Source organism: Dipodomys spectabilis, unplaced genomic scaffold, assembly GCF_019054845.1.
Source record: "Dipodomys spectabilis isolate Male_0828 unplaced genomic scaffold, ASM1905484v1 ptg000076l, whole genome shotgun sequence".
Classification (NCBI taxonomy): Eukaryota; Metazoa; Chordata; class Mammalia; order Rodentia; family Heteromyidae; genus Dipodomys; species Dipodomys spectabilis.
In genome coordinates this window covers 3,228,802-3,372,500 of record NW_024870753.1, presented here as the reverse complement: position 1 = coordinate 3,372,500, position 143,699 = coordinate 3,228,802, and the positions used below count along the sequence as shown (strand labels likewise).

General features: G+C 41.6%; 4 protein-coding genes across 7 annotated transcripts; 2 read left to right on the top strand and 2 right to left on the bottom strand.

The window, feature by feature from the left end:
- Positions 1–8,860: 8,860 nt before the first annotated feature.
- On the bottom strand, positions 8,861–36,099 carry Htr3b (5-hydroxytryptamine receptor 3B). Its single transcript, XM_042682714.1, is given in 10 exon segments — positions 8,861–9,096; positions 10,294–10,476; positions 10,607–10,817; positions 21,183–21,326; positions 21,328–21,347; positions 22,398–22,567; positions 23,383–23,492; positions 23,785–23,829; positions 29,640–29,800; positions 36,054–36,099. Coding segments are annotated over 10 exon segments (1,320 nt in total). The 5' UTR covers positions 36,094–36,099.
- A 15,257-nt stretch (positions 36,100–51,356) lies between these two features.
- Usp28 (ubiquitin specific peptidase 28) lies at positions 51,357–107,445 on the top strand. 4 transcript variants are annotated; one of them, XM_042682788.1, is made up of 24 exons: positions 51,357–51,486; positions 67,554–67,631; positions 69,624–69,756; positions 72,321–72,426; positions 74,077–74,236; positions 76,898–76,984; positions 78,067–78,204; positions 78,990–79,063; positions 79,788–79,867; positions 82,647–82,795; positions 84,683–84,810; positions 86,063–86,158; positions 88,648–88,827; positions 91,167–91,378; positions 92,467–92,537; positions 93,386–93,614; positions 96,642–96,836; positions 97,478–97,617; positions 100,181–100,359; positions 100,479–100,557; positions 102,115–102,194; positions 103,037–103,160; positions 104,990–105,185; positions 106,271–107,445. In XM_042682788.1, the coding sequence occupies exons 1-24, from the start codon at positions 51,430–51,432 to the stop codon at positions 106,444–106,446; spliced, it is 3,147 nt and encodes a 1,048-aa protein (XP_042538722.1). In that variant the 5' UTR covers positions 51,357–51,429; the 3' UTR covers positions 106,447–107,445. The 4 variants fall into 4 exon arrangements, with proteins under 4 accessions (XP_042538722.1, XP_042538723.1, XP_042538724.1 ...); XM_042682789.1 differs by having other exon boundaries at positions 51,383–51,486; positions 79,791–79,867; XM_042682790.1 differs by having other exon boundaries at positions 51,383–51,486; positions 96,648–96,836.
- A 7,069-nt stretch (positions 107,446–114,514) lies between these two features.
- Positions 114,515–115,201, bottom strand: Cldn25 (claudin 25). The gene has a single exon (XM_042682713.1). The coding sequence runs from the start codon at positions 115,199–115,201 to the stop codon at positions 114,515–114,517; it is 687 nt and encodes a 228-aa protein (XP_042538647.1).
- Positions 115,202–119,873: 4,672 nt separating this feature from the next.
- Positions 119,874–143,360, top strand: Zw10 (zw10 kinetochore protein). The gene is made up of 16 exons (XM_042682960.1): positions 119,874–120,058; positions 122,499–122,633; positions 127,267–127,368; positions 127,559–127,636; positions 127,779–127,938; positions 129,357–129,509; positions 129,839–130,030; positions 131,771–131,934; positions 132,935–133,117; positions 134,894–135,129; positions 136,960–137,031; positions 139,523–139,692; positions 140,525–140,655; positions 140,849–140,980; positions 141,742–141,944; positions 143,026–143,360. Exons 1-16 carry the CDS (start codon positions 119,954–119,956, stop codon positions 143,144–143,146), a joined length of 2,337 nt encoding a protein of 778 aa, XP_042538894.1. The 5' UTR covers positions 119,874–119,953; the 3' UTR covers positions 143,147–143,360.
- The last annotated feature ends 339 nt before the right edge of the window (positions 143,361–143,699 follow it).

Genomic DNA, 143,699 nt, shown 5'->3' with positions numbered 1-143,699 from the left:
AGGCTATTTGGGCAAGCACATCTAAAATTATCAAGATGGAAAGAAAGGCCAGGATTTAAATGGGTCCTTAGGCCATTTGGTCACCCCAGAACAAAAGGTCATTTGGGTTAAACTTCTCTCTAACTGAAGAGAATGAAGTCCAGGGAGAAAGGAACCACAGAGAGCATCTTCCTCCTTAGGTGTAGCTCTTCAACCATCTGGCCATTCCAGAACAGGGCCTGGGGAAGAGGCGGGAAGGAGGGAGGGGGGAGAGGGGTGGCGGGGGGGGGGGGATGTAGAAGGTAGCCTGACTTCATTTCTCCATTTCTCTCTTACTTGAAATTCTAATTTCTAGAGAGCCTGGAGAGCCCATCAGATCTATCCCCTACTTCCAGGAAGAATAGAGGCTTAATGTATTATAATTAGTATTTTCTGAGAGATTTTCAAAGATAGAGACCTTCAAACTCACTTTGGAATTCCAAAACAAAGTTCCTGCTAATATCCAACTTTAATTGCACTTGGTACCATTTGAGTCATTTCCTTTTGTCCTGGAGAAAAAGAAAAACATCCACTAAAATACAACACGGTGGTTTGCACAATGGGCTCTCATGACGGTTCTGTCTGAACTCATAGCTCTCTGAGGTAGCCATGAGGTAATCGTGGCTCTCAGATATTTAGGGACCTCTGAAGGTGACAAGGATTGGTTCACAACCCTAAGCAGCAACACAGTGTGTGAGCATTTGATTTCATGACCTAGTCCCTTTCCAAAGGTCCCACGTCCTAATGCTATCATGGGTGTGTGGTGGGGGTGGTAATTAAGTTTCACCAACACATGAACATCATCAATGGCTAGAGTGTCAAACTTCGTTTTCCTCACAGGGAAGTTGGGCCTATCCAACCTGCCTAAATGAGATATGGCATAGTGATCTAGAGGTGAATGAATAAATAAATCAATGACCTAGTAATTAGGATCGTTGGCACTCTAAGAGAATTAAATAAGTAATACAACCCAAAGAGGATTATTCCTGAGCAGCTGGTTCAAATGACCCAAGGGTGAAGCTTGAGAAGAAGGACAAGGAACCTGCTTGAATGTGACTCCAGCAGCCACCATTATCTTCCTCAATCATCACCATCTCATTGTGACCTCCTCTGACCCCCTCTGGATGAGACCCGTCCCCTCCCCCATCTTCCTCCATATTCCCTTTCCTCAGCACTTGTCACCATCCAACATCTATATAGTTTATTATCTCTCTCCCTCCTCTAGAATAGAAGCTCCACAGGCAGGGGTTTTATTTTGCCCGTTGTGTGAGTGGTTGACAGCTTAGAATCTAGAAGAGGGCTGGTCTCATAGCAGCTGCTCGACAAATATTCATTGGGCGCATGAATGAATGAAGGAAGGAAGGAACATCATTAGGAAAAGGGACAATAGGTAGGGACAGCCGGTTACATTCACCCGCACTTTGGTGAGCCCTCTACTCTCACAGGAAACCCGTGAACTGGGGCAGGAAGGATGCCACCAGATGTCCACAGCATGCTGTCATAAGCCGCTGAGATCTGGGGTCCTCGTTACCCAAATAAGCCTGGCCTGGCCTGCTTCATCTTGTTCTAGCATCACCTATGCCATTTTCTATTTATGTGGCCTGGAACACGCCAGTCAATCTCTGCAGAGCTTGGGAGGAGGGAAGCAGGGGATGGGTCGCAAGTGTTGGGAAGGACGCCGTAAGCTTATCTGGGTAAGATTCTTAGTGCTGTCCCGTCACACAGAAGATGCTCAGCACATCGAAGCTGTCCTCCATCTTGTTACCATTCCTGTAATTATTTTAAAGGGTAATCAGTTCATCGCCTAGCGTTCTCTAGCTGGCAGGGGCTGGCAGAGCACTGGAAAGGGAAGGAAGGTGAATGTTTGGCTAACCATTATATGTCTTTCACTGTGTCCCCAGAGTCTTCATTTTACATGCTGGCAGCATTATCCTCTTTGACCTGGAATAAACTCAACCTACTTGAGAACAAAGAGAATTGCATTTATCAAGGACTAATTAGAGTTACAGTCTGGGAAACCACAGCTTTCAGACATCTTGAAAATATGCATAGCGTTTGGCTTTTTTAAAAAAAATTTACAAACCAATGGCTGTGTTTATAGTTTTAAATCATGAAAGAGATAGAAATGGCATCTTTTTTTTTTTTTTTTGTCAGTCGTGGGGCCTGAACTCTGGGCCTGGGTGTTGTCCCTCAGCTCTTCAGCTCAAGGCAAGCGCTCTACCATTTGAGCCACGGTGCCATTTCCAGCTTTTTTGGCTTATGCAGTGCTGAGGAATTGAACCCAGGGCTTCATGCAAGCAAGGCAAGCACTCTACCACTGAGCCACCTTCCCAGCCCAGCATCATTTGTTAGACAGGATTTATCACCGTAGTTGGCAAAAGTCAAGTGGTAGTCTCAGAAAGGTAGTCTCAGTCTCTGGGTAGTCTGAGGGGAGGGGGGTCTGTTGTGCAGAAGGTCAGCAGAGGTTAGCAGTGTTTCAAAGGTCAGCTCTCATGGGGTAAAGCCTACATAAGGTTCAGCTGCATTAGTACCCCGAATCGATGCTATACCATTTTAATTTTTTTCCCCTTGACAGCCTTATTTTACAGTTGAATAACCTGAAGCTCTGAGAAGTTATATAACACATCCAGGGTCCTGAAGCCCTTAAATAGTAGAGCCGGGATTTGAATTTAGGGCTGGATGATTCTCTCTCTGTTATTTCTCTTTATCTGCCTTGAAGAGTTGCCCAGAGCTAGCACATAATCCCCTTATAAACCTCCATCTTTTCTTCTCTGTCTGCTCACCAGCCAGCCGTACTGCTTTCACAGATCAGCCAGCTTGTCAAGGACTCCAGAATGCCAGTCTTTGCCAGGCTGGCCTGACAGCATGCTCAGGCCAGCTTGATCTGTGGCAACCCAGCTCACCTCTCAATCCTCTCCCTGCTCTTCCCTCCTTGGCTTCCCTGCAGTCTGAGCAGAGGAGCCCTGGAGTCCTTAGGAGTCATACCTAAGGTAGGTGTGTGCATGTTAAAACTGGGCAGGGGCCTCTTTCCCAGCAGGGGATGACCTCGAGGGAAGCCCAGTACTGGACTGATAAACCCTCCTGTTTGCACCTTGCATTTCACAGGAGCTCATTCAAAACCTCTGCAGCAACCTGGAGATAGAAGGGGCATCACCTCGGTCCTCTCAGAGGAAGGTATTTATTAAAACTACTAGATGTTAAAACAGACAATCCTGAGGTCAGACTCAACTCTTTCACCTTCTCGTTGTATGATGATAGGCAAGCTTCTTAATCTGTATCTGTGCTTGTGAATTTATCCTCATACAAGATTATTATGCTGGGCACTGGTAGCTTATACCTGCAATCCTAACTACTCAAGAGGCTGAGATTTGAGGATCACAGTTCAAGGCCAGCTTGACAATAAAGCCCCTGAGATTCTTTTATTTTCTTAAAAAAATTAAAATTTTTTATTCTAAAGGTGATGTATATAAGGGGTAAGTCAGGTAATGAGTACATTTCTTTTTGGATCATGTCCTTCCCTAGGTCTCTCCCGGTTTTTCCCTCCCATCTGCACCCTGCAAGTTGTATACATAGTATCCACTTCCTGAGATTCTTAGTTGTTGGGTTTTTTTTTTGAGCACTCTACCACTTGAGCCACAGTGCCACTTCTGGTTTTCTGGTGGTTAATTGGAGATAAGAGTCTCATGGACTTTCTTGCCCAGGCTGGCTTTAAACCATGATCCTCAGATCTCCACCTCCTGAGTAGCAAGGATTATAGGCATGAGCCTCTGGTGCCCGGCTTGCCTGAGACTCTTTATCTTCAACTAATCACTAAAAGCTGGAAGTGGAGGTATGGCTCACGTGTTAGAGTGCTAACCTTGAGCAAAAAAAAAAAAAAAATTATCACAAGGACTGAGACGTGATGATAATTCATGACAGGTTGAGTGTGTCCTGTAGGTAGCAGGTTTGTGTAGCAAACATGATCATGACCACCTTTATCATTATCACAAATATAGTCTCCTTTGCACAACCTCACTGTACACACACACACACACACACACACACACACACACACACACACACACACATGCACGCACGCACGCACGCACATGCACATATATTCCCACGGCAGCAGATATCCAGGGACTCCAGGCCTGTAAAACCAACTCGACCAGACCAGGTTCTCCCCAGTGCCCTCCAAAAGCACAGGGGAACAGGAAGAATGTTGGCAAGGTGGCAGAAAGGCACTGGGACAGGGAAGGTGGGGTTGATCCTCAGGCTGCACGAGCCACCTAAGCCTGGAGTGCAGCCCCAGAACTATCTCCTGTAGCTCTAGACTAAAAAAAAAAAAAAAAAAAGAAGCCCCATAAAACCTAATGGGTGTTTGAAATATCACATAATGGGTCTAGGAGATGAAGAGAGCTTTCATCCCTCCCAGGAACCAGAGCTGAGACACAGCGGCGAGGACAGCAGGGCAGGCTACAGCCCGGGTCGAAGGATGGGATGTCAGTTCTGAGTCCTGGCGCCTCTGCCGGGCACACAGACACCTCTGGGAGTCAGGAACGGTGACCATAACAGCTTGCCCTGTCCCCTGGGTGTCTCTCTCTCTCTTCCACTCCTCAGAATTCAGTGTTTCGATAGCAACTGGGCCCTTCATCCATGGCTGGCTGGCTGCCCTTCAGGAAAGCTGGGGTGGATGTTTCTTCTGCTAGACCTCTGTGCTCTGCTCCTGTCAGCTTTGGTACCAGATGTGGGAGATACAGGGAGAATGGCTACCCATCCTCACTCCACCTGATCGTCCCAGAACTGGGGAGAGGAGAGGAGTCTGGTGAACAAGCAGGGTGCATCCATCAGAGGCCAGTCTGTGAAAGGAAGTTCCAGCCTCCAGGTCAGAGAATTGTGACTGAGACCCTCTAGGCAGAAGGTCCCTGGAGATACAATGGCGGTGACTTAGGGGGTCCTAAAAGTTTGTCCAGAGCAGGGCAGGGAATGACTCTTGGACAAAGGGTGTCTGATGTCATGTGCTGCAGGAAAGGAGGGGGGGATGTTGATTCACCCTCATTTCTCTCTCTCCTTGGACGGCGCAACAGAGCCGTCTCTGCCATCTGCCCATAGCCTATAATTCAGCGGCCCAGCTGCACTACTTGACTGCTCTGATTATGGGGGGGGGGGGAGATTACGGAGTGGAGTGCAGTGATTGGCAGGTGGCTGGGGCCCAGCTGCCTTGGTAGCAAGGTGTGCTCCTTGTGGCATTGTGCCGCCGTCTCTGTACCTCCCGACCCCTGGAGCGAGTTCGTGCTCAGTGGTGGGCTAACTCAACCTATGTAGAAATCGAGGCCAGTAAAAAGTTCTTCACTGAGTACAGAAGTGTCCAGAAGATGCTTTTGGAGAAACATCACAGCAGTGAGGGACCCTCCGGGCAGTATGGTTAGATAGTAGAAGGGGAAGGAGCAAGAGGAAACTTAACTAAACTTAGCCACTTGGCTAAATTACATTTTGGTGCTCAAAAGACCCCATCGGGTAAGGATGGGCCAGGGCAATCAGACGAACAGGAAGCTCAGAAGGCACCACTGGCTACTGAGGCAGGAGAACGGAACAGCCAAGAGCCCTTGGATTCCTTTGCTCTCAGCCTGGAGTTTGCTGAAGAGGACAAACAGGGGACAGGGAATGTGGCCTGATGGAGGGCTGGCTGTGCGCATGCAGGCTGAGCCCCAGTGACCCCCAGGCCAGCTGATGAGCCTACTAGGCTCAGCTGGGCCCCAGGTCTTTGGAGCTCAGCCCTGGGCTGGAGGAGAGGAAGAGAAGGTGCAGGGAGCAAAGGGCTCCATCTCTCTCAAGCTTGGAGTCTGTCACCTGACACGGAGTCTACCCATCATCGCCCAGCAGTGCCTTCCAGTCTCTGCAGAAAGCCTCTTGCAATTCCCGCTTTATGGCCTCTGCCAAATGAAGCACAAACTTAACTACATCACCTCCCCGACAGGCCCGGAGCTGGGGAGGATGGCATGCTGAGCTTCTTCAGCCCCTTAATCTAATCACTGGTGTGGGTCATTTCAATTATGGACACCGGAGAGTGGTGGGGGGCGTGGCTGCTCATAAAAAGCCCCCACGCTGGGGCTCAGCTAATTATGAAGCGCTCCCTCACTGTCTCTGCAGGTAAATAACTCAGGGCTGAGCGGCTGGCAGCTGAGAGGGAGTCTGAACTGGGGAACGGGCTGATGGCATAGGGAGATGATGAGCTCGGGTTGGGGTGGTGGCAGGAAGGCTCATCCTTCCAAGATGGAAACACAGGAACTGGGGTGCCCTGGGCTGATCATCTCTCACCCAGAACCCCCTTCTCCATGGTTACTTTTCTTTAGTTTCCTGGTTCTTAGTTTCCAGGCTCCTAATCAGACCACAGGAGACTTGCAGGGTGTAGAGACTTAAGAGTTAAGTCAGGTATGTTGTGCGTCTGTGTAATCCCAGCAACACTGGAGATTGAGGTAGGAGGATTGCTAGTCCTAAGCCAACCTGGACTATAGGATATGACTGTCAACAAAAGGGTAAGAAGTTCAGCTTCCTTTGCCGCCATGGCTCCTCTCCTTTGATTGACTGTAGGTGGTGTTGGAAGGAAAGGAAAAGGGAGACTTTCTGTCATTTGTTGATTTGTAATCTAAAAAGGTGCAGAGCCTGGGGGTGGTGGCTCACACCTGCAATCCTAGCTACTCAGGAGGCTGAATGCTGAGGATCATGGTTCAGAACCAATCTTGGCAGAAAGACTTTGATCTCCAATTAACCAGCAAAGGACTGTGAGTGGAGGTGTGGTTTAAATGGTAGAGTACCTGCTTTGAGTGTAAAAGCCAAGTGAGAATAAGAGGCATTGAGTTAAAGCCCCAGTACTGGTACAAAATAAGCAGTGCAGAGGCAATAGGAGCTCATGATAGCAATGTTGAGATCTTGAGATCTTAAGCTGGATTAAAGCCACCTGGCTAGCATGGGCCATGTTCCAGACCTCAGTCCTGAGAAGTAAAGCTGTCATTTCTTTCTTTTTTTGTTGGTTGTAGGGTTCAAACTCAGGGCTTGGCCATGATCCCTGAGCTTTTTTGCTCAAGGCTAATGCTCTACCACTTTGAGCCACAGCACCCCTTCTGGTTTTCTGGGGGTTAATTGGAGATAAGAGTCTCAAGGACTCTTTGCTGCCTGGGCTGGGATCGGACCATGAGCTCCAGATCTCAGCTTCCTGGGTTGCTAGGATTGTAGGTGTGAGCTACCAGAGCATGGCTGGGAGCTGCTATTTCTTAGTGAAGTCCACCTTAGATCCTGGGGAACCACAGATGGTAAGAGTTGTCACAGCTGGGGGAAATCCCATTTCTGCTGTTCCTCAGTTTCCTTTCTCTATGAAGCAGGAATCAGGAAAGGAATGAACATTTGGAGGGGCTGAGCTAAAGCTGCTGGGTCAAATAAGGGCTGCTAGTAAGCCCTGTTCCTTTCATGACAGGGGGCACTGGAGAAAGCAGGTAGAGCCATGCATTCTACTGTTTTACATGAGACCTGACTTGGCTGTGAGACTCAGGATGTGTTTTGGTCTGCCAGTTGAGATGGGAGCCACTGGGCACTAGATAGAGTGAGTGCACTATCAGGCTGTGAGGATCTATTTTGTCTAAGAATGACTGTTTCTTGGGTGATAATATCGGGGCAGGGAGCAAGGTGAACTGTGTGGAAGTAGTATGGGAAGTTGCTCTGGGACCCCACACTGTTCAAGGCTCTCTGCAAGGGATGGGATTTGATGTCTTCAAACCTTGGCCTTTGGATCCTTATAATAAGAAAGATACTAGTGGCTGAGAACCAGAGCCCATAACCATGTTCTGATAGAGGTAGCTGGAAATCACATCCCCCCCTCAGAGAATCAAGCCTGGAATCCATCTGTTAATAGCAATATTTATTTTGTGATATGTGATTTACATGCCCAAATGTGAAGCACATCGCTTCATTTTATAACTCTGTGATATGGATAGAGTAAATAGCCACAGCCTCAATTTCACCTAAATTAATGAAGCCTGAGAAGTTCAAGTTTCCCTGGGCAGCTAGTGGTGGAACCAGAGCCAGAATCAAGTTTTCTGACTCTCTCGTCTGGTGTTTTCTCCAGCATGCATCTAGGAAGGAGAGAGTAACCCATAGCAATAAGTTCACTGTAAGCCTTTCCTTTTCTCCTCTGTTAACCTGAGGAGAAAGTGGAGAAAGCCAGAATAGATACTAAGCATGGTGGTATATTCATGTATTCCCACTTCTTGGGGAAAAGGAGCCAGAAAGATTCAGGTTCAAGGCCAGTCTGAGCTGCATGGTGAATTCCAAGGCCTACCTGGGCAACATAGCAAGACTTTCTTAAACAAATATGTTTTTAGAGGCTAACCAAGCGCATGGAGGCAGAGGAGGCAAGTGGCAGAAAGTAGGAAGTGGGGAGAGGAAACAGTTGGAGCTTTGCACGGACATTTCCTATTCGCAAACTTCTTATGGCCCTCATTTCGTTAACAGCAGCAGTGGAATTTCATGGACAATTGGCACTGAGCACTAACCGGGAGCTAATGAGAGAGGGAGGAGCAGGTAAAGGCTGTTTGAATTTTAATTCTTTTTCTTCAGGGGGATGGAGAAGAGGAGGGGAGCAGATTTTTTTTTTCCAACGCAATTTTAGTGCTGGAAAAAGTTCTTAACAAACAGCTTTGGAGTTCTTTGGAGTCTCTGCTGAAAGAAAATTAGGACTGAGAACTATCTTACAGCCTGCCATGTCCTTCTTCCCACCAGCCTCCTGATGACTACCCTGGACACAAGGTAAAGAGACAGCAGGGACTGGATGTGTGTAGATTCTTGTCTCCCGCCATGATTTCAGTGATCACCAGCCACTCCACTGTGCCCAAAGACAGCACAGAGTAATGGTGTACAGTCCCAGGATGGCCAGGTAGCTTCGGAAGAGCAGTTGGTCAAAGCGATACAGGAGCGCCAACCACGCCACCTTCTGTTGGTCCACCTGCTCCTGAGTTTGGAGATGGTTGTTGATGGATCGAAGCTGGAACCAGATTTCCTTTAGGGTCCCTGACTGGACCCAGTGGTCTTGATAGATTGGGAATGCTGCATGATAGGGGAAAACATTCTAGATGAATCAGGTGCTACCAAGACCTGAACTTTTTCTTAAAATTGATGGTCTTATCTTTCAAGGAATGTTGTGGGGCAAAAATACTGGGCAGTAGGCTGGGAGCTCTCAGAGAATATAACAGACTTGTCTATTGGCTCGATCCATTTAGGACATTTTTCTGAGGTAGAGGTTGGTCCACATTGGTTCAGTTGGAGTATGGGAAATCCTCGTGCCCTGTGGGAATCACGACCTGGTGCAAAAAGCATGAGTGGATGGTATACATGGAGAATGCCTAATGCTAGTGGAAAAGTGCTGGTTGTATGATCATCTTACCTTGCATCTCAATAAAGACACAGGATCCTGAGTGTTTGACTTGCTGCAGTAATCCTGACAAAAGTTAGGATGAATGCCTGTGTGTACTTACCTTACTGCTCCCTGATATCCTGTTACCTGCCCCTTGGAATGTGCCCTTTAATCCGTCACCAAAACTTCCAGAGTCAGGCCTGTGCAATTGAACCCCTTACAAGCAGAGGATGGAAAAGACGCCTTGACTGTCATGACTGTCGATTAAACTCATTCCTCTCCTCCCATGTTGATATTAAAATATGAAATGTGAAATATCACTATATGGGAAAACCTTTTATCCATCATCATGGTGTCTGCTGAATGGAACTGGCACTGGAGCTTCAGGGGCCTGGGATGAGTCTTACACTTCTTTTCATAACTGTAACTAAAATCTATATACTATCTCTCTGTTTCTGTCTGTCTGTCTCTCTCTCTCTCTCTCTGTCTCTGTGGGAATGAGTTTAATTGACAGTCATGATTAAACTCAAGGAGTCTTTTCTTACTCAGAGAGTAAGAGAGAGAGAGAGACAGAGAGAGAGGGAGAAAGAAACAACTTTTATGCCAGAACTCTGCTATTCTGTAGTTAACAGTTCAGTGACATTAGGTAATTGGACAAAACTGGAAAATCAAACAAGCTGAAGATGAGTGAGGATTTGACCTTCAAGCTAAAATGACCTCTATCAGAAAGTAGCCTTCTGTCCCCAGCAATAAGTATAACACAAGCACTATGAAGCAGGTCTTTTAGATTCTTCACACATTCCAACCCTTGCCCTCTTGCTTCCCCAGTCTACACCGACTCCAACAGTGATAAAGAAGTTAAGACCAAGATCTCAAGGCTTCTCACCAACCTGTTACCCCAGCACGCTGGGCCCCAGGGTCTATTCTAGAGCCATCCGCATCAACACAGCCTTGAAGGCACCGAAGGGGTTGTTTCTGCCCGCTGCTCCGCTCACTGAGGAGGAATCTGATCAACACGATGGATTTAGACAAGCTGAGCACCAAGAGGGCCATGCAGACTGTGAAGAAGATACCTAGAGAAGATGCCAGAGCAGAGAAGAGGGAGTTAGCTGGAATCTCTTTCCTTTCTCCAATCTGAAGTGTGGCATCAGATTGTCGGTAGGGGGAAGGTAAGAAGAGTTAGGTGACACTGGAGCTGCTTACCAACCAGAGAGATGCTCCCCGCGCTCCTTGGCACCTCGTCAGACATGTTGACCCTGAAGACAGTGTAGCCCACCAACACATTGGTCTTGAACACAATCCTGGCACGGCAATTGGGTGGCAGGTAGAAACTGCCCAGGTCCACAAGCATCAGGAAGATGCTGGGAATCAGCAGGCTGACGACATAGGCTAGAGGGCATCTGCGAATCACTACCTGGCCAGGGACAAGAAATCCACTGAATCTAAGATGATGGACTAGTGTTCAGTTAAACCCACAGCCATGAAATTCCATTAAATCTTAACATTCTTGCCTAAGGCAAAAAGTCTGTTGTTTATCTTAGAATTACTTTTGGGGCCATTTTGTTTTACAAAGGCTCTATGTTAAACTTTAGTTATCGTAATATTAAGCGTTAGCCACATGAATCTTAATAATTTTAATGTTGACAGCAATAAAAGAAAGCTTTTAGCATTTATTTACCACTTGCTGCGTGCAAAAACATGAGGCTGTTTTGTATATTTATTGAATTCAATCCTCACAACTTTGAGGCCTAGATATTATTATTTCTGTTTTACCGTAAGAAAATACAGATTCCAAAAGGTTGGATTACTTATCCAAATTCATATAGCTGATGAGAAACTATCTTAAAATCAAAGTCTTCCTTCTCTTAAAATACTATTTATTATGCAACATCATTTCTTATTTCCAGTTCATTCTATCTCCTTACTTGGAATGGGAGCTTCTTAGCTAAACCTGGGGAGTTATCAGAGTCTGGGAAGGAGTTAATATTACTAGGAAATTTCCTAGTAATATCACAAGTCTATTTGCAAGGTATGGGCTGGCTATAAAAGATCATAAGAATAAAGAGAGTGTCCCAGGGCTTCTTGGAACTGAGTGAGCTGATGCCATCCTTAGGCCTGAAGGAACCAAGTCCTAGGAGTAGTGCCTAGACATAGTGGGAGAGGAATCTATGCAGAGAGACGGGAGCTTTCTCCTAGGGACACAGCCAGCCTGGCAGTGACTCCAGGGGAGGAAAATGAAGAAATAAGTAACTCCTCATTCCCCTCCCTCCCTCCAATTTCCTTGCACTATTCCATTTCCTATCTCTCCTTAGCTAAGCATGACCAAAGATCCCATTTCTACAGCCCCAGCTCAGTCTCCAGGAGCAAAGAGCAGGGAAGAGAAGGGGAGGTAGATGTCTAGAGTAGGGTAAACGGAAGCCATCCAACTCAGCCTGCACTATGGGCACCATAATGAGCCACTGAGTGGCTGTTCAGTCTTGGAATTCAAGTCATAAAATCATAGTTGCTGTTGCCACTTTTCTTACCTAGCTTCTCTGGGAGAGTAATGGGGAGTGTCTTCAAGAAATACATATTCGGGGCTAGGAATGTGGCTTAATGGTAGAGTGCTTGCCTACCATGCATGAAGCCCTGAGTTTGGTTCCTCAGTACCGTATAAACAGAAAAAGCTGGAAGTGGCGCTGTGGCTCAGAGACAGTGCCTAGGCCCTGAGTTCAAGCCCCAGGACTGGCAAAAAAAAAAAAAGACAGACAGACAGAAAGAAAGAAAGAAAGAAGGAAAGAAAAAAGAAGGAAGGAAGGAAGGAAGGGAGGGAGGGAGGGAGGAAAGAAAGAAAGAAAGAAAGAAAGAAAGAAAGAAAGAAAGAAAGAAAGAAAGGAAGGAAGGAAGGAAGGAAGGAAGGAAGGAAGGAAGGAAGGAAGGAAGGAAGGAAGGAAGGAAGGAAGGAAGACATATTCTAGCCATGGGAGATGGTACACTCCTATAATCCCCACACCAGAGAGGCTAGGGCAGAAGGGTAACCTGGGTTACACAGCATTACAGAGCAAGTTTCAGGCTATCCTGGAAGACAAACTATATTGTCATCCCTCCCTAAAATTAAAACAAAGGAATGGCAAGACTTCTCTCTCCACTAGGCTTTAAAGTCACATCTCATCACATGTCTGAGAAGGTGTTAATCCCAAAGGGGTCCCATGTCAGATCTTTTTTTGGGGGGAGGGAGGGGGGGGGCCATAGGGCTTGAACTCAAGGTCTGGGCACTGCCCTTGAGCTTTTTTGCTCAAGACTAGCACTCTATCACTTGAGCCACAGTGGATTTCTGGTTTTTTATTTGCAGATAAGAGACTTATGGGCTTTTCTGACAGGCTGGCTTTGAACCACAATCCTCAGATCTCTGCCTCCTGAGTAGCTAGGATTACAGCTGTGAGTCACTGGCAGTGGGTATTCAATAAAGCTTTGTCAAATGGACTCTTTGCTTTTGGATATTTCTGCAGAAATAATGCCCACCATCTCCCTTTTTATAAAAAACAAAACACACACAAAACAAACATCCAAACAATAGGATGATTTTTTATGTATTAGACAATATGCTGGATGCTTTTATAATTAGGTTGTGATTTATTTAATCCTCACTGCCAACATCAGCTAGTAATATCCTCCACTTTTAGATGAAAAAAACAACTCAGTTCTCTCAAATAAGCCAAGTAAGTGGCAGAAGTGGGGTGTGTCCCCTTATATCGTGATTTCTAGTATTCTTTACCACTGAGGCATAGCTATAACCCTTGATCCATTAGGACCTTTGAGTGCAGTCCAGGCCTTCCTCCCACATCTGTGTCTCCTGCTCTGAAAGAGAATCAAAGAAATGAATCAAGGCCAGAGATGTGATGGAGAGGCTCGTGAGGGAGCAGAAGGTGGTGGTTGCGGGTGGTGGGTGGGTGGGGGTGAGGAGTCTGGACACCACATTCCTGGAGAGAATGAAACCTTGCCACCCGTGAGAGCTGGGAGCACATCCCAACTCAGTGGAGCTTGGCAGGCCAGAGCCGTTTGGCGGATTGTAGTCTGGCTGTTGTCTTTCACATTAAACATAATTGGCTGCAAATATCTACACCAGAACAACACTCACTTGCTTTACAATAATTTGCTTAAAAAGACATTCTACCAAAGTGCAGTCAACTGGAAAACGCAACAAAATTAGCAGTCATCAACCTGCACCTCTCAAAACACCCATCAATGAATATGACCAGGGTGAGTGGGATGAGGTGGGGGGGCAGGAGAAAGGGGATCAGATGGTCAGAGACCATGGGAGTTTTATGTCATGCTCCATGCTGGGCTATTGGTGGTCTAGGAAGTATGTTGACCAAGCCTGATTTTCCAGAGGGTAGAAATGAGAGAGCCCCCTGGAGACTTCATGGCAGATTATTATTATTTTATGAAGGGAAGGAAAGACAAGGAATACCAAGGTACAGTAGGCAGGTGGGTTAAGTAGAAAGCATCCAGACTCATTACAGAAGAGGGTGGAGTTCCAGAGCACCTCAATTCTAAGATCCTGTAGGTCTGAGTCTAAATTAACCTCTTAGTGCTTTGATTCTCCACTCTTTTCTAAAAAAAGCAGTTTACTTGTAACCTTGCCTAACATCCTGGGTAAAACTGAGATGAGTGTTGTGCTCTTTAAGTAAAAGTTCCTATATAATTAGCACAAGCAGAAATGATTCCTCTCCAGACAGAGGCTGATGTAGACATTAAATAAAAATCAAGACCAGAACCAAAGATGGACAGAGTAGCTCCTCAGACTCTCCCATTTCCAAGACAGTATAGTTTTATCAGATCATCGATCCTCAGGATGTTGGGGAAGATGTATGGGAAGAGCTAAGATATTGAGAGAGGCAGCTGGCTTCATGGGCATGTGACCTGTTACAGTCATATACCGTCCTGAATTTGGAAGAGACTTGTATGTAGTTTCATGCTCTGTTGGTACAATTTAGAGATCTGTTACTGGGAAAGAAGGAAAGAAGGAAAGAAAGAAAGAAAGAAAGAAAGAAAGAAAGAAAGAAAGAAAGAAAGAAAGAAAGAAAGAAAGAAAGAAAGAAAGAAAGAAAGAAAAGAAAGAAAGAAAGAAAGAAAGAAAGGAGGGAGGGAGGAAGGGAGGGAGGAAGGGAGGGAGGGAGGGAGGGAGGGAGGGAGGGAGGGAGGGAGGGAAGAGAGAAGAGAAAAAGAAGTGGGGAGAAGGAAGGAAAGCTAAGAAAGAATCATATAGATGGAGTAGATACAATCAAAATACATTACATGTATGTTGTAGGCTAATAAAAAGAGAAAAGGGAAATCAGGAGAGAAATACTTGATATTTGAAAAGGGGCCTCCCATTTTTTATACTGCATCAAGCCTTTCAAATGGTGTTAATTGTCCTGTCAGGAGCAATTCCATATTGGATGTCAACTTGCAGCAACTGAAGACAGAAGGGAAAGACTAAAGTATCTGGGTGGACAATAAGTTTCCCAAACAAACTTTTCTATATCCACCTGGTTTACAAAATTGGAAAGCTGGATAAATTTTGAAAACCACTTCACCCATTCCCCCCGATTTAGCAAGAACATTTCTATTCCTAAGCCAAACCAAGCAGTAGCTACATTAGGGCTACCTTCCAGAGCAAGAGACGCCCCCCTTTTTCCTTGGGTGGAGTTAAAGGAAACGCTACTATGAACTAGAAGAATTTCTCTATCAATCCCGTACAAACCTAAAGAAACAGCCTCCAGAACTAGAAGAGGATTCATTTCTGTTGGGAGTACTTCATTATGATAGCCTCATGAAGCTGATAAAGATGATTTGTCTGGCATTTACAATGTGGACACAGAAAGATTGAGCTAGAATATACTCGATTGTTTAGTTGGGTTAGGTACGTGGTTTCTGGAGTCAGACTGATTGGGTTTGAGTGGAAGCTCCACTAGTCATCCTGAAAGGCATTTCTCTGCATCCCAACCCATCAATTTATAAAAATGCAGATGTGGCCAAGTGCTGGTGGCTCATGCCTGTAATCCTAGCTACTCAGGAGGCTGAGATCTAAGGATCATTGTTCAAAGCCAGTCTGGGCAGGAAAGTCCGTGAGACTCTTATCTCCAATAAACCACCAGAAAACCAGAAGTGGCCCTGTGTCTCAAGTGGTAGAGTGTTAGCCTTGAGCTGAAGAGCTGAGAGACAGCTCCTGGGCCCAGAGTTCAAGCCCCACTACCGACAAAAAAAAAAAAAAAAGCCAATGTGATGAGTACTTATATCTCATGGGAATTTAAGGATGCTATACATAAACTCCTAAGGACAAAAAGCAAGTGCTCAATTTTGTGGTTGCTGTCATGGCTCTGATTTTGATGTTCAGAGAGAGATAGTGCAGTCCTTTTTCATTCATCTTACAACTTCGGCGTGACCGCTGAGCCTGACGTGGGTAAGAGCAGAAAAGACGTTGACTGAATTGCACTGGAGTCTGTTAAGAATGCTGTCAGTTCCAGTGGAGTAGGAGTGTGGAGTTATCCAAGTGGGCTCTAGCCCATTGGGGTCAGTTATTCTGAATGCCCTCAGTCTCATGGATCATTCTAGAATCAGTAACCCAACAGAAGCTGGGGAGCAGGTGCATCACCGGCAGAGTGAAACACTGCCCTTTGCAAACCTGTCCCTACCTCGAGCCCATCGTTCCTAATGGACTAAAAGGAGCCGGTGTCTTTAAATTCCACAGAAAGAGAAGAAAAAAAGCACTTTAGTTTCAGTTTGTGTTCTCCATTAGACACCCTTCAGGTGTTAGCAATATTATGCCCACAATTTCATTATCCATTAAAGCCAGGTAATAATAAGTACACAAAGGTATTTGGAGCCTATTGGTGTTAATGAAAGAGATCAATCTAATTTCAGAATGTGTATGTGGAGAGCTCCTTGGAGATGGAATAGACCCCAAGGTTGGCCTCTAATTGCCTGCTTGATGGCGGACCCTACCAGTACTCAATTTTGCATGACCGTCTTTAAAACATAGTTGGAATTTTGACACCCAGACTCACGCTTCGTATGGAAGCCCATTTTCCTCCCTCTCCCAAGCCCCTCCCAACATTCCCAGTTTGGAAAGTTGCTACTATTTAAATAAGATCCTTGAACCTAGAGTAAGGGTTCCTTGGATCTGGACTGTAGGTTGAATTGGATGAGCAGGAATGATGATTTCCTGACTACCTGAGTGACCCTGGAAGGATTTCTAGGGCTTTACTCTCCTTTCTCTCTTTGTCTCTGGCTCTGGCTCTGTCTCTCTCTCTCTCTCTTTCTCTCTCTGATGGTGTTTAGAAGGATCTTCTATCCCTTTTATAAACTGCACTTAATGGAAATCACAACAAAATTACCCTAATCTGGAAAGGCAAATTATGGTGGATAAAAAATGATGATAAGAAAAGCACCCTTCTCTCTTCAAAACACCTCTTTTCATTTTTTTCTAGGAGTTCCCTGTGGGTACCCCCCAATTCCTGCCTGAATGAACACTTTACTCAGTGTGAGTCTATCTGTGGTAGGGCAGATTTAGTTCCCACAGTGTCCACCGTTTTCCATCCAACATGAGTTTCTACAGTTTTTTCCCTACCTCCTCCCACTTTTACCCCTCATTCTTCAAAAAAAAAATCACCGCCATACAGAAATCGAATGCTCACCCTGCTGTTTCTGGGAACCAGCACCTCCAATAATGTATTGGAGGAAACCTTCCCTCCCATGGTTGCTGGATTGGGTCCCGGGCTGCACATAAACATCCTTTAGAGAGAAGAGGCTTCTCTGGGCCCCCTGTGGAATGTAGTCCGACTCCAAAGCATCAGTGATGCCCTCTGATAAACAATACGTGTTCCAGCGCCAGCAGCTGTGATTGCGCATTAGCTGAAACTAACAGGGCCTCCAGAGCATTTGATTTAGTGTAAGTGGCAGCAGTATATGTTAGGCATAGGATGGAGGTTTATTTAGAATAGATCGTTGTCTCTCCTGCCTGCCCCACCTGTCCCCCAGACTCCTGCAGGGCAGCCTGGACTGGGACACAGCAGGTGATTAGATTAGGAGGGAGATGGCCCTTTGCTGTCAGGACACTGGCAAGCCCAATACTGGTATGGAACTGGGCTCTGAATTTCACATCACTGGACAATTGAAGGACAGCAGGCTGCCTTAGATGCTGAATTCGGAGTGGGATGTCTGATGCAACGTTAGAGAACAATTAATCCAGGCATGGTGCACATGGCACCTAGGACCATGGAGGCTGAGAAGTTGAGAGATGGAGAACTGTGATAGTTAGGCACATTACTTCTTTCTAAAGCTGAGAATGACTCCTAAATCCTGCTAATATAACCTGTGATTCTAATCAGGATTCTTAACTACTCTGTTTCAGAGAATTAAGGCAAAAGCAAGCTTTGCTTTTCTTCTTTCCTTCTTTCCTTCCCTTCCTTCCTTTCTTTCTTCTTTCCTTTTTCTTTCTTTCTTTCTTCTCTTTCTTTCTTTCTTTCTTTCTTTCTTTCTTCCTTCCTTCCTTCCTTCCTTCCTTCCTTCCTTCCTTCCTTCCTTTCTTTCTTTCATTCTTTCTTTCTTTTATTCTTTCTTTCTTTCTTTCTTTCTTTCTTTCTTTCTTTCTTTCTTTCTTTCTTTCTTTCTTTCTTTCTTTCTCTCTGTCTTCCTTCCATCCTCTTTGTCTATGTCTCTGTCTCTGTCTCTTTCTATTTGTATGCCAGTATTGGGGCTTGAACTCAGGGGCTTATTCTCTCCATTGGATTTTGTGTTCAAGGTGGTGCTCTACCACTTGAGCCATACCTCCACTTCTGCTGGTTAATTGGAGGTTAGGAGTCTCACAGATTCATCCTCCCTAGGTTGGTTGCAAAATAGGATCTTCATTTGGCAGTGTCTTGAGTAGTTAGGCTTATCAGTGTGAGTTACAGGTGCCTAGCTTGGAAGTTAGCTTTATTAGGTAACACATCTTAGCCTTCAGAGCATAGGCACCTGGGGAAAAGTTCCAAGAGCCTGAGATGGAATGGATGCCCGCCTCTAGCAAACCTCCATGTAAACATCATAAGAAAGGAGGAACAGAACAATGAAGAGAGGAAAGGAATTGGTCCATGGTTCCTAGATTCAGGGACATCTCCTCTTAGTTAAGCCATTTTCTACCATCTCTGTTGGTCATATAGAAAAGAAACTTCTCAGTTGCTGCTGAGAAGATAAAATAATAAAAGGTGACATGTAAGTATAAATAATGGGTGCTACATGGAGGGAAAAGGAGCATCTAGAGACCAAGAGGGAGAAGAAGTAAAGGGAGAGGGAGAGGGAACAAGAGACGGAGAGGGAAAGCATGCTTGTGAGAATGCTGCGTGTTTGCACACCTGCTTACCTGCTCCTCTCCTGCCTCTGCTTGTCTCCTCCGTGCAGTGTGGGTAATGGCGTGTGCAGGGTTCTTGCAGTACTTGGTGGGGGACTAAGTTCCACCTCTCACGTGCTTCTCTCACACATTTCCTTTAATGCTCTCCATTATTGGGGCTGCATTAATAATGTTTTCAGGCTGATATCTTTAAAATTAATGAGGTGTTTACTCTTAGCCAAGAAACCCATTGAAATTAAAAAGAAGAAGAAAAGAAAAGCATTCTTGGATTGTTGGTTTGTTTGGCTTTCCTTTGTTCTCACTTTAAAAAAAAAAAAAAGGTGGACACAGCCTGGGATGTGGTAGAATCCTTGCCTAGCATGCACAAGGTCTGCTTTCTATCCTTAGCACCATAGACACAAGAAAAAAATGGACAAGTGGACCTCAATGCACACTTCACTAAAAAAAAAAAAAAAAAAAAGCAGAATTCTATGCAAGCAATCTCACTTCACCTCATTGCTAGAAAGGTTAAGTTGTGGTTCGCTATTAATAGTCAGTGCTGTACATTAGTTAGCATTGAACCCTAGTCAAGTTTGAGGTCTAATTTAACAAGAACTTTGCTGGGAAGTAGCATGCAATGTCTTCTGTCCTATGGAGGAGGTCTGTGCCTCGATCATAACACAGCCACTGTAACCACAGCACCCACATCTAGTCTAAATGTACCTTCTTATTCCAAAGGCGTATGTTCAGGAGAATGCCTCTTGCGTGCAGTCCCAAACGCCTACAAACTCCATTTTTCAATTGGATCCATTACTTGACATGAAAACCTACACACACACACACACACACACACACACACACACACACACACACACACACACACACACACACACACACACACACACACAGAGGAATGCTCCACTACCCAACTCTGTACACAAAAGCAGAGTGCCCTGCTATATACCAACATCGAGAGTCTACCAGTTATGTAAACTTGTTTCTGACCTCATGTCTGAGGGTTTACCAAGAAAAGCCGAGGAGAGGAGAGAGCTCCTTCTAGAATACAAAGCAGAGGCTTGCACCTAATGTACCCCTAACCCACCCCTCAATGTCCAAAGTTTCCTGGGAACAATGTGGCTGAAAGAATTCCCAGGATGCATCAGAGGAAGATGGGTTCTCAACATGTCCTTCTTAACATTTATTCCCTCTGACTTAGAAGCTACTAGTGGTATCCATGCATTCTGCAGGTGAGTATAAACTAGCCCTTCAGATAGTCATGTTAATAAGATAAACATTTTTAAAAACTGATTGTGGGGCTTGAAGTTCAGGGCCTGGGCACTGTTCCTGCCCAAGGCTGGCGGTCTATTATTTTAAGCCACAGTTCTACTTCAGATTTTTAGTTGATTAATTAGAGGTAAGAGTCTCATAGACTTTCCTGCTCGGGCTGGCTTCGAACCATGACCCTCAGATCTCAGCCTCCTGAGTACTAAGATTACAGGCATAATAGGAATATTTTATGCATCTTGATCCAGAATTAATCCATAATTTTCTCTATTAAAGGTTACCTGGTTTCCTTCATATGTGGTAGCTAGAATTGGCCAATAAACCTATATAAGTAAACATATTGGGTGGTATGCAAGTGGTTACAAATGTATTAACGGAAATAGAATAGATTCAAGGGAGAACTCAAAATAGTGCAATCCCTTAAAGAGACAAAGTCAAAACCTAACAAAATAAGCACCAGGAAACAGGTACTTGAAAGAAAGGGGGTAAGGTCAAGGAGAGGGCTAGATGAATAAAGAGGAGAAGCGGGAGAAGGCAGTAAAAAATGCAATGTATAGGCTACAAAATTGAAAACAGTAAGAGAAGGGGGTGGGGTTGGGGGATGGGTGAGAATGTTGAAAGGGGGTGACACTGATCAAGAGGCATTATATTCATAAACTGCTCTGTGAAGTGGCAACTCCTCTGTACAGCCCCTTAAAGATAATTAATTAAAAAAAAGAAATTAAAAACAAAAGAACGGGACAATGATGTTGATGAGACAGTCTTTCCAATTTATTGCTGTAGTGGTGGCTCGTGTGTGTGTGTGTTGTGTGTGTGTGTGTGTGTGTGTGTGTGTGTGTGTGTGTGTGTGCCCCTTCATAGCAATTATAAGCAATCATGTTTGTAGGTACTGGAAGGTTTGAGGATTTCTCCTATAAGTGAGGGGTTAAGGTCCCTGGTGTCTGAACCTCATTTTCTCCCCATGCATTTGTGGGATATCGGTGCAAAGATTCCAGGATTTTTCACAGGAGCTCTGCTCTCTGGAATGCTGGAGTTCAGACTGATGTCTAGAGCCAACAGCTGTTGGTGGGTAACGGATAACTACACAAGACAGAATGGAGGTTCCTTAGTCCCATATCAAAGACTGAGGACAAGTGGGTGGCAAAGGCGAGAAAAGAAAGCACCTACATTAAACTGAATCTGTGCGAAATCCCCGCAGTGGCGACGTGTAGGACGTTTGTACATTGAGGACACTGCTAGAATTTCCCACTCACTGTCATTAAAAAATGCCATCTTGTCGTGTTTAACGTCTTCTCTGTGTCTCAGCAGGCCCGGCCAGGTCTATATCTTCCACTGGAAATGAACAGAAATAATTTACTTTGCTGCTAGAAAGACGGTACCAGCATTTCTACCTCCCAATTCTCCTGACCTCACATGCAGTCTTTTTCTTTCTTTCTTTCTTTCTTTCTTTCTTTCTTTCTTTCTTTCTTTCTTTCTTTCTTTCTTTCTTTCTTTCTTCCTTCCTTCCTTCCTTCCTTCCTTCCTTCCTTTCTTTCTTCCTTTCTTCCTTCCTTCCTTCCTTTCTTTCTTTCTTTCTTTCTTTCTTTCTTTCTTTCTTTCTTTCTTTCTTTCTTTCTTTCTTTCTTTCTTTCTTTCCTTCTTCCTTTCTTCCTTTCCTTCTTCCTTTCTTTCATTTTTTTTTGTTTATTTATTTATTTATTGTTGGTCATGGGGGCCTGAATTCTGGGCCTGGGGCACTGTCCCTCAGCTCTTCAGCTCAAGGCTAGCACTCTAACCACTTGAGCTCACAGCACCACTTCTGGCTTTTTCTGCTTATGTGGTGCTGAAGAATCAAACCCAGGGCCTCATGCATGCAAGGCAAGCACTTTACACTGAGCCACCTTCCCAGCCCCTGGTTTTCTTTCAATGAGGGAAGAAAAGCAAGGAACCAAATCTTTCTAGTCATTAAAACAAAGCTATGGGGTCGGGGATTTAGCCCCGTGGAAGAGTGCTTGCCTGGAAAATGCAAGGCCCTGAGTTTGGTCCTCAGCTCTGGCGGGGGAGGTGGGGGGGAGCTATGAATCTAGGGTTTGGAATTCACTATTGCACAGTATGAGGGAAATTGTACTGACTTCTAGAACATTGTCAATGGCAGTAGGATCATAATACTGTGGTTACAAATTAACAGCAGCCATGCTAGTTAACGACTTTGCACCTGGTCGAATTATAGCTAAATTATTGCCTGCAAGAAGAGATTTGGATTTTTAAATAGCCAATTAAATACAAAAATACAAGAGATGTGAAATTATAATATAATTTCATCTGTGTGTGCCAGTCCAGCATAGGTGCCAACTATCTATGGGTTTAACTCCTGAGTGTGTGTGTGTCTCTCTCCTGGTTTACCTGTGTGCAGAATGCTGTTGAAGGTAAAGCTGCAATTCTGGACATCAAATGGAAAAGCATAGGTCTGTAAACTGCATGCAGAGACCACTTGGATTGGCTTAGAGTTCTTAATAGTCCCCGATGAGTTTATATAGACATAGGGAAGGTCAGGGGATCTTTCAATGTCCACACTATTCAAAAGAAGAAGAAGAAAACTCATTACACAGAGGGCTTCAGTCCTTTAAAAACATACACAGAGCTCAGCACTATTATGAGATGGAAGAGACCATAAGACTGAGGCTAACCTATCTCTGCAAAGATGATGTACATGTCTCCAGACGATGATGTACCCGGGCACAGATGGGCTGAACAGTGAAGGGTCAAAGATTACCTCATTTGTTATTGCTGCATGTGGGCACAAACAAATAACCTCAAGCACCAATAACCAAATCTGTATCTTAAATAATGTTGGTACAATGTACCTCCCAAGGACTGGACACCTGCCTCTCCCCACAAGAAATGATTCCCAGGAATTCCTCAATAATAGAATCAATAAAACTCTCCTTTGTGGCTCTTCTTCACTGCCTGGAGTTTGAATTCAGGACCTTATGCTTGCTGATCAGGTGCTCTACCACTGGAGCCATGCCCCTGCCCCCTTTTAACTCATGGTACTTCTAACCTATTTCCAATCTTCAGTTTGAGAGAACTCAAAGTAGCCACAATTGAGAATCATCAACCACTGGTCTGAGTAGACTCTTTGGTCAAAACCTCATAGAAATCATGGAGGCACCTGGAGTCCTAGCATTAGAGAAGCTAAAGTAGGAACATTGCCAGATTTGAGCCCAGCCTGAGCTACATAGCAAGACTTGGTCTCATAAGCTAAAACTAGAGAGGGATGGAGGCATGGCTCAACTAGTAGAGCACCTGCTTAGCCAGAACAAGGTGAGTTCAATCCCTAGTACCATCATCAACAAACAACATCTGAAATACACTGGAGCACACTTACAATTCATTAATGATGATATCGGGAGCCCAGATGGCGCTGAGAGGCAGGGAGATCTCTTTAATCTCATCAAACTTGCTGGAGTTCCAGGACAAAAACTCATCATTCCAAACCTGTTAGTAGCCAAAAGGGAAACTTACCAAAATGCAACAGGTCAACCGAGATATGAATTACAAACTCAATTGATCAGTCCCTTGGTATTCTCTGTTAGGGAAAAAATATTTCCTGTCCAATTCCTTACAATGGTAGTCCCAACCAGGTCCATATCGTGAATGGATTCTAATAAATTAGCCTACAGCAGATCTAAGGGACTATAAATGCAAAGAGACTATTTCTTAGAATGACTGTATTTCTTAACACATCGGATCAGGACTCCAGCATGCATAGAAGGAAATAGTCATTTACCTCATGGTACCACACTATTGTCTTTAGTTTTTGATTCTGTACATCCTGCAAAGCAAAAAGAAAATACACAACCATAGAATGTAATGAAAATCAAAGCAAATTCAACACTAAATACAATTCAGAGGAAGAAAATCCAACCTAATCAAATAACTAATTTTATAAACATCACCTAGACCCTTCCATACCTCCTGTTCTCATTCACTGTCACCTTGAACTTTCCTATATTATCTGTGACAAAGTGGCACTTTGACTGCACTTGAAATTCTGAATGATTCCCTAATCTTTCTTCCAGTCTAATTAGTTACACCGCCATTAATCAAACTAAAAAAAAAAAGATCATCTTAACTGCTACCAAGCTAAAAAGATAAGAGCAAACTTTCATTTGAAATTAAGATGCTACTCATAATCTTCAATGAGTATTATCTCAATTGATAATGACAGCCACTTCTCGAAAGTTACCTTTTGCTTTAAAAGAGACTAAGTTTAATGTAACTTTAGAAAATATAATCGATGAGATTCCTCGTGTCTACAATGGGTCCAATTATTTTTCATAATAATGCCAATTATTTTTCATATCTAAACTAGTGAGGAACATTTTGAAACTCTGATGTTCCTGAGGATCGGAAGATTGGTCACAAACTTGTGATTCTCCTGCTTCGGCCTCCTGAGTGCTGGGGTTGCAGGCATGCATGACTATCCCTGGCTAGGGACATGGTTTTTGAGGATATTTCCAGGGTATTAGGGGAAAGATGATATTAAAGTACTAAGGAGCTCTCTTTGAACTCATATTTTTCATTTCTTTCTGTGGATAGTCTGTCATTGTGAAGTATGCTCTTAAAATAAGTAGATAGAAAATCCAAGATGAAGAAATGTGAAAGAAAAGGCTAAAAACTATCTCTTCCCCTGATCACTTGTTTCAAAGTCAGAGTGTTTCGATAACTTTTTTTAAATTTCTGTAATATTTAGCCTATACCAAATGTTCAGCAAATAACCATGATTAGGGAGTTGCTGGCAGGGAAGTAAATAATTAATTTATCTTCCCCAGTACCCCAAACACGTTAGAAATATGCGTTCTTTGTGTACAAGGTCAAGACTACCACTTTAAAGAATTGATATGGAGCCTGGAGTAGGGAGACGGTTAGATTCTGAAGATGATACAGAATGGTGCAGTGTAGACAGACTAGATTGATAGACCCAGTGGCTCTCCACATCACTGCCAAGAGAAACCATAAACTTTTAGAAAGTTTCTCCTTTTGTAACTAAGAAAACAACTTGTTAGTTCCTAAGCATGACTTGCTAAGCACCAAAAGAAAGAAGAAATGATGAACAGATTCGATTCACCCAACTTCAGTGGTTTGACAAAAACTGGTGGAATCTATGGGTTCTACAGATTTTTATGGGCTTTAAATAGATACTTAGGAGAGGCAGGTTTTAAAGTAGCATGCAAAGGGAAAAGATTGCATTCACAAATATTTCCCCAAGGAACAGCTTGCGGGAGGACCAGAGGGGACTTACAGCCCTGATTGGCTCAGCAGGGGTCCTGGTAGTTGGAAAAAAAAAAACAAAAAAGTCTTCTGCTGAGAGCTCAGGCTTATGGAACAAGGCTTCTTTGCCAAATTTTGCCAGCTGAAAAATTATGAAATACATCATACCTCACCCACTAAAGCACAGAAGGCTCCATTCTAGGCTGAGTTACAGTCAGTGAAAATTCCCCACTGATATAGGAAAAAAATAAGTTTAAAATGTAGTTTATATTACTAAGAAAGATAGCAGCTTAACTATGCTTTTATAAGAAGTATTTCTTTTACAGCTATGAATTGTCCTTACTAGTTTTATCTTAAATCACTGTCATATCAATTTGTAACTGTCATCGATTCAATCACATGGCTGGGAAAAGGATCTCTTGTTTTGTTCTTTTTTTGTTTATACTGGGGTTTGAATTCAGGGCCTTATACTGGCTTAGCTGGCACGCTACACCTGAGTCATGCCTCCAGCCCTGCTTTTCACTGATTATTTTAGAAATGGAGTCTCCCAGACTTTTTCTGCCAGGCTGGCTTCAAATCTCAATTCTCCAGATTTCAGCCTCTCGGGAGGAGCTAGAATTATAAGCATGGGCCACTAGTACCCAGCTACAATCCCTGTTATAATGTTTAATTATTACTATCATTTTGTGTAGTTGATTCTTATCAATTTCCATTCTGGTGCCTCAGTTCCTCTTTCTCTTCTTGCCCATTGCTTTGTCAAGTACATGTAACAATAATGTTAAGACTTGTTTTTTTCCCCCTAAAATTTTAAGACTTGTCATTCAGCCCTAAAGAACACAATGTCAAAAAGTAGTTTTAGACTAAAACAAAATTCTTTTTTTTTTTTTGTCAAAGGAAACAAGTTTCTCAATGCCAGCTGGTGAACATAATTGGTTCTCTGGTGACATTATTCACAGCTTTTTTTCTCTGTGTATTTCTCTCTCTTTTTCTGTAGATACCTTCTATCTTGCTTGTTAAAAGCAAAGGATATTTCAGAGAATTGGAATTCATTAGTCTTCCTAACAGAGGGAGTCTATTTAGATCTAAATTGGTGGTTAGCAAATATACAGATAATTCCCCCACATTCTTATTTATCTTTCCCAGTTTCGAAGACTATAGAAACAGATGCCTCAACGTCTGGCTGAGAGGCGCTAGTCAATGAACTGGAATACAAAGGTAGCTGGGAATTTGGAATTGACAAAACTCAATAGAAACAAATTGAAGCTCTTCACTGTTGAGTAGATTATCTCTATAATCAGATTTCCCTAAGGTACTCATAATACCCAGAAATGCTAAGACAAGACTGTAGTCCTTTACATAAACAAAACAGGAGGCAAAACATGATACTGGAAACGAGGTGCTACAAGGAGAGCTGAGATACAAATTCTTCCTCTCACACACCAGCTCCCCAGCAGCAGTTCAGTGGCTGGTAGACAGATCCAACAAGTTACATGTTCACACTGGAATGTCCAGGTCTGTGCAGAATCTGAACACTTTGATCAAAACTGCCCCTGCCTCCATTTAGGCTAAGTTTAGGCTTAGCCAATCTAAATATAGTAAGAGACATTTGTATTTAGAGTAGTCAAGTTATTGATAAGGATAGTCCCAAATTGGGCATGGTGGCACATTCCTATAATCTCAGCTACTTAAGAGGGAATAAAAAGCAAGACCCAACTAAAATACAGAGTGTAAAAATAATTTTAAATGAAAATGATGTCATAAGTTATTGGGGCATAGCTCAGAAGTAGAGCCCATGCTTAGAATGCATTGGGTTCGTTCTGAAGGATCAAAAACAAAACGAAATGAAAGCCTGGTGCTAGTGACTCATGCCTGTAATCTTAGTTACTCAGGAAGCTGAGATCTGAAGATCATAGTTCGATGCCAGCCCAGGCAAGAAAGTCCATGAGATTCTTATCTCCAATTAGCCACCAGAAAACCCCCTTGAGCAGAAAAAGCTCAGGGACAGTGCCCAGCCCCTAGTTCAAACCCTATGACTGCCAAAAACAAAAAAGCAAGCAAACAAACAACAACCAAAAAAAGTGAAATCAAGTGACCTAGATTGAAAATAAAGGATTATAAAGAACATACCATGAAAAAATATATTTTAAAAAGCTCCAGGGAGAGAATACTATCAAAGAGGAAGAGGGGGATTTCATGATAGAAGGACTGGGTAATCAAGAAGACATAGTACATGTGTCTATACCTAACAACAGAGTTTCAAAATGTATGAAGCAAAAATTGGCAGAACAAGAAGACAGAAAGAAAAATTAGAACAATAATTGTGCATTTTAACATAGCACTTAAGGGAATTAGAGAGCCTTTAGGTCAAAACAAGACACAGAAGATTTTAACACTATCAACCACATGTATTAATTTGATATTTACAGAGCAACACTCTATTTAGCATTATAGTAAGGTCTTGGCTGGAGCAACAAGCCAATTTTTAAAAAATAGAAATTTAGACATCGAAGAGAGAGAACTAAAACTATCTTTACTTCACAAAAACATGATCTTCTATAGAACCAATCTAAAACAAAGTACTAAAAGAAGTCTCTAACAGAGAAATCAGGATCACAGTTTCCAAGGACAATTGATACCAGTCAGTTGGGTCTTGCTTGCTTTATTTTTCTTGTTTTCTATTTTTTGTTTTCTTTTGGTAGTAGTAGGCAGGTGTTTTACCACTTGAGCCATGGTCCCCAGTCCCTTTTTGCTTTGTTTATTTAGGAGGTAGAGTACTCATTTCTTCATGCTGAGGCTTGCCTGGGCTTGGATCTTTCTACTTGCGCTTCCTTTTTTGCTAGGGAGGATAGTTGTACACCATTGTACCTTGTTATTGTGCCTTTTTCATACCCATAATAACAGGGTGAAATGGAGTCTTGAGAACTTTTTATCTGAACTGGCCTTAAACCGTAATGCCTTAATCTCTGCCTCCCAAGTAGCTAGGATTACAAGCTTGAGCCATCATGTCCAGTTTTTTTATGTTTTGGGTTTTGTTGGGGTTTTTTTTGCCAGTCATGGGTCCTGAACTCTGGGCCTGGGCACTGTCCCTCAGCTCTTCAGCTCAAGGCTAGCACTCTACCACTTAAGCCACAGCGCCGCTTCTGGCTTTTTCTGCTTATGTGGTGCTGAGGAACCGAACCCAATCCAGGGTCTCATGCATGCAAGGCAAGCGCTCTACCACTGAGCCACCTTCCCAGCCCATGACAGGCTCCATCTTAAAAAAAAAAAAAAAAAAAAAAAAGCATAAAATTGGGCTGGGAAGGTGGCTCAGTGGTAGAGCGCTTGCCTTGCATGCATGAGGCCCTGGGTTCAATTCCTCAGCACCACATAAGCAAAAAGAAAAAAGCCGGAAGTGGTGCTGTGGCTCAAGTGGTAGAGCGCTAGCCTTGAGCTGAAGAGCTGAGGGACAGCGCCCAGGCCCAGAGTTCAGGCCCACGACCGGACCCAAAAGAAAAAAAAAAAAAGATAGACCCTGTCTTTCTCTATCTCCCTGTCTCCCTGTCTCTGTCTCTGTCTGTCTGTCTGTCTGTCTGTCTCTGTCTGTCTCTGTCTCTCTCTCTGTCTCTCTCTCTGTCTCTCTCTGTCTCTGTCTCTGTCTCTCTCTCTCTCTCTCTCTCTCTCCCCATTTCCTCTTATAGTGCTCGGGATTGAACCAAAATGTTAGACAAACACTCTATCATACTCTACCACTGACCTGCATTCCCAGACCTGGATCTCTTCTTAAATCTACTATTATCACGTTAAAATAAAAAAAAAAAAAAGTAAGCCAGGATCTGGTGTCTCACACCTGTAATCCTAGCTACTCAGGAGGCTGAGATATGAGGATCATGGTTGGAAACCAACCCCAGGCAGGAAAGTTCCTGAGATTCTTATCCCCAATTAGCTATCAGAACGCTGCAAGTGGAGCTGTAGCTCAAAGTAGTAGAGAACTAGCCATGAGCAAAAGAGCTCAGGGATAGTGCCAAGGCTCTGAGTTCTAGCCCCAGGACTAACCAAAAAAAAAAAAAGTAAACCATAGAAAAAGATACCTGTAGCTATCTCTGGTTTCAGCAACATACATAAAATATGTACCTTAATCTATGGTTTAATCCATACAATATCTTCATCCTATGAAACTTGCATTGCTATGCTATTTGCTTTTTACAATATAAGTAGGGGGGCTGAAAATTACAATTTTCCAAATAAATATTTTACCTCAGGCTAACTGCTGAAGTTAAAATCACACAACTTCCCTCTCAGTTCAGAAATAAAAGCTCTTCTCGGCTCCCACAGAAAAGCATGGATGATTTAAAAGAAGATCAGCAGAAAGAGAAAGCTCAGCATGGCCCTTACCACATCCAATACAGTGTGGACCAACAGATCCAGGTAGACGGTAGTGGCCTCTGCCCAGTTGTGAACAGGTCTCACTTCCTTGTGATACTGCTGTAGTAACTGCGTGGTGAGATTATACAGGACAGAACCCCTAGGACGGGGTATGGCTGCGGCTAGAATTCCTGAAAAAGAAAGCTCTCACTGTGAAGATGAAAACAAGAAGCATCTGTTAGGAGACTTCAGACCATTGGAAACTCCTGTGGCTCTTAGTAGTGTATGGTCTTCAGTTCACCCCAATCTGCATAAATTCACAGCTAGCTGGTAGGCTCTCATGCAGACGTCTCTTTAAAGGAAACTGATAGCCTTAAGTGCCTAATAGAGAAATTTCATTGTAAAGATAAATCAACTCCATCTCCAAGAAGGCAAAATCAGGTGCAATTGCATTTTACAGACATTGGTCATCTGGGAGACAATCCATTTTTACACTCCTATATCAGTCCCTCTGGAAGATGCCCACTTCCACACTTAATTCCCTCCTTGCTTTTTTGTTTTGTTTTGTTCCGGTCTTGGGCTTGAACTCAGGACCAGGGCACTGTTCCTGAGCTTTTGAAAATGTTCAAGGGTAGTACCCTACCACTTGAGCCAGAGGTCCATTTCTGGCTTGTTCTGGTAGGTAGTTAACTGGAGATAAGAGTCTCAAGGACTTTCCTGCCAGGGCTAGTTTTGAACCCTGATCCTCAGAGCTCAGCCTCCTAAAGAGCTAAGATTACAGGCATAGTCACCAGTGCCTGCCCTACCCTCCTTGTTTTGTTTTTAATTCTGATTTTTCATTTTTATTTTTACTCTTTTAATTGACCTCATTTCTTTCTCTTTTTATTTTTTGTGTCCGTTATGAGGCTTGAACTCTGGGCCTGGGCACTGTCCCTTAGCAGTTCAGCTCAAGGCAAGTGCTCTACCACTTCAGCCACCGCGTCACTTCCAGTTTTCTGGTGGTTAATTGGTGATAAGAGTCTCACAGGCTTTCCTGCCTGGGCTGGCTTTGAACCTTGATCCTCAGATCTCAGCCTCTTGAGTAGCTAGGATTACACGTGTGGGCTACTGGCGCCCAGCTCATTTCTTTTTTTAATTATTATCTCTAAGTAGTTGTACAAAAATATTTCTTTTCCAATTATCTTTAAGTAGTATAAACAGACAAATAGGCTACAATTCAACATGTCAGTTTATGAACACAATGCATCTTGATCCATGTGACCCTTTCCATTATTCTCTCTCAACCCTACCCATCCCCTCAATTTCTCATTTTTCATAGACAAAGCATGGACCCCCAAATAAGTTCTCTGTGTGGATTCCTATACGGTGGAATTAATAAGATTTCAATTCATGCTCTTCTGCTCAAAACTCTCTTTTCTCACATCGTCTGTCTTTGAATAAAACGCACTTGTCAGAAAATGAGATCTTTGTTTTGGGAAAATTCTGTCTGGGTCCAAGAAATAACCATTTCCTCTTGACCTAGGAATCTTGATTTGTAGAGGAGCCTTTGATTGGTGCCAAAGCAGAAGAAGCCGAGCAAAAGCAAGCAAGAGAAATGAGCACCGACAATTGGAAGTGACAAATTTGTCAGGGCTCTCTCTGAATTGCAAAAAGATATTTTGTTCACAAGCTTCACCGGCCCCTGAGGGAATTCAAAGCCTCGCTAAGGCATTGGACTGAAGCAAATTGCATACCACCTGACACGGTTATGTGATGAAATCTATCTGTAGTGTCCTGCGTTTGAATTCGCCTGGGCTCTCGCTGGTTTTGATGGCTATTTTGATGAGCTGCGGAAAGTTGGTAGGCTCCAGCAGGAAACTGTAAATGAGATCGCTTCTCCTCGTGAGACAATCCTGTTGATACCCATTCCTTTATGAATGATGTCATGTCACTTGCCACCACGGGCAGCAATTTCTAGTACGTGTCCATGTGAGCATGACCAAAATGCTCACAATGAGGCAGGAGGGTGCGATGTCTGCCTCATTGCGGGGCAGTGTAATATTCCCTTTCAATAACCACGGGAACTGGGAATCTAATGAGCATTTTAATTTCTTAATTATTCACCCAAGAAGATGCCGAAAATGGCAAGAGCTATTCAGGCATGCAGGACTGAGGTGGGGAGCTTGGGGGGCGGAGGGGAAGGCGGCATTTTTAGGGCTTTTCTGAACTGTTATTGTCAGAAAGTATGCTGGGAATCTTTCTACCTGAGAACATTTCTCACTTGCCTACCCCAGAGAAGGGCAGTCAAGAGCATGAAGCAAAGCTGGTCCTGGTGTTCTTCCTAGAAACTTTAGCTTGGGGCAGCTTCGTTTTGACTACTCTTGGGGGCTCCCAATTCAAGTCTCAGTTGGGAAAATGCTGGAATGTGAGTGATGCAGTACAGGCAACTATCTGAGACAGAGTTAAAAACATAAGCCTGAGGAGTAAGTTGTGTGCGCCCTGTCCCTTCTGCTCATAAAGATGCACATTCTTTTCTGTTCTTTTTCCTAGGAAACCATCCATAGGGTGTCCTGTAGATAAACGCAAACTTTCTAGAAAGTGCCCAAGTGTTTATAAGTCAGAAGAGGAAGTTCTGGAAGTGAGGGCTTAAGAACAACAGAGAAACAAGTCCTAGAAAGAGAAAATTTATCAAGAAATGGAAGTGCACTTAAATAAACCAAAAGGGAAAAAGAGTCCCTTGTTTAAGATAGGCAGAAATAATAAATTACATTTCTACTATAAATGCAAATTTGCCGGAGGAGAAAGATCAATGACAGGAAAGAGATTAAGGATTTAAGTGACCATTAATTAACAGTAAGCGATGCCCTTTGAAAGCTAATGTGACATTCACACGAGCAGTAAATGACTCTGAGTTCAGTGATGTTTCAACACTGATGGGAGCTATCAACAGACCAGGACAGAATCCTTTCTAATTCTAACCTCTCTGAAGCTAATAATCAGCTTCATATAATTCGCTTGTGTGGTTTCTGGGATGTAGATCATATTAGGGACTGATCTATGATGCACTTGAGAGAGAGAGAGAGAATATTATAGAAATATTACTTTACCTCCCTTGTTTCATTCACTTTTTTTTGTTTTTTGCTCTTTTATTTGTGCTGGCCTTGGGGCCTGAACTTAGGACTTGAATACTATTGCCTAGCTTTTTTGCTGAAGGCTGGTGCTCGATCACTTGAACCACTTCTGGATCTTTGCTGGTTAATTGCAGATGAGTCTCACTTGAACCATGATTCTTAGATCTCAGCCTCCTGAGTAGCTAGGATTACAGGAGTGAGCTACAGGTACCTGGCTTTATTTTCCTTGTTTTATGAGTCATTCTTTCACATACCATCTCTCTATCTCACAGTGCTTGGGGTACTTTTTGATGAAAAGATTCTTTAGTACACATCTTTACATATGGGTTCATATATCTGAGTGGATACAGGACATAGAGATTTAGATGATGTATGTTCCATTGGTTACTTGTGGTGCCATTAAACATTTATTATATAGGCCAGGCACAGGGCTAAGTCAACCTTTCGTGTGTGATTTTGGGTGATTACTGCAGATGAGGAGCCAGGAGCTCTAAGAGGTTAGTACTCTCTGAAGGCTTAGTTTGCAAACAAAGGAGGTGGAATTCAAACACAGTTGGTTTGTGACCCAAGCCCAAGCTCTTCAGCACGACTCCGAGACTATTAGGAACAGTGACAAGTCAAGGTGTACATTCTTGAGCCCACACTCCCAGGGCTGTTTTCTGTAGTTGCTTCCAGATTACTAGTGTCTTATACATGTGTTACACCTTACAATTTTACAATCCTATCTTGATCTTCATGAGTATCCCAAATAAAAGTGAATTTATAGATACTGAACACCTAAGCTTGCCCAGGGCCATGTGACTAATGGGTACTGTAGTCAGTGATACCATTCTCCCTCATGCAGATGCCTTCCACCCCAGCACACACACACACACACACACACACACACACACACACACACACACACACACACACACACACACACACACACACCACACACCAGGAGCAGCCAGGGATCTGTGATCAACTTGGCATTTTATTTCCAGATCATCTGGATATTAAACCAGTAAAGTTCCCAAGGATAAATTTCTTTGTCACAAGTGTCCTCAGCCTATGAACCTACCTACGCAGTAGGCTGAGATCTGAGGATTGCATTTGAAGCCAGCCAGGATGGAAATATCCATGAGACTCTACTTTCCAGTTAACCAGCAAAAAGCCAGAAGTGGCCAGGCACTGGTGGCTCACAACTACAATCCTAGCTACTCAGGAGGCTGAGATATGAGGATCTTGGTTCAAAGCCAGCCTGAGCAGGAACATCTGTGAGACTTTTATCTCCAATTAGCTATCAGAATAGCAGAGTGGAACTGTGGTTCACAGTGGTAGAGCGCTAGCCTTGAGCAAAAATTGCCCAGATCTTGAGTTCAAGTCCCCCAACTGACCCAAAAAAAGCTAGAAGTGGAGGTGTGGCACAAGTGGTAGAGCACCAGCCTTGAGTGAGAAAGCCAAGAGAGACTACAAGGGCCTGAGTTCAAGATTCAATACTGGCATGCATGTGCATGCACACATACACACATAAAGTATCCTTAGTATAAGTGATGGCAAAGCTCTAGTTAAAAGACACAACTAAAACTTGTTCTCCTATAACAACAAAACTAAAACGTAAACACAAAACACTAGAAAGAATTCCATCTTCTTTTTTTTTGTCGGTCGTGGGACTTGAACTCTGAGCCTGGGCACTGCTCCTCAGCTCTTCAGCTCAAGGCTAGCACTCTACCACTTGAGCCACAGTGCCATTTCCAGCTTTTTCAGCTTATGCGGTGCTGAGGAATCAAACCCAGGGCCTCATGCATGCATGCAAGGCCAGCACTCTACCACTGAGCCACCTTCCCAGCCGAGCATCATTTGTTAGTCAGGATTTATCACAGGAGCTGGCAAAAGTCAAGTGGTAGTCTCAGAAAGGTAGTCTAGGGCACTATCCTTGAGCTCTTCAGCTCAAGGTGAGCACTCTACCACTTGAGCCACTGTGCCACTTCCATTGGAGATAAGAGTCTCCTGGCCTTTCCTACCCAGGCTGGCCTTGAACCATAATCCTCAGATCTCAGCCTCCAGAGTAGCTAGGATTACAGAGTGAGCCACTGGCACCCCGCTGAATTTCATCTTCTTTACATTCATTTATTCTATTTTATCTCAGTTTCATATTGGCAAATTGTTTTCTGCAAAGGAATCCATCTGGCATTTAATAGAATTTCCTCTATTTTATTTTTTAAGGTATGCTTTTATCCTTTAAATATACAAGATTTTTATCATTAATTATAAGTGGATATTTTTCTTCTTGACCCAACCAAAAGCATTTCTAACATTTTTCTTTTCTTTTTTTTTTAATTTTTAGTTTCTTGGCTGCCAGATTCCTTACTCATGTGTGCAACTGACTTGTTCAGCTGTCAGTTGCATTTTAAAACTTGAGAATTCAGATATAAGCTCCAAGAAACCACAAGAGAGTAGAGTATTAGAAAACCCCAGAATAAACATAAATGCTTGATTTATAAAGCATCAATTATATCCTAACATGGTTCAAATCAGTAGCACTAATAGCACCATAAAGCATTTTAAAAAATACTTTTCTGAAGTATGTTTTATGACTTTGTGTTGTTGTTGCTTCATTTTTGTTTACTTTTCATTTGGTTTGGTTTGCCTTTTATTTAAGTCCATTTTTCTTTTTTTGCTATTTAGCACAGGCTGGTCTTGAAGCTGTAATTCTACTGTAGCCTCCTTAATGCTGGGATTACAGGTATGTATCACCATGCCTAGTTGTAAAGTGTTGTTTAAGATAACATTCCAAATTCTCAAGGCTTTAGTACCTGCCATTAAAATACATCCATCTTACAAAGTCAGATTAGATGTAAAGTCTATAATACCAAAATAACATACAGTTATCTGTAGTCATGACAAGTCTATATGATTCTTTCTCTGGGCTGTTCTTAATAAAGCTTGTAATAAAGCCAAGTCTATGTCAAATAATAAATATGCATTATCTGTACTTAAAGGAAGATCTGAAAAGAAGTATCCTAAACATAATATAAGTTGCTACAGAATGTTTGGTTTCTAGAGAAGCAGAGCTTAAACAAACCATTATAACGTGCTGACACCTATTTTCAGCTATGTTGAAAAAGTTTCACACTGTGATATATGTGTGTATACATATATGTATACATCTATGTGCAATTGGAGGAACAGTTAGACTGCTGGTCTCTGTGTAGCTTGGTAGGCTGGCATTTTATAGATGGAGAGTAAAAACGTCCAATCCAATGAGGCGTTCAGAGCACAATTGTGTATATTGTCTCTATTGTCTGAGTGTTAAAACTCAATGCTTCATAAAATCATTGAAAGAACTCACCTGTGGCAGACACCAGGACACAGGGCCACAGAGGAGCCATCGCACTTGCCAATTGTTCTTCGGTAGCTACCAAGGAAGAAAAGTGAGCACTCTTCTACCAGATGCAATGCCGCTCAACTCTTCATGCCAGAGTTCCTCTCCACTCTGTTCGTCTGTCCGTTTGTTCTATCCTTACTTACCAGTGCAGTCTTAAAAACCATCGCAATTAGGCCAGCACCGCACAAAGGTTGTGGAATTAAGTCATCGCAAAACTCCTTAAATGTCTCTAACTTGGTTCTGCCCTGGGATTAGATGCTGGCCAACAATTCCATCTCCCTGACAGGAGATAGCTAAGTAAATAATGTAATACAAGTGGAGCCCCTAAGGAGAGGAAATTTCACACTAATATGATTTCCTTTACAGCTTTTACCTAAGGCAATGCTCTTGCTGACATTCAGGACACTAATTTCATTAATAATTGAGATCTAAATAGCCGTCTTAAACCAGGCTCAGGCAGTAACATCTTCAGCATTTGGGAATGGTCATTAGACTCTCAAATTACAGAAAGCTAATGGGAACTTGGTATCGTCTAATAAAGAGCAAGCACAAACAATACAATGGAAAAGGTGCCTTTGGTTTATTCCCAAGCACTTTTAATTAACAGAAACATTGATTTTTTTTTTATAAATAGGAGTGTTTCTTCAAATTTTACTGACCCCCCCCCCCTTCCAATTATTGAACATAGAACTACTGAAGTTTAACATCATTCAAGAAACATTTTTTTGGACCAGGCACCAGGGATTCATGCCTGTAATCCTAGCTATTTGGGAGCTGTGAATCTGAGGATTGTGGTTCAAATTCAGACCAAGCAGGAAAATCTGTAAGACTCTTATCTCCCCTCCACACACAGGAGTAGACTTGTGGCTCAAATGGTAGAGTTTCAGCCTTGAGCGAAAAAGCTAAAGGACAGAGCTAGCCCTGAGATCAAGCCCCAGTACCAGCAAATACAAAACAAAAAGGGTTTATTGTTTTCTGTTTGTGTACTGGTACTATCTTTATTACCAAGGCTAAATATGCATAATTCTGTGTAATAATTCTACCTTCCATAGGCGCTTCTACAGGTGCTCTAGAAACAAAACCCGCATTTCATTCCATTCCCAACATCTGCCTGCTTTTTATTGTAAGTGGAATTGTGGAGGCACAGATTTGAGCTAAAACTTTTACAGAGCAAAATGAGGGTTGGGAGAAGCGCATATTGGATTCTTATTCTCCTAATTACTCAGTTCCTTTGTTTAGAATTCATGAAATTCTCTACATAATTTTCATCTACCAATAAAATAGAGGTTGGCTGATTTTCTGCTGTGGAGGAGAAGAGTTACAAATATGAGAAAGAGAAAATGAGAATGAATTCTATAGGTAAATATAAATATAGATATAGATAGATAGATAGATGATAGATGGCTAGTTGATGGATGGATGGATGTTAGATGATAGACAGATAGATAATGATCAATATCACATTCTAGCTATGCATTTGAGCAAGACAGGACTCTTAAGTCTCTGGACATAGTTCCCCTCCCTTTCCTTCCCACGGTCTCAAATGCCCATCTGTTACTGGAAGGCCATTACTAATGATGTGTAATACAGGTACATTGCGACCTTCATTAGCTAATTTAACCCATTATAGCACTTGGTTAATGACTCCTTCCAGGATGGGCGAGGTTTTGTGTGGGTGACTTCTCCTCAAAATAGTTCACAGTCCGATGCTTTGTGGCCAAAATCCCTTCTTTCAGGGTCAGATCTCTCATTTCCACCGCCATCTTGCTTGGGTTTAGTTGATTTACTCAGTGCTTTTAGATTCGGTGTCATTTGTCACCCCAGCCTTAATTTTTCATGAAAATGGTCTGTTACTTACCTTCAATATAGCACTTCTTGTCTAGAGAGAGTATAGTACTCACACTCTAGCTGATCATTCCTCTTGCATAACTTTCTAGGATGCCTGATCGATGGAGTGATTCTCTTTCAGGCCTTTCAAGTCTATCAGTCTATTTAGGAGGAAAACCTGAAGTCATGAGGGGGCTGTTCATTCAGGCTCGTTGAGGATCAACATTCAGGCAAAATAAACAAAGAGTAGGGGTGGGGCATGGTGCCAGTGGTAGAGTGCTTCCTACCTAGCAAAAGGAGGCCTTGACTGCAAGCCTGAGTACCACCAAAGTAAACAAAACCTCGTCTGAGATTTGAATGTGCCAGTCTCTCATAGCAGCCTGGTCCAGACCTACGATTAAGAGATGACCTAAAAAGGTCATTTCTTCTGGTCTTCCCTCTCCACAGTTCCCTGAGTCTTTGTACTATGTTTCTCCATCATTTCCAAAGAAAACTCTACAGCACCTCTTTGATGGACAAATATCTTTTGGAAGAAGCAAGGGCGGGGGTTTATTATACAAACATAATATGGAAGTGTTTATTATGCAAACAGCAACTGAGTTATGTGTCCTTTAAGACTACTAAATAGTTTTTAATTACTGCTATATCAGTTAATCCCATAAATATGCAAATGCAATTAGTTCACAAAATAGGCCTTAAATATCTTTATTCCTCTCCAACAAAGTTCTTTGAAGTTAATCGCTTAACTCTCTTTGTTCACTCCCTTGGCAGTGTGCTAAAATTGACAGGAATTTTGACAAATGTACATATTCAGGGAGAACCAAATTTTCTGTGCACATCTGGTCAGGCTGAAAGAAAACAAGAAAGGCAGAAATGGATACTTCAGCCAAGCTCAAACATTTAATGAATGGGGTCTTATATGTAATTTCTGTTACTTCAAGGCATTGTCCTTGGAATTCAATATCAAGTTAACCACTGAGACGGCACTTCAGGTCCAAATCCATACCCAACAGTTGCTTTTCCTCTGACTCAGAATTTCATGTTTAATAACAGCAATGTATACTTCCTAGTCCCAAATGAATGAATGAATGAATGAAGTTTCCCATGTCTCCAGCCCTGCTCTTTGTCTGTCATGGCTTCCTATAGGAAGTAGTAGACCATAGGAGCTTAGGTCCCAGGGCCTAGAATCAGATATATTCTATGCCTCTTGGCTCTATCACTTGGCTAGACACTTGTGGTGGCCAAATGATTGTTTCTAAGCCCTAGTTTTTACATTTGTAATGGCAGTTTAAAAAGTATGGGGCAGGTTTTGTATGGCTATGTAACAAATTACTACAAACTCAGTGGCTTAAGACAAAACTCATAAGCCAGGTGCTGGTGGCTCATGCCTGTAATCCTAGCTACAAGGAAGCTGAGATTTGAGGATCACAGTTCAAAGCCAGACCAGATAGGAAAGTCTGTGAGGCTCTTATCTCCAATGAACCACTAGAAAACTATCAGTGGAGCTGTGGGTCAAAGTGGTAGAGCACAAGCCTTAAGCAAGAAAGCTCAAGGACAGCACCCAGGCCCTGAGTTCAAGCCCCTACGGCCAACAACAACAGAACTCATTTACGAGCTCCATTCTGTAGTCAGCTGTCCAGGCACAGCATGGATAGATTGAGACCAAAACCATGGGGAGGACTGAAGTTGGTGTACATCATTTCCCAAATCTGTTGGGTGATAGCAAATTAGTGGCTTAAAATCAGTTACAATGAAGGCATTGGTTGCATGAGGATCATACAAATCAAGGCAACTCCTGGTTACCACCCATGTAGCACACCTAGCCGTATACATTGCCTTGACTGAGCCCTTGTAAGCTTCTATCTCCACAGGCGTTCTAGAATGTTGTATTTGTCCACTGTTGCATCTCTTCTACAATTCTGCAAACACGGTGAAGGTCTACAGCACAGTCATCTGGTTTCCAACCCACAGCCTGACACCTAGTGAATAATTAAATGTCTCATTAACTGTTTCCGGATAGACAGAAGAGCTAACAAATAAGCAGAAATGGATTTGCGTAGATACAAGAAAGGGGAGAACTCAGAGGCTCCCCCTTTCTCACAACCATATCCAAGGTGCTCTCCCTTCCCAACCACCCCACGAAGGTGAGAATGATGGTTTGCATTCAGAGTAAGATTACTTTGAGTTGGTCGGCTGCAGAGTCTTTGGTTCTCCCAGAAAATCTGGTGTTCAGGAATCTCATAATTCCTGAGAGTCAGATGTCCCTAAAAAACTACAGAAAGAGAGAACTTAGAAGGAACGTGGAAGAACATAAATAGTTGTTGCTTCTATTTCTACAAACGTTTTGACTACGTTGGCAGGTGGTCTTAGCAAGCCATACCATGCAAACCTTCTGTGCAGTTGAAGGGTTGTAAAGTCTTGCTGCCTGAGCACAAGGGACTCTCTCCTGATTTGTGGTTCCCCGTCAAGCCTAGTAGTTTTCCATTTTGACAAACTTTGGAGTCTTCTGTGAAGGAGCCCAGATATGGTCATCCGAAAAACCAGTAGGATATTTGGATTCAGGATCCAATTTCTGGGTATTTCGGTCTATGCTCTGGGCTCAACAAGGTCTTCGATCATTTGCAACTTGTGTGTATTTGTCTCTTCAACCACTCCCTATGAGAGGAACTGTGGTAGACACTGAAGATGTAAAGAGAAGGAAGCTCAAGAGTTACCAAACACAATACATGAGAAAAAGATAAAGTGTCCACAGATGGATGAAGAACTGGAAAAGATGGGATAGAAAGAGGAGCCCCAATTTGGAGGGGGAGTAGAGAGAGCCTTGTCGTAAATGGCATGGGTGCTGAGTAGTTAGCTTGGCGGGGAGAGGGAAATGGAGGTCCTCACAGGAGAAATGGCAGGGAGATCAGGGAGAACATGATGCCTTCCAGAGGGAAGTGACAGCCTCCCTTTGAAAACTGGAAGGCACATAATTCCAAACTCATGTGAGTTGAATAGATCCGCAAGTCCATGATACAGAGTGTTAAGTGGGAGGCGAGAACAGGAAAGTGAAATATTGTATAAGTCTGTATAAGTGCTCTGATTATAAAGCTGTCTCCGAATGGCCTGTAGCAATTATTCTAAAATGCACAACAGCTGTATTTGTCCCCTTTCTGCCATTGCTGAAATTTACACTGTCATTGCTCCAGGAAGGAGGAAGGCTTGGCACTAATGATAGGCTGGCTGACTATGGCTGGAGTGTGACAGACCTCTCGTTAGAGCCTTTTAAGACAGAGAGAGAGCAGAATGGTGGGGAGTTGCAATGCGCCCAGAAAAACTCGTCCGCGGGCTACGAGTGTGATCAGAGCGCCACCTTGTGGCACCTGCCATGCCTGCCTGAACAAATTCTGGGCAGGCAGAAAAACTACATACAACCCTTATACATTGTTCCACACAGGGTTACTTTAGATGACTTGAAAGTCATGGCTCTTCTCTCTTCATGTTATTTGCTGTTATTTTGGGTTTCCCAACACTAACCCACACTAGTCGGTCCAGTCTGTTCCTACTCAGTTTACAAATTCACCTCTGCATTCCTGTTCCTTCAAAACCCTTACTCCCCTAAGGGGCTCTAAGTTTCCTCAGTGACTTCTTAACTGGTAACTTTCCTTTGCCTTCCATAAGAACAGGAGTAAGTAAACACTGGGTTTTTCACAGGTGAAAAGATATATATATATATAGTATTACTAAAACTATATCAGGCTGGGCATAGTGACTCAAGCCTGTTAATCCTAGCTACTTGGGAGGCACAGATCAGATTGTGATTTGGGGCCAGACAGGGCATAACAGTTCAAGAGAGGGCTGGGAAGGTGGCTCAGTGGTAAAGCGCTTGCCTTGTATGCATGAGGCCCTGGGTTCGATTCCTCAGCACCACATAAAAAGAGAAAGCCAGAAGTGGTGCTGTGGCTCAAGTGCTAGAGTGCTAGCCTTGAGCCGAATAGCTGAGGGACAGCTCCCAGTCCCAGAGTTCAGGCCCCATGACTGACAAAATAAAATAAAATAACCAAAAGGGGCTGGAGATGTGGCTCAAGAGGTAGTACACCTGCCTCATAAGCTTAAGGCCCTGAGTTTAAAGTCCAGTATACCCCCCCCACCCCCAACAATCTACATTTTTTTTAGCATAGACAGAAGGGATGGAATTCCATATTTGTGGACAAGCGATTTATTCCATAAGTACTAAAATAGAGAATAGAAACTGACATCACTTCAGCCTTTGCCTGGGAGATTTTTTTTTTTTTGGTCAGTCATGGGGCTTGAACTCTGGGCCTGGGCGCTGTCCCTCAGCTCTTCAGCTCAAGGCTAGCACTCTACCACTTGAGCCACTGTGCCACTTTTGGTTTTCTGAGTGGTTTATTGGAGATAAGAGTCTCACGGACTTTCCTGCCCAGGCTGGCTTTGAACCACAATCCTCAGATCTCAGCTTCCTGAATAGTTAGAATTACAGGCATGAGCCACTGGCGCCTGGCTTAGAAAAATTATTTTAATCTGTTACTTAAAAGGGGAAATTAGAACTATGCACTGGTGGTTCATTCCTGTAATCCCAGCTACTCAGGAGGCTGAGATCTGAGGATTGCAGCTCAAAGCCAAACTGGGCAGAAAAGTATGTAAGACTCATCTCCAATAAACTACTCAGAAAAAAGGCTGAAAGTGGCGCTGTGGCTCAATTAAAATGATAGCCTTGAACACAAAGAGGCTCAAGGACAGTGCCTAGTCCCTGAGTTCAAGCCCCAGGACCAGCAAAAAAAGAAAGGGAAAATTAGTTCCCTGCAACTTAGTGTAAGGTGAAAATGGCATCATACACCAGTCAGATCACTGCTCATCATTACACAAGACTGAGGAAACAAAAGATGAGGTGTCTCCAGGTTATAGGTACATGACAATTTCAAGCTGGAATTCTTTCCTTTTTTTTTTTTTTGGGGGGGGGGGGTCCGGTTGTGGGGCCTGAACTCTGGGCCTGGATGCTGTCCCTCAGCTCTTCAGCTCAAGGCCAGCACTCTACCACTTGAGCCACAGCGCCACTTCCGGCTTTTTTCTTTTTGCTTATGTGGTGCTAAGGAATCGAACCCAGGGCCTCAGGCATGCAAGGCAAGCGCTCTACCACTGAGCCATCTTCCCAGCCCTGGAATTCTTTCCAAAAGCTTTCTATTTCATGGAACCCGAACTCTTTGTACAGACCAGCTCTCTGATCAGTTGTTCTCAGAACCCTGTACTTCTGCTTCTTAAAGCAACAGAGACTTCTTCACAAACCCTGAAGGGCTGTGGCTCCTCATTGGATGAAGAGTCATGTCACCTTATTCAGCACCTGCTATTTTAGCTTTATGTTTCTTGCTATGGTTACAAGATGAGAAGGGGGGGAGGGAGGGAAGGAAGGAGAGAGGGAAGGAGAAAGAGACTGTGAAAAGAACTCAGGAACTTCTGAGTCCTTGGCCATCCCTAGATCTGGTACATTTTTCTTTTTTTGTATTTATTTATTTATTGGTTGCTTGTGGAATTTGAACTCAGGGCCTGGGCGCTGTCCCTGAGCTCTTTTCTCAAGGCTCACACTCTACCACTTTGAGCCACAGCTCCACTTCTGGTTTTTGAGTAGTTCATTGGAGATAAGGAGTCTCACAAGGACTTTTCTGCCCCAGCTGGCTTCGAACCACGATCCTCAGAGTAACTCCTAAACTAAGATTACAGGAACGAGCCAAAAGCACCCAGCAGGGGTTATTTTCTGACTCTAGATCTGACATTTTGAACTATCAAAGAAGAACAAAAAGGCCAGATCGGATGTGAAGGGTAAACAAAGGAGGAGGCTGCAATGCTTGGTAAGAAATGTACGCATTATCCTGCCCATGTAATTGTAACCCCTCTGTACAGTATGTTCACAAATAAAATTAAAAAAAAAAAGGCCAGATCAAGTTCATCCCTGGGGTGATGGAATACTTCTCCTTCTTCCAACTCTACAGTATTTCCAGCTTCTCCTGGAATGGTCCTCAGGTACCTTGCCCTCAAGTGCCAATAGTCATTTTTCTTCATTCACGAAAGTGAAAAGGATGGAATAGTTGAAGGATAGGAACACCTGAAAATAATTTCTCCATAATTGGGTGGGGGTAGGGGCAGGAGGGGAGAAGTATGCCCTTTGTTACCCCTTGCTCTGTTCTTTAGAAACACATTAACTAGTGCTTGTGAACAAGGCTTGCTGATGATGGGCATAGCTGGGGATTAGCATTTGAACTGTATTTGTAAGGCTTTGGGAAATGCTATGGCAAGATCCTTTAGAATCATTGCTGGAGTTGAAGATGAAATTGCTTCCCCATTTGTGCAAATTTGACAAGTGAGGGGTTATTGATTATCGTGTTGGGAAAAATAGGGATAAAACTGGGATTGCCCAGGCAAAACAGGACCTACCATTACCCCGTGATTAGCCTTCGGAGTGAATGCTAAAACTTTTCTGTCTCACTTTCTTCTTGTCTTTTTCCAATCCAGCGCAAGGAGCACCCCCTCAGGGAAGCACTTCTAGGCTGTTTTTGTCTCCAGATAACATAGTCTTCATTTCCAGGTAAGGTGTCTCTAAACCAGAATCTTTTCATCTTTGACCCTAGGCTATAGAGAAAGCTTACTTTAAAATCCTGGCTGTAGGATTAGAAAGACTTCAGGCAAATTCCTTAATCTTTCTATAGTGGTTTCTGTATTTGTGAAATAACTATTAATATTTTTTTTAAAAAAAAACCTCTCCACAGGATATTGTGAGGATAAAATGAGCTTATACATGCAAGAAACTCAAACACTGCTAAACTAATAAGTGCTTAGTAATGTTAGTTGTTACTTCCTTTAAAAATGCTTTTCTTGTGCTGGTGACTCACACCTGTAATCCTAGCTACTCAGGAGGCTGAGATCTAAGGATCACAGTTCAAAGCCAGCCCAGGCAGGAAAGTCTGTGAGACTCTTATCTCCAACTACCAGAAAACCAGAAGCAGTACTGTGGCACAAGTGGTAGCCTGAGCTGAAGAGCCCAGGCCCAGAGTTCAAGCCCCATGAACAATAACAACAACAGCAACAAAAGCTTTTCTTTTCCTTCCAGAGTCATCAGTTGTTGTTTTTTTTTTAATTTCTTAACAGCTAATCAGAAAGCCATCCAGTACCCCCATAAAAGCCTGTCCCCAATCCTTTACTGAAGCAGCAACAACAAGCAACATTGGAATCTGCTGCCTAACTGCCCATCTTTTATTTTAAAGGTTTCATAATAAATGGTCATTTCTCCTTAGGGGGAAAACGTATTAAATTTTTACAGGCAAATTGTTGCTAGGTACCAGTGGCTCACAACTGTAATCCTAGCTACTCAGGAGGCTGATATCTGAGGATCTAAGTTTGTCCTGCCTGTGAAACTCTTACCTCCAATTAACCACCCAAAACAGCAAGAAGTAGGACTGTGGCTCAAGTGGTACAGAGCCAGCCTTGAGAGAAAAAGCTAAGAGACAGTACCCACGCCCTTGGTTCAAGCCCAGTACTGGCACAATAACAAACAAATAAATAATAAATAAATAAATGCAAATTGTTATTATTCATCTTGCCCAATCTTTTTTTTTTTAATTCTAGAGAAGAGGTTGTAGCTCACGTGGTATAGTGCCAGCCTACCACGCATGAGGTCCATGAGTACAAACAGACCAGTGCCATCATGGCTAGAGAGAATGGCAGTCTTTCTGATCTTTTGCTTTTATTATTAAGCCCTTATAAAATGTGTCAAGCAAGTAATACAATGAACACTTACATGTTTACCACCTGATGATGAAAATAGACTATGATGATTATTTGTGAATCCTGTGGATGTCACTTTTTACTTTGTTCCTTCTCTTCCTCAGTATTTTTTATTTGTTCTTTTTTTTTTCCAGTCCTGGAACTCAGGCCCTGGGTGCTGTCCCTGAGTTTCTTTGACTCAAAGATAACACTTGAAACACAGTGCCTCTTTCTGCTTTTTCTAAGTAGTTTATTGGAGAATTTCATGGACTTTGCTTCCTGGGCTGGCTTTGAACCATTATCCTCAGATCTCAGCCTCCTGAATAGCTAAGATTACAGGCATGAGCTACCACCATTGGCTTATTTATTCTTTTTTGTAGTTTTACTACATGCTTATCTTCTAATACAATGTTATGATTTGTAATTTGTATAAAGGGAACTTGAAGCTGAACGTTGATGGCTCATGCCTGTAATCCTAGCTACTCAGGAGGCTGAGATCTAAGACTGGGCAGGAAAGTCCATGAGATTCAAGGACAGTACATGGCCCTGAGTTCAAGCTCCAGGACTAGCCAAAAAAAAAGGAGGGGCTGGGAAGGTGGCTCAGTGGTAGAGTGCTTGCCTTGCATGCATGAGGCCCTGGGTTCGATTCCTCAGCACCACATAAGCAAAAAGAAAAAAGCCAGAAGTGGCACTGTGGCTCAAGTGGTAGAGCGCTAGCCTTGAGCTGAAGAGCTGAGGGACAGTGCCCAGGCCCAGAGTTCAGGCCCCATGACCGAACCCCCCCCCCAAAAAAGGAATTAGATTGTATGTTATCTTCTGTGATTATGTCTCACAACACTGCTATATTAGCTTTATCTAATGACTAGACATCATTTTTATTAATTTAGCTGTTGGTGCTTTGCTTTCTGTTTTATTATGAGTGTCAAACATTTTTGTACCTGCATCCTGGTACAAATGTATAAGCTCTTCTAGGGTACTTAGACAAGGAATGGCTGTTCATGAGGCATTCACAATTTCAAGTTTTAGTAGTTACTGTCGAGTCGTGTTCCAGACTTCTGGTGAGGCTCCAGGGAAGCCTGGACTCAACCCCTGGTACCAAGTTTCTGACAGGTGCTACAAAGAAAGAATGTTAGGACATATGGAGATAGAGACCAAAGAAGTTTATTAGTAAAGCAAAGCAAACCAAAGATAGTACACAAACCAGACATGGGTGTGGGCATGTCTGATCATCTAACAGGTGCTTAAAGCAGCGTTTGCTACCAGCAGGGTGAACACCAGACTCCCCCATGTTGTTCCTATGTCTGCAATACAGAACCATTCTCTCCCACATTCACTTTGCAGCCATCTTGGAATCCGAGAGAGACCAGACTCCCTGCCAGGTGTCAGTGACTTTTAACAAGACAATGGACTTGTCAGACCACCTCTGGAGACACTTCAGGCCAGCTCTGGCCACCTCTGAACACTGGGACTGTTTAAAACTATGTATACCTTTCGTCCCTTGTTCACAGTTTCTTACTTAAGCTTATACTTTATGTTTGCATTCTGAGGACAGCTGAAGAAGAGCAAGTGTTGTGTTCCTGTGGCTGTCATATAACAGACCTTTTCTCTGCTCTTCACTGTGTTTTCTTATTTGGCTGATAGGGGTCAGAAGCCCCACCTGGCATGTGAAAGTCCTGGAGTGTGGGCCTGGGGTCTAAACACTCTGGTGGCATTAACAGGTGCAATGAAGTGCTCTAACATCAGCTGAGTTGGGGGTTGATCTTCAATTTGCCTTAAGGATGAGTGTCACCTTTGTTTTGGACATGTTCATTCCTTTTTTTTTTTTTGGTCAGTCATGGGGCTTGAACTCAGGGACTGGGCACTATACCTGAGCTCTTTTGCTCAAGGGGCGTGCTCTACCACTTTTGAGCCACAGCTCCACTTCTGATTTTCTGGCAGTTAATTGGAGATAAAAGTCTTTGGGGTGGCTTTAAACCATGATCCTCAGATCTCAGCCTCCAGAGTAGCTACAATTACCAATGTGATTCCCACCCCCACCCCCAACCCCAGCCAGCTGTTCAATCATTCTTATTGTGATATGTTTTATCAACTGGGCCAAGAAACATTAGGGGATTGATTGTGCCAGTCCTGAGGCTTGAACTCAGGGCCTAGGTGCTGTCCCTGAACTTTTATTCTGCTCAAGGCTAGCACTCTACCACTTGAGCCACAACTTTACTTCTGGCCTTTTTGGAGCTTAATTGGAGATGAGTTTTGAAGACTTTCCTGCCTGGGTTCTCAGAACCATGCTGCTGGCCTCCTAAGTAGGTAGGATTACACAGGAGCCTAGCTGTTTGATTTTAAATGGTGTTGCAGACCAAATCCAGGACTTTGTGGGTTCTAGACAAATATGTGTCCTGAGCTACATCTCCAGTGATTACAGCTTCCTGTACTGAGCTGTTGCTTTCTATGACTCTCAAACCTACAGATAGCCACTGATTGCGTAAGTCCGTCCAATAATGCTTCTTTCATAATTATATACATATTCTATTGATTCTGTTCTTCAAGAGAGCCCTGGATAATACAATTGCATACATCCCACATCTTGGGAAGGTTATAAACTATTTTTTTAACCAATAAAATGTTTTTGGATACATTTTCTTAGCATATAATTTGATATAATTCTTATATATGATTAATTCTTTAGTGGTGATAACAGAAATATCCTATTTTTCTTTCACTGTAAGAAAGGCCATTTTCCTAACTCCTTCAAAAATAATTCTTGTGACTAGAAGAGGCTCAAGCCTGTAATCCTAGGCTACTCTGGAGGCTGAAGGCTCCTAAGCAGAAAAGCTCACTAGACTCCATCTCCAAATATCCAGAAAAAAGTTTGATTGGAGGCATGGCTCCAGTTGAGCACCAGTCTAGCAAGTATGAGGCCTGAGTTCAAACCCTAGCACTACAAAAAAAAAAAATTTTGTCTAGATTATTAATAGGAAGGAATTCATAGCTCAAGGACCAGTTATAGTTGGCAGTTAGCTGTAGCCTTTGTCTAGTTGCTTATAAGCGATTAGAAAAACAATAGCTAAAGCCAGGCATAGGTGGCTCATGCCTGTAATGCTAGCTACTAAGAAGGCTGATATCTGAGGATCTCAGTTCAAAGCCAGCCTGGGGAAGGAAAGTCCGTGAAACTCTTATCTCCAATAAACCACTCAGAAAACCAGAAGTGGCTCTGTGGCTAAAGTGGTAGAGAGCTAGCCTTGAGCTGAAGAGCTGAGGGACAGCGCTCAGGCCCAGAGTTCAAGCTCCACGACAGATCGAAAAAAAAGAAAGAAAAACAATAGCCACTGTGTGTATGTGGGTTTAGGTTTTAAGCCTAGGGCCTTATGCACGCTAAGCAATACCTACTTTTTTTTTTTTTTTTTTTTTGCCAATCCTGGGGCTTAAACTCAGGGCCTCAGCTTTGTCCCTGAGTCTCTCTGTGTTCAAGGCTAGTGCTCCACTACTTCAGCCACAGCACCACTTTCAGCTTTTTCTGAGTAGTTAATTGATAAGAGTCTCACAGATTTTTCTGCCCAGACTGGCTTTGAATCATGATCTTCAGACCTCAGCCTCCTGAGTAGCTCTAAGATTACAGGTGTAAGCCACCGGCAGCTGGCCAATACCTACTTTTGATATTTGATTACCGTGAGGCTTGCCAGCTGATGGCTAGAGAGCATGTAGATCTGTTCACTCAACACTATGAATGGATAGGGTGACTAGCTGATTACCATATCTGGCACCACTAGGAAGCTGCAGGAAGCTGAGAGGACATCTGCACTGTGAGGTTGATTATATACAATTCTTGAGAAATTTTACTTCAGCTAGAGTCCTGTTTAGAACCATATTGCAGAAAGAGGATTAATCAAAACTCAGGGCCTATGCTTACCAAACTGCATGCATAGACCCTATTCAGAGATACGGCTACAGGAGGCCTCTGATGACATCTCAAGGATTGTGAAACTACTTATACACATTCAACTAACAAGGCTAAAATAAATGTGCAAACATAAATGAGGGTCGTTCAAAGATATAGTAGATATGTAGAAACAGAGCTTTCTTCTGAAGACTTGCCCAACAGTGTGAGGCCCCAGGTCTGCCAAAAAGAAGGAAGGAAGGGAGAGGAGGGGGAAAGGAAGGAAAAGAAAGCTTTCTAGTATGTAAAGCTGCAAATAGACTGGACTCTGAAGTCAACTTTCCAGGTGTCGTGGTTCATGCTTGTAATTCCAACACACAAGTGGCAGAGTCGGGAAGATCGAGATTTTTGAGGCCAGCCTTGGTTATACAGAATCTGTCTTTTAAAAATAAATTGTTATAAAGACAATGTTCAGAGGGGGGTACAGTTACATAAGTCAGGTAATGACTACATTTCTTTTTGGACAATGTGACCCCTTCCCTTGTTGCCCTGTCTTAAACACACATACACACACTTCAGAAATCAACTTACTCTGCAGTGATGCGCAAGGAATGGGCTTTGATTACACATGTAAAAAATAAAGAAAATCAACAGTTAAAAAAAAAAGTCATCAGCCACACCTACAGCCGGCTGGTTGTCCCCAGAAGATTCTGAGTCAATACCAGTGCAAGCCATGCTAACCTGCCGAGGGCTGTCTCCAGGTGATGAAGCATCAGCAATCCTGGCCTGGCCCCTGAGAGGCCCATGAGGCCTCTGGGGAGCCGCACCAGACCTATTACAGACTATGGGTCTGGAATGGCTGTAACGGCTACCACCATTACAGACTACGGGTCTACAGGTGAACCACAAGGACAGCCAAGCCAGCAGCCCCAGTGAGACCACCACCCACAGGAAACGTGCGCTTCAAAGGGCCACCGGGCAGGCGGATCTGGGCCCTTCCATTTTCCACCTCCACCGAGTGGGGGCCAGCCGGGCGTGGAACCCGACATGCGCCACAGGGCTCGCTGCGCTGGGGACGTGCGTTGGGCGGGGGCGGCCCAGGCGGCCAAGCACACACACGGACACTGCGGTGGCTTGGGCGCACTGGCAGGTCTTCTGGCCCGCCATGCTCACTCAGCTCAAGCTGAGAGGCTGGGCATCCTCCCATCAAACGGGTGCGGGCCATTCTGCTGGCTGTAGATAAAGCACTGCAATCAGACAAACCCATGTCTGTCTGTCTGTCTGTACTGGCCTTAAAGACACGTGACACCCCTTCCTGTCCCTCGAGAAGGAAATGGCTACCAGGCCCGAGAAGCCTATGCAGGGGTCCACGCTACAAGCAGCTTCAACTCAGCCGAGGGGGCCTCGACAGGGGGCAAGTTTTGCAGGCAGAGGACGGAGAAGAAGACTTGAGGGCGCTGCGCCCTCGTTGCCCACTTCCGGAACCCCCGAGGCACGAACCGCAAGGGTGGCGACGCTGACCGTTAGCTGGGGGGGGGCAGGAAGGGAGGAAGGGGCGGAGCCCTGGTCACGTGGCCGCCGCCGGGTCAGAGTCCGACGTCGGCGGTAGCACGCTGGGCGGCTCTGCCCTTGGCCGCGCGCTCTGCGTGCGCGCGCAGGCTGGGGGGCGGGGCCGGGGGCGGGGCCTCCGGCCGCGCGCGCGCTGCGGGCGGGGGCGAGACGGTGGGGGGAGCTGTAGGGAACCGGGACCCGGCGGGGGCGCGGGCGCGGGCGCGGGCTGGACGCGGGCGGGGGCGGGACCTCCCCGTGCTCCTGGGCTGGCGGCGGCGGCGGTGGCGGCGGCGGCGGCGGCGGAGGGAGCCTGGTGACTCGCCGAGGGGTGCCTCGGCCATGACTGCGGAGCTGCAGCAAGACGACGCGGCGGGAGCGGCCGACGGCCACGGCTCGGTGGGCCTGCGGCGCGAAGGGGAGCGGGGCCCGGGGTCCGGAGCCCGGGGGGGAGTGGGCTCTGGGGCTGAGGGGGGGGCGCGGCGGGCCGGGCGGGAGCGGCGCCGGCCGGAGGAGGCCCGGCGGGGCCTGTGGGGCGCTGGGCGGGCGCGGGGCGCCCCGGGCGCGGGCGCGGGGCGCGCCTGGCAGGTGAGGAGGGCGCCCCCGGGGAGGCTGCGGGGCGCTGGGACGCGGGACTTCATCGCGGGCGTCCGTGTCCCCGCCGAAGTTGGAAGGGAGGGGCTTGGGTACTTTGCAAACCCACATAGAAAGGGATTTGCACCCGGGGTGGTCCGCACCGGGGTGGGGGCGGGAGGCCGGTCCACCGGGCACGGGGCTCCGGGGCCCGGACCACGGAGCAGAAACTTCCGAACGGGGCAGAGTTGGTGGCTTGGGTTTCGAATCGATTTGATGGCAGTATTGTGTGAAGCGTCTCGAGCGGACCGGTTATCTCACTTAAATCCGGGGTTTATCAACAAAGTGTGAAAGACCCGCGGTCCCAGTTACCACCACTCCTTCCCTCGCCGCCCGGCGTTTCTTTCTCTTTTTTTCTCCTTCTTTGAGACAGATCGGCTTCCCCAATTATTGCATTCATCACTCTAGGTTTTAAAGGGGGTGGTGGTGATAGGGGGTGGACAGCGTAATGAATGGTAGGAACACTGATTATTTTATACTGCCGCTAATAGCTAAGAGCGTTTAAAAAAAATCACATCAAGATTGCTGGGCTAAGATGGCGAGTGTATAAGAACACTGGTTTGGGAGAAACCCAAACTGCTTAGTGTCTGTGTGAAGAAACTTGGGAAAGTGAGCAGTTTGAGAATGCCTTCTAATGTTACTTTGGAATGTTTTAACTTAATACCACCTCCTCACCCCTCAACTACTGCTTTTTTCTTTTCAGACAGAAATACCAGATTTTCGAGTATAAGTTTGAAAGTGAGAAATTTCATAAAATATTTATAATACAAGCTGTCAGATATTTCCAAGTGGGAAGCCTTTTAAAAGCCTTTTTAATTTAATTCTGCTTATTTATTTATGAAGCTGCTGATCAAACCTAGGGCCTGGCACTTGCTAGGCAAGTGCTCTACTAGTGAGCTACACCCCAGCCCCTTTTTATTCTTTTGATTCACTCAAGACCAGGAATTTATAACAAAGAAATGCTTTTAAAACTTGTGTAGTAAAAGATACCTCCAAGGCGAAACTGCAGCTGGTGTTTGAAGTACTGATTTCTATTGGGCGTATTATTGCTAAGGGTTCACCAGTCAGTGCTTTTTTGGAATTTGAGTCAGGATTTTTCTGTGTTTCAGAGATCAAACTCGTCTGTTTGTTTTTAGGACAGTGACTTAAGAAACAGGTGGGAAAATTTTAGCTTTGCGACAGTCCTATGATTTAGACACAAGACTATTTTAAGGGACAGGAAGTCATATTTAAATTTGTTCAGGCTCTGTCATTAAAGACCATGTGCTTGTCCATCAGTGGCACCTTCATTTACTTTTGCCACAGTTTGAGTAGTGACCCCAATTTCAGTAGTCTCTATTTGAGGGTGAATATGTGAGGAGTTTGATGAGCAGTTGTATAGAAGTCATCGCTATTTTGGGAAGGCTTGGCACTCCAGTGACTGGCTGGCTGCAGTACCCTGATTCCAGGCGACCTGCAGAGTGATGACATTTACTGTTCTTCCCAGTGATTCGCCCAGCACTGACAGATGATAAGCTTGGAATGCAAGCCTGATAACATGTGCCCTTTTTTACTTTTGTTAATGTAAAATACTTAAAGTTAGTGGATTAGGTTGAAGGATCTTAATAGGAAATGGACCTTTACTTCTTATAGGGAAGATTTTAATAACTTCCTGCTCTTGGGAAGTTTCATGTTAAAAAGGTTTCTTTCCTTTGCAGTTCTTTAAGACTTCATGCCTTTCCCTTACAAGATGTTTAATATCTTGAGAATAGCTATCCTCCTTTGGCAGAAGCTATTTAAAACCTACAGCGCTTCTCCTGTGGTCATTTGTACAAAGGACAGGCAGAGCCATTTATAAGACTCCCCTAGAATCGTAGTAGGATAAAAACAGTAGCACTCTGTAAATACGCTGTTAGTGTTTCGGATCTGAGTGTGAGCACTTTGTGAAACCACTAAATCCCCCAGAGTACTCCTAAAGATTACTTAGTGTCTGGTCCTGTGTTTCAACCAGCAGGGAAGTTTTACTGTAGGATAAATAACTTGAAGTCAGTTTGGTTCTCAGAAATCTATCATTCTTAGCAGTAAGTCTGAGAGTTTATACCACAGATGCACATGAGCCTGGACCTTCCCATCCCTGTATTGTTCCTCTAGCTGATCTGTGTGTATCCCACAGATCTGGGTCAGTGACCTTGCATTGACAGGTTGAAACCCAGTAGTGGGACTATTGACATCAAGGAAGCAAGTGTACCCCACTTGGAACTCCGCTTTAGACCCACGGAATCAAGACGTATGCCCTTGGACAAGATCTCTGGATGGTTCATTTGAAAAGCTTTTTTTTGGGGGGGGGTTCGGTTGTGGGGCTTGAACTAAAGGCCTGGGTGCTGTCCCCTAAACCTTTTTGTGCTCAAGGCTAGCACTCTACCAGTTGAGCCACAGCACCACTTCCTGAACAGCAAATTTTGAGAGGCTTGTGACTACAATTCCTATTTTGCTGTATATGGAGATCCACAATCCTGAAACAAAAATAACAACTAAGTTCTGTTGTCTTCTTGTTCACTTTCTTGCATTTTGTTTATCATTAGCAAAAAGATTCCAAGCCCACCAGTTTCTTTTCTATAGCTTTCTCCCCCACCCCCATGACGACATAATGCAAGTTTAATTTGGAAAATTTATACATAACTGAGCAGGATTAACTGGTAGGTGATAGTTGATGAGACAAGTTGGTTTCTAGATTCCATTGCAGAGATTGAGGGCAACAACAGCTTCTGCAGAAGAATTGGCCTTGTAGTTATGAGCTGACTGCCCAAGTCTGAGCTCCTGCAAGACTAGGGCTCATGGGCCAGTGGCCTGCAAAAGAAGCTGGCCAAGCTTCAAGAGTGGGTTGGAGCATCTACTAGGTACCTCATTGTGAGGCTTTCCAAAGTAGGCTTGTTGTTTATTTTTGACAGTCATGGGGCTTGAACTCTGGGCCTGAGTGCTGTCCCTCAACTCTTCAGTTCAAGGCTTGTGCTCTACCACTTGAGCCACAGTACCACTTCCAGTTTTCTGGTTTATTGGAGATAAGTTTCCTGCCTGGGCTGGCTTTGAACCACGATCCTTAGATCTCAGCCTCCTGAGAAGCTAGTATTACGGGCGTGAGCCACTGATGCCTGATTCCAAAGTAGGCTTTTAATAAAAATTTGTTAATGTAGTGAAGCAGACCTCTTAGAGATAACATCTCCTATGGTGATCCAAGCGCTTATCCAAAGTCTCATACTTGTTTATTTGCTTATTTTGATGGATTTATTTTTCTTATACTGGTCTTAGGGCTTGAACTCTGAGCCTGGGCTCTGTCTCTGAGCTTTTGTGCTTAAGGCTAGTGTTCTACCACTTGAGCTACAGCTCCACTTCCAGTTTTTTGTGATTAATTGAGGATAAGAGTATCACAGACTTTCCTGCCCTGGCTGGCTTTGAACTGCAATCTTCAAATCTCAGCCTCCTGAGTAGCTAGGGTTATTGGAGTGAGCCACAGACAACAGCTCTTACACTTTGAATTCAGGACCTGGGTGCTGTCCCTGAGCTTTTTTTACTCAAGGCTAGCGCTCTCCCACTTAAGCCATAGGGCCATTTCTGGCTTTTTCTGAGATAAAAGTCTTACAGACTCTCTTGCCCTGGCTGACTTTGAACTGTGATCCTCAGATCTCAGCATTAGAGGTGTAAGCAACCAGTGCCAGTGTCTTACTCTTATTTGTAGTGTTAATACTGTGTTTTTATGAGCCCTCATTACTATTTTTAATTGGTACTTGTTTTGGAGTTTGACTTTTATTCTCATTAGTTGTTATTCCCACCCCAACTTGCATAGTGTTGCTGTGTGTGTGTGTGTGTGTGTGTGTGTGTGTGTGTGTGTGTGTGTGTGTGTGTGTGTGTGTGTGTGTGTGTGTGTGTGTGTGTGTGTGTGTGTGTGTGTGTGTTCACAGCAGGGAAAGGGTGCCTCTTGAAATCAGAGCCTTAAGTTTTTGCTTGACGTTCCTTCATTGCTTGCTGTTCCTCTAACATTTGAGCCATGCCTCCAGTTCTGGCTTTCTTCCTGGTTAGTTGGAGATCAGAGTCTCACATTTTTCCGCCTGGACTGGCTTTGAACTGTTCTTTAGGGAGTTGGTTTGTTCCTGGCCGTCTGGCATAACTATGGCTTCTGCCTTCTTTGCAACATCCTTTTGGAGCCCTACCTCTAATATTGCTAGCTTCCTTTCTGACTACTTCCTTGGATTTTGGAGTCCTACTTAGTTTCTCCTAGGGACTAACCATTTGTTCTCTTGATTTTAAGTCTCGGTTCTACACAGCTGCTTCCAAATCTGCATTTCTAATCTTTAGGTGCAAATGCCTCACACCCTCTCTTTAACTGGCTCTACTTGGGTACCCGCCTCCTGTATACATTTGCATATGCTAGGCCATGAAAGAACGTCTGGGCTCAACCTGACTAGTGTTTTCTCTGAAATACTAGAAACTTGTGTGCTCCTTGATCCCCCTCAGTAACTCAGAGAAATATTTACTAGGACCAAGAAATTGAATTTTCAAAGTATCATGGGCATGGAATATCATTTTTATTCCAAGATAGCTGAATTTAGTTGAACAGAAGTATCACATATTTTATATTTATATACTGTTTTACTAACAATAGCCACAAGCATTAATTTCATCTGATAGCAGTAGTTTCACTTCATTTTCCAGGTGTTAAATCTGGTGCTTCAGAAGACTGAGACTTGCTTGCCAGGAGGCTTCTGTGGGTCAGAGTCTGGGCTGTGTAGTGTTAGCACCCCTGTCTTGGCTTTCTACATAATAAAGAAGGTCAGCATTTCAGATAGGGTTAAAGACCTTCATGAGAGGGTGTCAGCAGCATGCTACCTGGCAGCTAGCCGATTTAAGAACTCTGCTGGTCATAGTGGTGCATGCCTGAAGTCCCAATACTCAGGAGTCTGAGAAAGAAAGATTTTTTTTTTTGAAATTCTGGCCTAGCTTGTGTTGTATTGTGAGGTCCTGTCTCAAAAAAGAAAATTAAAGCAATAAGTCTTAAAGCAATATTCCCTTTTCTAATCTATCAATCCAGTACTTTGATGTAGAGTGGAAATGTGTAATTTCCAAACTGATTTTTTTAATTGATAAAAAGATTTATATAACAAGCCAGGTGCCAGTGGCTCTTGCCTGTAATCCTAGCTACTCAGGAGGCTGAGATCTGAGGATCACAGTTCAAAGCCAGCCCAGACAGGAAAGTACTTGAGACTCTTATCTCCAGTAAACCACCAGAAAACTGGAAGTAATGCTGTGGATCAAGTGGTAGAGCACTTGCCTTGAGCTGAAGAGCTGAGAACAGTACCCAGGCCGAGTTCAAGCCCCACAACCAACCAAAACAACAACAACAAAAACAAAAAAAAATTATACAACATAGAAATAGCTGCTTGGAAATGTACAGATCCAGAAATATTTAGTATGTTCACAGTACTATGCCATCACCACCTCTGTTTAGTTCTAAAACATTTATATCACCCTAAAAGTCTGCTTCTTCCTCCCTGCCTCAGCCTCACAACTGAGACTTCTGTTACTGCATGTACCTATTCCGATGTTCCCTATTAGCACTGTCATGCAGTAAGACACTGTATACAGCATCTTTCATTTTTTGTAATGATTTTAAGGTTTATTCAGTTGGTACCCTGTGTTGGTACTTTAATTTTAATGACTCACTTAACACTGTATGTATGCAGTCAGCTGTTTGTATACACCTGTCTTGAATCTTTGGAGTCAACCAGGCCTGCACAAAAAACACATTTAAAAATTTCATCTGTAGCCAGGTATTGGTGGCTCACACCTGTAATCCTGGCTACTCAGCAGGCTGAAGATCTGATGATTGCAGTTCAAAGCCAGCCTCAGCAGGAAAGTTTGTGAGACTCTTATCTCCAATTAACTACCAAAAAGCTGGAAATGGTGCTGTGGCTCAAGTGGTAGAGAGCTAGCCTTGAGCACAAAAGCTCAGGGAGGGCCCAGTCCCTGAGTTCAAGACCCAGAACTGGCACACACAAAAAAATTACACCTGTACTGAACAGGTAAGGTTTTTTTCCCTTGTCATAATTCTTGAAAGAACATTTCATTTTTCATTCCCACTGCATGAGGTGTAGATGGTCTAGAGGTGACTAAGCACACAGTAGGATGCACATAGGTTCTGTGCACATGCTGAGCCCTTGTCTAGAAGCGATATTGGCCTCTGCAGCTTGGGTGTTCACAGGGACCTGGGACCCATCCCTCATCCCCTTTGGATAGAGAGGAATGACTATCAGTTTCATTTATTCATTCTCCCATTGGTGGATGTTGGAGTTTTTCCACCTTTTGGCTAAAGTGGAATTGCTGAGACATATGGAAATTCTATGTTTAACTTTTTGAGGAACTGCCAAACTTCCACAGCAGCTGTACCATTTTACATTCCCACCAGCAGTACACAAAGGTTTTAGTTTTCTGAATCCTCATTGAACACTAAGTTTTACCTTTTCCCAAAAGCCTCTCTCTCTTCAATAATCATCCTCGGGAGTGTGAAGTAATATCTTATTGCTGTTGTCTCTCTCTTTTTTTTTTTTTTTGAGGCAATTTCACTATATGGCTCAGGCTGGCCTTGAACTAATGACTATCCTGCCTCAGCCTCCTTAGTCTTGGGGATTTACCATGCACACCTAAGTATGGTTTTGATTTACATTTCCCTCATGGTGAATGTTGTTAAGCATTTTTAAAAGTAAGTTTATTGGCCATCTGTATATCTTCTTTCGAGAAATACTTTTCAAGTTGTGTCCATATTCAGGCTTGAACTCTTGAGTCTGGGCACTGTCTCTGAGCTTCTGTGCTCAAGGCTAGCATTCTACTACTTGAGCCACAGTGCCACTCCCAGCTTTTTTTTTTTTTTTTTGTGGATGCTTATTTGGAGATAAGAGTCTCACTGAATTAATTGCCTGCCCTGGCTGGCTTTGAATGGAGATCCTCAGATCTCACCCTTCTGAATTGCTAGGATTATAGGTGTGAGCCCCAGCCCCCATTATTTCCTTCTTTTTTGCTGGTTATTTGGAGATGAAAGTCCAGATAGAGTCTTCCAAATTTGTTTTTCTTCTTACTTTTGTTTTGGCTTCTTGTTACCTCTTGAAATTTTGTGCTAATTTGAGAATCAGGTTTTCCATTTCTGATGTAAAAGACATTGGAATTTTGTTTGTTTTGAGACAGTATCACCTTGTTGAACAAGCTGGCCTGCATCTTAACATCCACTTGCCTCAGAACCTTTAGAATTTTGATAGAGATTACATTGAATTTACAAATCACTTTGATACTGTTAGAATATTAGATGTGTGAGAGTTTTAACTATATGTCAAATTAATTAGTCAATGTGATGTCTAAACATTTGGTCTGGACTAAATCTTGTAGATGTAAATATGATACTTTTTTGGATGAGGTTAACTTTGAATCAGTCAGTCTAGTAAAGCAGGTGTGTCTTCCCTTATGTAGGTGGGCATTGCTAATCAGTTGAAGACCTGAAAAGACAGAAGGCCCAGTAAGGAGCTGATTTGCCTGCCTGGAAGTTAGGTCTTCCACTGTAACTCACATCGGTTTCCCTTGTTCTTAGAGCTTCATAGACTGAAACTTGTATTAGTTATCTTTCCTGGTTCTTAGTCCTTTGGACTTGGACTGAAACTTACATATCAGTTCTCCTGGTTATCTCATCTTGCATTTGGACTAGAATTATACCTAGGTTAGATCTTGGGACTTGGCAGCCTCCACAGTTGTATGAGCCGTTTCCTTATAATCTCTTTCTAGATATGCCCGTATTTCCTGTTGGTTCTCTGTCTTCCAATCTGTGAACTTGATGTCTTGCAGTTATTTGGGACTTTTAAACTTTTTGGGGGTGTCCTGGGACTTGAACTCAGGGCCTAGGCTCTGTCCCTGAGCCTCTCTGTGCTCAAGGCTAGCCTTCTACCACTTGAGCTGCAGTACCACTTCTGGCTTTTTCTGAGTGGTTTATTAGAGATAAGAGCCTCACAGGCTTTCCTGCCTAGACTGGCTTTGAACTTTAGTCCTCAGATCTCAGCCTGCTGAGTAGCCAGGATTACAGGTGTAAGCCATTAGTGTCAGGCTAGACTTAACTTCTGCCAGGCTAGACTTAACTTCTGATAGACATATATGATCATTTTCATTTATTTCTAAGTATTTTATTCTTTTAGATGCTATTGTAAATGAAGTTGTTTTCTCATTTTCCTTTTTGATTTTTAATTCTTATTGCATAGAAGCCCTGTTGGTTTTTGCATGTTGAGCTTATGCCCTACAGGATTGCTGAATTAGTTTAGTAGTTCTAGTAACTTTGTGTGTGTGGTGTGTGTATTTGGGAGTCTGGGGATTTTCTATATGTGGGATCATGTCAGAAGTCAGTAGAGATGGCTTAATTTTTTTTTTCTGCCATTTTTGATGTCTTATTTTTATTTCTCGCCTAATTCATCTGGCAACTTCTGGGAAGATGTCTTACTTCTCACAATTTTTGTTTTTGTTTTGTTTTTTGGGTCCGGTCGTGGGGCCTGAACTCTGGGCCTGGGCACTGTCCCTCAACTCTTCAGCTCAAGGCTAGCGCTCTACCACTTGAGCCACAGCGCCACTTCCGGCTTTTTTCTTTTTGCTTATGTGGTGCTGAGGAATCGAACCCAGGGCCTTGAGCATGCAAGGCAAGCGCTCTACCACTGAGCCACCTTCCCAGCAAGATGTCTTACTTCTGTTTCTCGCCTAATTGATCTTGCAACCTCTGGGAAGATGTCTGATAGCAGGGATGAAAGTGGACATTCTTTTCTTAACCCTGGTTTTAGGGGAATGCTTTCAGTCTTTCACCATTGAATAAGAGGTGTTACTTAATTTTTTTTCATTTTTTCATTTTCATTTTGTATCATGCTAGGAAATTCCCTCTATTCCTAGTTTTCTGACTTAAAAAAAAATCATGAATGAGTGTTGGATGTTATTAAATGCTTTTCTGCATCCACTAAGAAGTGCATATTTTCACCATTCATTTGATAATGTGATGTGTTGTTTGCATGTATGTATTTATTTTTTAGACAAGGTTTCACTGTGTAGTCCAGGCTGGCCTGGAACTTACTACTGTCCTTGAGTGTACATATCTGGCTTTCCTTCTGTGGTGTTGGAGATGGCATTCTGTTCAACATCCTCTGCAAATATTTGACTGAGCTTTAGCTCCATTCTTGGAGGTGTTATGAGTATGTCCTACCTTCCTGCTTCCCTTGGAAGCACTCTGCCTTTCTCATCACACCTGCTTTGCTCAGTAGTTCTTTGACTCAGTTTTTAGGATTCATTCCCTAGTTGCATCCCACTTAGAACCAGTTGTTCATATGTGGGAGATTGATGTATTCAAGTACCTCCCCTGCCATAGCTTTCCTTGCTGAGGATCCATTGTTCATCCTATTAAGTCAGAGCTCATCCTGACATTTAGTCCCCTTTGTAATCCAGTGACACATCATCACTCTGATCTGTTATTTATCAAAAATAGAAAGTACACACCGAGGCTCACCTAATAAGAACTTAAAATTTTACTGTTCTTAGATTTCTAAAACTTGAGGATGTAAATCTGATGTCTTACCTTTCCCTGATATTTTCCTAGTTTCTCAGTTAGTCCTAGCCAGGTATAGCTAAACATGGTATATTCTTTAATATTCTTTAATTTTCAGAGTTGAATCTCGTGTCAAGGTGCTGGCTTCTGAGCCCCACTGCTCAGAATTAGTTGGGCATGTATATAAGCAAATGAACAAAGAAGTAATGTCTTAATGTAATTCAAGGAAAGAAAGAAAAAATGTATGGGGCATTATGTACATTAGGAAAAAAATATGTAATAGACATGGAAAGATAAAGACAGATATGTATACATATAAAACGTACATATATATAGAAAAAGATTTATAACAAAGATATGTAACTTTTTTTTCTTTTTTTTTGTCAGTTGTGGGGCTTGAACTCTAGGCCTGGGCTCTGTCCCTCAGTTCTTCAGATCAAGATGAGCCACAGCACCACTTCTGGTTTTCTGGTGGTTTATTGGAAATAAACAGTCTCATGGATTTTCCAGCCCTAGCTGGCTTTGAACTGCAGTCCTCAGATCTCAGCCTCCTGAGTAGCTAGGATTACAGGCGTGAGCCACTGGTACCCAGCTCTAACATTCTTCATAACGGTAACCCCTGGGGAATAAAAACTGACTAGGGAAGAAAAGAAAGTTTTGTTTTCTTTTTATATTCTTTTGTATTGTTGGAATTTTCTTTTTTTTAGTCGGTCGTAGGGCTTGAACTCTGGGCTTGGGCGCTGTCCCTCAGCTTTTCAGCTCCAGGCGAGTGCTTTACTGCTTGAGCCACAGCACCACTTTGGGTTTTCTAGTGGTTTATTGGACATAAGAGTCTCACAGACTTTCCTGCCAGGGCTGACTTTGAACTGCAATCCTCAGATCTCAGCCTCCTGAGTAGCTAGTATTACAGGCGTGAGCCACCGGCACCTGGGCATTGTTGGAATTTTGGACTGGGAATGTGGGAAAAGGTAAAATATCTTTTAAAAAGTAAATAATGGTAAGTTCTTATTTCTTGCTTTAAGAGCGGCTACATTCTAAAATGTTTCAAATGCTTCTTGAAATTTTAAGGCAATTGGCTGACTGAAACAGGCTTTTTTGGAGTCATATACTGGCTTGCTTTGCTGCCTTAATCTGTTGCCTAAGTGCCATAACTGAATTTCTGCCCAGTGCTGACCTTTTTTGTCCTTGAGGAAGAATGATTGGAGGCTAGAAATCCCTCTTCTGGTTTTACACTAGTTATGTGTAGTGGCAGCAAGAGTGGCTTTAACTTCTTTTTATTCTCACCTGCATGCTCAGTGACACACCCTCTCACCTGACAGGAAAGAACCACCAGAGGGGAAAAGGGTGGTGACCAAATTTCCACAAAGTCTCTGTCCCTTCTCAGAAAACACATGAATATTCCTCCCTTCGATTAGCCCTCCCCTTCTTTCCTTTTATTTAGTTTATAACTTCCCACCACCTGAATGGGTAGTCTGGCTCCTGTTTCTATCTGGGCTCACTTGGTGCCCATTCTTGTTATTGGTTCCTCAGTTCTGAGAGGGATAAAGAACCCAATTTGAATCAACACTGGCCATATTTATATCATTCACATAAGCTATCAGGTATCCTATATTTGAGAATGTCGTTGTATCCAGGATAAGTTATTGATCATTTTTTATCAGTTCATCATGACTACCTTAAATTTCTTCCCTAGGAATAATTTGGACCTAGAGAACATTGTTATTAGAAGAAACTCTAAAGGAAAAGAAAAATCAGTGGTTTCCCTGTTTCGGGGGAGTTGGTAGGGTTAGTGACAGTCTCAGATTAATACAAGAATTTCTAGAGTTCCTTTCTTGGGTGTTGACATTTATTTTAAAATTGAAGCATCAAATCTTTTAACTTTCATTTGTTTGGGGTTTTTTGGTGGTACAGAGGTTTGAATTCAGGGCTTGATTGATGCTTGCTAAGCAGGCACCCTACCACTTGAGCCCCAGTCATCAGATCTTGACCTTTGAAGGGAGTTTAATTAAGCCACACTTTTGTAATTCTTTGCAGTCAAAGAACATTTTATCAACTACTTAGTTTTTAATTAGGAAAGTCTCCCTAAAACTACACAAATTAAGATCAGGAAATATATGTAGCACCCTTGTTTGAAAGAATGCCATAATCTAGAAAGTACCTCATCTGAAGGCTAAATGACATGTTAAAGATGAGTAATTGGTAGTGTTGCTTTATTTAATCAGTTTTATGTGTTGGTTGTTGGAATTAATCAATTATTGTTAGGGAAACTTGGTAGCTTAATTTTTTTTTTTATTGTCCTGATAATCCTGTGGATTGCTTGTTGTGAAGGGAGTTGTCTTTGCTTTAAAAAACTCTGTTCTCATGGTAGTCTGGAGTGCATTGAAGTCTCAGCTTGAGCCTTTAATGTTGGCCTGTCTATCTTCACTGCCTCAGGGCAGGAAAAGAGAGTACTTTTTGTTTTGTGAAAACTGTGAATTTAGCCAAGGAAGTGCAAACCTGTTTGCTCTTGCCAATTATTTGACTTCATTGTGACTGAGCTGAGTACAGGCTTTGTCTTGTCTCCTCCTGGGTGTGTACTTCATGCAGCAGTGTAGTTAGAACAAGTTAATATTTAAATTTGTTTTTCGTGAAGTCCAAGAGAAACAGTGAGTAATAACTATAACCATCCTAATAAATCTAGTTTGTCATTGTAAAATTGATATTTAAATGTGTTGTATTTGTTAGGACTTGGGGTATGGGTAGTTTAGTTCTATATGTGTATCAGGAGCATAGCATAAGCCTTGTGGAATCAGTCTTAGAGCTATCTTAGATTTATCTTTATGTTTTGCTTTTTTTGAGACAGGCATTTGGTATGTAACCCAGGCTGGTATTGAACCTGTCCTTCTGCCTCATGCTGGGAGTACAGGTGAGCACCACCATGCCCACCTATGATTTTATTTATTTATTTGTTTGTTTATTTAGAGAAAAGTCTCCATATGTAGCTCAGGCTGTCCTCAAACTCATGATTTTCCAACCTCAGCCTCCTCAATGGAGGGATTGCTTGCTTGGCTGATTTTATCTTTTGGATTTTTTTTCCCCCAGAAATTGGGGTTATGGGGAGACTGGACTGGAGTTTGAACTCCTTGCTAGGTAGGGATCTACCACTTGTACATTTACTGTCATCTAGTGACAGACAGGATATAGTTGTCACTAGCTCCACATTCTGAATGTGATCCTAGCTATTCCTCCTATGGCCAGCATAATCAGTCACATGCTCTGTTAGCACTACATGGTTCGCTTGGCATTTTAGATACCCTCTGCCAGGCGACCAGGCTCACACCTGTAATACTAGCTACTCAGAGGCTGAGATCTGAGGATCACAGTTCAAAGCCAGCCTAGACAGGAAAGTCCCTGAGACTCTAGTTAACTATCCCAAAAAGCTGGAAGTGGAACTGTGGCTCAGTGTAGGGTGCTAGGCTTGAGCAAAAAGCCTAGCTGACTTGAAGCCCTAGGGCTGAGACACACACATATTCACACATGCAAAAAGATTATATTTGCAACAGCATTGAAAGAAAAAAAGAATAGAGAAAGAGACATGGAGACAGAAGAGCAAAGTATAAATTTTATTTTCTGTGCAACATAATGTTTATTACTAAAAGAATGAAGCTGGATGCCAGTGGCTCATGCCTGTGAATCCTAGCTACTCAAGAAGCTGAGAGCTGAGGATCATGGTTCAAAGCCAGCTGGGCAAGAAAGTCCATGAGTCTCTTAGCTCCAATTAAACACCAGAAAACTGGAAGTGGCACTGTGGCTCAAGTGGTAGAGTGCTAGCCTTGAGCTGAAGATCTCAGGGATAGTGCCCAAACCCAGAGTTCAACCCCCCACAACTAACAACAAAAAGAATGATTCCTGTTTCAAGGTTTTCTATATAGCACCAATCAAATACTTTGTTACCTAGAGAGGAAGGTACCATAGGGTATTCAAGCTAGCTTAGTTTTTGTTTTTTGTTTTTTGTTTTTTTTTGTCGGTCATGGGCCTGAAATCTGGGCCTCTGCACTGTCCCTCAGCTATTCAGCCCAGGCTGGTGCTCTACCATTTAAGCCACAGCACAACTTCCGGCTTTTTTTGCTTATGTGGTGTTGAGGAATCGAACCCACGGCCTCATGCATGCAAGGCAAGCACTTTACCACTGAGCCACCTTCCCAGCCCAACTAGGTTAGTTTTGATATTGAGAAATACACAGAATTGCCTGTCACAGGCCCCAGGCAGCACATTTGGGACATGGTTGTATTCTTCAACAGAAATGTGTCTCCTAGGACTCATGCATTTTGTCCGAGTTTAAGTGCCAGCAGTTTTTCTTAATTTATAACTGATGGCACCATTGGTGAGCCAAGTAGTTTTTATCTCTCTCCTTCCTGATGGTAGCTTGCTTAGAACAGATTGTACTACTGTTTTCTTAAACAGGAAATTTGTAAAGATACAAAGATCAAGGTCAAATTCAGGAATATGATGTTTGTTCAAAGTGTCTCCTATTTTCTTGTCTTCTCACCTACAGTTTTGTGAGGCAGGCTGAATCAAATCCTAGTCCCCTCTCCTTGCTAACAGTAACTTGGGAAGTGACTTCACCTTTTCATAACTCAGTGGTCTGTCATGTGACCATGATGCCTGTTTCACAGATCTGTTATAGGGTTAAATGAATTAATAACATAAAGTACTTAGAATAGTATCAGTAGAAGCAAACCCTGGTTGGTCGTAGGGCTTGAATGGGGCCTGGGTGCTGTCCCTGAGTTCTTTGCTCAAGGCTAGTGCTCTTCTACTTTGAGCCATAGCGCCACTTCTAGTTTTCTGTTCTTTACATGGAGATAAGTTTTCTTTTCTGCCCCATCTGGCTTTGAACTGTGGTCCTCAGATCTCAGCCTCCTCAGTAGCTAGGTTTATATTCATGAGCCACCTGCACCCGGTTTGATAAACTGTTTCTGTGTATGTGCATGCACAAGCTGATGCTGTCTTAAACTCAGGACTTCTGGAACTTTGGATCCAAATAGATATCTACATTTTTATACAGTTAAATCAAGTGGGATTACAATTCATTAGGAGAAATACCTCATAAAAAATTGACATGCTATTTTTCAGTTTTTCGCCAAGGCTAATTTTTAACACCTGTTACTCTGGTATATTCTCCTCTCCCCTCCCCACAGTGACTGGCTTTGAAGACTGCTAGTCTCAGCACTCAGCAGGGTATCTTTCCATTTCTGGGCTCTGACTGTAGCCTCTGACCAGAACAAGAACTATGTGAATGCTTTTTGAGGACTGGAGAGGGGTGTTTCAATTAGTTATTCCTACTTGTGGATACTTACATGTTGCATTATAGAGCCCTCAGCTGTTGAAGAACAGGGGATACTGTTTCTGTTACAGCTGGCAGTAAATGCAGGCTGTCTCTCAGACACAGTTGAAGTTAGTGGCAAGACATCAAATACTGAATAAAGACTGAATTCTAGCATAACCTTTGCTAAGGTAAATCTAGAATTAGATTTCTTCTCTCTGAATTAATTTTCAGCTATATTGTTGTCAGTATTCATTTAGACGATAACTGGGTCTCCAGTTGGGCCAGCCAGTTGTTTTAAAGTGAACTGTAGATAAGTTGACTACTGTGTCAAATGAGAGAAGATGCACGGTGAAGATTTGAGGCTGAAACAGATCATAAACTCAATAAGTGTATCTGGAAGCTAACCAGTTAAAACATTCCATAGCTCATTCTTCTGAATTTATACTACCTACTACTTGAGAAAACTCCTGCTTTAGCTATACTTTTATTACTGAACCTTAACTTTTAAATATTACATTAGTGATACTGATCATTTGTTAATTACATGATTGGAAACTTAATGTCAGTGAAAAATGACACACACCAATGGCATGTGCAGTAAAGCTTAAAATAGATGCTCTTCACATGCACACGTGTTTTATGATCTGTGACCTATTTATGCTTTGCTTACACAGAGGAAAACCTGATGCACTTTAAGCGACCATTAGGGCTGAAATACTACATAAAAATGTTTTTAGATTCATATTTCTTTCATAAGTGCCTGAATTATCTTCCATAATTAGATGTTGAAATGAGTAATAGATTTGACATTTTAGAATTCATCTGACCATCAGTACCTTGTTAAATGGAGCTTGTTAAGTTTAAAGACCCAGGCCTTCCTATCCCTGTGTATCCAAGTTTACTTTCTGACTGACACGTATCTGTTTTGGTTTTCCTCAACTACAGAGCTGCCAGATGCTGTTAAATCAACTGAGAGAAATCACAGGCATTCAGGATCCTTCCTTTCTTCATGAAGCTCTCAAGGTTTGTTTCCAGACTGCTCTTACTCAGAAGGCTTTAAAACAGTTGTCCATGCCATAGCTTGTCAATGGAAGCTATTTTTAATGCTACAAGAATGCATTGGGACAGAAGCTCTTCACGTCAAATGGCCCAGTTTATTTAACCTGTAAATTGTAAGGGGTGAGGGAAATCTGCAGGGTTAAGGAAATTAAGAGTCATACTAACCAATTTTGTTAGCAGATTTTATATGGATCCCGATTGAAGGCAACAAACCGTACAATATTTTAGACGGGAGACTTTGAATTGTTTATTGTTTATTAAAAAATTACTAATCTTAAGGTATGATGGAGTAGTTTTAAGGATTGTGGATTATAGTTAAAAGACACATTATGATATGTTGACCAATAAAATGCTAAAATGCTTAGGATTTACTTCAGATATCTAGGAGAGGGGAAGACCAGACTGCTTATAAATGAGTAATTGTTGAAACCAATTGAGATGGCATTATGAAAAGATACTCATTCTACTATTGTATATTTTAGAGATTTTTTTTTTAATCTTTAAGTAGTTGTACAAAGAAGTTCCCATTCTGCAAAACAGTATATGAGTACAAAGTATCTGACAACATTGTCACCCATCTCTCTTAACCCATGAGATTTTTTTCTAATAAAAAGCTAAAAACACATATATCACTACTATAGAATATGGCTCTTCTGGTTATTTACTATGGAGGCTGACTTCATTTGGAATCAGTGTTCACTACTGTGCCTTAACTATTTTGTGAATCGAGATCTTTGGAAGTAAGACAACACATTTCCTGCAGGATTCATTGTTTACATGTTGTGGGACATCCAAGTATAGCGGTTACTTTCTGTAACTAGGTATTTGACATACCTTTAAGTGTATCCAGTGCACTGTCTTTGTTCCTCCCCCTTTTGTACTGGGGTTTGAAGTTAGGGCTTAATTCTTGCTAGGTAGGCAGTCTACCACTTGGGCTACTTTGCTATAGTTATTTTCCAGATAGGCCCTCTCTTTACCCATGTAAGCCTTGGACCACAATCTATTTTCCCCCTCAGTCCTGAGAGGAAAATATGAGCTTTCCTCTAGGAAGAAGTCCAAAGTAAAGCAGGGTTTTTTGTTTGTTTGGGTTTTTTTATTTTTTTTTAATGCTAGTACCAGGGCTTAAACTCAGAGCTTTGTACTCTTGCTTGGCTCTCTTGTTCGTGCCTGGCTCTCTACTGCTTGGGTCATCCCTCTAGTCTAGCATTTTGATGGTTAATTGGAGATGGAGCCTGGCATGCTTTTCTGTTCAGGCTTGCTTTGACCCACAGTCTTCTTATCTCAGTCCCCTGAGACTCTAGAATTACAGGCATGAGCCACCAGCACCCAGCTCATACCACAATCCTATCTATACCTTCCGCATTGTGGGATAATACAGTTGTACCACCATGCCCCTGGTTAAAAATGGGGGAGGGGAGGCTCCTGGTAACTTTTTTTTTTTTTTTGCCCAGGCTGGCTTCAAAGAGTGATTTCCCCAACTTTTAACCTCTGAGTATCTGGTATTAAAGGCTTGAGCCATCAAGACTGGTCTTTTTTTCTTTTTCTTTTTTTTTTTGTTTTTGGTCGGTCATGGGGCTTGATCTCTGAGCCTGGGTGCTGTCCCTGAGCTCTTCAGCTCAAGGCTAGTGCTCTACTACTTGAGCCACAATACCACTGCTGGTTTTCTGTTGGTTAATTGGAGATGAGTCTCATGGACTTTCCTGCCCAGGCTGGCTTTGAACCATGATCCTTAGATCATTCAGCCTCCTAAGTAGCTAGGATTACAGGCATGAACTACCAGCACCTGGCTTGGCCTTACTTTTTAATTCAACCTCTATTGTATTTTAGACTTACTCAATTTGTCATCAAGGTACCATGTAGATATCACTAAACACAAAGACAAAAATCACACATGCTTTTTACTTAAATTCTCTGATGCTTTCCTTTTGAGATTTCTGCTATATTTTCTCCTCTTAGGCTAGTAATGGTGACATTACCCAGGCCGTCAGCCTTCTCACTGATGAAAGAGTGAAGGAGCCCAGTGAAGACACTGTTGCTGCAGAACCATCGGAAATAGAGGGCAGTGCTGCCAGCAGAGAAGTGTTAGCAAGTAGGTGCTGCTCCCATCCCTGTTCTTCTCCAAGCTAGCAGAAAACAGCACAGAGTGTGTGTACTTCCCCCTCACATCCCTCAAAGAGCTTGCTGTTGAGCCATCACTGGATGCCAGGCACAGTTCCAAGCTTTGAAGTTTTCTTGTCATGTTCTTCTTTTTCATATTTTCTTTTGAGACAAAGTCTCTATATGTAGCCCAGGGTAGCCTGAAACTCCTCATCTTGCTTGTGCCTGCCAATTGCTACCAGGATGCGTCAGTGTGCCTTAGTTTTTGTTTTTTGTTTTTGTTTTCCAATTGTTGGGGGTCTTGAACTCCGCCTGGAGGCTATCACAGCTTTTTCACTCAAGGCTAGCGCTCCAGCACTTTGAGCCACAGCACTACTTCTGGTTTTCTAGTGGTTAATTGGAGATAAATGTCATGGACTTTCCTGCCCAGGCTGGATTCTAAGCAAGATCCTCAGATCTCAGCTTCCTGCGTAGCTTGGATTATAGGTGTGAGCCACTAGCCCCCATCTGACTTAGTCATTCTTTAGTACCTATTCAGGGAGCACCAATATTGTGCTAAGCACAATTTCTTCTCTGCCTTCATGTAGCTTATGTTTTACTTGTGGTGGGGGTGGGGAGATCAACAAGTAAATGTAAAGGTATTAGCCTATTACCAGGGAGAGAAAGGAAGAAAGAAATGGAAGGAAGGCGGGGACTGTGTTTTAGATAGAGCTCAGCTTGTAAGAAGATGCAAGGCAGGGGAGGGAGTAAGTCATGTGAGGGCCAAGAGTGGGAGTGGATGTTGCTTTATCAGCTTGCTGAAGGAGCTGCCAGGAGGAGAGAACTGAGGCTGAGTGAGTCTAGAGGCACTGAGCCCTTGGAGGGATAGGAGGCGGGTCATGCAGGGCCTCCCTAAGTATTGGCTTTTACTGGGAACCCAGTGGATAGCCATTGGAGAGTTGGGAGCAGAAGAACAGTGTAACTAGTTTCCATTTGTTGAGGCCTTTCAGATTGCTATGTTGTGCATAGGAGATGAAAGAGGGTGTAGTGAGGAATACAGGATGGTCAGCAAGCCGAGGCTGTGAGGAGGCTACTATACATTATAGTGCATGATGGAAGCTTGGGCCTGGCTGCAGTGCTGGAGAGGTGAGAAGTACTGGTCTTTGGCTGTATAGTACTCTTTAGATAAAGGCAATGGGTTTGGCGCACAGAGGACAAGCAAGCTATGAGAGAAAGAGGAGTTAAAGATGACGGTAAGCTGGGTCCATTGGTTCGTACCTGTAGTTCCAGTGCTGAAGAGGCAGCGATGGGAAGATCTAGAGTTTTAGGCTGGCTTGAGATGGGAAGAGATCAGTTTTGATACTATCAGATGTGTAGGCAGAGGTGTCTGTAAGGCAGTAGAATCTCAGATGAGCAGTTTACACAAGAAACCTAGGCTGGAATAGGTAAATTTGCAATTGTGGTGGTTGATAAGTAACACTGGGAGCCTGATAAACTCTCCAGAGAAGCAGGCTCAGAAAAGAGAAAGTTCCCTGACTTAGCACTGCATGCTTTGCTTCTTATTATTCAAATGGATGGAGAGATAGATTTTTTTTTTTTTTTTTAAATACAGATCTTGCATTCAAGGCTGGTCTTAAACTCTCCATCCTGGGCACTGAAATCACAGACATGCACAGCCATACCCTCAGACTCTCAGACTAACTAGTACTTACAAAACCATGGTGAATAAAAAAATAGTAGACATCTTTCCTTTAGTCTTTTTTTTTTTTTTTAAGAAATGTATTATTTCACCATTAAGTGTAGGTTTGTTGTGGGATTCTCATGGGTGGTCTCTTTGAGACTGAGAATATTCTTTTCTCTTTAAAGTTAGCTTGGAGTTTTTACCTAAAAGTTAACAAATATTTTCTTCGGTTGCAATTGAAATGATCGTGATCAGTTTTAAAAACTGTTTAGTGATATAGTTTCCTAATATTAACTCAGCATTCTTACAGTTGACTTGGTCTTAACTTGGAAATTAACTTGGTCTTAAAAGTAATCTTTCTTTTACAATATTGTATTTGCTAACATTTTGAGGTTTTTGTATCTTTGGTCATGTGTGAGCTTGTCATTTTTCCTTTCTCTTAGCTATTCTTAACTAGTTTCTGTAAGCATGTACTGGGTGTCCAATAAACTCACTTAAAGTGTGTTAAATAGGTTCTCCATTCTCTGGATGAGTTCCAGATTCAGAAGTTCTTCCTTAAATGTTCTACATTAAGCGGATATTTTATAGAGCCTATAAATAGAGATACAAGTTATATTTTTGAGTTTGTGGAAGGAGATTACAGAAAGAATATTTGATTTGTTGCATTTTACTGGCTTATTTCTCTACTGTTGGTCAGTGTAAAGTTACAGTGTAGCTATAAGTTATTCGTTGGACTCAAGGACAGAGTAGTACAATTGTTCTTGCACAAATGTGCCATTGTGGTAAGAGCTTAGGGAGTATATCTGATATGGGGAATGTTTTTACTTTTTTTCAGTCTGCAGACAGAGAGGCAGTTTCTTGCTTGTGGACTAATTAAATTTCTATTTATTTTAAAGAAGTAATAGACCTTACTCATGATAACAAGGATGACCTTCAGGCTGCCATTGCTTTAAGTCTTCTGGAGTCCCCCAAAATTCAAGCTGATGGAAGAGATCTTAACAGGTTATTCCTTTAATTTATAATATTTGTGTGTAGCTCAAAGTAATAGTCTGGAAATGCCCATCAGGGTCAATTATGCCAAGCTTTTTTAAAGGTACCTGAATAAAATCCCTCCCTTCCTTCTTTCCTTTCTCCCTCTTCTCTCTCCACCTCTCTCTCTCCTTCCCTAGCTCTTTCCCTCTTCTCTCTACCTTCCTCCCAGCCTTTCTGTCTTCCTTTTTTTAAAAAAAAAAAATTGAATTGATTATGGTACTATGGTTTGAATTCAGGGTTTTGCACTTGCTAGGCAGGTTCTCTATCACTTGAGCCACATCCCACCTCTTTTCTTTTTTTTTTTTTTTTGGTCAGTCGTGGGCCTTGAACTCTGGGCCTGGGCGCTGTCCCTCAGCTCTTCAGCTCAAGGCGAGCGCTCTACCACTTGAGCTACAGCGCCACTTCCGATTTTCTGGTGGTTTATTGGAGATAGGAGTCTCATGGTCTCTCCTGCCCGGCTGGCTTTGAACCGCGATCCTCAGATCTCAGCCTCCTGAGTAGCTAGGATTACAGGCGTGAGCCACCAGCGCCCGGCTCCTCTTTTCTTTTTTTGAGACAGGATCTTACTATGTAGCCCAGGTTTGCCTTGAACATGTGATCCTCCTGCTGCCTTAGTACTAGGATTATATAACTAGGAGCACTGAATAAGATTTAAGGAGGAACAGTACACACTAGCCTACTTTACTCTTTGGAGTCAGTTTTGAAAAAGCTAATGGTCTTATTGCAGTCTACGGTATTTTGTTGTTTTGTTTTTTTGTTTTTTTATGGTTTGGGAGTTTGTACTCAAGGCCTTGAGCTTGCTAGGCAACCTTCTACCACTTGAGCCATGCCCCTAGCCTTTTTTGTTCTGGTTATTTTTGAGGTAGTGTTGCATTTTGCCATAGTCCGAAGTCTCAATTCTATTTCATCAGAATCCCAATAGTAAAAGTCTCTTGTGAAACAGTTATTGTTTCTGTTTAAACTTTGCTTTTTACTTACATTCTAATCTTTTTGGTGGTACTAGCATTTAGTTTCAGGCCTTGTTCTTGCTAGGCAGGCTCTACCTCTTGAGCTTCATCTGCTACCCCCACTTAAATTTTATCTTTCAGCCACTACCAAAGCCATTGATTACACAGTAAATAGTTTCTAGGCATTTTGTTTTCTAGTAAATAAGACTTTGCCAGAAAAACACACAGACTTCCAGGTACAAATAACAAAGAAAAGGTTTATTGTCAATAAAGAGACCAACTAGACCCCCCCCCTCTCACCAGAGAGAAGTACAGGCTATTGTATCAGGTGGCCTTTTATAACCTCCTAGGTTTGGGAGATCTTGCTCCTTATATGGTTATAGCTGCCCCAAACGTATGCCTTCAGGTGACCTATATGACCTGTGAGGTTTAGGTGATCTTGCTGCCTAATATGGTTATAGCTGTCCCAGAGGAGAGTCCTCTCAGGTGAAGGGGGTAGAGGCTAATCATTTACTGCCTTTACTAAACGGGTCTAGTGTTGCCTTGGTAAAGAGCATGCTATGAGAGGGTTACCGGGCCAGCATTTTATATAGTCTTGTAAAAATTGCTGACATCCTCTACACTGTTTTTAAACTATTTTTTGTTTTGACTTGTGGTTGTTGGCACAATATAGGATGCATGAGGCAACCTGTGCAGAAACTAAACGCTCAAAGAGAAAACGCTGTGAAGTCTGGGGAGAAAACCCCAATCCCAATGACTGGAGGAGAGTCGATGGTTGGCCAGTTGGGCTGAAAAATGTTGGCAACACATGTTGGTTCAGTGCTGTTATTCAGGTATGTTTTGGTTTTGGTCTTTACTAGGGCTAAACCTCAGGGCCCTGTGTTCTTGCTTGGCTTTTTTGCTCATAGCTAGTGCTCTATCATTTGAGCCACATCTCCAGTCCAGCTTTTTTTGGCTGGTAATTGAAGGTAGAATCTCACAGACTTAAAAAAGTCAGCCTGGGCTGATTTTACTGAGCCCTCCAACCTTTTGAGTAGATAGGATTATAGGTGTGAACCACCAGTATCCAGCTAGGTATGATATATTTTATTTTTTTTATTTTTTTTTGTCAGTCGTGGGGCCTGAACTCTGGGCCTGGGCGCTGTCTCTCAGCTCTTCACCTTAAGGCTAGCACTCTACCACTTGAGCCACAGCGCCACTTCCGGCTTTTTTCTTTTTGCTTATGTGGTGCTGAGGAATCGAACCCAGGGCCTCATGCATGCAAGGCAAGCGCACTACCACTGAGCCACCTTCCCAGCCCAAAGGTATGACCTTTAGGTCAGGAAGTAAAGCATTCTTGAGGTATTGAATAGAACAAACCTGCAGGATTTGGTGAACTGTGTATATGCGAGAGAGTTGAAGAAGACTTACAGGCTTTTGAAATAGAGTGAAAAAGACAGATGTGTTTTTACAAATTTTTTTTGAGGTGAGGTGGACAAAACTAACTAAAAAACTAACTGGATGATTAACTGGCTAAATAAACTTACAGGCTGTATTAGTCTGTAATTGGTCCAGTAGAAAACAGCCAGGTGCTAGTGGCTCATGCCTATAATCCTAGCTACTCAGGAGGCTGAGATCTGAAGATCACGGTTCAAAGCCAGCCCATGCAGGAAAGTCCCATGAAACTTACCTCTAATTAGCCACCAGAAAACTGGAAGTGACGCTGTGGCTCAAGTGGTAGAGTACTTGCCTTGAGCTGAAGGGCTCAGGGACAGCACCCAGGCCCAGAGTTCAAGCCCCACGACCAACCCCCCACCACCCCACCCCACCCCCCCAAAAAAAAAGGAAAAGAAAAGAGCAGGTAAGATTGGAATTGCTAAAGGAGATATAGTAGGGATGCTAGGAAGGTCTAGCTAAGGGAAGGTCCAGGAGAGAACACATCAGATTGGAGAAAAGTATTACAAGTGAAGAAACCCAGAGTAACAGCCCTAAGGTATGAATGGGCTTGATGTGTTCTTAGAACATCGAGGAGTCCTGAGTGGCCAGACATGTGGTGAGGAGTTCCAGAAGGTCGAGCAGAAGCCATTGCATTTATCTTCTTGATGTGATGGTGGCTTGGACCATAGAAGTAGAGAAGTATTTGGATTCTTGTTTTTGCTCACCCCTGCTCTGTCTGTCTGTCTTGTACTGGAGTTGGAACTCAGGGACTTGCACTTGATAAGAAGGTGCTGCACCTCTTGAGCCATGCCTCTTGCCCATGGATCTGTGGTATATTCTGAATACGGGGCTTAAGATATCCTCATGGGTGTTGACTGATGTCACCTTGGAATATGGCAGGACTTGGAATTGGAAGGAGAACTGTTAGCAGGTTAAGTACTCAGTAAGCTTCTGTGTGAGCTTAACTTCATATGTATTAAGGAGTTGTCAGAAGAACCTGTGGCAAATGAGTTGGTGGATGGGGAGTTCTGGAGACAGGGAGATCAGGTGAGCGGTGGTCTAAGCAAGCAATGAAGGCATCTGTGAGCTGGAAGAGCAGTGATGGTTTAATGGCGAGATGGAGGGGCGGTAGTAGGGATGGGGAGTAGATATAAAACTCCACTGGTGGAATTGAAAGACCATGGGGTTTATTGGATGTGAATGCCTAAGAAAGGAAAAGATGAGTCCTACTGATGCTTTGAACTTTGGTGACTGGGGGAAGGAGATGAGGAAGAGGAGGAGGAGGATGTAAATCATACAGAGAAGTGGCCAGCATTTGGTAAAGAACCATATTGATAGTGGGTCATATTAGTTTGCAGTTTTGTGGTTTTGAAAAATAAAGGCATCTTGGGGGAAATTAGCGTTCAACAGAAGTGACGAGGTTATGGGAGGCTACTGAGAATATGAAGCCATATACTCTGGAGAGTATTATGAGGGTCTCCAGCAGAGCAGAATAAAAGTGTGCTGTATAAACCCATGAGCTGGGAGGAGGAGAGAAGGGACAACTGAGGGCCAGAAGCATGTAGCTCACCCGGCCCTACTAGCATGGGCAGTGTCATGGGTCCAGGTATACCTAACCCTGTTGGCAGACTTGCTGAGCAAGTGCTGTGCCACTTGAGTCATGCACCCAGTTCTTTGGTTTTATTTTGGCCTGTACCACAATCCTTTTATTTATGCTTCTCATGGGATGATAGGTATGTGCCCCCATTCCCAGCCTACTGGCTGAGTTGGCCTTGAACTGCAATCTTCCCAATCTCTGCCTCCAGAGTTACTGGGATTATCAGCAGGAACTACTGTATCTTTCAGTATTATTTTAATAGCAACATAATCGTCTATCGTAGAAATGTAGTAATTTATTTAATCCTCTTACAGGCTTTAGATTATTTCTTTTTACCTAATAGGACTAACATTCATGAATAATAGAAGTAGATTTGTTAGGTTGACAGTGATATACTTAGAAAATAAATACTTCAGGTTTCTTTTTATTTTTGCTGTAGTTATTTGGAAAAACAGTTTATGAATTTCTTTCTTCTTTCCAGTCTCTTTTTCAGTTGCCTGAATTCCGAAGACTTGTTCTCAGCTATACTCTACCACAGAATATACTTGAAAACTGTCGAAGTCACACAGTAAGTGGATGCTTGTTGACGAAAGATGATAACCATTTCTTTTTTGCTGGTCCTAGGGCTTGAATTCAGGGACTGGGCACTGTCCTAAGCTTCTTTTGCTCAAGGCTAGCAGTCTACCACTTGAGCCACAAAGCCATTTAAGGTTTTTTCTGGTAGTTAATTGGAGATAAGAATCTCACGAGCTAGGCGCCAGTGTCTCAACACCTGTAACCCTAGCTACTCAGGAGGCTGAGATCTGAGGATCGCGGTTCAAAGCCAGCCTGAGCAGGAAAGTCCGTGAGACACTTATCTCCAATAAACCACTCAGAAAACTGCAAGTGGCGCTGTGGCTCAAGAGGTAGAGTGCTTGCCTTGAGCTGAAGAGCTGAGGGACAGTGCCCAAGCCTGGAGTTCAAGCCCCATGATGGACAAAAAAAAAAACAATCTCACAGACTTTGCTGCCAGGGCTGGCTTTGAACCATGATTCTCAGATCTTAGCTTCTTGAGTAGCTAGAATTATAGACGTGAGCCACCAATGCCTGGCTCCTTGTTTTCATTTTTTAATTGTTCTTTTTCCTCAGTGACATGAAATAAAAATTTGTAAAAATATAAAATTAGAAATAAAAGTAGAAAAACAGTTCCAACAGAGTGTGTTGAGCTACTTTGCCAGCTTAGCAGTGTGCTGCTGTGGGGTGGGGCACTCAGAATACCTGTTCTTTGTTTGGCATCCAACTCTCTACTATTGACTGCTCAGGCCAAGCAGTACAGAGCAGACGACCTGGTGTGGAAGCCAGAATATAATCTCTTTCCAGCAATATAACTCTAAATTTCACTTTAATGTAGTGTATCCTCTAATAGGATGGAGACAGCTTCAAAAAATGGACCTTTCTGTCTTTTCTCTTGGCCTCTCTGTAGTTACCCTTTAGGGTAGAGAAACCTCTACACAGTCAGTCCTTACCAGAGTCCCTGTGTGTAATTTGTGGCCTCACCCTGACCTTGATTTGGACACATAAGAATTAGTGATTACCGACAACTTTTCTCTTTATATGGTCTAGTTTTCCAATTAAGATGTTATAAGAGTCATATAGTCATGTTTTCTACAGGAAAAGAGAAATATTGTTTTTATGCAAGAGCTTCAGTATTTATTTGCTTTGATGATGGGATCAAATCGAAAATTTGTAGACCCTTCTGCAGCCCTGGACCTGTTAAAGGGAGCATTCCGGTCATCAGAGGAACAGCAGGTATGAGTTGGAAGGAAGCATTACTGTGATGTTATTTCAATATTGAAACAAGCTGAGAACATGACTAAACAGGTCTGTGGATACCAGTTTTTGCCCTGTATTTTGCTTTTACAGTGGACAGAAAGAGGAGAGAGTACACATGTGCATGACAGAAGGAGAAGGGAGAGAGTGAGCTATGTAGAGCTGGTGTTTTGAAGAGAGGAGGAAATGTTACACTTAGAGACCATTGAAGTAGAAGGGAGATTGAAAAAATGTTTTAGTCCACCATAGCAGGGGGTCACCCAGAAAAGTGTGTTTCTTTGTAGAGATCCTACTTTTCAGACCATGGAAACCTGAGTTCAGCAGCTTTTCTGAGCACTTTCTCTTTTAGCCATTAATACTTTGCTCCTTTGGCCTCCTGTTGACACACAAAACCATTCCTTGCTGTTGGGTCAGTTCTTCCTGGATCCAGCACTCTTGAAACATTTTATGAATGTTCTCTCTCTTCATTCAGATCGCTCATTTTTCTGGAGGATCACAATCTGTTTGTAGCACCTGTTTGGGAAATTTGGAGTGGTAGTTCTAGTTTTCTTCTTAGAACTTAATCAGGTTGCCAAAGTACACCTTGTGTTTTGTCTGCGGTAGCTTGGTCCCAGTTTTTCCTCTATCTTCATCATGTTTGGTCCTGCAAAAGGAATGCTTTCATACCAGTAGACTCTTAATTCATTATTGGGATTTAGGACAAACTTTCACTTTCCTACAAACAACATTGTATCTAACTTATACAATTTGTGCCTCTCTTGTAGCAAGATGTGAGTGAGTTCACACACAAGCTCCTGGACTGGCTGGAGGACGCGTTCCAGCTAGCTGTTAATGTTAAGTGAGTGTTGAGGGTTTGTTTCTGCATCCTTCTGACTCATGGTGACCTCTGAGAATACGGTATGGGAGAAAGCATTACTGGTTTTAATCAGACCTACGGGTGACCATTGAGCTATCATTGTGTATTCCCACTGCTTTAGCTTTCCCCTCCTTTGTGTGAATATACATTCTTTAAACCTCAACCTTTTTACTAATCCCCAGGACCCTAGCTATTAATTCATTAAAATCCTAGCCACTGCTGTAAATTATATTTGAAAACAGGTAGATCAGTCAAGGATGAAATCTTGCATATGTGAATGCATGCCCCTGCATTTCATCAAGGTCACTCATGAGGTCTGCTTGAATGTGCTGAGGATGGGTACTATTCATTTCAGTCACTGCAGAAAAGAAGAGCCAGGAATGCCTGCCACCCGCACGTAATAAGATCCTGAGAAATTTCTTTAAATAGTTTAACTCTTGAGTTCACAAAATAATATCCTAAAATGGCTTTGCAAAGAGCAGTTTACACAGTTTAAGGGAGCTTATAGAATGAAACCTTTTACTGCATTTTTATTGTTGCCACTCAGAATATTTTGAGCTGATTTGTTTGTCCTACTGTAGACTGTATCTGACTCTGTGCTTGATGAGAATGTACTGTTTTTATGTTTGCTTAGGTTTTGTCTGTAGCACATATTTGATCCAGATGATACATCATTGTCTCCCCCTTTTTTTTCTTTTGGTAATAGCAGTAATCCCAGGAACAAATCTGAAAATCCTATGGTGCAGCTATTCTACGGGACTTTCCTGACAGAAGGGGTTCGTGAAGGTAAATTCTGGCTCTGCAGCTATATTTGCATCCTTCTGTCCTTCCAGAGAGGCAGTGAGATAAATAATTGGAGAATCCAGCACACAGGGACTGCCTCTTAGGATCTGTGTGGTTGTGGTCGAAGTATGGGAATTTCTAGATCTTCAGTTTCTTCCTCTATAAAGTGGGCACAACCTGTATGTAAAGTTGGTATGTAAAGTTGTCTAACATCTGCACAGCCAAATGTAGCATTCATGTCAGATATACATGATATGACTTAGTTTTCTCTGTTGCCTTTTCTGATGCAAACCCTAATTTTAAAAGAGTTTATTGAGTCAAACTGCCAAAAATGTTTTTCTGTTCTAGAGCTTTGTTCAAGCTGTGTGCTGAACACAATTTTTATATTTATTTTTTATGTTCCTAAATATCAAACTATCAATTTATTATGATTAGATCTGAAGAACAGATTGAAAAAAGCAAGTATAAAAATACCTGATTTTTAAAAATTTCATAAATACCTAACATCCTAAAGAAACATGCAGACAAGTCTCTACATTGCTTAATGAATTATTCCTAATCTAACAGTTATTAGATTGAGTACATGAGCTCTATATAAGGTTTCATTCATTACTTTAACTATTATTACTGATGGAGCAAAGAGGGACAGTTTTTCAACTATTATATTCATTTGACACAAATTGACACGTTCAACCACCTTTCATAAAAGCCAGCAGCCTTTTTTTTTTTTTTTGTCAGTTGTAGGGCTTGAACTCTGGGCCTGGGCACTGTCCCTGAGCTCTTCAGCTCAAGGCTAGTGCTCTACCACTTGAGCCACAGCACCACTTCCGGTTTTCTGTTGGTTAACTGGAGTTAAGAGTCTCACAGACTTTCCTGCCCAGGCTGGCTTTGAACTGTGATCCTCAGATCTCAGCCTCCTGAGTAGGTAGGATTACAGGCCTGAGGCACTGCTACCTGGCCCAGCAGCATTTTTAATATCGTCAGGTAAAATTTGGCATAAGTCCTTAAATACCTTCCTCACAATTTTTACTTCATTTATTTTTATTTATGTTTTTGTCAGTCCTGGGGCTTGAACTCAGGGACCAGCCTCTGTCCATAAGCCTGTCTGTGCTCAAGGCTAGTGCTTTACCACTTGAGCCACTGTGCCACTTCCAACTTTTTCTGTGTATGTGGTACTGAGGAATGCTTCCTGCATTCTAGGCAAGCACTGTACTACTAAGCCACATTCCCATTAACTGGAGAATTCTGAACAAATAGAGCAAATACAGGATCACCATCTACCATGACCCCAATGTCGATCCACAGTCATCTAGTCCTTATCTAACCCATGCCTACTCTTACTCTGATAGTCTTTTATTTATTATCTATTTATATTTGGTATCATGGATTGAATCCATAGTTTTATGTTTGGTGGCCCATATATTCTACCACTGAGCTATACTCCAGCCCCTGATGATCTTTTTGTAACATAACCTAACATTACTACTCAAAAAAAAATAGGACTTTTTTTGTGTGTGCTAGTACTAGGGCTGGAACTCAGGGTGTTGTTGCTGTCTCTTAGCTTTTTCGCTCAATGTTGGTGCTCTACTCACTTGAGCCACAGCTCTACTTGTGGTTTTTTTGATGGCTTATTGGAGAAAAGAGTCTTATGGACTTTCCTCCCCTGTCTGGCTTTGAGTTAGGAAAGACATGTTCATGATTTGTGTTTACATGGGTACTGGAGCTTTAACTCAGAACCTCATGCTGTCCCTTTCTTTTTCAGTTAAGGCTGGCACTCTCATTTGAGCCACACCTCCACTGATCTACCTCCACTTTGTTGGTTAATTGGAGATAAGAATCTTATTGACTTCCCTGTGCAGGCTGGCTTATATCTGTAATCCTCACATCTCAGCCTCCTGAGTAGGTAGCAATATTGGTGTGAGCCATTGGCACCCAGATTAAAAATAGCATTTTTTTTTTTTTTGAGTCCGGTCGTGGCCTGAACTCTGGGCCTGGATGCTGTCCCTCAGCTCTTCAGCTCAAGGCTAGCACTCTACCACTTGAGCAACAGCGCCACTTCTGGCTTTTTTTCTTTTTGCTTATGTGGTGCTAAGGAATCGAATCCAGGGCCTCATGCATGCAAGGCAAGCGCTCTACCACTGAGCCACCTTCCCAGCCCTAAAAATAGCATTTTTAATATCAAATATCTAGTTAGTTTTTAAATCCTTAGTGTACAAAAAAAAATAAAACTTTCTAATTAGTTAGTTTTCATGATCCAGTTGTGATGTATTTGTGACTGATTCATCTTTTAGGTCTTTTCAACAGACCTATAGGCTCCATGGACTCCATCCTTTTTTCTTTGACACACATTTTCGAGACTGGCTTGTCTGGTCTACCCCAGAGTCTGACATTTTGATGTTCACATTCCCATGATGCGTATTTAACATTTTAATATAATTCTCAACTGCTCTTTCAAATTGGTAACTAGAGTAAAGTTGGGTTTAGTTTAGGTAAAGCTTCTCTTGGCAAGACCATTTTGCAGATGTCAGGCAGGTCTTTGATCAGAGGTGCGCAGCTGGTTCTGTTGTTGCCGTGTCTGCACCTGTTACCTCCCTGTGCCTGTATCCACTGGTGCATTTGAGGCCCTCATCCAGGCCTGTGTTCATTACTAACTAGTTTTCAGGAGACTCCTGAATTTTAGAAGATACTGTCTTCTTGGAGTCTGAAAGTAGGTGATAGATATTTTCAATGTGGATGTTATTTCTTAAAGTTATTTCTTGAAGTTGTCTCTCTCTTTGCCTAGGAAAGCCCTTTTGCAACAATGAGACCTTCGGCCAGTATCCCCTCCAGGTAAATGGTTATCGCAACTTAGATGAATGTTTGGAAGGGGCCATGGTGGAGGGTGATTTTGAGCTTCTTCCTTCGGATCACTCAGTGAAGTATGGACAAGAGGTAAGGTGGATATTTTTACTTGCTCTGCCAATAACAAAGCCAGTTTGCTAGGAATGAACTATAGGCACATGCTAAGTAACTACACTGAATGGAACTTGAGTTTGTCTTAAGTCTCACAGTATTTACAGTTAGTGTGTCTTGGTGCTTTGATAACTAAATTCTTGACTGAAACTATGAAATTGAGTTGATCATGTAAAGGTTATATGCTACTTCTGATGTTGTAAGTATGATCAAGTTTCTCTCTTTCTGTTGAAGCCTACCTGTACCTGAGTAGGGAGAACCCACTGCCTCCATATTTTCGGAGGGTAAAAGTACAGTGATTAACTCCTATGGTATGCCATTTAGAATATTTTCCCTATTATAGTATATACTGTTCTCAATTGTAAATTCTGCCTTTGCTTTTACACTTTAAAAATTTTTTTTATTTATGTGGGGTTTTGTTTTTGTTTTTGTTGGGTTGGAAACAAAGTGCGGGGGGAGTTAAAGGGAAAGGAAGGGTTTTTGTCTCAAAATTACCATAGGGCAAGAATTTGTGACTAGCATTTGTTAGTATAATTGCCTGCCCTACAGTGCTTTGATCATATATTTTGAGGCAAAATTGTGATGCTCAGGAAGTCTGTTGAAGGATTATAATAGGAGAAAGAAGTATTATTCTGTTGAATTAAAATGGGGAGTCTGGGGCTAGGGATGTGACTGGGTGATTAGCACTTCTCAATAGGTACAGGACTTCTTGGATTGCTTCTTCTAAAGGAAAACAAATTAACCAACCTAACAACAATACAAATAGGTAGCTGAACTGGAGCCTTTTGAAAGTCCATTATGTCTTGGAATATGAGAAGAGCTTCTGCCTCCTCAACTTTTCAAGGGAAGAAATAATTCCTACGAGGAGGCATATCACTGTACAACCCAGTGGATTTTCTTATGATAGAAGAAATGGGCACTAGCTACTCAGATCTCAGTAGTCAAAGATGGAAACTCTGTTAAAACAAAACAGAAACAAATATAGTTGTTTATTTAGATTTGACTCTGAAGAAGTCAAATAGGCTGTCCGGATTCACCATGCTGCGCCAACTGGGTATCTGAATGGAGCACTATTTGTTGTATCTTTGGTAATAAAAGCTGTTCAAGGGAACCTGTGGCATACAGGTAAATTGAACCAAAATGCCTTTCCTGGTATAGCTTTTTCTTACCTAGGATCCTTGACAATTAATAAACTATTTTTTCTTTGATAGGTCAGTATTTTCTTTCTTGAAACTGAGTAACAGTTAACCTGCAATTGTAGGACAGTCCACTTGACTGGCTTTCTTATGAGACATAGCTACATTGGAGAGCAGGGATTTTTTTGGTCAGAAATTTGAGGGATTAAAAATTCATGAGATTATTTTTGTTTCCTTATAGATGAAAAGGGGATTCCAATTATGGTTAATAAAGTATAAATAAACAGTGCATAATTTATATACAGTGTTGGTCTTTTTAGATAATTTCTGGAGATAGTTAAACCCTTAATAGTGCCCTTTAGATCATTATTTCCAGTTCTTTGATTAGACTCTCTGTTTTCTTCAATATTTGAACCTCTTGAACACCGATAACTCATTTAGTGAATGAGTTGTGTAGATGCTTGGTCCATTCACATATTGAGAGTAAGGACAATAGTTAAATAAAATGTTGACTGACTCATAAATTTAGAGTCTTGAGTAAAGTCTAATCATATTCTCTAATAAACTGATTCTAAGTGTGTATTTGCTGTATGGGATAAAGATGTTGTAAATTTGATTTGAACGTTATTACCAAAAAGACTATAGTTTGGAGAGGGATATTTTAATTGTAGGTCTTATATTACTCAAATCTTTCTTTTTCTTTTTTCCTTCATTTATATCCTGGACATAGCGTTGGTTTACAAAGCTACCTCCAGTGTTGACCTTTGAACTCTCTAGATTTGAGTTCAATCAATCTCTTGGGCAGCCAGAGAAAATTCATAATAAACTGGAATTTCCTCAAATTATTTATATGGACAGGTGAGTCCTTGGTCCATTGTCTTCCTGATGTAATGCAGCAGTAGAAATAAGCTTACACCCAATATGTCCTGTGTAGCAATCATCTGGTGATCTGAATAATAGGCTATTTGGAGTCTGTGGTTCTGGGTTGGAATTCCAGAGGCTGTATTTCTAAGAAGTTCCCAGAGTCATGTTAATGACCCTTCTGAACCCTGGATTACAACTTGAATAACTAGGCTTTAGGTGGATGCTTTGCTTCTCTGGATGGGGCCAAGGCTATATGTAGAGCGGCTGGTGTATAGTTTTTATTGTGAATTCTATCTGTATTCCTGGGGTAGTGGTGGTGGGAACCCAGAGAGACGTACTGTATAGAATTTTAACCCTATTAAAGTCACTATTATTAGGCATATTGCTAATGAGTTTTGACAAATGTAAACAGTCAAATAACCACCACCACAGTTATGATAGAAAACATTTCTATCACCCAGAGATTCCCTGTGCCTGCTTTGTGATCTTAGGAATATAACCTAAGGAAATTGGACTGGCCTACAGTTATAGGCCAACTATTTTCTAGAGCTACAAGAAAAATCATTGGCTTTTAAAAAAAATATTTGAATCTTTCGGTAAAGAGTCTTTGAATCTGGGAACATGGTGCCTATCCACTTATTTAAATCTTTGTTAATTTCTCAGAACAATAATTAATTTTTGATGAAAAGTCTAGTGAATATGCCATTAAATATATATATATATATATATATATATATATATATATCATGGTTTTGATGTTTTTATAATGTCTTTGAATTTTATTTTCTATTTGTTCTTTATATGCACAAGAACATATCTCTTTCCAAATTGACATTGGATCACTGGGCTAAAATTTTCTAAACAGATAGTGTCATCAACTAAAAGGCAGCTCTTGAGTATGGCTCAAGTGATAGAGCTCTTTCTTGCTGCACAAGCCTTGAGGCCCTGAATTCCATCCCTAGGATCACACAAAAAGGAGAGAGAGGAGCTTTACTTCTTCCTTTGTTCCTTTTTCTTGCCTTATTAAATTGACAATACCTTCAGTGAAACAGTGAATAAAAGTGAATGAGTATATCCATGCCTTGTTCGTGATTTTAAGAGGAATGTATCAGTCTTTCACAATTAAGTATGATATTAACTGCTTTTCACAGATTCTCTTTATTTGCTTGAAGTCTCTTTGCATCCCTACTTGTAAGACTTGTATCATGTTTTGAAGAATAAATATGTGGGATTAACATTTGTTTAGGTACATGTACAGGAGCAAGGAGCTTATTCGAAGTAAGAGAGAATGTGTCCGAAAGTTGAAGGAAGAAATAAAAGTTCTTCAACAAAAATTGGAAAGGTACGTTTGTGAATACTTTTGCATTTAGAAATATAGAAAATAGCCGGGCGCTGGTGGCTCACGCCTGTAATCCTAGCTACTCGGGAGGGGATCTGAGGATCGAGGTTCAAAGCCAGCCCAGACAAGAAAGTCCATGAGACTCTTATCTCCAATAAAACACTCAGAAAACCGGAAGTGGCGCTGTAGCTCAAGTGGTAAAATGCTAGCCTTGAGCTGAAATGCTGAGGGACAGCGCCCAGGTCCAGAGTTCAAGCCCCGTGACCAAGAGAAAAGAAAAAAAAGAAATAGAGAAAATAAAGAGTAGCATATTGTTAATTTGATTATATGTAAACATTAATTCATAGTTGGATGTGGTGGTTTAGGTCTGAAATTCTAGCTACTCATGAGGCTAAGACATGGTTTCAAAGCCAACCCAGGTAGGAAAGTCTAGGAGACTCCATTTCCAGTTAACCAGCAAAATGGTGAACTGGAGATATGGTTCAAATGGTAGAGTACCCTCTGCAAGCCAGCAAGCCAAATGAGAGCAAAAGGCCCTGAGTTCCAGACCCAGATGCACTTAAAAGAAATAAGTCACAATTTACCACCTATAATATTTTATATAAAAAAAAAATGATTTTTTTCCTAGGTTTAAAGTAGCTTTATCCATAGGTAAATAATAGTCCCCAGGGACTGAAGTTTCCCAAAGTCATACCATTACTTATTATGATTACCAGTAAGTAACACAAGTTCTGATTATACATATCTTTCTTACTTTTTCTACTCCCCTACTGTCTTCTTCACAAACACAAAAGAGATGACTATTGTGATGTTCCACTGTAGGTCTTAGAAGAGCAGTGCTTAAGGTGATGCTAATTGATTAAAGGGGCTGGTATTTTTTTTTTTTTTTTAACTTTTAAATATTTTTTATTGTAAAGATACTGTACAGAGGGGTTACAGTTACACGAGTAAGGTAAGGACTACATTGCTATCGAGCATTGTTACCCCCTATATTTTTATTTTTTTTATCTTCAAGTAGTTGTACGAAGGAGTTGTAATTTAAGAGGCAGTTTATAAATACAATGCCTTTCCAAAAATGTTTTGTCTTGGTCATAATTTTACTTCCTTTAGATATATTCCCAGTGTATTATTGGATCATACAGTAATTTTATTTGCAATTTTTGAGGAACTTCACACTGTTTTTCATGACTATGTTTATCTTATTTCCTTACAAAACGTAGTATACTGAACACAATTGCACCAAGTCAGTTACTTAATACAGTGCTTCTTGCTCAACATCACCCTTTCAACAATTTCACCCATCTCTCCTCTATCTAGTCTTCATTTTGTAGACTATATTTTTTTTTAATTTAATTTTATTTTACTTGTGAACAATACTGTACAGAGGGGTTACAATTACATGGGCAGAATAATGCGTACATTTCTTACCAAGCATTGCAGCCTCCTCCTTTGTTTACCTTTCACCTCCCTTCCCAGCCTCCCTCCAGGGGCTGGTATTTTTGACATATGGGACTTCCTTTCTTATAGCAGAATCTTTGCTTTTTTTGCTTGTTTTGCATTTGCAAGTTCTGTGGATATGGGCTAATATCCTTAGTAGGAGTCAGTGTGATTTCTTCCTAGTCTAGGTAGAACATTTACAAAGGAAATCTCCTTAATTATCAGTTCTTTTTCCTCTTTAGATTTCCTGCTACATCAATCCCAGCTCTACTCCATTATGAGCTCGTTTATTAATTGTCCTTGAGAGGCCACAATTCCCTCTCAGGCTCCAGGTGGCCCCTGCCCCCTACATCCCTTGCATCTTCCTCTCCCCCAGGAAGGTCTTCTCTAGTTTGTATTGTGACCTGTTATTCTGAGTAGAGACAAAGGTGAAGACCAACCCAAGAATTATTTTATAGAACCCTAAATTCATTAGTGTTTTACTTTATACTGCTAGAAACTTTTAGTTATTTTTATACAATCAAATATACCCAGCAGGAACAAGCAAGACAAGCTAGCTTGTTCAGATTTTAAAATAGAGTCTGGGAGTATTTTCCTTAGATTAATATTTTTTAACAAATAACTTTAAAATTCTGGTAACTTTATTTTTTAATATACTTGAAAGGTTACACATATTTGCTTGTACATGTGTGAGACATTGCTGGGAAAATCTACCAGAACCTGTTAGTTGAGTCTATTAGCGAGTAGAACTGAGATGGGTGGAGTGACTTTCTTGGTTTATAGTACATTTTTATATTGAATTTTCTTAGCAAATTTACCTGCACTACTTTTATTGTTTAAGAATAAAGCCATTCACCATTTCTTCTCTAAGATAATGTTATAATATTGCAAATAAGTTTGATTTTTGTTTGGCACTGGAATAAGAATCCTATTAACTACTCACTGTATGCCTTTATGAATAAACTTTTTGACTCTACTACATGATAGATCTTTTTGTCAAGTCTTCAAATGCACACAGACCTGAGCAGTAGAGCACCATTGTCTTTGCTTCTTAGGTATGTGAAGTATGGCTCAGGCCCTGCTCGGTTCCCACTCCCAGACATGTTGAAATATGTTATTGAATTTGCCAGTACAAAGCCTGCCTCAGAAAGCTGTCTGTCTCAGAGTGACACACACGTGACTTTGCCACTTCCTTCAATGCACTACCCAGTTTCTGATCTGACATCCAAGGAAAGGTAATGAAAGTAGATTTTTTTTAAATGTCTATTCTTTCACATGTGTTGAACCATCCTTGCATTCCTGGGACAAACCCAACTTGACCACATATTGTTGAGTTCAGTATTGTACTAAAATTTATTTATTTATTTTTATTTATTTTTTTGTGGGTCGTGGGGCTTGAACTCTGGGCCTGGGCGCTGTCCCTCAGCTCTTCAGCTCAAGGCGAGCGCTCTACCACTTGAGCTACAGCGCCACTTCCGGTTTTCTGGTGGTTTTATTGGAGATAGGAGTCTCACAGTCTCTCCTGCCCGGGCTGGCTTTGAACTGCAATCCTCAGATCTCAGCCTCCTGAGTAGCTAGGATTACAGGCGTGAGCCACCAGTGCCTGGCTTGTACTAAAAATTTTTTGTATCTACATTCATAAAAGTATTCATGTATGTAATAGCTAATTAAAGTACTACTATCCATCAATATCCATGAAGGTAAAGAGTTTTATGTTAAAAAGAACCCTATCAGCCAGGCACCATTGGCTCATGCCTGTAATCCTAGCTACTCAGGAGACAGATCTGAGGATCATGGTTCAAAGCCAGCCCAGGCAGGAAAGTCTGCGAGACTCTTATCTCCAATTAACCACTAGAAAACTGGAAGTGGCGCTGTGGCTCAAGTGGTAAAGTGCTAGCTAACCTTGAGTTGAAGAACTCAGGGACAGTGCCCAGGCCCAGAGTTCAAGCCCCATGACCGACAACAACAAAAAAACATCATTCTCCCCAATTTTTCATATCAATATTTGTATTCGTTGGATTAAGTGTGTGTGTGTGTGTGTATCCTGAGACTGAGATACCTGCTTTCTTGCTGATGCTGGGTTTATTTTCCCATCTAGCTCTTTTAGAAAAAAGGCTTCCCTCCATTTCCTTCCGTTTTGTGCATGACAGAGTGAACAATGAGATTTCTTTTAAGGCAAAGCAAAAGGAAGTTGATGTTTTACATTTTTGGCTTGAAACAAAGTATAATTTGAAACAAATATAATTGCTGGTTTGTTTATATGTTACTTCAGTTTGAACAGTTAATTAGTACTTAACATTTACTTTGAATTCTTTTTTCTTTTTTTTTTGGGGGGGGGGGCGGTCTGTTCGTGGGGCCTGAACTCTGGGCCTGGGCGCTGTCCCGCAGCTCTTCAGCTCAAGGCTAGCGCTCTATCACTTGAGCCATAGCTCCACTTCCGGCTTTTTTCTTTTTGCTTATGTGGTGCTGGGGAATCAAATCCAGGGCCTCAGGCATGCAAGGCAAGCGCTCTACCACTGAGTCACCTTCCCAGCCCCTACTTTGAATTCTTCAGTCTTTGTTATTTGACAGCATTAATGGAAAGAAGATAGATTTCCATTTTGTAGGTGAGATTTTTTATTTCCTTCCTGAGGCTAGTCCCTCCAGTTCACATGTAGTTGATCTGGGATTACTTGTCTTAGAGCTATGCCCTCTGAGACTTGCAAGGGGTCATCTAAATTGCATGTGCCTGTGAGCTAGATGCTCAGCTGTTTGGTTTTTTTTTCTCCATGTGTTTTGTTCCTGAATAGATAGCCTCACTTCAGGCAGTTGGATTTCTCAAAACTGTAGATGATCCCAAATTTTTCCAGTCACATGCTTTTTCCAAGTTCCTGCTGGTTCTTTTTTTTTTCTTCATGAGAAACCATTGTGAGGGGCTGGGAAGGTAGCTTAGTGGTAGAGAGCTTGTCTCGCATGCATGAGGCCCTGGGTTCGATTCCTCAACACCACATAAACAGAAAAGGCCAGAAATGGCATTGTGGCTCAAGTGGTAGAGTACTAGCCTTGAGCTGAAAAGCTGAGGGACAGCACCCAGGCCCAGAGTTCAAGCCCCATGATTGACCAAAAAAAAAAAAAACATTGTGATTAATGATTATACAACATGAACCATAAACTCAGGAAGATCTGAGCTTGAATCTCTTTCCATCACCTCCTGGTGAGTTGCTTAGTAACTGTTCTGTCTTCCACACCCACTTTTGTTTTTTGAGATAGATAGTCTAGGGCAGCCTCAAACTCACAGTCCCCCTCCCTCTGCCTCTTAAGGGCTCAGATTAAGATAATAACATCAGCTGCATAGCCAAATTTTTTAAGTGAGATGATTTATATGACTAAAACTTTAGCTTAATATATGTTTAGAGTTACTACTCACCAAATAATAGCTCTCGTGTGTGTGTGTGTGTGTGTGTGTGTGTGTGTGTGTGTGTGTGTGTGTGTGTGTGTGTTTCTTTTTATAAAGCAGTTTGTTTTTTTCCAATTTTTGACTGAACTGTCTTGTGGAAAATATCAGCTGAGCATTATTTTTTTGGTCTTCCTTTAGTACAAGTGCAGAAGGCCCTTCTCAGAATATTGAAAGTTCCTTTTCTTCTCCTGAAGACTGTCTACACCAGTCTGAGGTAATGACTACCCCTCCAAGGTCTTCCCTGGGAATGCCTGTGCTCCCTGCTCCTCGAACAGTCACTGATGAAGAGATGAACTTCGTTAAGACCTGTCTTCAGAGGTGGAGGAGTGAGATTGAACAAGACATACAAGGTTGGCACTCTTAACCTGACTTTCTGTTTGTTTAAATGTTTGGATGCTTGGTATCTTGGGTAGGCTTCCTGCTATTATCTTACAAGCTGTTGAATTTTAGCTAGTCGTTATCCTACAAGCTGTTGAAAATTTAGCTAGTCGTTGATTTTGCATTCTTCATGCCCAGTAAGACTCATGCATGCCCCCATTGTATACCTATGGAAGATCCTTCCTAGGCTACTGCCTCAAAATTCCTGTAGAAGCTTAGACACTTGGGATTACCTTTGCTGAGATCCGTCTTCCTTTCCTTCCTCCCTTCTTCCATCCCTGTTTCCTCCTCCTAAGCACATGTTCTACTACTGAGCTACAACCTGAGCTCAGATTTTCCTACATCAGATTTCTGTTCTGTAGCATGCTTCTGAATTCACACTTTGATTGCCCAAACAGAAGTCCTGGATTTCTTCTTTTAATTATTGTCCATGTAAAGCATATTTTGTTGACACTTAATGAGACAGAATGTCTGAGTGGTACACGCATTGTAATATTGAATTAGCTTTCATATCTTAAAATTCATTTGGCCTCACTATCATATTGCTCAGAGTATTCCTTTCCTTCTGTGCTTTTTTTAATTAAAAAAATTAAATTCTAGATTGCTTCAAATTTCTTAATCTGAGAAATTTAGCCCTATATTTCTTTCTGCCAGTATGGTGAACTTTATTTCCTAAAATAAGATGGCTTCTTTTTTATATATAATAAAATTATTTTTTATTATAATTACAAAATATTTTTAATCAAAGCTTGCATAACCTAAAGCACTATTTTATTTTGTTTGTTTGTTGGTTGGTTGGTTGAGAGGCTTGAACTCAGGGCCTGGGCACTGTCCCTGAGCTCTTTTACCTAAAGCTAGCACTCTATCACTTTGAGTAACAGCTGTACTTCTGGTTTTCTGGTGTTTAATTGGAGCTAAGACTCTTATAGACTTCCATGGTCCACAGTGAGAAGTTGAAATCATTAGAAACATGAATTCTACTGGCTTAGTTGATGCAGATGGTGTGATTTGAAATGGACATTTTAACATGATACTCTTTCCATCCCCCCCCCCAAAACAGATTTAAAGAATTGTATTGCAAACACCAACCAGACTATTGAGGAGATGTACCGCGATCCTCTTCTTTGTCAGGTAGAATGAAAATTAATGGGAAAGTCAAGACTTGTGCTAATGGTAGATGGAAGAAAATAGTTTTCTTAGAAACCAGATGGGGGTCACACTGATACATAAGAATAAATTTAAGTTGAAACTATATTGTTTCCTTACTATGTATGGTAAAGAAAGCAATGCATCCTTTGCCTATAGGAGAGCTTAAAACAAATTTGTTTTGCAAATACATTGTATCATTATCATGTGTCATTTTATCAAAAAGTTGAAAAATTGGTTGTCAAATATTAATGAAAATTTCTCACAAAGTGACAACTAAGTTTGCAATGGGGAAAACTAACCCAAGGATTTTTATCTATTTAAGTGGTCCAGTCCTGAAATAACCTTGCAGTGTGCTTTCAGGCTTTCTTTTTCTAATAACTTATAAGACCAAAAGGGAGTCAGACAGGACAAATTCTTACTGTCTACACATGATTTTGTTCATAGTAGCATTCTGTACATGGCCTTGCAGAGACCTTGTGTGAACATAGCTGCCAGAGGATAGCTTCCTCCAAGAAGGGAAGGAACAGGACTCTTCTAGGTAGCAGGGATGTACCATGGGAGTCTCTAGTGGAAGCATGTCAAGGTACTGATAAGAGTTTAGAAAACCTTCAGAAGGCCTATCTTAACTGTCTCCTAAAGATTCTGGAACTAAGATACAATTGACTTACTCTGTGGATGTGTTTTTGTTAGTTCATCTTTAACTAGCAAGATGCTTAATGTGAACCTATATTGAATACATGAATACTTTGGAAATCTTTTTGAATTTTCATAACCTAGGCTTTATCTTATGCCTTTGCTTTGTCTGAGGAAATGTTTTTTCTGGTTGGCAGGTGCCTTACCGCTTACATGCAGTTCTTGTTCATGAAGGACAAGCAAATGCTGGACACTACTGGGCCTATATTTATAACCAGCCTCGGCAAATCTGGCTCAAGTACAATGATATCTCTGTCACTGAGTCTTCCTGGGAAGAACTTGAAAGAGATTCTTATGGAGGCCTGAGAAATGTTAGTGCTTACTGTTTGATGTATATCAATGACAAGCTACCCCACTTCAATGCAGGTAAAAATACCTTAACAAAACCCAGGGATTAGGGAAAAATGTATACTGCCCAGGGAGGAGCAGACTCATACGTCCTTTGTAATTCAAACTGCAATTATTATGTATTAAGGAATTTTAAAATATTAGTAGTATAAAAGGGAATAAAAAGCTTTCCTACTTAGAACCTTTATCACTAATCTGACTGCCCAAGAAGTGTATGCCGTTAGGTTTCCTATGTAGTGTTCAAAAATGATCTGTGTGTGTAGATTTTACTTACCTTTCCCTTTCTCTGTTTTTTTCCCTCATTTAGAGGGAAAATATACTTTTCCATTCACATCTGCACTTTAATCATAGGTCAAGTATTTAGTGATCTCCGATTTTTATAAATAGGACCTTTCTTATAGTTTTAAATAGCTATGCATTTCCATTGCATTATTACAATATTATTACATAATTAGATTATCATATAACTAATATGTTATATGATTGCTATATATAATTATTTATATTTAGGTTATTTAGCCAGCCTTGCATTGAAAAATTGTGTTTAGACTTCCTTTTTAGTGATGACCTTCCACATACAGAAGAGCTAAATTTTTAAATTTTTTAATGTTTTGTCAGTGCTGGGGACCAAACCCAGACTTTGCACATGCTACTAAAGCATGCTATACCACTGAGCTACATTCCTTCGCCTCAGAATAGCTAAATTATAAAAGTGAATTTTCCTGAATAATCTCATTCTTTCATAATAATAAAGCACTAATAATTTTCTTTATGTTGTTACTTTGTATCTTTTTTTTTTCTGCTTATGTGGTGCTGAGGAATCGAACCCAGGGCCTCATGCATGCAAGGCAAGCACTCTACCACTGAGGCACCTTCCCAGCCACTTTACTTTGTGTCTTAATACATGCTTTAAAAAAACTTTGTTTCTCCAATAACTTAACTCTGAAAGAGAGGTGGGCAGAGTAGAAATTCTTACTGTCCTCACTTTCCAGTTGAGTTACCAAATTTAAGAGGATCTATAGCTGTCTGGAGTCACAACTAAGAAATAAATGTCAGGCCTAAGTTTCAGATCCATTTTGGACTCCTAAAATTCTGTGCTGTTGCAGTTTATATTCTCTTTCTTTCTTTTATATCTCTGTGAGAGGTCTTCTAACCAGCATTTTATGTTAAGATAATCAAAGGCTTCTCTTAATGTTCAAACTTTTCTGTGCTTTATAGAAAGCATGCAGGGCATTTGTCCAGAAAGCACCTTATCATCCTGACTTGCCAGGATAGTTGGTGGTGTGAGGGCAGTCAAACAGAATCTTAAGATGAGCACTATTGGGTCACACCTGTAATCCAAGCTATTCAAGAAGCTGAGATCTGAGGATCATCATTCAAAGTCAACCCAGGAAGGAAGCCCATGAGACTGTTATCTTCAAGTACCAGAAAACTGGAAGTGGAGCTGTGGTTCAAAGGGGTAGAGCACTAGACCGGGGCAAAAAAAAAAGCTCAGGGAAAGCACCCAGGCCCTGAGTTCAAGCCCCATGACCAACGAAAAGAATGGGGAGTAATTTGCTAATCACTGACATTTAAAGTTGTATATTTAGCTGGGCATCATGGTTCACTTTTATAGTCCCAGCATTCTGGAGCCTGGCACAGGTGGATCATAAGTTAAAGACCAGTCTGGCCTACAAATCAAGACTCTATTTTAAAAAGAAAAGCAAAAAGTTATGCATCTGCACCTTAAAGTTCAAACAGTTGCTGCGGGAGTCATTGTACAAGCTGTTGGTGCTATATCAGAGTCTTACTATTGCCTGTATATATAGTTTTTTCTTTTTTCTTTTTCTGTGTTACAATTTGAACTCAGGGCCTTGCACTTGACAGACATGTGCTCTGCAACTTCAGTCACACTTTACCCTTTTTGCTTTGCTATTTTCAAATAAGTTCTCACTTTTGAATCTGGGCTGGTCTTTACCTCTGTCTTTCTACTTATACTTCCTGAATACCAGGGATGGATGATATTCATGGCCTATGGCCAGCTTTTGATTGGTTGATATAGTTTCAAAACTTTTTTGTCCAGTCTGTCCTTGAACTTTAGTCTTCCTGGTGTCTACTTCATATGTAGTTAAGGTTACAAGCTTGAGCTACTATATTAGGCCTCACATTGCTCACTTTTTTTTTTTTTTTTTTTGGTCAGTCGTGGGGCTTGAACTCTGGGCTTGGGTGCTGTCTGTGCTCTTCAGCTCAAGGTGAGCGCTCTACCGCTTGAGCCACAGTGCCACTTCCAGTTTTCTAGTGGTTTTTATTGGAGATAAGAGTCTCATGGACTTTCCTGCCCAGGCTGGCTTTGAACCGTGATCCTCAGATCTCAGCCTCCTGAGTAGCTAGGACTACAGGTGTGAGCCACTGGCGCCCAGCTCATTGTTCACTTTTATATAACAGAAATATTGAGTGGGAGCTTATTTGTTTAGTGACAAGGCTTGTGACAGCTTGAAAGTGAACATATGTATCCCTGACATGTGTGCCATTTTTTATCATGGTTTTTTATGAGCCAGGTTTCATGGCCCATCTGACCATTGTGTAGTAGTTGCTTTCTAATAGCATTGTGAAAAAGTATAAATGTCTTGAAATTTATATCTAATCTTTTGAGGTAGATGGAAATTCTTACCAATAATAGATGCAGTGGTTAAATTGGCATAATTATTTGGCCTGAAATTTATATTGAGTGTATTGATTTTCCAGATTTCTAAGAAATGTTTGGTACATCCAGTGATGGACCACAATTAAATCATCATTCGTTCATTCATCCAACAGTTATTGAATGTGCACCTGTCTACAAACATGCTAGAGCATTACTGATATGCTGTGCCTGACATTGTCAGAATTCCTGATGGATTATTCATATGCTTATATAAATGGATGAGTGGACTGACTGATTCATTTATTTTCAGTTAGGAACAAGACAAAAGATAAAATAGCCTGTATTCCTCCTGTGTTGGAAGGCCCTTTTACTTCCTAAGACCCTTTTTCTGGATGCTGCTCCATTTAACTGTTTTTCCTCGGAGGCAGCCCCAAGTGAACCAGAGCAGATGCTGGGAGAGTTGGATGCCCTGTCTGTGGAGCTCAAGCATTACATTCAAGAAGATAACTGGCGGTTTGAGCAGGAAGTTGAGGAGTGGGAGGAAGAACAGTCATGTAAAATCCCTCAAATGGAATCCTCCAGCAGCCCATCATCCCAGGATTTCTCTACGTCACAAGGTAGCCATGAAGGGCATAATGTCAGTGAACTAGTACATGTACACTGCACTTCCTGCCAGCCTGCCTTCAGCCGAGTAGCTGATGGCAGCGTCACCATTTTGTTTATAGTTAGTGTTGCACAGTCTGACTTTGGAATGTGATTTCCGGTGAGCAGAAATAACGTCACAGAGGTTACCTGTAATGTGTGTGTGTACTTGTGCTTAGTAGGAGAGACAGTGGTAGAATTAAAAAGTAGAGTTAATGGAAACCTTTCTCCAATGGAGAGCTTGCTAACAGACAATTGTTTGTAGGAAGCTTTTATGGTACAGAGAAATTGAGAGTACAATAAATTGTACAGATCTTAATTGCTCTCTAGCCATTTCTTTTTTTTTTTTTTTTGTCGGTCATGGGCTTGAACTCTGGGCCTGGGCGCTGTCCCTTAGCTCTTCAGCTCAAGGCATTCTCTCTACCACTTGAGCCACAGTGCCACTTCCAATCTAGTCATTTCTTGTAATCACTAATTCTAGGGCAAATTTGCACAGGTTTTATAAAAGTTGTGTTAGAAGGATTTTTATCTTATTGTGTGTTCATTTTGCTCACTTACTAGTGTTGTAGATGTTATTTATTATTAGATGCTAATGCCTTTGTGGATTCTCTGTTAGAGCCACCAGCAGCCTCTCCTCCGGGGGTTCGCTGCTTGTCATCTGAGCACGCAGTGATTGTGAAGGAGCAGACTGCCCAGGCCATCGCAAACACAGCTAGAGCCTATGAGAAGAGTGGGGTGGAAGCAGCTTTGAGTGAGGTGAGACTGATCGGGAGGGCAGATGGAAGAGGGTCTCATCAGTGGCAGCTTTCTCACATTTCCATTATTCTGTGTTTCTGCTGCATTTAACCATCATCTTTATTTCTCCTGTTTTTCCTTACTCTTCTCCATCTTGTTGCCACAGCTTAAGGAAGCTGAACCCGAGAAGCCCATGCCCCAGGAATCAAACCTGGCAGAGCAGTCAGAACCGCCCCCAAGGGCTGATGCCACAGAAAGTGCTGCCCAGCCTAACTCTGAGGCCTCTGAAGTGGAGATCCCCAGTGTGGGGAGGATTCTGGTTAGATCGGATGCAGGTGGATATGATGAGGAGGTACAGAGATAGGCAGGACGTGGCTGCCTGTTGTCAGTCTTGAGTCCCTTCTGTGACTGCGTAGCCTTCTTTAAGGTGCTTGGCAATGGCTACTAGTTCCTCACTGAGACAAGTAATGGACAAAGAGGCTCTCCTAGTTTTCACTTCAGTTTCACTCTTTGTGAAGTGGTCATCATCTCCTGTTCCTGTTGTGTCTGTCCCCTTGTGTATGTGTATATATATTCACCCAGCTTTTTCCTCATGTGTGTTGGTGGGGAACAGGGGTGGGTACTGCTTGGTCTAGTTGTCTCAGGCAGAACTTGTTTTTCTTTTGGTATTATAATAAAAATAGCTTTATAAAGAATCTTTGATTTTTGGTGGTGGTTGTGGGGCTTGAATTCAGGGCTTGGGGTGCTGTCCTCAGTTTTTTCACTAAAGGCTCTACCACATTGAGCTATAGCCCCACTTCCAATTTGTGGGTGATTAGTTAGAGATCAGAGTCTTACCAGACTTTCCTGCTCAGGCTGGCTTTGAACCTTGATCCTCAGAACTCAGCCTCCTGAGTAGGTAGAATTACAGGTGTGAGCCACCAGCACCTGTCCTGTTTTGTATTTTGAAATAGTGTCTCTGTGTTGTGTAGGTTGGCCTCAAACTCATGGTCCTCCTGCCTCAGGCTTATGAGTGCTGGGATTATATGTATGTACCACCATGCCTGGTTGGGAATATTTGTTTTTGATATTAGTCTGTTGATTTTCCTTCAGATAATTTTTTTAGTTATTCAATAAGCAAACAAAACATGAATTAAAGTTGGTCTTGCTTTTAATTCAAAAACTTAGCAAGAAGCTAAGTCTCCTTTCCAGCTGGGCTTCACATAAACAAGCATGAGTCCTGTTATTTTCTCTCCTTTAGGATATTTTATAGTCATATTTGTTCCTTTTCTAGTCTCCAGCCAACTGTAAATACGCTGTCTGTCCATCCAAGTAAAACTTCCAATTATATATTTAAGCTGTTCTTTAAAATTGCAAGTTAAATTGGAATCCTGAGCTCAGATAATTCCCTCTCTGAGAACTATAATTTAACTTAGTTCTTTGGAAGTGTCACATTGGAGATCTTTTTGGAAATCTTCCTTTTTTGGTTTCTTTTTATGTGCCAGTCCTTGTGCGTGAATTCAGGACCTGGGTGCTGTCCCTGAGCTTTGTTTGTGCTCAAATACTTGAGCCACAGCTCCACTTATGGCTTTTTTTAATTTGGTGGTTTATTGGAGATAAAAGCCAACATGCGCTGGCTTCAAACCTGGCTCCTCAGATCGTCAGCCTCCTGAGTATCTAGGATTACAGACATGAGCCACTGGTGCTTGGCTAGCATATGTCTTTATCTGGCAAAATTAGGACCTGTAGGATAGGTATGACTTGTGTTGGTCTAGGTTGGGATGTAGGGGGCAAAGGCAGATAGGCATAGGGGTGGGTAATAAAGCTGATTTGTAGTTGATGCTGCCCATGGGTCACACTGCTTTGCTTTCCTTCCATACTTTGCCTTTGCTCACTTTGCCTTCACACAAGCTCCTTTTGAACCTCTCTTCTCTCCTTTTCTCTCTGTGTTTTGTGCTGTCTTGTGGTAGGTGATGCTGAGCCCTGCCATGCAAGGGGTCATCCTGGCCATAGCTAAGGCCCGTCAGACCTTTGACCGAGATGGGTCTGAAGCAGGGCTCATTAAGGTACCTCTGTTTTAAAATCTTTAACGCTTATAACCAGGTATCATACTGTTGAGGCAGTACATATATAACCTGGCAGGGTGGGGTTTCAAATAGCCTTTATTAAAGCAAAACATAAAACTCATTGCTGTTGTTAGAACAAGGTTGGCCTTTGCAATTTGAGGGCCTTCATCTTAAAAAGTAGGTCATGCTTTTTAAGATCCTTGAATAAAGTGTAAGGCACTTGATTGAAATCCCATTTATATTCGTTTATTTATATTTATTGTTTATATTGGATTCAGGAATATAAACCCCAAACAATTAGGACTGAGTCGTTAGTTTTTCAAGACCTTCCTGAGAAAATGAGTGTCTCCTGAGTGGTGTGTCTTTCTTAGCAGAATGCTAAAGCAGTTTGTTTTCCATGATTTGTCAGCAATACAGATTCCATGATTGCTTTTGTAATCCCTCGATAGGAAGAGGTCCTCATCATTATGAGACCCTCCAGCCTTAGGCACCAATCTCTGTGTGTGCAGATTCCTAAGCATGTGCACTGTGTTCAACAGGCGTTCCATGAAGAATACTCCAGGCTCTATCAGCTCGCCAAGGAGACACCTACCTCCCACAGTGACCCTCGACTTCAGCATGTTCTGGTCTACTTTTTCCAAAATGAAGCTCCCAAGAGGGTGGTAGAGCGGACCCTTCTAGAACAGTTTGCGGATAAAAATCTTAGCTATGATGAAAGGTGAGAAGGGAGCCTTTACTCAGTCCCGCTTTCTCTCCATGGGTTCTGACGAGGCTGAGGCCTCCAGCCGTGAGCCTGCTCGTGTCCTTTCATTGCCATCCCAACTCTGTCCCACACAGGTCAATCAGTATTATGAAGGTGGCTCAGGCTAAGCTGAGGGAAATTGGACCAGACGACATGAATATGGAAGAGTACAAGGTGAACTTTTTGATTGCTTGTTTAAATCTGTAAAATAAAAATATGAATTCTAAAAAATAATATGAATTCCAGACACAATGGGCAAAGTGAATAGTTTAGTGTTACCACAGATTGCCTTGCTCTCCCTTTGCACAAAAAGACCTGGGGAAGAATAGGTAAATGATCTTTTCCTACTTTCAGAATAGCTCCATTCTTTTACGAGAATGCATCTGTGCTCTATCTTCCTTAAGTACCTACTGGTAATAACATTAATTGACTTTTAAAAGATGGTACAGCTTTCTACTATGCATTAAAGTATATACATCTGCCTTCTTTTTTTTTTTTCACATTACTAGGGTTTGAACTCAGGGCTTGGTGGTTGCTAGGTTTTTTGTTTGTTTTACCGTTTGGGACATACTTCCAGCCCTTTTTGATTGATTGATTAATAATTATATTTTTATTACCTCCAAGTAGTTGTATAAGGGGGTTACCATTCATGTCGACTTGATAAGTACAAAACATCACGATCAATATTGTTATTTTTATTTATTGGTTTGGATAGGGTCACAAGTTTTTGCCCAGGGCTGGTTCAGACTTCAATTCTCCTACTTCCATGTAGTTGGGGTTACAGATAAGGACCATCTTAACTTTATTTCAGTCACGGGGCTTGCACTCAGGACCTGGGCACTGTCCCTGAGATTGTTTTGCTCAAGGCTAACACTCTACCACTTGAGTCATAGTGCCACTTCCACCTTTTTCTATGTAGTACTGAGGGATCGAACCCAGGGCTTTCATGCCTGCTAGGCAAGCACTCTCTACCACTAAGCCACATTCCCAGTCCTTATTTATTGAGAATGGGATCTTGCTGATTCCTTGCCCTCATTTTGTCCTTGCCTTATAAGTAACTGGAGTTACAGGCTGAGACCTTTGGCCTACACATTGTTAAAAGCCATTGCATTCGGCATAAAACAGTATGCCACACCGCCAAGTTATATTCTGCACATGTACAGCCGCCTTGCCCTTCTATCTTCACTATGTCTATGAGGCCTTATCAGAACTCCAGAGACTGACTAAGCCAAAGCTGAATGACTTTGACATGGGGGTTGGAAATTATAAAGTTTATGTGAATAAACATTTCCAGCCAGGCACAAGTTGCTCATATTTGTAATCCTAGCTACTCAGTAGTCTGAGATCCAAAGGCTCATGGTGCAAAGGCAGCCCTTGCAGAAAAGTCCATGGGAGAGTCCATCATAAAAATTACCAACAAGAAGCTAGACTAGAGGCTTGGCCCAAATGGTATTTTGCCAGGTGAGTAGGTAAGCCAGGCATGCATGAAGTCCTAAGTTTAGTACTGGCAAAGATGGAATAGAATTAGGATGGAATAGAATTGGGATGGAACATTGATAATTAAAGGTCGGTGGTTGACTAAATACTGAATGTTTTTTATCTGAAAGTTTGTGGTTTTGGACCTGGCTAAATGTGCTCAGTAAATGTTTATACTGAGTCTGAAATTTGCAGTGGTATAAAATGCATTACTTTACTGAAACCAAATAATTAATAGTTGTTATTCTTTTACAGAAGTGGCATGAAGATTATAGTTTGTTCCGAAAGGTGTCTGTATATCTCCTGACAGGCCTAGAACTCTATCAGAAAGGAAAGTATGTTGTTTTTTGCTTCACTAAGATTATTGACCACAGCCGGGCGCCGGTGGCTCACGCCTGTAATCCTAGTTACTCAGGAGGCTGAGATCTGAGGATCACGGTTCAAAGCCAACCGGGACAGGAAAGTTCATGAAACTCTTTTACCTCTAATAAACCACTAGAAAACTGTGGCACTATAGCTCAAGTGGTAAAGCGCTAACCTTGAGCTAAAGAGCTGAGGACAGCGCTCAGGCCCAGAGTTCAAGCCCCATGACTGACAAAAAAAGAGAGAGAGAGAGAGATTATTGATCACTATACTGATTGAATTGATGCTCAGCTGAGGATACTAGAAGTCACAGGCCTGCATTACCTCCTTTATCACTCGCACAAGGTGCCTCATTACTGTGGATTACATTTGTCTGCTTGCTTGACAGGTATTGTACACTTGAGCCATGCCTCAGTCTGTGTGCCTCTGTTCTTTCTGGTGCTTCCTTTGACTTTGCTCTGAACATCACACACATTTTTCATCCATCAGCAGTAATGGATTCTCTAGAGAAGAGATCACTGTGCTAGACCTTCTTTGTGGCAAATGAACTCAGAAAATGTTTTCAAGTTGGCATAGACCCTAGTGAGCATCTGTTCCATTTCTTGTCCCATTTCTAGAAGACCTGAGATTGGCTATGGTCTTTGGCCCTCAGGCTTTTCCCATACATTATGCTTGACTGTCTTTAAGACTTGTCCATAATGGTAGCCAAGTATATTCTTGTATTGGGGAGCAGTGAGGTTTGGCAAAAGAGAGCTGTGATTTATCTCCATCCCTTCCTGCTACTGCAGATTAAACTTATCCTGCATTTTCTAAGGTACCAAGAAGCGCTGTCCTACTTGGTATATGCCTACCAGAGCAACGCTGCACTGCTGATGAAGGGCCCTCACAGGGGGGTGAAGGAATCAGTGATTGCTTTATACCGGAGAAAATGCCTTCTGGTTTGTACTTATTTGTGTGTGTGTGTGTCTGTCTGTCATCTGTCTGTCCCTTGAAGCCATTTAAAAATCCAGCTTAAGCCAAATAATTATCTACACCAAACTTTGATTTTTTTTTTTTCCAAACTCATGGGCAACTTTCTATTCAAACAGGGTCATTTACCTTACTTTGGGTGAATTCCATTCTTCAGTCCTCTCAGCTTCTGAGAGTCAGCTGTCCATCTCCGTGCCCTTGCTCAGTGCCTGCATTATCACTTTTATCACATCTCTTCTCTACTAGATAGTGAGTTCACAGAGCTTAGATTCTCTTTTTTCTTACTCAGCAGTTTGTTCTGAATCTGGCATGATGTATGTATTTGGGGAATAGGTATTTTTCAGTGTTCCCTACCTAAAGCTAGTGGATGAAATTTGATGACTGTGAGATGGCTTTGGTTTTATAGAGCACTGTAATGAACCACCGAATCAGTCCTGCTGACCTGTTAGCATTATTGTCACACATTAGTCAGGATGGAAGGCAGATACAATCCCCTGTGACTCCCCAAGGGAGTATATTGTGCTTGTTCTTCAGAGAATTAGGAAGAGGTGGCTTGCCTTTATATTGTGTACTTGTGTTTACTTCCCTTCATTCCCAGGAAATTTTCCCTTCTCAGAAATCAAGGCTACATTTTCACCAATGTCTTGGTCCTCTTAACACCCAGTGGAGGCCATTAAGTCATGAGATATATTCATCTCAACAGCTTCATGTTTTGATTTATATTTGGATTTGTATGACAATTACAGATGTGACAGGGCTACTTGGAAGCTGGAAAAAAGCATTTCAGACTTAATGATCTGAATTTTACATTTATTTATTTAGGGTCTGGTTGTGGGGCCTGAACTCTGGGCCTGGGCACTGTCCCTCAGCTCTTCAGCTCAAGGCTAGTGCTCTAACACTTGAGCCACAGCGCCACTTCTGGCTTTTTTCTTTTTGCTTATGTGGTGCTGAGGAATCAAACCCAGGGCCTCATGCATGCAAGGCAAGCGCTCTACCACTGAGCCACCTTCCTAGCCCCATGATCTGAATTTTAGAGCTGTGATTCTATATTTTAAATCACCAAATTCAGGTCAGCATCTTGAACATCTCACCTTCCACAGTAGTGTAATATAAGAATGATTGAGTCTTTTGTTGCTGTTGTTAATCTCTGGCGTGTGTCAGAACCACATAGTGAGGTTTCAAGCTGGTGAGGCACAGGTTCTCCCCCAGGACAATAAAGGATGGGGTCTGGGCATCTGTGTGTCTTTTTTTTTTTTTTGCCAGTCGTAGGGCCTGAACTCTGGGTCTGGGCGCTGTCCCTTAGCTCTTCAGCCCAAGGCTAGCGCTCTACCACTTGAGCCACAGTGCCACTTCCGGCTTTTTTCTTTTTGCTTATGTGGTGCTGAGGAATGGAACCCAGGGCCTCATGCATGCAAGGCATGTGCTCTACCACTGAGCCAACTTCCCAGCCCCATCCGTGTGTTTTCTGTAGGTGTTTCTGATCCCTCATGGAGATTGAGAACCAACAGATAGGTCTTTTGGTAGAAACAGATACTAAACATGACTTTGAATTGTAAGGTTAGGCCAAACTTGGCTGCATTAGCATCCCTTTGGGACCTTTTGCTAAATCCCAAATGCTCAGATCATCTACATTCTGATTAAATCAGCTCATCTGGGGTTCGACCAAAAAATTTTTTAAAAAATTCCTTAGGTAATTCCAATGTGCAGGGGAGTGTGGGAGCCACACGACTTAATGGATTTATTTAATAGATGCTTACCTTTTCAGCCTTTTTTCTCCCACTCTGCCTTTTATGTGTAGGAACTGAATGCCAGAGCAGCTTCTCTCTTTGAAACAAATGATGATCATTCTGTAACAGAAGGGATTAATGTGATGAATGAGTTGATCATTCCCTGCATTCACCTGATCATTAACAATGACATCTCCAAGGATGATCTGGATGCCATTGAGGTCATGAGAAACCACTGGTGCTCTTACCTTGGGCAAGATATTGCAGGTGTGTTGTTGTAAGCACTTCTTACAATCTCTGAGGCTTTGGGACTTCTAGAAATTACAGTGAACTCATTCTTTAGTCCTGGTTGTCAAAGGCTTTGAGGGGACTGGAACACCCCAACATGCAGGTGAGGGAAATGAGTCTGTGGTGTGGAAAAAAAGAATGGGAACCAGTGCTCTACTATTTTCCCCTTCCCCTTACCTCCTCTGACTGTAGAAGCACCACCACAAACAGCCAGCAGGTTCTAGAAAAACAATGTCAGGCTTCCATTTCTCTTACATCTGACAAAATCTGAATGCTTTCCTAGTTTAAGACTAAACAAATCTGTGTATGCATGCGTAGTCTGATTACCTGATGGTATCTTAGCCATATTTATTTATGGCTTAAAGTTGCATAATGTAAGAATATTATAAAATGTAATGGTGTCAAGATTAATAAATTAGCACATGTGATATTTTTGCTTGTCAAAGCATCTTGGAGAGGGAAACTAATGCCAATTACTTTTAGGTGAGTTCAGTAGATTGGAAGTTTGGTACAATTCTGGTATGAATCCTCTTTGTTAGTTTCTCACTAATATAAGGACAGTCCAGTGACTTGTTCATGTACTTGACTGTGAGCAATTGTTTATTATAGAAATCATCAATAAATATGTATTTCCTTTGATGTTTTCAGTTTTTATTTAGGCAATATGTGATACAGAGCTTTACTTAAGGCCATATGTGCACATTGGTATATTTTACACATTTGAAAGAAAGTAGCATCATTATATGTCTAGTACAACATAGAGTACTTTTTCAAACTTTAAAAGATGATTAGAAGTCCTATCCATCATACAGTAATTATGTAGCATCCTCCACCAATAGCTATCTTAAAGCAGTAACTGAAAGCTTTGGTGGCTTTGGCAAGTAGGTCTTCATTCTGGGTTGGCCTAAAGGAATCACCATTTATTGTTAGGTTGCCAACATTAGGTTCTGTCTTTGAGGCTGGATAATGGGCTATCAATGGTGTGTCTATATACCTGTAGCTTCTAATTTTCAGTCAAAAATCTGTTAAGTTGTATATGTAACCAGTCTTCTTTATCTCTACAGAAAATCTGCAGCTGTGCTTAGGAGAATTTCTACCTAGGCTTCTAGATCCTTCTGCAGAAATCATTGTCTTGAAGGAACCTCCAACGATTCGGCCCCATTCTCCCTATGACCTTTGTAGCAGATTTGCAGCTGTCATGGAGTCAATTCAAGGAGTTTCAACTGTGACAGTGAAATAAGGCCCTCATGTTCAAGGCCACCCTAGTCTCAGGCTGCCTACCTGCTGCACGTCAGTCTGTTGTCATGGTATTCCCCTGGGGAAAGAGAATAGGGAGGAGTAAGAATCAGATCCACACCACACCCTTGCTGCCTGTTTGAAGAAGGATTAAAGATTGCACCGTTTAGGTACTGATACACGAAAGCTAATCCACTAGCAAAGGCAGGAAGCGTCGTATTAAGGTATTGAGTTAAGCCAGAAGACCTGAAATGCCTTCGAACCTACCTTAATGCATGGACTTATTTTTAAGCCTCTTGCACCTCTTAAATTATGCTTCAGGCATAAGTATTTTTGACAGCAGAATAGAGGAGTGAATCATCAGAACATGAACCAGATGAGCAGCTACGAGTTATTTTATCAAGCACAGTGACATTTTAAGACTTAGCCACCAGAGATTACTAATACAAGGCTTGCCTGCCTCTTGACAGGTGATGGTAAAATGGGTTGTTGATGAAGCTCCACCCGTTTCCCTGTGGGTAGAACATAAGGTCCCATGGCAATGAGATGATGAAAGTCAAAGGAGAGCTGCCTCTCTTCCTCCTCCTCTTTTACATTTCTAAATAAACCAGAAAACCTCATAGTCCTAAGTGAAAGAAAGGAAGCATAAAGGACTTTAGACAGAATGGCATTATGAAGCTTGACTAAATATAGCATTTATTAGTTCTTGTTAACTAGGCAGTTTTCAAAAACAGGTGTCTAAGGCTGCTACTGGCCCAGTAGAACATTTTAATCCCCTTTCTTTGATTTTAAAAAATAAGGGATGTGGATTTGTAAAAAGAAAAAAAAATTATCTATATATATGTATATAGAGAGAAAAAAACCATTTTTAAAGGATTTGTGTCCTTTGGGGTTTATGTCTTTGGAAATTAATGTTTTAACCAAATTTTAGAGATTAATCATGGTAGGGAAGAACACACAACTATGCAGATTTTATAAATGTGCAATAAAAGTATTTGTTTTACCTTTGGTGTACAGCATGGTCCTTATTTAAGTCTATATTTTCAATTTTGGAAATGGATGGAGTTACCAAGCACCTGTCTTGTTTCAGGCAGCAGCAGTTACTGACTAGCACCTGGGTGTTAGATCTCATTTGTCATTTACATTGCATGTGAAGGTATTTACTTTGGAACCTGTCAAGATGTAGAATGAAAAAGAAGGGTTTTTTTTGTTGTTGTTGTTTTTTTTTTGGGTCCGGTCATGGGGCCTGAACTCTGGGCCTGGGCGCTGTCCCTCAGCTCTTCAGCTCAAGGCTAGAGCTCTACCACTTGAGCCACAGCGCCACTTCCGGCTTTTTTCTTTTTGCTTACGTGGTGCTGAGGAATCCAACCCAGGGCCTCAGGCATGCAAGGCAAGTGCTCTACCACTGAGCCACCTTCCCAGCCCTGGGTTTGTTTTTTTTTTAAAGTGAACTTGTGTTTTGATTACGTTCATGACAGGGGTCCTTTTGTGTTTTAGAGTTTGTGGAAAATATTGTTTCCAGGAAAGTTGATTGATTTTTTTTCTCCATTTTCTTGTTTAAAATCATACATAGCACCATTTCTGACTCACTTAACCTGCCATTACTGAGTAATGTACACAGTGCTTCAGTTACGTTAGGCCACTAACTTTGACCACCTTAGTTTATCTTGGTGTATCTGTCTTTATAATGTGAACTTTTTAAACTACTGCTCCACTGGCCTTGGTTGTCTTGTCAAACACATTGCTTTGTTTCTTCCTCACATTTCCTGGTGGGCAGTTGGGAATCTACACAGGCCAATGATGTCTGTAGTGTGCAGAAATTCGTTTGGATCCTCTCAGACCACCAGGGGGAGTGCTAAGAATGAATTTTAGGTGTAATCTCATTTCTTTTAGGGGTCCACAAACTAAGGTCTCATGATTTTTATAGTGTGGGTCAAGAGTGGTCTTGATTGTTTTTTCTTTTTTTTTTTTTTGTGGGTGGGGGCAATACAGAGGTTTGAATTCAGGGCCTTAACTCTTGCTGAATGTGCATTCTACCATTTGAGCCATTCTTCCAACTTCCCTCCCCCTCCTTCAAGACAAGATCTTGCTCTGTAACTCACATGCTAGCTAGGTGATCTTCCTGCCTCGGCCTTCCTGGCTGGGATTACAGATGTGTACCTCCGTACTTGGCTGGTTTTGACACTTTAAGAGTTAGGAAAAAGAAGGAGGAGCAGAAAGTGTAGAGAAAGAAACTTACGTGGCCCTTGGCTAAAGTGATTCAAGAGTTTTGAGTAGGATATTTCAGCATAGCAGGGGTCTTCTGGAGACTGGACACAGATTTCCATACTTAATGAGTCACAATCTAGTTTGTTCTGTTTTTGAACTCCTTATAAGAACTGAGACACTAAATTTTACCCTACACCATTCAAGGGAAGTACGGTAGATATAGCAAAGCCAAATGAATGAACAAATGACAAGGACTGAATGAGAGCCGGTAGTGTGGTGGGGGCTTAATTGTGCTAGGACCTGCAGTTTATTGTAACTCAGCTCACTGTATTTCACTGTAAGACTGTATCTCATAGTTTCTTAAGTTGGTCACTTGATTTATTTCCAGTTTGGGAGTGTAATACATAATGTTACTGAGATCTTCACATGCATCCTTGATGTGCACAGGTGCATTTCTCTTGGCATGTAACTAGGAACAGAATTACTGAGTCAGAAAAGTGGATGTAGATACAGGTAAGTAGGTCTTTTTATCAGGGGCTACCAAACAATTTTCTAAAATTACACCAATTTATGGGTTCCATTTGCTCCAGATTCTCCTTGGTATTTTGTTGTCATTACTGTGTTGTTTTGTTTCTACGGTGCTAGGATTTGAACTGAGGGCCTTGAGCTTGCTGGTATTCTACTTGAGCTACACCCTCCAACTTTTTTGCCTTGGTTATTTTGGAGATGAATCTTTTTGTCATTACTCACCCAGACTGTGACCCTCCTATTTTCACTCCACATGTAAAGTATATGCTAGTTCCATGGAAAGAAAAATTAGTCTAATGCATTGGAGTTCAAATACTGGCTGATCCTGTTTCCTTGGTCTGTAGTTGTCTTTGAAGGACTGAAAGGAGAGAAAAGCTGTAGCAATAACTCAGCTTAAAGTTGTACTCCAAATAGTTCTCAAAGGGAAATTCATCATAGGTCAAGAATTTTAAGAGCTGTTCTGTCTTACATAGGGCATTATGCCTACTACATAAGTAGGTCATATCCAGGTCACCAGGGGGTTATGGTCTCATAAATGGATGTGTTCATATTAGCCAACTGACTGGACAACAATATTACTAAAGGGCTCAGGGCTTATGTGGAATATAGAAATCACCCCATAGCTGACTGTTTTAGGTTTATTTTTCTTTAGTCATTTTATCAAGTGATACAAACTTTGCAGGGTCTTAAGATGACGATTGTTTTTGTTTTAATTTCCCTACTATCTTTACTATGATGTTTTGGATGTCCATTCTCTGCTCCTTAACAGCATATCCAAGAGATTTCATAGCTTTTTGTCATGTATGAGTATGAAAGCAGAATTATCTCCAAGAGTACAGATGATTACACTAGAATTCCTTCTCACCTGTTTGTTTCAGTTTCTCTCCTTCCCTTAATCCAGACCCTTCTCTAATGTCCAGAGTCCAGTGGGAAAGAGCCACAGTATTGCTTGCACTCCCATCCATTCCCTCTTCTTGTCTCCAACTGGGTTCCCCAAGAGCCGGTGTGATGGGACGGCTTATGGGGACTAAGAAAGTACAATTTGAGGGGACTGGAGCTTGAACTCAGTGCCTCTGTGCTGTCCCTGAGCTTTTGCTCAAGGCTAGTGCTCTACCACTTGAACCACATGCTGCTTTTGGCATTTCCTGAATAGTTTATTGGAAATAAGTGTGTCATGGACTTTTCTGCCCAGCCTGGCTTCAAAGGGCAATCCTTAGATCTCAGCTTCCTGGGTAGCTAGGATTACAGATATGAGCCACTGACGCCTGGCCTCTCATCCCATGTGGATCCAACCCACATCAGCTTCCCTTGCAGTGATTTCCCTGGAGTTGATCTCAGAGGCTCAGAAAAGTATCAGATGTGTGTTTTATTGGGTACTAGGAGAAATGCCTTAACTGCTAGTGGTAAAATTTTCAGACCCAAAGTTAGTACTGAGTCACACTACTTTTAGCTGTATCACATCGTGTTTATAAAGTTTTTAACTTGGAATACTAGTTGATTCACATCCCTTCATTTTTCTAATATATGTGACTACACATCTTTCCATGTGTAATCAAAGTAAAGTGGGGGCTGGGAATGTGGCTTAGTGGTAGAGTGAGGGCCTAGCATGCATGAAGCCCTGGGTTCGATTCCTAAGTACCACATACACAGTAAAAGCTGGAAGTGGTGCTGTGGCTCAAGTGGTAGAGTGCTAGCCTTGAGCAAAAGAAGCTCAGGGACAGTGCCCAGGCCCTGAGTTCAAGCCCCAGGAATGGCAAAAAAAAAAAAAAAAATTTGCCATATTAGTATAATTTACCATAAATCTATATGTTAGTTCATACCTAAATCTCAGCTATTTGGGAAGCAGAAGTAGGAAGATCATGGTCTGACCCAGTCCAGGCAAATTTGTAAGACCCTACCTATATGAAAAAGTACAAGCAAGAAGGTCTGGAATCATGGCTCAAGTGGTATGTAGAGCATCTGCCTAGCAAGTTGTGAGGTCCTGAGTTCAAACCCCAGTACCACAAAAGAGCAAAACCTACATGGGAAAAGTGAGAGGTTTCATTGGTTCTGTTTTTCCTTTGTGCCAGTATTGGAGTTTAAACCCAAGCCTTCACACACTTGCTTGGTTTTTTTTTTGTTGTTGTTTTTGTTTTTGCTCAAGGTTAGTGCTCTACCTCTTGAGCCACTGTCTCCACTTAAAGGCTTTTTAGTGGTTAATTGGAGATAAGAGTCTCAGACTTTTCTGTCCAGGCTGGCTTCAAACTGCCTCAGATCTCAGCCTAGAATTACAGGTATGTGCTGCCAGAGTCATGCTAATTCTATTTTTATTTCTCACTATGTTTCCTTTCAAACCAGGTACATAAAAACAGGCATTTTTTTTAGGCACATAGCACTCTCCTCAGACTGAAGGTTGATTCTTACTAGCATGCAGATCACACTCCTTTTTGGACATGGCATGATGTTCATTGGCTACTTGAGAAATCCCCGGACCTTGACTATTAAAAAAAAAAGTCCTTGTGTCCTTTAGGAGAGCTGGACACACACATTTTCTCAACAGATCTTCAGTTTGTTTCCATTTCTTTTCAATGAGAGTTGCTTTGAAACAAATGTCTTGTTGCACCTGCACACATGGGGTTCAAACCTGCAGCAGGAGCAGGTGAGCAGCTGGAAGCCAAGTCCTGGAAATGACTTAAACATAAGCACAAAAGGGACTTCGTTCTATTGGTCTCTGTTTTTTCCTTCTGCTTCAAAGCTAGTTTTTCCTTTGGTCTGGTGGAGTGTCTAGGAAAGTAAGAGGGGTGAAAAAGAGAACCATAGTATAAAGCATTAAGTTCAAGTCCTGACTTAGCCAATTACTGTCATAATCATGTTGTCTAACTTCCTTAATTTCTCAGTTTCCTTATTAGTAAAACAGTAACATATGCTCTCCTGATGAAAAAAACATCTTTCAAGATATCTTAAATGAAACTGTCAAGATAACATGCAAGTGATTTGAAGGTTTTTAAATTCTGCCAGGCTGTATGAATAGGAAACTGCACAGAGACATACTGTTATAAAAAGGTAAAAGCTGGAGACTGGTGGCTCACACCTGTGGTCCTTGCTACTCAGAAGGTTGAGTCCTAGAGGATCATGGTTTGAAGCCATCCTGAGCAGAAAAATCCATCAGACTCCCACCTCTTAATTAATTAGAAAAATGCTGAGCTGAAGGTATGGCCTGATTGGTGGAATGCAAGTCATGAGCAAGAAAGACCTGTGAGAGTGTGAGGTCCAGAGTTCAAGCCCTGTTACAGGATACACACACACACACACACACACACACACACACACACACACACACACACGAGGTTTGCAAATTACTGCTGCGCAGTCAGCTGGGCAAAGTTCCTATTGCTAGGCCAGGGGCTTGGTTTCTCATGTCATGACCTAAAATAGAGATGACAGTATTCCTTACCAAGGCCTTCAGGTCCCTCTAAAGTTAGGCTCCCCCTTGCATTACCAGTCTCACCAAGGTTTATCTGTTTTCTTCCCTCTTCATCTAAAACTGTGCTCCACCCTTTACATTTTAAGTTACCACTTTGTCATGTTACCAAATATCACTCTTCGAGTAGGACAGAGTCTTCCTATTACATTGCTAAGTTTGTCACCATTATAATTTGCCTTTATTTGAGTGATTTTGTATTAATACCTGTTTTTTATTTGCCTGAATGAGGAACAAGGATTAAGTTTTGTTATTTACTGTTGTATCCATGGTTCCCAGCACAGTGCCTGGCACATGGTAAATGCTCAGGTTATTTGATAAAGGAATAAATCATTAGGTGGATGAGTGGTGATTCCTTCTCGTAGACAGTGCAGGAAAAAGAAAACACTTTGCATACTTGAGCCTCATTCCTTATTGAAACTTGGCACACAGAATTTTGAACCTATTGAGAAGGGAAATTTGACAAAAACCATCATTGGAGTCAGTTTTCCAATTTATTAGAGAAAGGCAGAATAGTCTTTGAGACAGACTACCTCTTTGTCTTCTGGAATGTGTTTATCTCAAGGTATTTGGATTTGTATGTGCCACCGCAGATGTACACAAATAAATATACCTCAGAGGAAAGGAGCCTTTTCTAAGGAGGGTAATGCTTAGTGAGCATTGGCTACCTCATGATCTAGAGGTAATTTGAGGGTTGAAAGATCCTGGGGTGAGGAACTCTGAACTGAGCTTGCAAAGTAGAGCTTCATCCCACTGGAAATGGAAAGCATCTCCCCAGTTCAACATGGAGTCTAGCATGCCTCTGAACCTATCTGGGGACTTTTCTGTGGGAAAAGCCGGGCCACTGATGACTGTTCTTAACCTGATTATGGCAGTGGGGGAAAGGTGGTAGTGAGGGAGCTGGTTGGCCATGCAGGGTGATTGCCGCCGAGAAACAGGCTCACGAGTAACAGGAGGCAGCTTCTGGAGGACTGAGAGAAGTCTTTAAGGAAGCCTGGGCATGAGTAGTCATGGGTTAGTGCATGTAGGGCAAGTAAACAATTGAGACTGTTGTTTTGAAAGGGGCTTCATTGGTAGCCATAGCCTGAATAGGTCTGTTGATACTTAGGTTAAAATGTAAAGGGTTTATAATGTGATCTTACTCATGTCAAAGGACATTTCTGAGGACCTGATAATTCTCCCCACATCCATGCACTTACTGGGCAGTGGTGGTGACCAGTTTGTCTCAGTGTGCCTGACCCTTAGCTAGGGTTAGTAGTGGAAGTACTGAGCCTTGTGCAAGTAGGAGGGCTGCCCTACCTCTCACACACAGCGACCATTGCCTTCAATGAGAAGATAATAGACCATAAGATAGTGGAATAATATAATGCAGCCTCATAGCTGAAACAAGAATAGATCTTCCCATTGGGATACTAAGAATCTGCAGAACAGCAACGATCTAGTTTGAAGCTTCCTTTCAAATTGCACACCAGAGGAGGAGCCCCACCTTAAGGTATTATTCTGTGCCAATAACTCATCCATTTTTCTAGTTGAACATACATTGCCTCTCTAGACTAAATTCTCTCCGCTGAACGCAACTTTGTTGAATATATTTTTCTTAGTAATAAAATGATTGAGCACAAAATGAAAGCTATGAATATCAAAGCATATTTATGTAAACTATCTTGAATGAGACAGACATGTTTGTTAGACACTGTGCCTGATTTTTTTTTAATTCTGAAAATCACTAATAAAAATCAACCCCAAACTCTGAAGATCACAACATAATCAAATCCTTGTGACCAGTTTCCTCTAAATGAGTTAATGCTGAGGGGTCAGGAAGAAAAAAGATTCTACTGACATCTTTCTTGCAGGGATTTCTTTACAGCAACCAGTCCTAGAAGGCTATGTTCATAGATCGTGTTGCAAGGTAGATGGAGCCATCCAATTCCTCTGCTGGAGCACAGGCTGGTGGGGCTGTGGCATCAGCCATCCAGAGAACAGGCACATCTTTTTCCAGGCAGGCAGAGAAGATGAAGAGTAACCCACCAAGAGCCATGAAAACACCAGCAGCCCAGCCCAGGTAGAGAGCATCTCCAAACTCCCACCGGGGTACAATATCAGGGACACTAGCATCCCAGAAGTCTCTGATGGTGGCATAGGCTACCCAGGAGACTGGAACGAGGGTAGTGAGTGAAGCTGATGCCCCCAGAGTCCCTCCTAGGAGACAAAGCTGCCTTTTGGATACCCATCCGATCCTGTGAAACTGGAAGCATTCAGACCCACAGCCAGAGAGCAGAAGCCCCACCAGCCCCAGGCAGTGGGAGGCCACCATAAGGATTCGAGATACCTGGAGTTCCTGGGGCAGAGAAAGGAAGGATTCGAAGGCCTTGCACACAGTGCCCACCTCCTCCTGATTGACGCATGCTTCCCAGAGTCCCATGATCCAGGTCTCCATCTCATTCAGGTCCAGATTGAGCGTCTTCCATTGGGGCAGGATGGTGGTGACACATGAACACACCCAGCCAAGAAGAGAGAGGAACAGTCCCCCGAGGTGGACTCTCCCCTGGAAACTCCAGGCCATAACTGCTCCCTCCACCAAGACAGAAGAAGGAGAATGGGTGACTCAAGAGACTGGTTAGCACCGATGACTTCTGGAGGCTGGGATGGGGAAAAAAATCTCACATTTGGAGTGTGTTGCTATATCAGTTTTCTGAGCAGCAGCTGAGGCAGGTGTCAGGAACTTGGCAATATTTGGGGTTAGTAGATTGAATCTGGGTGTGGTTTCTGAAAGAGGGTCCCACAAAAGGCAGATCTGTGTGGTAAGCCATCAATATATATTTAACGAATATAGTCACACAGTTAAAATGGCTCTTTATCTCTGAGATCACAAAAGAAATGTCCTGGAATACATCTTGATATAATTTTTCTGGAGGACAGTCAGGGTTTATCCTTTTAGACATAGGGGCACTTGGATCCAGTACCTTATCTTCAGGAAAATCTATCTAAATTTCTATGAATGTTTACAAAACTTTATGAAAATAGCCATTGAAATATTATTAGTAATTGTGAACTCTGGTTAATGTTAAATAACCATTTTAAAAGTGATATTGAAGAAGAAATTTTACTTATGAGCATTTTAGTTAAGAAATTTTAGACATGAACAATGTTTTTGAAGGGCAGGTATAGCGGTGCATTCCTGTAATTTCAGAATGAGGGAGGCTGAGGAAAAAGGATCATGAGTTCAAGGCCAGGCTAGGCTAGTATGGCAAGACTCTTAGGGGAAAAAAAAGAAAGAAAAAGAAAAAAATGGTATGTATGTTGTTAAGTGAGAAAAACAGGGGCCCACATAGGAGTTTCATAAGAAGTACATGTGAAGTGTGCATATATCTCACAGAAAGAGTTAGACGTGGTTGTAGCTATGGTAGGATGATAGTTTTTATTTAATTACCTATGCATTGAGTAAATTGTGTAAATTTATCCTTTGTTTCTTTTGTAAACAGAAAGGCCCACCAGTATTAAGTTTTCAAAAACGAATTAAAATTTCCCAACCCAAAGTACTTACCTAGTCCCTGAACATCCATCCCTGCAAGGTAAGTGCTCCCTCATGAGGCTACTGCTGCTAGGATAGCAGCTGTAAACAGGAGGCACTCAAACCAGCATCCGTGCTTCCATTCCTGTCCATTGGTTGCCAAGGGGCAAGATCTGACAGGAAAGGAAACCATTTGTATTTACTGACTGTGGCTGAAAGCCAGAGTTTGGCCTGGATGTTTTATCTGTATTGAATTTTCACACTGCCACTGTGTGATACAGGTTAGGAAACTTGACAAGGTCCTTTTGGCTAGTAGGCCACAAATGCAAACAGCTGAGGCAAGTGGCTTAGTCTTAGACCGTTCATGTTCTTGGTCCCAGTTGTCACAATGATTTCTTCTGCTCTGCCCTTGCACACTGGTGACACAGATGCGGGTAAGGGCTTGTCTTGATGACAAAACCCAGAAGTAACCCTGGGAGCTATTCTATTAAAGACACAAACGTCTGATCAATATGTCTCCTATTTGTATTTTAGGCTCTGGCACACCACGTGGAAATGCAAAATGAAAGCAGAGGTCTGGGCCAGCCAGCAGTAAGGAAGTACTTCCTGAGAAGCAAGGGTCCTGCCTTTATCTGATGGTTGTCTTCGAACAGATAAGCTAGTGACTGGTAAAGGAGGGAGACGGCATTATCTGGAATGCTTTTTAGTCTTGTGTTCTATTTTTTTTTTAAGGAAGTAGATAATGAAATCTCATATTTCAGCACTTGGCTTCAAAAATTATCCATGCATACTAGTTTTGTCTCATCTATAACTGCATCCCTAAAAACTATTTTGAAATACATGAGCTGTTCTTTGCATTTTAGGCTCCTGTGGCAAAAAAAAAAAAAAAAAAATCCATATATCCATTTGCTGGTTTTTGTTTTTCTTTTTAAAGACAAGGTCTTGATATATAATTCATACTGGCTTTGAAGCCACTCTGTAGCCCAGGCTAATCTTGAGCTTGTAATTCTCCTGCTTCCCAAGTACAGGGTCTTACAAACATGTACCATGATGCCTGACCTTCAACTATTTTATTTTTATTTTTGCTGGTTTTGGGGCTTGAACTCAGGGCCTAAGTGCTGTTCCTGAGCTGCTTCTGCTCATGGCTAGTGCTCTACTTCTTTAAGCCACGGTGCCACTTCCAGCCTTTTCTGAGTAGTTTATTGAAGATATGAGTCTCACAGATGTTCCTTGCTGACTGACTTTGAACTGCAGTTTCAGATTTCAGCCTCCTAAGTAGCTAAGATTACATTCATGAGCCATAGGTGCCTGGTTCCCTCAACTTTTATAGGTGTGAAACACGATACAAACTTGGAAATGCTCTCTGCTTTCAGGATCTATGGCCAGAATCATGTCTTTTCATACTTTGCTTCCAGAACACAGTTGTATATCTTTATACACACGTGGCCATATATGTGAGCCATGGTAGGAAAGGAGGAAATTTTTCAGACATTGCTCCTGTATTCTTTTCCCTCTCCTCATGATTTGTGAAAATCTGGAATAAGGAGACATATAAACCAGATAAATGTGAATTAGGAAGAAGGAAAACAAAATCCATTAATTTCCTTTTGTTTCTTCAGGCATTCACTCATTGTTGTATTCAGTATGCACAACAATCTTAATCCACTTTGTGTCTTTGCTTCTCCTTCCTCAACCTGACTCTGACTGTTCCTTGTCTTTCCTTTGGACCCTGAGGACAGTCATCTCTTATCCAGTGGTCATTCTACTTAAGGACAGGAAAGGGCCACTGAAATGTTTGTGGCCATGTCTGGACTGGCTTTCTAGCAGAGGATCTCAGAACCTCACAAAGTAGCATCTTTCCACTGGTTTTTCCAAATGGCACTGTGGCTCAAGTGGTGGAATGTTAGCTTTGAGCAAAAGAAAACTCAAGGACAGTGTCTAGGCCCTAAGGTCAAGCCCCAGGACTGGCAAAAACAAAAGTCCCCTGGTTCTTCCAGAGACTGGGTGCTTACTCTTCAGTATTGTTTTCCTCTCTGCCCCCACCTCAGAGATAATTAAGCTTTGGGGTTTATTGCTTGTACAGGCCCTTTCCAAATCTCAAACCCTATTTTATGTTTGTTGCTTTATTTCCTTAAAAAATCCTTCCCCTATCGCCAACTGCATAATAGTTAGATGTGACTAAATTTGGACCCATCACTTATCCACATTTAAAATGACAAGTATCCTGTTTTCCTGTCACTATTCATATTTCTTTATCTTCACGCTTAGCACATTATAATAATTGCTTGATAAATATGCAATACAGGTTTTCATCAGTTTGTCCTTTTTGTCAGTGGACATTTATTACTAGTGACATTTAGAATTCAGAGTAGAACTACCAGTTCTCCACCACAATGAAGTTGATTTGGTTTTATTCCCAGGATATTATGGCAGCCCTTAAGCATTTCCTTTGCCCTTCCGGGAACACAAAAGTGCTTTGGCTCCATTAGGACAAGTAGATTGTCTCGCAGACATGGAAAATTGGTCAACTTGAGATCAGCTCTCACAAGATATGTTTTGCAAAAAAAAATACAATGTTTTAACTAAAGCAGTACAGGAAAAAGAATGGAACAAAAAGAAAATAAACACAAGTCTGCTACCCTGAGAAATACTTTTACTTACAAAATACTTTTACTTTAAAAAAGGAACAATACTATACAAAGCATATTGTGAACTTCTTCCAGGATGCAGTCCATTTAAATAATGGTACTTAATTTTTAAAGGCTTTGGGTAATATTGATAGAAAGTGCTAAGTATATTGTTCTAATCCACACAGGATTATCACCTAAGTAACTATAAATATGTGGTGTATCACAGCGTTGTAATCTATATGTAACATGTGTAGAGAGATGTGATTAGGTTTTATTTATAATGAAGTGATGCCACTTTGTTCCACAACTCCAGGGGGCAATATTTGCATAGACACAAACCACTGATTCCAGTGAGATTGAATATTTAATACAAAACTTGGAGCTGGGCTATGTGGGTTTTCTGGCTAGGTAATTTCATAGGAAAACTTTTTTTTTTTTGTGGGTCATGGGGCTTGCTCTACCACTTTGAGCCACAGCAGCTCCACTTTCAATTTCTTGGTGATTAATTGCAGCTAAGTCTCAAGAACTTGCTCTACCACTTTGAGCCACAGCTCCACTTCCAGTTTCTTGGTGATTAATTACAGCTAAGTCTCAAGGACTTTCCTGCCTAGGCAGGCTTGGAACTGGATCCTCAGATCCTCAGCTTCCTAAGCATAAGCCACCAGCGCCCGGCTAGGAATACATTTTGAAGGTGAAAGAGCTTCAACGAGGTTAAAAAAATAGCCATAAAACAACAACTTCTTCTTCCTCTTCTTCTCCCTCCTCCTCCTCCTCCTTCTCCTCCTCCTCCTCCTCCTTCTTCATCTTCTTTCTTCTTCTCCTTCTCCTCCTCTCTTCTTCTTCTTCTTTTTTTCTTCTTTCTTCTTCTCCTTCTCCTTCTTTCCTCCTCTTTCCTCCTCCCTCCTCTTTTTTAAGTAAAAAACGAGCGGGAAGGGACAGGTATTTGAATAGACAAGAAGTGTGTCTGAGTTCAGTGCGCAGACTCCGGGACACCGTGGGAACTCCGCGGAGCGCGGGGCCTGCTGGGAGTTGTAGTACGCCCTGGTTTCTCCGCGTGCGCAGTCTGCCAGACTACGTTTCCCGGCAGGCAGCGCTCCGAGGCCGCCGGCGGGACTGGAACTGCCGCGCTGGCCGCTGTAGCGTCTCCCTGTGAGTCCTGGTTCCCGTCACGGCCATGGCTTCCTTCGTGACAGAAGTTTTGGCCCAGTCGGGGAGTCTGGAGAAGGAGGATCTCGGCACTCGGATCAGCCGCTTGACCCGGCGGGTGGAGGAGATCAAGGTGAGGGCGGGGTGCCGGCGGTGGTGTGGGGTGGGACGCCGGGGCGGGTGTAGGGGGCCGGGAGCGGAGTCGCGGGCTGGAGGGCGGGGGGCCCGGGGCAGACTGTGGGGCCCCCCAGAGCGGTTCCGGCCGGGGAGACGGGCGGGGACAGCGGGGAGTGGGAGGCCAGAGAAGGGTGGGTTCAGTAAGGGCCCGCAGCGGGCTGAGGAGACCTGGGTCTGGGGGGCGGGGGGGAGAGCCGGGGAGCCTGGTGGGGGGCGCTGCGGGCCCCCCTGGAGGTGTCTAGAGCGGGATGGAGGACAGGACCGGACCCGCCACCCCCCATCCGGTTCTGTTCCCCTCGGACCCTCTTCCTCCCCCCTTCCCCATTTGTGGGTGAACACATAGAATGGCTCTGGGAAGATGGGGCCATTCACCCCGAAATTTGTCTTTCCTAAACTCGCGGTTATGTTTGTTGAGCTCTGTTGTACGTCCCCAAGCACTTGAGGCCATGTTGGGTTGTAAAACGTCACTGGTATGCTGAGGACTGGCTGGGTCCAGATGTGGCTACCCGAAGGTATTTGCCCACATCTTCCATCGCCGTCAGGAGCAACTTTGGCAGACATCAGAAAGGCACCAGAGACAGCTTTTCCTAATAACTCTAATTATGCAAAAGTCTTCACACCACTGGCATCTCTGTAACCTGGCTTTGGGATTTTTCACCAGCTTCTTCTGATGTTATGAGTAGAGGACAGCCTGTTAAGCTACTTTAGTATGGCATTCAAGGCTCCTGTGTGCTCTGGACCTCACCCATTCACTGCCTTCACTACTTTCCTCTATCATCTTGAATCTTCAGACAAATGAGAATTACTTTCAGTGCTCCAAGCAGGCCAGTTTTTTTTTCCCTTCTAGTTCCCAGGTTTTTACATACATCACCAATTCTTCATTTTCCATCATTTTTCAGTGTATTTCTTCTCATTTCACCTCCTATCTCAATTTGTCTTCTGTATTAAAATGCCATGTTTTCTCTGGATCTTTTTTCTTCTGAATCATCTTGTAAGTCTGTTGGCTATATTACATTTCAGCCTTGTCTTTTGGGTAATTCAATGAGTAGTATCTTTCCTACCAAAAGAGAATTTATTTCTGTGTGAGCATCTTCCAAAAGATGCAATAATTGAGTGCAGAATATGCAGTATTTGTTAAGGGGATATTGAAACTCAGTCATTTTAGAGTTTTAAAAATTGGCCCTATGCTGAGCACTGGTGGCTCGCACCTATAATCCTAGCTGTTCAGGAGGCTGAGATCTGAGGATCATGGTTCAAAGCCAGCCTGGACAGGAAAGCTCATGAGACTCTTACCTCCAATTAATCACCAGAAGACTGGAAGTGGAGCTTTGAGCAGAAGCAGGTCAGGGACAGAATTCAGGTCCGGAATTCAAGCCCTACAACCCACCATAACAACAACAACAAAAGGGCCCTAAATCTGCACCCGTGGCTCACACCTGTAATTCTAGCTACTCACGAGGCTGAGATCTGAGGATTGTGGTTCAAAACCAGCCCTGGCAGGAATATCCATGGGGCTTCTATCTCCACTTAACTACCAAAAAGAAGCTGAAAGTGGAGCTGTGGCTCAAGTGGTAGAGCACTAATCTTGAGCACAAAAGCTCAGGGACAGGGCCTTAGTTCAAACCCCAGGACCAACCTCTCCTCCTCAAAAAAAAAAAAAAGTAAACCTTAAATGGAGAAGCCCAGAGAAAGAGCATATAATTGAAGCATATGGCTTGTAAAAGGCTCTCACAAGAATGTTAACAAAATTGTACTTTTTCTGGAAAATAATTTTATAGGCAAGAAGATAGAAACAAATTGATTAAAGTATATAGATTTTAGACTTGATTTATCCATTATAAGTATATGATTAAAATTGATGGGTAGTGTCTGATAGTAGTTCAGTAGGAAAACTGCGGTCTTTTCATTTTCAGCATTGATATAATTCTTGAGTGCTGTTAGAATTTGGTAACCATTGTCTTATTGTACACTTGCACTGTATAGGACCCTTATGGGAGAATTTTCTTTTTGTGCCGGTACCAGGGTTTGAACTTAGGGCCTCACACTGTGGCTTCTCTTTCTTGCTCAGGGCTAGCACTCTACCGTGAGTCATGTCAAATCTAGCATTTTGCTGGTTTATTGGAAATGGGATATCTGAGACATCTTTGGCCAGACTGGCTTCAAACTATCATCCTTCAGATCTCAGCCTCCTGAGGAGCTAGGATTGCAGGCGTGAGCCATGGGCAACTCACCGGAAATGTTGTTTTGAGACAAAGTTCAGTTTCTATTGGCTTGAAGGAAGGTGAAAGGCTGTAACTATTAAAAAAATTCTAATATGAAAGGTGTTGTACAGAAGATAAGCTGCATATTCTTAATAAAATTCCTCTCATAACTTCTCCTTTTTTTTAAAAAAATAGGGTGATGTGTGCAATATGATCAGCAAGAAGTACAGTGAATTCCTGCCTAGCATGCAGAATGCCCAGGACCTGGTGACCCAGGTGGATAAGCTGTCTACTGACATTGACCTGCTGAAATCCAGGATAGAGATTGAGGTAAGAGAGTCTGTTATATCAGGTCAGCAGAGGGAAAGTATTGTAGTGTTTTGCAGTTCATATTCAGCTTCCTGATTCCAAGACAACTCAATTGAGTACAGCTTTATTAATTCTTGCTTTGTTGTTGTTGTTCGTGGTGGGGCTTGAACTCAGGACCTGGGTGCTGTCCCTAAGCTTTTTTGCCGGTGCTCTACCATTTTGAGTCAAAGCTCCACTTCTTGTTTTCAGGTGGTTAATTGGAACACTGGCTGACTTCAGAGATCCTCAGATCTCAGCCTCCTGAGTAGCTAGGATCACAGGTGTGAGTCACCAGTTATTCTGGTGACTAATAACTATAATTCTTGAATAACTATAATTCTTGAATTTTATTAGCAGTTTATAGATTAAAGAAAATAATCTCAGGACTTCATTGTTTTCCTAAGAAAATAAAGATAGAGGAAGCTTAGAACTAGATCATTTGGCCTTTTGTCACAGTTTGAAATGTTGGGCTGGGAATGTGGCTTAGTGGTAGAGTGTATGCCTAGCATACATGAAGCCCTGGGTTCGATTCCTCAGTACCACATATGCAGAAAAAGCTGGAAGTGGTGCTGTGGCTCAAGTGGTAGAGTGCTAGCCTTGAGCAAAAGGAGCTCAGGGACAGTGCCCAGACCCTAGGCTCAAGCCTCAGGACTGGCACCAAAAAAAAAAGAAAAAAAAAAGCATCTCTTAGAAGTATTATTTTAGATTTGCAGCTAAACTCATCCCATTCAACCTTCAGCACAGTCTCCAAACACAGTCATCTAGACAGTTTTTTGATTTCTCCATTACAACCACTCTGCTTCCTGTTATGAGCTGCTTTCCTTAGTGTACTGAAAATCTTTGCTCTTATATCTTGTCACTTCATGCTGTAGTGTTGGATAAACTTACGGCGAGTCTGGTATGGTTAGGAGTGTGTACCATGTTTTCTAAAGTATTATCATTACAAAAAGAAGTAAGTCAATTTAGAAACAGATAACCTACTTTATTACCCCCCTTCCCCCTCCCTCCCCCCATTCCTGGGGCTTGAAATTAGGTCCCAGGCTCTGTCCCTGAGCCTCTTTGTGCTCAAGGCTAGCGCTCTACCACTTGAGCCACAGAGCTACTCCAGATTTTTCTTTTTTTTCTGTTGGTTGTGGGACTTAAACTCTGGGCCTGGGCGTTGTCCCTCATCTCTTCAGCTCAAGGCTAGTGCTCTACTACTTGAGCCACATTGCCACTTTCGATTTTCTGAGTGGTTTATTGGAGGTAAGAATCTCACAGACTTTTCCTGCCCGGGCTGGCTTTGAACCATGATCCTCAGATCTCAGCCTCCTGAGTAGCTAGGATTACAGGTGTGAGCCACTGGCATCCGGCTTACTTCCAGATTTTTCTGTATATGTGGTACTGAGGAATTGAACCCAGGGCTTCATGCATGCTAGGCAAGCACTCTACCACTGAGCCACATTCCTAGCCCTGGTTTATACCTCTAAAAACATTTGCATATTAAAAACCAGGTGGATTTTGTTTCCCCTTGAAGTTATCTTTTAGGAAAAGTAAATAGTTGGTGGTCAGCATATTGCTGTCAGAGATTTAAAGTTTCATATTAAGTCTCATAACAATTTCTAAATTGTTGCTCAGGGATCTTTGGTGTCCAAAATCATGTGTTGAGAGATTCCAAAGTTCTTTAACTTGTAGAAAAGACATTATTAATTCTATTCCATATATGGTAGATTTATTAAGTAAGAAAAGTGAACAAATGCATTTTTCAAAAGTTTTTGGGTGGCAGGGGGAGGGGGGATGGAAAGGGATGGGAAGGGTAAACAAAGGAGGAGGCAACAGTGCTTGATAAGAAATGTACTCATTATCTTGCCCATGTAATTGTAACCCCTCTGTATGGTATTTTCACAATTAAAAAAAAAAGTCTTTTTTTTTTTTTTGTTGGTCATAGGGGCTTGGACTGTGGGCCTGGGCGCTGTCCCTCAGCTCTTCAGCTCAAGGCTAGTGCCCCACCACTTGAGCCACAGTGCCACTTGTGACTTTTTCTGCTTACGTGGTGCTGAGGAATTGAACCCAGGGCCTCATTCATGCAAGACAAGCCTCAACCACTGACCCACCTTCCAGCCCAAGTTTCATTTTTTAATAAAAATTTAGTCACAAATGAAGAAAACATTGGTTATCTGGAAAATTGACTTTTAGTAGTCTACTCACCAATCATTCTGCTCAGTTCTTTAAAAGTAGATCTGTTACTCTGTAAACCTGGCACAGTTCTAAAAACATTCCTTATGTTTGTACTTAACTGATTATCTAATCAGTAGTACGGTGTTGGACTGTGCTATTAGAAGTAAAGTCTGGAATAAGTTAGTGATGGGCTTTTTGTGCCTTTTGTGCTAGGTTATGGCTTGTGGAGTAATCTAGCCATGGCTCAGTTCTGTTGACTTTTTGTTTGTTTGTTTTAATGACAAGGTCTCACTATATAGCCCAGGCTGGCTCCTGCCTCAGCCTCCGAGGTGCCATCATTGTAATCTGCAGCACCACTTCTCGTTTGGTTGTATTTTAAAAGATGTATCATTGAAGAACAATGAAATAAATCGAGGATGTTAAGTCTCAGGGAGAAGCATTTCAGTATTTGAAGTCCTGTCATAAGGATGAGAGATTTAAATGTATGAAAGCTAGGTGTGGTGGAGCATAATTCCAACACTTGAGAGGTAGATTATGACTTTGAGACCCACTTAGTCTACATAGTGAGACTCTGTCTCAAAAAAAAATTTTTTTTATTGTATAACTTACCAAAGGGGATTAAATTTGGTCGATTTATTCAGTCACTTTGTCTAGCACCTTGTCAGTACAAGATGCCATGATCATTGCTGAGTCAGTTCTTTTATTTCAAAGTGTGAATATCATGCTATATACATGAATAAAAATAGTGTGGCTCAACACTAAATACTAAATCCAGTTAGAGGAGATGTAGTTAAGGATGGCTCCCTGTAGGAAATGCTAACCAAACCAAGACTTGAATGGTAAATGGTTAGGCAACAAGGGAAGGGAGGATGTTTAGGGGTGGGAGTGTAAGGGATAGCATGGCAGAGGCATGGAGTAGTTGAGAGATATCAATTTAGGGTAGCCCCCAAAATATTTCTAATGACTGATGTTTAGGGAATGCAGTGAAAGGGACCTGAGATAAGATTCAGAAGGTCAACAAAGATGTTGTGTTTCTGGTTAATAATATTGATGTTATTATTCTTGATGGCTTTGCCAAAGCCATGAAGGATTTTAAGCTAGAGAATAACATCAGATCTGAGTTTTTGGAATCCTGTTCAGCTTGCATTAAAAGAAAGGACTCGAGGAAACTGAGCCTGGGAAATGGGAAGGTAGTTGAAATGTTAGGAAACAGTTAAGTAATCCAGGAAAAGGTGTGGTAATTTGCTCTAAAATCGTTGACAATGAAGATGCAAAACAATGGATGAATCCTGGTACCATTTAAGAGGAGGCTCTTTGGGACATGTCACTGTGGAAAGTGAAAGACACAGGAGTCAAGGATAACTACAGAACTAGCTTTGACATGCCACTCACTGAAACAGCATTTGATGTTTTGGACTGGATTGTTCTTTGTAGGGGGATCTGTCACTGTACTTTGTAGGATACTGTACTTTGTAGGATACCTGGCTACCTGTTGATGCTTCTAGCTACTCCCTCAATGACAATCAACAATCTCTGGATGAGGGTGGGGCAGAATTTCCCTCAGAGAAAGAAAGTAACCAGGGAAAAAGGAGTCTCAGTATGTGTGGAGTGGTTCCTCCAAAAGTAAATGGGAATAATGGCAGAACTAAGAGGGAAATCAGAGAGTCGAGTCATGGCACTAAGGAAGGTAGAAAAGTTACAGTGTACATTAGTTAAATACTGGCAAAAAATACTTTGGTTTAGCAATGAAAAATTGATTAGGTTTTTCACAGGAACATTTTTGGTGAAATGATGGGACTAGAAACTAGCCACCATGAGGAGGAGTGAATGAAAGAAGTAAAGACAGCGAGTTTAGACCACTGTTTTAAGAAGCTTATTTATGCAGAGAAGTAAGGCAATTGCTGAGAAATAGGCTAGTTACTTAAATGTGGGGAAATTTTTACTATATTTAAATCTGATGAGCGCCTAGTCACTATTTCATTAGTGAGTGAAAGTGAGTGAATTAGGGAGAAGTTAAAGAGGGGAAATGTTTGATGTAAAGGCTCTACAAAGGTGGAACGCAACAGAAATGGAGTCTGTTCAACATCAAAATACCTCAATAGTTAAGGCATTTAAACTGTAGAAAGAGTTAGCATTTGGCAGTGGGGATACCTTTTGAGTAATTCAAGTGGCTGAATTCTCTGGGAGAGAGAACAGCTTTAACAATAGGAAGTGACCTGAGGATATAGTGTTGATGGGGTTTGGTTTTCTCCTACAGAATTTGGCTTTTGCCTAATTGAATCTCCAAGCCTCTCCTTCAAATCACCTTCTGTGATTTTTATTTCAGCCTGAATTAGTATTTAAATTTCAGCAAGAATTATATTGCCCTACTAAATAAGGCTTCTTAATTAGCTCTGATGGTTTTATTTCTGAAGTATGGTATTAACTTAAAAGTACTTCTTTTTGATGTGTAAATTAGGTCCGTCGGGATCTTCACGTATCGACTGCTGAATTTACAGACTTGAAACAACAGTTGGAAAGAGACTCAGTAGTCCTAAGTTTGCTTAAACAGCTACAAGAGGTTAGTAAACTCAATTTAAACTTTCGTGTTTTAGTAGTAAGACAGGTTTTCTTTTTTCCAAATGGTTTATTGTTTAGTTCATAGTCCTTGACCAAATGCTGCTTTTCCCCCCTACCTAAAAAACAGACAGACTAGAAATAATAGGACATAGAAAATAAAAATACTGAATAATACGAACTTATTTTTTCAGTTTTCTACTGGTATTGAAGGCTATAATTGTGCATTAACAGAGAAGAAGTATATTACGGCTGCTCAGCATCTGGAACAGGTAATAAAACATGAGTAAAATTAGTGCTTTTCTTGCTTTTGGGATAGTCTGTGTTCCTTGTGTTCTTAATCATTATTCAAGTGTATTCTGATTGCTGTGAATTCAGATAAAATGTTTAATGTCACTTCCATTCCGTTACCAGGCTCAGAAATGCTTGAAATTATTAAAATCCAGAAAATGCTTTGATTTAAAAATGTTGAAATCTCTCAGCATGGAGCTCACAATACAGAAACAGAACATACTGTACCACCTCGGAGAGGAGTGGCAGAAGCTGATTGTGTGGAAGTTCCCACCATCAAAAGGTGCTGCTGGCCTCAGGTGGACTGCTTTGCTTAATCTGCCTGAATGCTTCTGGCCTGTGACTATTCTAAATAGTTTGTATTGCAAGATGAGAAAGGAGAAGGTTTTACTCAATACTTTTCCAAGTCTGTGTTGAGTTCTCATGTTAAACAAAATGTTAGGACCATTCATCTGACTCCCTAAGGTGCTCTTTCTCTCTTTCTTTCCTCCCATTTCCCCCTTCCCCCACTCCCCTTTTGTTTCACCCGTCAGTTCTGGGGCTTGAACTCAGGACATGTATGCTGTCCCTAAACTCTTTTGCTCAAGGCTAACACTCTACCACTTTGAGCCACAGTGCCACTTCTGGTTTTTTGAGTGGTTAATTGGGGATTAGTGTCTCACCGGGGCTTTTCTGGCTTTCAATTGAGATCCTCAGATCTCAGCCTCCTGAATAGCTAGGATTATAGGTGTGAGCCACCGGTGACCGGTTCCATGTGCCCCTCTTTCTGTCTCTTTCCCTAAGAAATCCAGGAAGGACCTCTGGGGGTTGATATGGTGAGGTGTGGTAGAGGAGGTGGTAACAGTTTGTAACAGTGGAAATTTACTAACAGCCCTAATTCCATAGCTTAAAGAAACTGTTCAGCCATTCTTTCTGTTGAGAAAGGAGGCAGTATGTTTTTCATTGAAGAGAGGTTTGGCTTTTTTTTTTTTTTTTTAAGTCTTTAGGGAAAATTAGTGATGAAAATAGGAGATGGATTGCTTTACAAGATGAAGAAATATTACTGTGGCTCTGGCTTTTATTTGTGCTACTTGTCCTCTCACTACCTTTGCCGTGATGTTTGTTCTGAGAATAAACCTCAGGACTTGCTGTTGTGTCCAGAATGCTTTCTAGCACTGTTGTTTAACTTCAGTGTATTTCAGAGAAAACCTCACAGTCTCCCTCTGTGCTCTATTTCCTATATTGAGTTTACCCCCACATGTATGTATGTATGTATGTATGTATGTATATCTTATTTTGAAGGAAGTAATGTTGAAAAATTTTAGATATTCTCAAGTAGACTATAAATTACTAGAAGCTGGCAGCAATGTTGAACTCTTCATTATAACACACCCTGTCTGTTAAACTTGTTTGACAAGGCTGTTCTCAATGGAAAGGTCTGTGAAACTGGGAGCTCATATTTTAGTCCTTACTTTCATTTAGTCATTCAATACATGTTTAGTACATATTACTTTTAGGAGCATCATTTTTCTTTTGCACTTAATTTATTCTTTGGCTCTACCAAAGAAAGTAAATGACGTGTATCATAATTAATAGTTGGTTTCATTAGAAGTATGCTGTAATGAAATGGCACATCTAGGAACCTCAGTAGAAAGCAATGAGAAGTAGGGATGGGAACGTCTTATGTTGCTGAGGGAGCTGATGCTTTTCCCCTTTTCTTAGATGCCAGCAGCTTAGAATCTTACCTGCAAACGGAACTTCATTTATCCACTGAACAACCCAATGAAGACAAGAAGGACCCTCGGCCCCCCATCAGTTCTGTCCTCCTGGCATTTTCTATTCTTGGAGAACTACCCATCAAGCTCAAATCATTTGGTAAAGCCTTCAGCTTTGCATCATTCACATGAAATCTCAGACAGCTGAGAGTTAAGTTATGACAGAAAAGATTATGAACTATTTTCTGGAGAGTATTAGTGATGAGTATTGACTCATCAAAGGGAATTATTTTAAGTGTCCTTTTTATTTTGGGCTTGGATCTATTTATTTTAAATTAAGTAGTCTGGAAACAGCATTGGGAAAAGTTGTAGTGTGTGATATGATATACGTTTTGGGGTTACAAGGCTCAGGTGCATGGATTGGGGGCAGGCTGACTCGTTGGAAGTTCCTTGCAGTGGATTTTGATGAGTGCTCATATGGATTTTCAGGTCAGATGCTGCTGAAGCATATCCTCAGGCCTCTGGCCTCTTGCCCGTCCATTTATGCGGTGATAGAAAGCCAGCCTAATACAGTTACTATTCGCTTTGACTCTCTGGTGACTGACTTTGAACATCCATCGCCATCTGAAGTTTTTACAAAGATACGACTGGTACTGGAAGTGCTCCAGAAACAGCTTCTTGGTGTGTATTCTCAAAGAAGTGCATTTATCAAAAGTATATGTTGTTTTTCAAAAGCAAATATGAAAGTCGAAATGCTCATAATGTGAATGAAGGGGTATCAGAAGTAAGTTAGGCCACAGGAGCAGAGTAACTGCTTTCTTATTCCTTGCCTACTTTGCATTTCTTTTCTGTCTTGTATTGAAAATCTAGTCATTAGTGATATCACACATTCTATTTGTAATGTTATTTTATGTACTTCTCCGTCATATCTAGTAACAATGCATTTTGGGACTCTTGGATTAGTTATAGAAGGAAAAATGAATCAGGTGCTGCTTTACATATATTAAAATACTTCACTGGGATTTCCACCCCACCCCTGCTTTTTTTTTTTTTTTTTTTTTGCAGGGGGAGGTGGTTTAGTCATGGGGCTTGAATTCAGCATCTTTGTGTTGTCTCAGAGCTTGTACACTAAAGACTAGTGCTCTCCCACTTTGAGCCACAGTGCCACTTTGGATTTTCAGGTGGTTAATTGGAGATAAGAGTCTCATGGGGACTTTCCTGTCCAGGCTGGCTTTAAACCACAAACCTCAGATCTCAGCTTCCTGAGTAGCTAGGATTACAGGTGTGCGCTACTGGCACCTGGCTTCCACCCCCACTTTTTTGTGGGGGGGAGGAGTTCAGTTGCGGGGGCTGACCTCTGGGCCTGGACACTGTCCCGTAGCTCTTCAGCTCAAGGCTAGCACTCTACCACTTGAGCCATAGCGCCACTTCCGACTTTTTCTGCTTATATGGTGCTAAGGAGTCAAACCCAGGGCCTCATGCATGCAAGGCAAGCACTCTACCACTGAGCCACCTTCCCAGCCTGACCCCCACGTTTTTGAGATAGGTTCTCATTTACATAATTCAGGCTGGCCCTGATCATGATTCACCTGCTTCAGCTTTCTTAGAGTTCTGGGTTTACGGGTATTTGGCAGCAAGACTGACCAAACTAGGTTGAACATGAGAAATAAATTACATTTCAACTCAGCCTATTGGTTAGATCTTTATATTTTCCTAGTGGAAACAACCAGTTTATTCAAATTTATGTTTTAATTACTAAAATTTATTACAATAGCTGCATTTCAAGTGCTTAGCAGCAAAATGGCTGCTGGTTTCTATCCTGGACTTCAGACACCAGGTATTTGAGACATTATGGCCACCTTCTTTAAATCTAGATTTAAAATAGTGGGTCTATTTTCTTATTACTTTTATTTCTGCATTGACTATTGTTTATTTATTTTTTTGTTGGTCGTGGGGGCTGAACTCTGGGCCTGGGTGCTGTCCTTCAGCTCTTCAGCTCAAGGCTAGTACCTACCACTTGAGCCACAGTGCCACTTCCAGCTTTTTTCTGCTTATGTGGTGCTGAGCAATCGAACCCAGATCCTCATGCATGTGAGGCAAGCACTGTACCACTGAGCCAACGTCCCAGCCCAACTACTGTTTTTTAATTATTATTTAATTGCTTAATAGAGTATTCTAAACGTAATGTAAAAAAGCCATGAGATATACAGAGGTAACTTGTAAATGTTTGATAGAGTAGGTATTTTACATATTGTAAAGCATTTGCTGGTGTTTTAAATGTTCAGATAGCATGCAGTTATGTATGTTTTTCTATGTTTTCTCTCATTTTAAAATTTAAGAATTCCAGAGAAGTAAAGAACCAAAGAATATGTTGGAACTGCGATTAAACTTCTTGTTTAAAACTTCATCTTTTGAATTCAGATTTGCCTCTTGACCCTGACTTAGAAAATGGAAAGACGCCTCCGATGGTATTGGCGGAGATGCTTGGTGATGTGATCTGGGAAGACTTGTCTGAGTGCCTCATCAAAAACTGTTTAGTTTATTCTATTCCAACCAATAGCAGCAAGCTACAGCAATACGAGGAGGTAAGGGGCAGAGCTAGCCCACGTCTTAGAACACTTGATTCCTATTGCTATTTGGTTGTTCCTTATACATCTTTTGTTCTTAGGTTTTGTCTTTATGAAAATTGTTAATAAGGAATAGAAACAAATTCTTTATAGCTGCATTCTTTATGGCTTCCTATGTCTTTGATTGGGGAAGTATGTTTATGTTTATATTATTCTTGTATCAGCTATTGAAGTTATTGTATCACATATTTACTTTAGAAGATCTTTATACCTTTAGTAGAGTCAGAAAATTCCATTGAGGCCTGGGAAGGTGGCTCAGTGGTAGAGAGCTTGCCTTGCAAGCCTGAGGCCCTGGGTTCGATTCCTCAGTACCATATAAGCAAAAAGAAAAAAGCCGGAAGTGGCGCTGTGGCTCAAGTGGTAGAGTGCTAGCCTTGAGCTGAAGAGCTGAGGGACAGTGCCCAGGCCCAGAGTTCAGGCCCCACAACCGGACCCAAAAAAAAAAAAGAAAGAAAATTCCATTGAAAATATTCTTGCTAATGAATTTAAGGCTTGAAAACTATAGTATTGTAAAACCTAGTAATTGATTTATTCTAAGACCAATGTGACTATTTTGGCCCTTATTTATAATACATTAACTTTGAAATGTTAACATCAAAGTATGTGTATTGATCTTTCATGTCTAGATTCCAAATTTAACCAACTGGAGACTGAAAATATTTGGAATAAATATGTATCTATTAAATATGTAAAGGTTTTTTTTCTTGTCATTCTCCTTAAATGGTAATAGATAACAACTATTTACATAGCATTTATATGTAGTATTTTGAGTAATCTAGTGATGATTAACATTATATAGGAGAGTGTACATAGATTTATAAACAGTACTGCATTTTTTAAAAATATATGGGATTTGTGCATTCATTGATTGTATCTGACAAGTGTCATGGAATCAATCTCTGGTGTACTGAGGGATAACCATCTCATAATATATATATTTTTTGTTCTTCTCTCTCAGATTATACAATCCACTGAAGAATTTGAAAATGCCTTAAAGGAGATGAGGTTTTTAAAAGGAGATACTACCGATTTGTTGAAATATGCTCGTAATATCAACTCTCATTTTGCTAATAAGAAGTGCCAGGATGTGATTGTGACAGCCAGAAACCTAATGACCTCTGAAATCCACAACACTGTGAAGGTGCCAGGGATGTATTATATTGTAGTTTGAGAGCAGGTCATTTTTTAAGATACATATGGAAAAAGATGATTGCTGAACTCCCAGAGCTTGAAAACACTGTGTAAATTAGAACGTGCATAACTAATAGATTACAGTTTTTGATATTTGATAGTAGATTATTCTCATCTTCATTACTTGAAATTTTATGATGTGCATACTTGTGGTTTTTTATGTACAAAGATTATGTCCTACTGTGAAATGTTCATAACTAAACTCCTGGGCTTAATGAGGGTCTAGTTTAGAGATTAAAATAGTAAAGAAAGTAGCCAAAAAGATAGAGTATAAATAATTTGCAAGGGCAATGGAATAATTAATTTACATACTGAGTAATTTACTCCTTTAGATAATTCTGGACATTTAAAAAAAAATCTCACATATATTGAATAATACAGTACTGGTTAAATGCATGTTCCATAAAAAAAAGTAAAGTCTCCCTAATACTTATATAAAATGAAAATTCCAATACCTACTTGGGATTAAATGAAAGAGCACTGCTTCTAATAGTAAATATTCCAACTTTAAATCAGGAGACTTATCTTCCTAGTCCATATATGGTATAATAGTATCTACTTCAAAAGGCTGTTATAAAGTTATGTATAAGAAAAGTGTCAGTGACCCAGGTATTCAGAAACTATGGCTTTGCAGAATGCTGATGAAAAAATACATAATTATAGGGATGACCGAAAGGCCTCTAATAATTGTCTCAAAAGTGAGCTCAGAATGATTTGCTGTTAGAAGTATTAGTCCTGGAATATTTCCCATTTGAGGTCCAGTGTGTGAGAGCAGAGCTGTTGTTTTTGCAGAGGAAGGGGAGCTTACTTTTTCCACCTGCTTGATCTTTCTTCTTTTGTTTTGCCTCTGAGGCATCTATGAGAAATAAATTTTGAAAACATTATTCATGAAAGGTTAAAAATGACTAATATGAGTGAGGTTATAAATTCACTGCTTCCAGACCTTACAGCTTAGTGTTCTTTCATTTAGTCCTAAGTCAGTCTTCAAGTTTTTATTTTATGTAAGTTTAGGGAGACTTCTTATTTTTTTTTTTAAATTTTTGTCAGTTGTGAGACTTGAACTCAGGGTCCGGGTGCTGTCCCCAGTCTTCTTTTGCTCAAGACTAGCACTCTACCACTTTAAGCCACAATCTCATTTTTGGGTTTTTTGATGGTTAATTGTACATCTGAGTCACAGGGGCTTTTCAGTGCAGGCTGGCTTGGAACTGTGATCCTCAGATCTCAGCCTCCTAAGTAGCTAGGATTACAGGCATAAGCAACTGGTGCCTGGCTTCCAGTGTTTTTAAATTTTTTGTTTTTTGGAGGATATACTAGTCTAAATTAGTTTTTTCTTAGACTAACACGTGTCTGGTGTAAAATAAATTGTTAGATAATGGAGTATTGATTTGTAGCAGCCTTAATAATTTAATAGTCTGTTGCTGAAAGATAACTTTTTAAGGCCTTTTCCTCTGCCTGAAATCTTGGTCCAATAGCATAGCTTTGCCTTTCCTCCAAGATGAAGAACATGTATAAGAATGTTACACATATTTTGCTTATTTTTTGTGGCATGCTCTCACTCATGACTGAGCAGTAATTAAAAGCATGCTATATCCGTTCAAGTTTTTTTAGTCACTCTAAAACCATAGCTTCAGCATCACAGAAGTGACAGGTGTCTTACTTTTTGCTGTGTACTTACATTTTAACCATTCTGAAAACAATGCATTTTCTGTTTCTGTTTAAATCTTAGATTACTCCTGATTCTAAGTTAAGTATACCAGACTTACCCAGTCCTGATGAGGATAACAAGCTAAAAGTACAGAAAGTGTCCAAAATTCAGTACCACGAAGTGAACTTAGAGCCCGAGAATACATTGGACCAGCATTCCTTTTCTTTGCCCACATGCCGCATCAGTGAGTCTGTGAAGAAATTAATGGAGCTTGCCTATCAGACTTTGCTAGAGGCAACAACCAGTAGTGATCAATGGTATGGAACTGAGTCATCAAAAAATGGCAGTGACTTGGTGAAATGCAGATCTGACTAGACATTTATTTAGAAAATTAGCTGTAGTTTTTTGAGTTTTTGTATACTATCAGTTAATTTTTTTTTCTAGAAAGTACAACACATATATATATTGGTGTCTTAAGTTGTTTCTTTTTGGTTCTGGTTGTGGGGCCTGAACTCTGGGCTTGGGCGCTGTCCCTCAGCTCTTCAGCTCAAGGCTAGCGCTCTACCACTTGAGATATAGCACCACTTCTGGCTTTTTTTTTTTTTCTGCTTATGTGGTGCTGAGGAATTGAACCTAGGGCCTCATGCATGCAAGGCAAGCGCTCTACCACTGAGCCAACTTCCCAGCCCTTAAAATTATCTTTAGTTATACAAAGGAGTTTCAATTCAACATGTCAGTTTATAAATACAATGCAGATGGCTTTTAATCTACATTGTGTTCAGGGTACCTCAAATTCTGTTGTATATCTCTGATTGAATCTCTCTTTGTTTAATAAGTTCCTTTGCCTGGATTAAATGGAAAAGAAAATGGCAAACCATAGCCACAGCTAATTAATTGTAGAGCAAGCTTGCAAAACTCTTTAGTCCAATCTGTGTTTAGCGGTTTTTTACTTCTTGTAAAAAATTACTTCTTGTAATAATTTCAATTAGAACTTGAGTTAGGAATATTGTCTCTTCAGATCTGCAGTTTTTATCTCCACATGCAGATAGTTTGTTTTATTTTGCTTTAGGAAAACATGTTTACCAAGGTATTTCCAGGCTTTAATTAATCATTATCTTCACTCATCCACCCAGTTTCAGTTATAAGTAGAAATGAAAAAAAAACATACTTATGAAGGAAGTATAATATTTCTATGGCAAAATAAAATGTAGGTGTGACTATTTCTTCATATGACATTTTCATGAAGTACAACAGAGAAGTTAGAGTTGCTGAGTGATATTTCTTTAATTTTGTGAGAAAACAAATACCAAACAACTATTTTTGTGGATTGAATATATTTTTATACTCATTCCCCCTAAAAGAGAATAGCTTTTAATAGGACAAAAACAGAGCTTCCCCATACAAACCCCTTTCCTCATTATTAAACCTCAGGCAGCAACATATTTAGCAAAATAAAATAATTCATGGTAATTAATAGCAACTGTGTCTTGGAGAATAGCAACTAAATATTTGTGGAATCCCTCTGAATTATTCAAGATACATAGGTGAAGCTACTCCTCTATGGAGGTGACAACCCATATATTTGCTCTTTTTTATGTGCATCTTAATACTTAGCTGCATTAAGACCAATTTTAAAGGGCAGAAAATCTTGAGGTTAGAGTCTATCCTAGAAAATGTCGATTCGTCTCTTGCATTGGGGAAGAGGGAGGAAAGGTGAAAGCTGAAAGTCAAACTGATTCTAAAAGAACTGAGTGAGTGCCTTTATTGGTACCTTGCCCTTTGCGAGAGCATCCGCGAGTAGGTGACATTTGCTTGAGGCTTAGCTCCATTTGTAACTGAAAGGATACTCTGGGTATTGGCAGAGCACAAATTGATAAATGGAAAAAGAAGCTTTGGGCTACATACTGCTGTTCTTAGAATTATTAATGTCTCTAGGTTTTTAGGACTGTAGCTTAGTTAGTAAACACTGATGGGGAATACATTTCCATCTAGTTTAAAGGTATTTTCCTGCAGTGACCAATGCAAGTATTCTCTGAAGCTATAGTTTTAATTCTTAATTTCTACTAAAGGTAAACCTAGTTTGACTTTCCCCCCATGTCTTCAGTATATCTTTATGTACTTCTTTTAAATCTTTGTTTTCTCCTCAGTGCTGTCCAACTTTTCTACTCAGTGAGGAATATCTTCCATTTGTTCCATGATGTTGTGCCAACATATCACAAGTAAGTACCACTGTATTTCATTGCTACATAATAATTATATGTCTAAAAAGTTGGTTAAATTAATAGTTTTATATTTTCACCAAAGGTATTTCATTAAAATTCCCAATTGAATGCAACAAACCACTTAAAAATATTGATAAGGACTTGGACATGTACTACTAAATTAACCTGACTATGTTAATCTGTAAATATCATGGGTGACACAGATTTTAAAAACTTAAGAAATTTACCCTGTTTTTAGTGCCTAGGCATTCAAATCACAAAGGTGATCATTCCATATTGCTATCCAGCAAACACTGAATTTCCTTCTTAGCATCTCTATTTGTAGGCATAAAACCACAAGATCATATTGTGTGATTGAGCCATGCTCGGCCTGCTCTTCCAGCATCAGGTTTTTATTTTACACGTCTTGGGTTTTAGAGATTTTTATTTTTTTTCGGGGGGGAGGGGGGGGTCCGGTTGTGGGGCCTGAACTCTGGGCCTGGGTGCTGTCCCTCAGCTCTTCAGCTCAAGGCTAGTGCTCCACCACTTGAGCCACAGCGCCACTTCTGGCTTTTTTCTTTTTGCTTATGTGGTGCTGAGGAATTGAACCCAGGGCCTCAGGCATGCAAGGCAAGCACTCTACCACTGAGCCAACTTCCCAGCCCCTTAGAGATTTCTTTTAATGTTAATCTGAGAAGTTGCTCAACTTTGTTACCCATATTAAATTAAATATTTAAATGATTTTTTAGTAAATATTTTTAGTAATATATCAACAAAACTGTTCCATAGCTGTAGCCTAAGGAAGAAAAAATGCATTTAATATTTGAGTTTTTTTTAAAATATAGGTTACTTGTTATTTTAACTAATTATAAGAAGAGTTTTTTGTGACTGTTTTTTATTTGTATTCTCTGCTATGGTTTACAATTCTTTTCTCACTTTCTATGTAGTTAAGCAAAGGAAAAGAGAAAATGTGTTGGGGTGAGCTGATGCCAATTTGTCCATAAGGATCTTAGGGATTCAGACAGTTGGCTTAGGAGTGCCATAGCTCAGAAATGTTTATCCTGTTGTCATGGAGTTAAGCGTTGCCTCTCTTGTTTCTATGTATGATCTTGGACTTTTGCACTAAACCAATGGTTTACAAACTTTAGTGTGCTTCAGAATCACTTCAAAGCTTTGCTGAAACATAGATTTCTGGACTCAGGTCCAAGATCCAGAAGGTTGAGGGGATGGGTGGACACCACCTGGAGTTTGAACACATTTTAAGGGATGCTGATAATTGCTTGTCATAGGACCACATTGTGAGACCCACTGTCCTCAGATTTTGATTCTCAGCTTTGGAAATATCTTAGACTTACTCAGGAAGCTTTAAAACAGACACACTTGCCAATGCCCTAATTCTAGAGCTTTTGATTCATAGTTGCAGTGTAAGACTCAAGGATCTTTTTTTTTTTCTTTTTTTTTTTTAAAGCTCCACAAATAATTCTGAGGTATAACGTGGCAGCTGTTTCAGATGGTTGGTTTCTGGCCTATATCTTACATCCAGCATTCAGTCAGCCATCAAGAAAGTGTTCATTGAGTGATATTGGTGGATATACAGCAGAAACATAAGACACGATTTCTTCTCAAGCCAGGTAGATGGATGAACATGTAGGGCAGAATTAAAGTAGTGATTTCTTCTCAAGCCAGGTAGATGGATAACATATAGGGCAGAATTAAAGTAGTGATTTTTTTTTTATCCTGGATGAAACTTAATATCTGGAAATATATTTTTTTTTTGGGGGGGGGTCTGGTTGTAGGGCCTGAACTCTGGGCCTGAGCGCTGTCCCTCTACTCTTCAGCTCAAGGCTAGTGCTCTACCTCTTGAGCCCCAGCGCCATTTCTGGCTTTTTTCTTTTTGCTTATGTGGTGCTGAGGAATCGAACCCAGGGCCTCAGGCTTGCAAGGCAAGCACTCTACCACAGAGCCACCTTCCCAGCCCTCATCTGGAAATATTTTAAAAGTAAAAATGCCCTGGTTTCATTCTTAGAATTTGTGATTTAATTTGTTTGAAATGAAGTCTAAATGTCTGAGTATTTTTCAATTTCCCATGTGGCTTTAATCTATAATCTGCTTTTAGAAAGTAAGTTAATTGGCTCATTATATAACAAAAATAGAAATCTGGAGAAAGGAGAAGGAAACTTGTAGTTTCTGTAGTTCGTGGACATATCAGAGTTAAATATCAAGGGCAGTATGCTTAGTTCTGCTAGATTTCCAGTTAGGGTAAATGTTTCCTTGCATATTTCTTTCTTTGTTAATCATTGGAGAAGTTTTGTAGGATGAGATCACATTCAGCCAATATAACTAACTCTGAATGGGAATGGCATCAGTGAGATTACATCTTGTTATGCACACCATTCACAAAGTAGACGTTCAAGTCAAGACAAGATAGCTTCGAGGAGTCGTGACTTTTCATCAACCTTGACTTTTGACTAACAGGTGGTTTCTTTTTCTGCCTTTCTTCTTGGGGTAGGGAAAACCTTCAAAAACTTCCCCAGTTGGCTGCCATTCACCATAACAACTGCATGTATATCGCTCACCACTTGCTGACCCTGGGGCACCAGTTCCGATTACGGCTTGCGCCCATTCTTTGTGATGGTACTGCTACTTTTGTGGATCTCGTACCCGGCTTCAGAAGACTTGGTAATGGATGCCTTGAAATCGAGGAAAGCATATGGATTATGTAGCTTTTTTAGCCTCCTGTCTTTGTAATTTATAAATGAGGAGGTTGGACATTTAGGGTGGTGGTCCTTAGCTATAATGCAAAGTAGGAGGTCATCTACAGATGTTTCTAGTTATTTAACTTCATGAAATGAATGCAGTCTTTGTGGAAGCAAAGGCTTTTGTGACACGATTTCATGGTACATTAGAGTTCCCAACTTCATTGCTGAGAGCATTGAATTTGCCAAATCAGAGTTTGTCAGTAGAGTGACACATAGTAAGATTTGTATTGTGACAATTCTGCTAGCATTGTTAGTAAGTGCTCACTGATGTCTCTGCTTATTCTTTGGCAAATCCCAAGACAGCATCTCCTGCTATGTCTTTAGTTTTACCTAGGATTATTAAAAGTCAAAAAGAAATGAAAGGTGGGGAAATCAATGTGTTTACTCTAATAATAGCCTGAAAAAAGTAGAGAACCTATATGGTTCACTTAGCTTTTCAATTTGTGACTTTTCCCTTTAGTGGTGTAGATAGATGAGAATAGTAAGTAGCTTCTTCTATGTAAGGAATTTTTCTTAGCTGACTTAGACTCTAGGAAAACTATTGAGAACGGTTTGTTTCTTATCCTGAGGGTGGGTTGGAAGCATTGCTAGCTGTATTCAAATTACGTTTCTAGTATCCTCAGGACAGTTGCATGTTGCTGTAGAGTGATTGTTTCCAGATAGGTAGGACAAATACATGGTTTGTGCTTGTCTCTTCTTTTCTACCCCAGTTGGACAGTTTTTAGAATTCTGTGTTTTGTTTTCCCATGTAGGGACAGAGTGCTTTTTGGCCCAGATGCGGGCACAGAAAGGTGAACTTCTGGAAAGATTATCCAGTGCTAGGAGCTTTTCAAACATGGATGACGAAGAGAATTACTCTGCGGCAACTAAAGCAATCCGACAGGTGGGAGGTAGTTACTAACATTAACACTGATACCTGAAGCAGCAAGTTTATTCCCTATTCTGTTGGAAAAATCTGGATATGTTTTACAGAACTTTCTCTTATGCCCTCATCCCCTTACAGACATAAAACAATAACGGCAAGTGTGAGTTGTAACAGTCTCTTTTTTGGGTAACATATCATATTGTTCTTACAGGTACTGCACCAGCTCAAGAGACTTGGAATTGTGTGGCAGGATGTCCTGCCAGTGAATATTTATTGCAAGGCTATGGGGACTTTACTGAATACAGCCATTTCTGAGATCATTGGCAAAATCACTGCCCTCGAGGTAAGGGCCATTAGTAGATGCCTCACCAGACTTGAGATACAGTTTTTTACTTCAGACATGGTAACCTTATTGACAGTGACTTTGAAATCTCATTTTTAATCAACACAGATGGAGAAATTGTTGTTTCAGCTCTTACTCATGCTGTTGTGCTTTCTCAGTTTTGTTCTAATTCTATTTTACTGGAGACCTGCTGATCTGTTTTATACCTAGATAAGGAAATAGTATTATACTCCTTCTCCAGCTAGCGTCTGTAAATTAAATGGAGAAATTGGAAACTGGGCCATGGTCCCGAGACATTTTATGTAGTATAAAGTAATTTGGTTTGCAAGTGAACTAAATAATTTAATTTGGTAAAGTGAGTACAGTCTTGTGTAACACTTTGCCAACACACTGTTACAGTTGAGTTCACTGTGTGTGTGAGATCCCACAGGAAAATCGCCTGGACTGAGCCAGCATGACAAAATCTTTATTTGTAGTAAGGTGTCCTGTTTTGCAGCAAGCTGTACCACATTCTCTTGGAGAAATGGATTCTTTCATGCAGGCAAAGTAAATTATTGACAATCTGGTGAAACATATTCTGTGTCATTTCAGCTTCAGGAGTATTTTCAGAGAGCTGATGGAATCTGATATTTAGTTGGTGTTAGAAAACGTATTGCTGCATCTGACCCACCTGGACAGCTCTCCTCAAAGCTTTGTGCTGTCCCTTACCTACAATAAATTAGCCAACTTCTAATCTGTTGTTTCCTTTATGCAAAACCTAGGACATTTCAACTGAAGATGGTGATAGATTGTATTCCTTATGCAAAACAGTGATGGATGAAGGACCTCAAGTATTTGCACCTCTGTCTGAAGAAAGCAAGAATAAGAAATATCAAGAAGAGGTTCCAGTCTATGTGCCCAAATGGATGTCTTTCAAAGAGTTAATGATGATACTACAAGCTAACTTGCAAGAAATTGGAGATCGGTATGCAAAAACTTTCTGTAAAGACTATCAGTATAATGACAGATGAGCAATAGTGCCATTGGTAGCAGTGCTTTTCTCTGTTGCTTCACACATGCCAGTCTTGCTAGGCAAATAGTTGACCACTGAACTACACATCCCCAACCTCTTCTGAATATTATTCAGGGATGAGTTTTTTGTTGAATAGCAATAGTTAGGGCCTTTTTGTAGTTTACCATAGTGTAGAATTTATTATCACTTTCCCACTTGACAACATAAAGACTTCTTGCTCATATTATTTTGATCTGTAGCATGTGATTTGGGCATGTACAAGTGATTAGGTATAAGTACAACCTCACACCTGGATGAAAGTTAAAATTTTTGCCTTGTGTTTTTTGCTTTTGTCAGTCATGGGGCTTGAACTCAGGTCAGGGCCTGGGCGCTGTCCCTGAGCTTTACTTCTCAGGGCTAGCACTCTACCACTTTGAGCCACAGCTCCACTTCTGGTTTCTGGTGATTAATTGGAGATCAGAGTCTCAAGGACTTTCCTGCCCTGGCTAGCTTCACACTATGATCCTCAGGTCTCAGCCTCCTGAGTAGCTAGAATTATAGGTGTGAGTTACCAGCACCCAGAACTCATTTATTTGTTTTTTAAAATGTTAATACTGGGGCTTGAACTTAAGGCCTAATGCAGGTTCTAGTCAGATGCTCTGCTATTTGTGCCATGCCCCAGTTTTGGTGGTTTTTCTTTGAAATTGTTATGTAGAACCCAACACATTGAGAGTATGATCATAATGACCATGTTCAATGAGGCTTAGTGAGTATACATTTAAGGAAGGACAGTCTTATCTTCCTGTCTAGGACCCTTCATCTGGCTATGCCTGTACTAGGTGCAGCCAGTGCACTTGATATTTAGTGTAGCCAAGATATTGATGGGTAAATCTACAATGAAGAGGAAAAATACTTAGTGTTTTATCTTATTTCTATTTAAAACAAGTACTTGTAGATTATAAGCTTATAATTACATTTACAACAAAGTAAGAAATTAAAAACAATTATATCTTGAGACATAATAGGAAACATAATTCAATCTTTTGTTTTGCAGGTGGGCTGATGGGAAAGGACCCTTGGCAACTGCGTTTTCATCAAGTGAAGTAAAAGCTTTAATTCGTGCCTTGTTCCAGAACACAGAAAGAAGAGCAGCTACCCTTGCAAAGATAAAATAGCTCCATCTTCCTGAGGAAGCCATATTTTGACTATGTGATTCCTCCTTGGGTATACTTAACTCCCTTCAAGACTTCTTGGAATCATTTGGTGAACCAAAATTAATGGAATGTTTGAATTTACTTAAGGACATCTTACCTCCTGGCCTGTATGAGGCTTCCTTGAAGAACTGGGTATTAAGTTGCCAGTTTGATCCCAAGCACTACAAAAAGGAAAGAAGAAAAAAAGAATATTAAGTGAAGCACCTCATTTGGGTGACTTTGTAGCCACCTCCTTTGATACAGATGAAACTATAGGATAGTATATTAATGTCACTTTCAGGGCCCTCTGAGAACTGTATATATTATAATTTTAGGTGTTGGCTTTGGACTAAGGAATCCAAAAGTCAAATTAAAGAATGTATGAGATATTGGGGTGGGGAGGGTATGAGATACCTTATTTAGCCTTGCAGGAATTAGGGAGACCTCTCTCTCTCCTGCCCTCCCCTCCCCTCACTTTACCTCCCTTCCCTTCCTTTCCCTCCCTCTCTCTTGTCTATTTGTTTTAAAGACAAGG

What these genes read in the sequence shown, in the direction of transcription:
- Usp28 (XM_042682788.1), top strand. Translation starts at nt 51,430, where the DNA reads ATGACTGCGGAGCTGCAGCAAGACGACGCGGCGGGAGCGGCCGACGGC. An exon ending in AATCTTAGCTATGATGAAAG is followed by an intron (nt 100,360 to 100,478) that starts GTGAGAAGGGAG and finishes TGTCCCACACAG; the next exon opens with GTCAATCAGTATTATGAAGG. An exon ending in CCTTGGGCAAGATATTGCAG is followed by an intron (nt 105,186 to 106,270) that starts GTGTGTTGTTGT and finishes TTATCTCTACAG; the next exon opens with AAAATCTGCAGCTGTGCTTA.
- Cldn25 (XM_042682713.1), bottom strand. Translation starts at nt 115,201, where the DNA reads ATGGCCTGGAGTTTCCAGGGGAGAGTCCACCTCGGGGGACTGTTCCTC.
- Zw10 (XM_042682960.1), top strand. Translation starts at nt 119,954, where the DNA reads ATGGCTTCCTTCGTGACAGAAGTTTTGGCCCAGTCGGGGAGTCTGGAG. An exon ending in GGCGGGTGGAGGAGATCAAG is followed by an intron (nt 120,059 to 122,498) that starts GTGAGGGCGGGG and finishes TTAAAAAAATAG; the next exon opens with GGTGATGTGTGCAATATGAT. An exon ending in GCTCCAGAAACAGCTTCTTG is followed by an intron (nt 130,031 to 131,770) that starts GTGTGTATTCTC and finishes TTTTGAATTCAG; the next exon opens with ATTTGCCTCTTGACCCTGAC.